This window comes from Mus caroli, unplaced genomic scaffold (assembly GCF_978045245.1).
Source record: "Mus caroli unplaced genomic scaffold, Mus_caroli_1 scaffold_3, whole genome shotgun sequence".
In the NCBI taxonomy this organism is placed as follows: Eukaryota; Metazoa; Chordata; class Mammalia; order Rodentia; family Muridae; genus Mus; species Mus caroli.
The window spans coordinates 37,117,740-37,233,048 of NW_028227258.1; the positions used below are offsets into that span (position 1 = coordinate 37,117,740).

The following is a 115,309-nucleotide window of genomic DNA, read 5'->3' on the forward strand; positions in this document are numbered from 1 at the left end:
TAAATAAGTATTTTTTCAAAGCTTTCATTATTTTTGTTTTGCTCAATTATACTGATAAAATGAGTAAAATTTGTGTCCAACGATGTATTTAGAAGAAGCTGAACATTCAGACTATGTTGAAAATTGAACAATTAAAACAAGCAGCATGCGTAGCATTTATAAGAAACACAAAGTTTACCACATGAAACCTGCTCATCTCTGACCAGGGCACTCTGCTCCCTCTGGATCTGCATGATCTCTCTTTCCACTCAATGATAAAGGAGAGTAAATGGGGGGGGGGGAACCATGAAAAGATTCTGTCTATGCACCAGAACTATTCTTTCTAAAGACAATGTTTAGATGAAACTCTTTATAACGTCCATTATACTGTTCAATTGAATTCGGTGTTATTAAATTTTACCTCCTATGTTATTTAAGCCAATTTCCTTTTCTTGGTAGAACTGATCAGCTGGCTACCTATTCTTAGACAATAACTAGAACTGATTTAAAAACTCTCTGGTCAATCAAGAGACAATCCTTAGCTTTTAATTCCAAACTTTAGCTAACTCTTTCTCTAAGTTAGAATCTTCTTATTTCAACATTTTTCTTAATTCTTTGATAATTTCATACAGTGTACTTTGCTTATATATTCATCTTTGCATATCTTCCCCCACCTTCCTATCCATTCAAGTTCTCTCTCTCTCTCTCTCTCTCTTTCTGTGTGTGTCTGTCTTGTTTCTGTCTCTCTGTCCCCATCTCCCTCTCTGTCTCTGTTTCTCTGTGTCTCTCTTTTTCTCTGTGTGTGCCTATCTCTCTTTCTGTCTTTCTGTCTCTCTCCCCATCTCCCTCTGCATCTGTGTCTCTGTCTCTCTCTGTATCTGTCTCTCTCTCTCTCTCTCTCTCTCTCTCTCTCTCTCTCTCTCACACACACACACACACACACACACACACACACACACACACACACATCCCAGTTTGTGTTGGCCAACTACTCCTGGGTGTGGGACCTGCCCTGGAGTTTGGTCAACCAGATGTCACACCATTAAAAAGATAATAGCAACTGACCTTTCCTCTCTCAATAGCAATCAAATGCCAAGAGCTCCTTAGCTAGGAGTGCAACCTCACACTCCCCTCCCCTCTCCCATGCTGGGCTTCTGTCTAGCAAAAGCTTGCTCTGGTCTTGTCAAAGCTGTCACAGTTGCTGAGTTCATAAATCCATCTCCCTTGCTATGCCTGGCAAACATTGTTTCCTTGAATCCATCCACTATCTTTGGCTGTTAACAATCCTTTCACCACCTCATCGATAATGATTTCTGAGCCTTGAGAGAAGGGATGTCTCATGTAGGGCTGAGCACTTTGAAGTCATTTACTCTCTGCTCATTGATCAAGTGCAGCCTCTCTGTTAATTGCTGTCTACTACAAGAAGATGCTTCTCTGACAAGGTTTGATGAGAGCACTGGTCTATGGCTATAGCAATAAGTCATTAGGGGTCATTTTAATGCTATGTCTTCTAGAAGAATAATAGTAGTAGGGTTTTTTTCCCCTATGCCCTAAATAGCCACAGGGTCTTGGTTCCATTGGCAGTGTCAGATTCAATCTCTTTGAATGAGCCTCAAATCCAGTAGAAAAGTGGCTGGTTACACTCATAACATCTGTGCCTACATTGCAGCAGTGGGTACATCTTGCCAGGCAGGTTAGTTTTGTAGCTTGCAAGCTTGACAGGTGGGTGAGATCGCTGATTTCCTTTCCCTAGCAATGTGCATAGGAACTCTCGGCCTTGAGAAAGCTAGCCAGTACAATCGAAGCTTCCGGTTGAGTGCCAGCTAGATTTCCCCATGTTCTATGACTACGTATGTGGTATCTTCAGCCATAGGGTCTTACCACCAAGTTCTGGAGGGTAACTAAGAGCATTGGCAATAGCCTGTAATGTTGGGGGGACTTAGGGGAGTCCATTGGTCAAAAATTCAGGAAGAGGCAACCCACTTTGGAATAGGACATTTCATTTGGAAGTGTATGGTGTCTAGCTGGGGTATTGTCTCCCCCACCCCCATTATAAGGTAACTTCATTTAAACCCCGCATATATACAGTAGATTTCCATATGGCTTTTTCAAAGTATCTCTAGTATTAGTTATCCCTTCCCAAACTTCCTCTTCTGGCCTGCCCTCCATCACCTATCCTCCCCCTCCCCCTTATTTTAATGTATTCTATGTCCCCTTCCTTGGAATACTTCCTCTTCCCCTATGGCCCCTTACTAGTTTCCTAAACTCTGTAGGTATTAGAAATGAAAAGTACTTGTTTAAAGTTTAAAAGCTATCATCCATGTATGAGAGAAAACATTTGATATTTGTCTTTCCAAGCTACCATACTGGGGGGTGACTATTTCCAGTTATATCCATTTGCCTAAAAATTTCATTTTTCCTAATAGCCGAATGATAATCTATTGTATGAAAATACTACATTTTCACTGGCCACTCTTCAGTTGGTGGACATCTAAGCTGTTTCCATGTCCTGGCTATTGTGAATAGATTAGCTCAGATCAGGAATGAGCAGGTACCTCTGTAGCAAGGTCTTTGGGGTATCTACCCAAGAGTGGTATAGCTGGCATTTGCAGATCTATTTCCAGCTTTTTTGAGAAACCTGCACACTGATTTCCATAGTGGCTGCTGCCATTTGCACCCCCTCCAGCACTTACAGAGTTAATAATTTCCATCTCTGAAATCAACATGTGCAAGGACTTGGCGATTAATATGTTAATCAAAATGACCACATACTGCATCCAGTTAAGAGTTTACATTTTCTATGTAGATCCATTGATAAATATTTTAGTAGCCCAGAAACAGAGGCAACCGATTCAAAGTCTAATGAAGAGCACAATGTCCAGCCTTGAGTATGCAAAGAACTTCTTGAACTTTTCAGTGCAGGGCACAGCTGGACCAGCAGACTTACTAATTCTGGAATTCCCTCGCTCTGCTGCTTATGTAAGACAAACACTACATGACATCATTGCAGCTCTTCTGCTGGAACTCCTTGCTCTTAAGCTTGGGAAAATGTGGCTTTGAATAACCCTTTTCTTATGAAAAATGCTTTTGTTGGTATTTGTCCTTCTGCAGGACAAGAAGGCAGTTTGCTTTCCTTGAGAGGTGGGATGGACGTAGGCTTCTGGCCACAGAGCCAGCAAAGGGAATCTAGTCCAAGCTAAGTGTCCAAAACACTTGGCAAGTATTCAAAACTAATTGTTTTAAAGGTCCAAAACATCATCAAAACCTAAGACACAAAATTAAAAACTAAAATTGTGTAAAGTTTTCAATGACTAAAATGAAATATTCCTGGATTTTAAAAGTATGTATTCCTATTTGGATTCTTATGTTAAGTGAAATATAAATTTATCCTGACTTCTCATTGCAATATGATTTTAAGAGGAAAATTCAGTATGTGGGGACAAAGGGTGATGAGAATACTATTGTTGAGAGTTTATGAAACCGTGCAGTGGCTCACACCTGCAATCCTAGCTGTAGAGGTGGAGGCAAGAAGATCTGAAGTTCAGGATCATCTTTGGCTACAGTGAATTTGTGGCCACCCTCAGCTACAGGAGACGCCCGACCCCCTTCAGTAAACAAACAGACAAACAAATGAGATTAAAGGCCATTGTGTAGTTTAACCTTTATGACCATTCCATTAGTGACTTAGCAAATGTTCTAGGAAACAGCATTGGAAAAGTCAGGAGATAAAAGATAAACTCAATGTCATTTTAAATTTTTAAATTTTGTGTATGGGGAGGGCAACTTTGAGGAAATCAGTTCTCTTCTTCCATCATATGAGTTCTGAGGTATAACTCGAGTCCCTGATGAGCCATCTCGATGACCCGCCTAATTTAATATTTTTAAAACTACTGATTGAAGAATTAGCATAGAAACCGCCATCTTACTAGCAAACCAAACATGAAAAAAGTAGAAGTTGGAGCCCCAATGAAGCGTGGTGAATAGAAATGTAATTTCATGAGTAGGCAGCAGTTCTTGCATTCTTAAGAGTATCCTTTATAACTGTATTCCATGTATACATTCGCTTGATGTGGACTGCTACATAATTAGACACTCCCGTTATATTCTCCTCATACTCACAAATAACCTATAAGCAGTTGTACCTAAAATTGTCACATTTGGGGTAAAAAGTTTATGTACTGATCTATCACGGATTGGTGAAACAATACACTTTACTGTGTAAATCACCATTTTCTCAAATTGTTCAAATGATACGTCCTCTTAAGACTGTTCCTGACCTTGCTTGTAGAAAGACACCCATTACCCTCTAGCTCCTCCCTCCCTGTGCTTCTGTTCTTTTTACTACACTTGACACTCTTCTAACAGAATGTGTCTGGCTAGATCCTTTAGAGGCTGATGCCAGGATGGAATCAAATGTAAAGTAGTTTTCCATAGGAAAAATGTCTAAATGACAGAAAGCGGGGGTTGAGTGAAGAAAACCCCGAAGGACCGGCATTCTGGACTGCCTGTAAGCTCAGGAAGACACAGAAAGACTGTGGAGGAGGTCCTGGCAAAGAGGTTTGTGCTGACCAGAAACCAACTGCCTTAGTCACTGCCTATGTCCTCCCTCCATAGGGATCAGTCCTCAGATTTGACACCAGTGGGTAACATAAAAAGCCAAAGATGACTATGAACTACAGTTACTTCAGTAATACAATCTTTACTCTTTGTTTTGTTTTGTTTTGTTTTGTTTTGGTTTGGTTTGGTTTGGTTTGGTTTTGGTTTTTCGAGACAGGGTTTCTCTGTATAGTTCCTGTCCTGGAACTCAACTCTGTAGACTAGGCTGCCCTTGAACTCAGAAATCCGCCTGCCTCTGTCTCCCAAGTGCTGGGATTAAAGGCATGGGCCACCACCACGCGGCTACAATCTTTACTTTTAATACATAGAAAGATTGATGCTGTCATCAGCAGATTGCAACATCTTTCCTTTCCAATTCATCAAAACACTTTAAAAAGGGCTCCTTTGCTATGAAGTTTAGTTTTCACATCCATTTAAGCAAAGAGGTTTCAATGGGGACAGGAAAAGGACGACACACATCAAGCGTTTAAATGGGTTTTCAAGACAGTTGCACTTAAAAAACATTGAGATATAAAACTTCTTGTGTTGGGATCCTTTTGCAATTGTTGCTGCTGCTTTTTTTGTTGTTGTTGCTTTTTATTTGTTTGTTGCTATAATAAAGTAACTGACATAAACAACCATAGGAGGGAGAATTTTGTCCCAGTCCCAGTTTCGAATGTGCTACTTTTTAGTCCTTGACTGTTCATTCTGGGCTCTCAGCAGAACATCCAGAACATCGTTGCTTCAGGAACGTGAAGCAGACAGTTGTCTACTCACCTTGCGTTGCAGAGGAGGCAGCGGGAAAGTTCAGTGAACAAGGTCTAACCCACAAATCAAGCCTGGAGTGTTGTACTTCCCCCAGCTAAAAGTTTCCACTACCTCCCCAAAGAACATCCGGTATCAGTTAACTTTCCTTGGAGCTGATACAAAATATCTAACAAAAGCGACTTAAGAAAGGGCTTTTGTTCACTCAGAGTTAGAGGGGGTGTCCAGCATGGCAGGCAAGGCAGGCAGCGGGAGCCTGATGAGGCAACTGGTCTCACAGCATCCCTACTCAGGAAGCAAAGGTGGATTCTGGTGCTCAGCATTCTTTTGCCTTCCCACCTCAATTAAAGTCCAGATACTCTTCTACAAACAAGTCCAGGTGTGATTTAACCTAGATAATCCCTCATAGATAGTCCTAGAGACCTGTTTCCCAGGCGATTCTAGACCCTGTCAAGTTGACAATCAGTATGAACCATCACACATCCGCCCCCAAGCTGGAGACTAAGCGTTCGACACATGAACTTACGGGGGACATTTCATTTTCAAACTGCAATACCTTGGGGTTGCACATGATAGAACACGTTAAATTTTTGGCACAAAGAAAAATGATTGTGTTTTAAAATGTATATTTAGATACCAAAGATGGTGAATAATCACAATTATCAGACTCCATTGGACTATATTATATATGCAATGTCATAGCCTGATGTGTAAGTGTTATCTTGTTAACAAAGATAAAAGATATTTTATATACAGAAATAAACAAAGACTACTCTGATGGTTGGTGTCGTCAACTTGACAAGCTCTAGAATCACCTAGGAGACAAGGCCATGGACATGTCTGATGAATTTTCTGTCCTGGGTTAATTGGGTGAGAATACTTACCCAAACGTAAGAAGCACCATTCTATGGGCTGAGGGCCTAGACTTATCTAGGGGATAAGGTGATAGCTAGCTCAGCGCCAACATTCACCTTTTTGCTTCCTGATTGTGGATACAATGTGACTATCCACCTTATGCTACCACTACCATGCCTTCCTCACTGTGATGAACCACCCTACGCATCCCCAACTGAGCAAAAATAAATGCTTCCCTTTTTCATTGCTAATTTATTATTACTATTGTTTTGTAACTTATTCTCTTTATATCCCTCTCATTGGCCCCCTCCCAGTCACTTCCTCCCACAATCCTTTCCCCTACTCCCCCTTTCTCCTCTGAGCGGGTGGGGGGCCCCATGGGTATCCCTCCGACCCTAGCACATCAAGTCTCTGTGAGGCTAGGTGCATCCTCTCCCACTGAGGCCAGACAAGGCAGCCCAGCTAGAACATATCCCATGTACAGGCAACAGCCTTTGGGACAACCCCAAAGGCTCCAGTTGTTTGAGACCCATATGAAGACCAAGCTGCACATCTGCTATATGTGTGGGGATGCCTAGGTCCAGCCCTTGTATGTTCTTTGGTTGGTGGTTCTGAGAGGCTCCACCTAGAAGTTGACTCAGATAGATGCAGATACCCAGGCCAAACAGTTGATGGAACTTGGGGACTCTTATGAAAGAACAGGAGGAAGGATTGTGGTCTTTAAAGGGGTAGGAAATTTTATAGGAAGATCAACAGAGTCAACTAAGCTTGACCCTTAGGGCTCTCAGAGACTGAATCACAAACCCTCCCTTTCCTAAATCACTTTTATGAGGTTCCAGGGGCCTGTCTGGCCTCATGTGAACTGGTCTGAAGCAGGGGAGGGATTTTTAGTAGAGGATTTATTGCTAAGGTTCTTTTTTCTCTTGCCCAGAAACCTTGCCTCTTGCTGTCCAGACAAGCAGGAGGCTTGGAGCAATTAGCTTTTAGTGAACCAGGAAAAGAAAGTCATGCTCACAGAAAGAAAACGTTTTGCACAGGTAATATGTACAGAAGCACACACATACAGATACGTTCACATTTTTCTTGGGCCCAACCGCATGTCTCATCAAATTACATACTTACATGCACACACCTATACTTACAAATACATATATAAAATCGGTGGATGGAGCAAAATCCCCCACGAGAAAGTTCCACTGAGCAAGGACCAGTGCAGAAAAACTCACTCATTCTGGATGAAAAATAAGCTCCAACATTTATAACTCAGAGAAAGAAAAAGCTTCTACCTTTCTGTTTCTGTTAGTGGAAAAACCCCTAAAGAAAAGGCTCCCAAATAAGAAGTCTCATGGTAAGAAAAAAAAAAAAGCCTGCTCTCTCTGCTTTACTCTCTTTGCTTGCTCTCCTACTGTCATCCTTCCTAATTCTTGTATTTCTCAGGATACATGATCACATGGCATTCCAAACATCTTTTATCAAAAGTTCACAAGTTTAAAACATAAATCATAAATTGAATAAGTGACAACAGAAATGCTTACATGAGTTTCCATTAAGACTAATTATCTAATTAAACACTCATTATCTATCACTAACTTCACAGGTTCATTAAAAGTTTAAAACAATAATTCTTACATCATTACATTAGCAATGTTTTCTCAAGAGGGAAATCATCTGCTCAGTGTCTCATTTGTTTTGAAATTTTGTATAGATAAATCCAGTCAATATTTTATCTTCTGTCCTTGCACCTACAATAAATTGTCCATTCCCAGTTTACGACCCCAGTTATCAGATAATGGTTTTACAGCCAGCCCAAAAGGAATGTTTTCCCTGATGGTAAATATGTTTCCAACTGGCTTTCTGTCCTTGTAGAGTTAGTCTGTGACATAGAAAGGTTAACAGAGTTCTAATTGCAGCCCTTTCTATAGGGAACTCAAAATTACTAGTATAAATTTAGGAATTAAGAAATCATCTATGTACGTTCATAGCATTACTACAAGAGAGTACATCTTCGTTGAGCTGCAGAAAATCTGCCCAATGGGGTGGGCTTATGCCCAGGGATCATTATACTCTTTAATAATAATATGAAAGACATAATACAAGAACCAATTCTGAGATGAAATCTCTGAAGACCTTGCACATCAGGGTTTGCCATTGCAGACCATGCAATATAATTGGCCATCTTCAGAAAGTCATCTGTTACTTTTTGTATCTCCTAGATGGCTTCTGACAATGACAATCAGGTATTTAGTCACAGCACTGAGAAAGGTGACTAATAAAACCAGGCTATTATTGTGCCAAGTATAACCATAATATTCAAACATTCCTTCTGTTTAATAGCTATTAGCTTAGAAAAATAGAGCCATAAAATTAGATGTTACCTTCAAATAGTGACAAGATTAGTTCAGAAACTACTAAGTAAGGACTGAAGCCTCTGGCTTCTGTAGTAATATTCTACCCACTGTCTTATTCTCTTTCCTGTCTCCTCAGTGGACACAATTATCACGTTTACAAGCCATGTCTTCTGTCGACATCCATCAAATGGCTCTGTATGAGTACTGAAACATGTATCAGCTTATCCAATTTGTACATCAAATTTATGAGGCATAGAAAAATAAAACTGAAAGTTTAATATTAGTAAAATATGGAGCCAGAGGGTTAAGTCTGTTTTTGTAATACAAAGAAGTTTCAGTTTTCTCAGTAAAATCAGTAACATGATGACATCAAACGTTGTGGTTTGCATATGTTTTGGTATGTCCCACATAGGCTCCAGTGCTAGGATCTTGGTCCCCACTTTGTCAGTGTTAAGGTAGCAGAATAAAGAGATGGGGTTAAGCAGCAGGATGATTAGGACTCTAAGAGTTCCACCCTGAGATGCTGTGGTGGTTTGAATATGCTTGGTCCAGGGAGTAGCACTATTGGGAGGTATGGCCTTGTTGGAGTGGGTGTGGCCTTATTGGAGGAAGTGTGTCACTATGGGGATGGGCAATGAGACCCTTCTCCTAACCACATGGGAACCAGACTTCTCCTAGCAGCCTTCAGATAAAGATGTGGAACTCTTAGCTCCTCCTGGCCTGCCTGGACACTGCCATGCTCCCACCTTGATGATAATGGACTGAAACTCTGAACCGGTAAGCCAGACCCAATTAAATGCTGTCCTTATAAGAGTTGCCTTGGTCATGGTATCTCTTCACAGCAAGGTAAACCCTAAGACAAACAAGATTAATGTAGTTTTCATAAGATATCAGTTACTTCCAGAGAAATCAGACTATACGAAAGGAGCAGGCCTGGGGCCTGAGTCTCTATTGCTTCTGGCCACATGATCTCCTCTAGGCTGTTACCGTAGTTATTATTCCATCAACCCAAGACATGAATAGACAAGGCTGCCTGACTTACTCTTGGGTTCCAAGACTGTAAGAGAAACAAACATTTCCCCTATAAAATGCCTAACCTCAAATACTCTGTTATATAAATAGAAAATGGGTTAATACATGAACCACAGTGAGTATTTTCCTAACTGGACAGGAATAAATTTCTATTCTGTATTATAAAAAAGAGGAACCTTGCTTTACTTAATAAAAATCTGTTGATCCATGTCTATTATGTTTTGCAAAGGAGTCTAGTTCTCAATTTGGTTGGTTATGATCACAGATTTATCTTATAATAGAGTATCAAAATAAATATCTAATAGTCAAAATAATAGTCCATGAAATTCTGGGTTCACTTTTAAGCATATTTGTGTGTAATGAGTGACAAAGTAGTCTATTCTAGGCTGTAGTGTAAAATGTCTGAAATCTGCTAGTAGTTCTTCAAATTTTAGATGCCAACTTTGTTTTTAGCAACTTAAATCGTGTCTATTTCATTAAAATTATTCTAGTTTGATAGTAACATAAAAGAATTTGACCCAGAACTGCTAAAAAAAAAAAAAAAAAAAGTAATTTAAAACATGAGCAGAACACAAACCTATAAAATGCTATTTAATCAGAAAACTTTCATTTTGAAGTGTACAAAATATGTGGGAATATTAGTTGTGAGCAGCTGGCTAGTGCTTCTCCTCAGGTTTAAAATATTCAGGTTTAGGGTTTGTTTCACAGGAAGATGAGCATTTCAATGACACAAGCAGTTAAGAATTACGGATAGCTAAGTACGGTGGTGCACCCCTTTAATCCCAGCACTAGGAAGCAGCAGATCTGTGTGATTGAGGCTATCCTAGCCTACATAGTGAGTTCCAGAAGAGAGACCCTAGCTCAAAAAACAAAATAAAAAACAAACTAGACACAATAAATAATTCATGATGAATTCAGCCCTCTTGTAAATTTCTGCCATTAGAAATAAATTCTCTGAAATATTACTGATTATTTTCCAATGATTTTATTACTTTACTAAAATTTAAGATTTCTCCTCTTTTCTTTTTCCTGTGAAGTAAATTTCAACAAGGAAGTTCAACTTGGAAACAGTTGTGCCCTGCATACTTTTGTCATCCTTACAAAGAACTACACTCTTCAGGGCAACTTCCTTTGTAGTTGGTATTCCAGCCAATGTGCTCTGAGCAAGAGACACTGTGTTCCTTTCCTATTGTTTTTCTTAAGAAACTGCTTTACCTCCAGCAAAGTGGCTGAATACAAAATCAGGTCAAAGAAATCAGTAGCCCTCCTTTATACAAACTATAAACGGACTGAGAAAAGAAGTTAGCGAGACAATTCCCATTACAATAGCCTCAAAGAATATAAAATATCTTGGTGTAACTCTAACGAAGCAAGTGAAAGACCTGTATGACAAGAACTTCAAATCTCTGAAGAAAGAAACTGAGGAAGCTATCAGAAGATGGAAAGATTTCCCATGCTAGTGGATTGGTAGGATTAATATAGTGAAAATGTCTATCTTATCAAAAACAATCTACAGATTCAGTGCAATTTCCATCAAAATTCCAACACAATTCTTTACAGATATTGAGAGAATAATTCTCAACTTCATATGGAAAAAAAAATCCAGGATAGCTAAAATGATCCTGAACAATAAAAAGAATTTCTAGGGCAATAACCATCCCTGACCTCAAGCTATACTACAGAGCAATAGTAATAAAAACTGCGTGGTACTGGTACAGAGACAGGCAGGTAGATCAATGGAATAGAACTGAAGACCCAGAAATGAACCCACACACCTACAGATACTTGGTTCTTGACAAAGAACCCAAAACCATACAGTGAGAAAGGGAAGAACATCTTCAAAAAATGGTGCTGGTCTAACTGGATGTCTGCATGTAGAAGAATGCAAATAGATCCATATTTATCACCCTGTACAAAACACAAATTTATTTTAGAAATTAAAAAAAATGTAACTAAAACGTAGTTACATCAGTTCCCCTTTCCCTTACTATTCTCCAACCCTTCCCATATCCCCTTCACTCGGCCTCAGATTGATGGCCTCCTTCCTTTATTATTGTTGTGCACGTACCCGCACCCGCACCCGAACACAGGCATGCACAGTCTGCCAAATCTGTTTGGTATTGCTTGTGTGTATATGATTTCAGTTCTGACCACTTTGTAAAGGATAACCAAGTACAGAGTTCATCCTTGGGGAAAAGATTCTCCATCTCTCCTCTCAGCAGCCATTAGTAGCCTGTAGCTGTTAGTCTAGCAGTAAGGTCCTGTGAGAGTTCCCCACCCGTGTTAGCATGTCTAGGTGGTATCCTTGTTTAGACCTTGTTTACACAGCCATACTGTTGAGGTGTTGTGAATGTAGCTTCCCTGTCATTTCTAGAAGATAGACTCTCAGCAAGACTTCCTGCTCCTCTGGCTCTTATTATCTTTCAGCCCCCTCTCTCTTGATGTTCCCTGACCCGTGGTGACAGAGTAGTGACGTAGATGTATCATGAACTGATGATCAGTTGATGTCTATGTTTTGACCAATTGTGACTCTTCTGAAATGGTCTCTATTTGCTATAAAGGGACGCTTCTTTGATGAGGGGTGAGAGCTACACTTATCTATGGGTATAAGGACAAGTACTTACAATGCAGTCGGGAACTATGCTAACTTAGTAAACTGGCTCTCCTCTACCCTTCGTGATGGACGACACTAGCTCCATGTAGCTAGGTTTCCAGTACCAGGCCTGAGTTCCCTCTTGTTTAGTGGGCCTTGAGTTCCATTAGGCCACTGTTAGTTATTGCCAAGATATGAATGTCTCCACTGCACCTGTAGGGATATCTTGCCACCAGTTTGGCAAAGTTGGGTTTCACAGGAGTCAGTTAGGTAGGACTCCTGACTGCTCCCCTCCCCTGTCAGCTCACGTAGCATCTTTGGTACTAGGAAAGCTAGACCTCAGGAAGGAGGGTTTCAGGTTGGATCCAGCTTGAATCTTCTGTGTCCTAAGTGTGTGCTGTATTCAGGAATTGAGACTTACCTTCAACCTTTGGGAAACAACCAGGAGCAACAGAAATAACCTATATTGTTTGGGAGTCCTTTGGAACTACACTGAGTAGTTTTATTTGCAAATTTTGAAAAAGTTTATTTATTTTAAGAGTGTTTTGCCTTCATGTGTGTATGTATACGATGTGCATGCCTGGGGTCCACGGAGCTGGGAAGAGCATGTCAAATCCTCTGGAACTGGAGGTATGGATGGTTGTGAAACAACATCTGGTATGGGCAAATCAAATCCAGGTCCTCTGCAAGAGCAACAAAGAGGGCTTTGGAGCTCTGGGAACTGGAGTTACACATGGTTGTAAATTGTCTGGGGGTCCTCTGTAAGGACAATCAGGTTCTCTTCACTGCTGAGCCACCTCTTTAGGCCCCATGGTCATTTTTATAGTCAGGATACTACTTCAGATATCATAATTCGGAAAAAGAAGATACCTGTTTCTGGAAAGTGCTTGACTTCCATCTTATGCTCTTCCCTGACTTCCCAAAGTGGCACAGAAGTACCAAGTATGTTTGTCATCCACACTTGGACACAGAAGGGACTCTGCTTCACTTTAAGGAACAAGAGACCCAGCTCTTTGGAGACTTGAGAATGTTTCAGGGAAAGAGTATCATGGCAGGCAAGCTGCAAGTGTTTAGTCCTAGTGGTGCATGAGAGGAGCCTGGGGAATTTTATTCCCTGAGTCTAATCTTCCTTATCTGAACAGTGAGGGATTTTAACAGACTAACATGAGTTCTTCTCATTTCCACCCCAGATAGCCTCAGCCCTTGCTTCTGGGTCTGTTAGTACAGTACAGTGTCTTCTCTCACCTCTATCTACTCTGTTTCCATAGCTATAAACAGAACCACACTTAACTGACACTTTCTTTTATTTGTTTAAATTTATTCAACTTATATTTATTAGGTGGTTCTATCCTGAATATTACATACACATACTACTTAAATATATTAATATTTAGGGTCATTCAATAAGTTTAATAATCTGCATAAAGCACTCCATTTTTTTTTTTTTTCAAAACCACACAAAGTCCCACAAACCACTGGTAATCTACTAATTTTATAAAGAGCATCCCAAAGTAAGGGTTAGTAGTAGACTGCTACACACAGATGAGGGAAACTGAGCCTTAGAGAAATTCATAAAGGTCAAAATCAGACAGATAAATGGTAATGGTCAGGATTTAAAATCAAGTCTATCTGTGAATAAGGCTGGGTTTTCTAACTTGTTTCAAAACTGCCCTTGGGAGTTAATGCAGACAACTCACGGAGTGGAACGCCAGGAATCCAGCCTCTGCCTTTTCCTCCCGGACACTGCTGAAGATAAAGACGGTATCTAGGCAATAAACATTTAGGAAGAAGCCGGCCATGGGATGAGGTGGCGGCTGTGGGAGTCTAAGTCCATCAGCAGCTATAGAGCTTGTAGGACAGTAAGCTACACAAAATAGTCTCAAAACAAACAGCAAACATCCTATAGACCAGTGAATCCTTTTTGTCAGTTATGGAATACCTAGTGGGTTGAAAACCTAATAGGATCTTGCATGCAAGGCTACATAAACATTCATGCTCTATGAAGAGCCTAAGGGTTCATAGGTTCTTAGTTTCATATAAATCCATTAAAAATCAAGTCAAGAGCCGGGCATGGTGGCGTACGCCTTTAATCCCAGCACTCGGGAGGCAGAGGCAGGCTGATTTCTGAGTTCGACGCCAGCCTGGTCTACAAAGTGAGTTCCAGGACAGCCAGGGCTATACCGAGAAACCCTGTCTCGAAAAAAAACCAAAAAAAAAAAAAAAAATCAAGTCAAATTAATTATTCTAAATACAAACTGACACTGGCTGGCGAAGCGTTAGGTACAAGCCATTCTAAAACAGCCCTCGCTGAGCTGCTCTGATTAAGAACCAGTGGTGGGAAACAACAGAAGAAATACTTCTCTAAACTGCAATCAGACTCACTGCAAAAGTGTAGTTTTAGTTTTGGGTGGCACATTTTTTTTTCCAGAGGCTGACAATATGAGTACATTATGAACCAGCCACACGGGGCACACTGTGTTTACCAGGGACATGCTCATAAGGCGACCATCAGGAAATCTAGGTAAACAGAGTAAATGATGCCCAAGGCTCTTCAGAGGAAGACCCACTTGGGAGTGGCACATTTGAGACAAAGACAGAAAAATGTTTCCTATTACTGATCACTTAAATGTCTAACTCATTTTTGGTTTTCCAAGTTCAAGGGACCCAGGTAGTGCATACTTCTGTGTTATTGTTTGTTCTTATACTTAACATGCTATCCTTATAGGGTCTTTCTAGCCTTTGCTTATCTCTGACCACTATTCTTTATGCCACACTAGAATTCACTTGAAGTATTTTGTAGAATTTGGTACTCACTAGGCCTTCAAAAATTGAGAAGAGATTATTTTTAGCTTAAGAACACAAATGGTATTTTCAACATGAAGTAGTGCCTTAAGAGAAATTGAAGATAAACTGCCATTGCTGTAAAGGACAAAAATAAGAACACTAAGTGCACATTCCTGGGAGGTGGCTTTCAGCTCACTGTGATAGGATCTCAACAGCTAGAAAGTCATAAAAAGGAAAGAATGGGTTCCTTCCCCTCCGTTAGGAAGGAACAGATCCCTACACAAATGAGAGTCTGGACCTGGGGCATTCTGCCAAGAAACAGCACATAGCCTCATGTAGCATCACACTATCAGGTGACACAGTATTGGTAATCAAACCAGCAGCACAATGGCCATAATATTACAACGTAGTTGCTTTTATCTGATGCATTATCAAGTGGCATGTATTATTAGTCACCCTAGTTTTTACAAATAAGAAAATTAGAATGTGTCAGAGTAAAATAACTCGAGTATGAAATTGGTTAAGCTATCAGCAAAACTTAAGGAGGCCACAGTTTAAGTCACTTAGTATCTTACCAGCAAATGTTCTTGGAATAGCAGAATCTTAGGAGGAATGGGATGGAGAGCCAATAAGTTTTAAGCCAAAGAAGGCTGTGTAAGATGCCAGGGATATTGAACTTGACCTTCTTGTGTTTAACAAAACGTCTCAGAGGCTGGGGCATACAGTAAATATTCAACCCTTAACTTCTTTGAAAAGGGAAAGATAACCCTTAGGGACTCTTTCTCACCATATTCTTTTGGACTGGTGACACCAAATACCAAAGGACATTGCTGCAGTAGCTTCCAGCACACTCCTATTCTGCTTTGCAATCAGAGAAAAAGGCCTTTTTCTGTAAACTCTGAAAACTGCTGAAAAGGGGTCAGAATCACCCCACACTAACTGCCTAACAGAAAGGTAAAAAAATCCCATCTGGGATTATACACATGCTGTGATGAGTGGGAAGGGTCTGTTACTAAGGGCAGGGGGATTTTATTTGGGGTTGAATGATTCTTTGTTGTGTGGGAGGCTATCTTGTCCTATGTAGTTTAGTAGCGTCCTCACCTCCAAATGTCACAACCAAAATTTCCAATTAACCACTGCCACGTGTCCCACAGGAGAGAAATATACAGAAAATAAAGTCAAATGTCCTAGTTGAGATGTACACAGGAATAAAGAATGTAAAATCCAGGCTGGTAGGAGATACCAAGATATTGTTAGACAAGTAAAGAAATCATTCTTTACTTGTAGATCATTCTTTGTTTGTAGGCATTGGCAAGAATTTTGGATTTTATTTCATATAAGTGATAAACCAAAGAACAATTTCAAGTTGGGAACCAACATGAATATACTCTGAAGGATTTAATATCCTGAGAATAAATGAGACCTTATAATTTACAGTAAGGCATATTATTGTTTAAACTCAGTTGAGGAAGGGCAGCAGGAGAGTTCAGTAGGTAAAGGCACTTGCTGCCAAGCCCGACGGCCCAAGTTCCATCCCTGGGACCCACATGGAAGGAGAAAACCGACTTCTACCAGTTCCCCTCTCACCTCCACGCGCGTGGTATACAGCGCGTGCGCACACTACACAGATAAACAAATGGAAGTAATCGTTTTAAATCCCTGTAAAGTGAGAGGAAACACTGATGAAATAGGAGGAACGGCATGGAAAGGATTGTGTCACAGAAACCGAGATATACATGGAGGAACTGGTTTTGACTAGATTTTTCTAAGGCTCATCCCTGAGTCATGGTCTGAAAAGTCTCTTCTTCCTTAGCTTTAGTTTCCTCTCTAACTCTTGGTCAAACTCCAAACTAATCAAGAACCCACAAGGGCCCCCATTACACCAAGCCCACGCTAGCCTTAATGTCTTCCTTCACACATCCCCAGTAGCTCTAATTTTTGCCTAGTTTTCTCAATTCTAACAAACAAAATCAACTACAACTTTTCATCCCATTCACTAAACATGTATTTGTTAAACACTGGTGCCAGATACTTAATGGCTGGGAGCCTTTTGCTGCTTCTCTGAAGCAGAGAAAAAAAAAAAATCTGCCTTTTAGGCAGGGTCAAGGCAGGTCAGGTCTGTTGGCAGATTTCCTGGCCTGTGAGGCATGGAAAGATAAGAGGAGATATACTTGAAGTTCAAGGCGAGGGGCTGAAGATTCTATTGACCTAGGTGGGAGGAATAGGGAGGGTTTTGGATGGGAACAGCAAATTGTTTGTTAGCTTGTGGCTTTGCTTCCCAAGGTACTGGTATATAAAGGCTATGAGACATACACTCCCTGCTGGTGTGATAATAACCAGCAGCCCTCCCATATCTGTCTCTTGCATCTTTTCCCTATCTTTCCTATAAACCGCCTCACTCCCCAGAGGGCTATTTTGATTTCATAGCGGCCAGACTCAACTATGCTCTAGAACTTCAGTGAAAAAAAGGATAGTTCCTGCTCTCTAGGGCTTAGTTAATATGCAATTACTTGTCAGACCTCCTCATGAATGTTTTTATAGGTAAAAGACTTCGCCTAGAATCTAATTTTGCCTCAGTCTCTTAGCTGCCTTTTCTCCCTGTTGCATTTCACAGTACCCCACCCCAGTCAGCCATGACTTACCACACCTAGCTATAATGACTTCCAGGAACTACTGGATCCCAGTTCCTCTGGACAGAATGTTGCTACTCCTACCAGTCCGCAGAGGCAGGAATTTAGCCACAGGGTAGTACATTCCTCAGTCTGAGTTATCGTCAGAAAGAGGTATGCTGGTACTAGGAAGTGCACCTGGGCTTCACCTAGATGATCTAGTGTATTCTCTGACACACCAGAGCTACTACTCCCTCGTAGGAACCCTTAACCAATGAGGTGAAGATGGTTCCTTCATAATTTAGGTCTGCTCACCCAGGGACTGTTTCAATCTAACCCCCAACATACACCTCACAGCGAGGAACAGTAATTCTGAGTTAATACAACCACACTGTGACCTTCCTACCTACCATTTTTTTCTGGGGGAACAAGGCGTTCAGATCTTGTTACGTCAAGAGTAGGACATTAACATAACTAGACCTGGACTGCTTGTTCCTAGGTCTATTTTAAGACCTATTTAAGGCACTCACGTAAAATACATCCGAGAATACACAATATAGCTGAAGGGCTACGTCCATGGTGGGAAAGAGGTGACAGAAGATATATTAAACAACACCTCAAAACAGAGTGCATCCGAGAGGAAATAGTATGGAGTCAATTCTTTACATTCCTAAGAGCTGGTTTCTCCGGCTCCTTCCCCTCGAGGTTTTAATGTTAATGTTGAGGACAGCGTCTAAGGCTTCATGTTACTTCTTTTATGTGGTACATAATATTCTCGCTGATCCCGTCTCAAGCACAATAACCTCACTGCATGCCACCCATCAACTTGCAGGGTCTCCCTCATGCGATTTCTTCAGGTAAACTGGAGTCCCCTTTGAGTTCATCTAAGTCAACTTTTATGTTCGACTCACGCCAGCTTTGGAAATGTCTTCCAAACCTACATCTACCTTTTTGAGTCATCTTAATCGTCAGCCAGGGTTTTTTTTTTTCCCCTTTGTTTTGTTTTTCCTTTTAACTATCATCTCAAATAAAAGTTTCCCAGACAAAGGCTAGTCTGGTTCGCGCAGCAGCTTGCAACTCAAAACCTGCTCCAGATCGCGGAGAGGATGCTGCCAAAATTTCTGACAAATACTAACTGGGTCAGCACGGTTATGAAGACGTTCGTTTTATTAGTAGTCACGAAAGCCCCACTTAGGGAAAATACATTCGCGCCAAAGGACACCTTTCAACTGCAAACAGACCGTACGGAGTCCCCATGGGGACCGCCGGGGTGCCGACCCAGCAATGGCTGAAACCCACAGAACCCCGGCTTAGATCCCCGCGCATCCGCACTCAGGCTGCAAAGCCTCCAACCAAGGCGGACGACGGCGGGACGCCCGCGTCTGCCGTGGAAATCCGCCGCAGTCCCCAGCCCACCACGCAGCCGCTCGCCGATCCGCCACGTCCCGCCTCACAGCCCGCCCCGCGCGCCACCCCCGCGTCCGGGGATGAGGGGGGAAAAGCCGGAGCCCTGCTCTCGCGGGATCTCGCGCCTCGCACAAGCCCTCGGAAAGGGAGCATCACCCGCGGGAAAGCCGGGAACTCACGTGCGGGGGCGGGGCGGGGCGGGGCGAGACGAGGAGGCGGGCCCGGCGCAAGGGGGCGGGGCGTCCTGACGCGGGGGAGGGCGGGGTCCAGAGACCTGTTGATCGCAGGTGTCACTGCCCAGACCGGCCCCTGGGTCTTGGGCGTGCGCGCATGCTCTGCGCGGGTCTGGCGGCTGAAAGCGGCGGTGTGGCCGTCTGTCCCTGTGCGTGTCGCTTCGGCTGTCACGACGTTGTGGGTGTCGGCGCGAGGCGGAGCCGGGCCAGTGGGACTGGAAGGGCTACGGCGCCGGGAGGTAGAGCTTGGGGTGAGTCGCGGGAGCCCCCGCTGGGCAGAGGGCTGAGGACTCTCGGTCCCCACGGCCTGGCCCCGCTCGGGCGCGCTAACCCGGGTGGCCGCAGGCTGAGGGCGGGATCGGGCCGGGTCGGGATGCGCTGGCCAGGCTCCTGCGGTTCCCGGTGCAGCCCCACAGCTGCCCGAGCACTGAGCCTTCACCAGGGCTCCAGCGTGATTGGCGTCCTTCCTTGGCGGAGCACACTGGATTGGATGTGATAGAATCTTGGCTTGGTTGGTTTCTCAGAAGCTGGACTGACGGACGGAGTTAATGTTTAGCTTCTAAACGGCGGTTTACGGTACAATTACCAAACTACTCGCCGGCGGCGCGGGGGAACAGGAAGTGCCTGCGCAGGTGTAACCGGGAGGATCTGAAGCCCTGCAATCTGAGCCTGTTTTGAGGTTTTGTTATTCTGCTGGGGTTTGTTTTCTCCGTGCAGATCCCGATAAATGCTTGCAAAAATGTACTGCACGTCCTCATCTGCTTGCGGTCTTCCATAGCTGGAAACATATTCTTTCCTCCAAATATATTTTCAAGGCTACTTTTGAGGTACATGGGCTGTAAACTTAAGTTCTTTGTGATGAGCCCTGGAGCGTTTAAGACCAGGCACGCTGATTTTCACCTTTAAAAGGTGGAGCCAGTGCTGACACGAAGTGATGATGGATTGGTGACATTGATAACTTGTCAGTTTTATTTTCTGTTGTTTTCAATTCTGTGTCGATGATGGTCGAGGCAGAGATCCCTCATCCTATTCTGTTAAAGAAAAAAGGAAAAAATAGTGAAGAAAGGGTCTTCAAAAGTAATGTGTGATTTATCTGCTATTGTCAGAAGAATTCCTAATAGATTTTCTGCGGGCGAGAGTTGTATGGAAAATAAGGTTTTTGACTTATATTTTAGTTAAAATGAGCTCCTTTGGACAACTTGCTATAAACTTACACAAGTGATTTGTTTAGTTTGTAAATCGAATCAATGTATTAAGTATTTTTCCCAAAGGATAAAAAACAAGAGACCCCCCCCAAACAAGCCTTTTCCTTAGGATTTTTTTTTAATTCATAAAGTTGTCTATCGAACTCATGATACTTGGCACTAACAGTTCATTACTTTAAAGGCGTCACTTTTTTTTTTTTAAATAAAAGTTTGCCATTTTAGTGGTAGGACACATTTTCTACTTATTCTTGCCCTTTAGTAAGAAAGCACCCCCCCACACACACACACAATGCCCTTACAGTTTCACTATGTACTCTGATTCAAAATATTTCTTATATTGTTTGCTTTCAGAAGTTTATTTTCACTATGTAGTGTCGAGAAATGCAGTTTTAGTGTGCAGTGGCTTGGAAGTTTGTTTTAACAGAATAAAGTTTAAAAATGACAAGAAATTTGATCTATTTTAAGGGGTGATGTGCACTTTTAGACGATAACTTCATTAGACACAGCTCCATTATGTTGGAAGTCTGTAGTTGTAGAAGGAATGAATCAAGGACTTTGCTTGACTCTACAACTTTCTGATACGACCATACAGTGGTCGTTGAAGTTAGCTGGCAAAGGTGAGTTACTGAGATACTAAGCAGTCTTGTTATTTCACAGCTTTAACTATAAGGAGTGACCTAATTACAGACCCTAACGACAATCTACAGAAAGCTTGGTAGCTTATATATTGCACATGCCAACATTTTGAACATAGTGCGCTATGGTATGAGGCTCTTCCTGAGATTTTGTGCTAAGGATGGACATGTGCTGATTTGGGTCGTCCTGGAAAGCAGGGTAGACATTAGTGACGATACACATGTAGTATTGGTATGGTAGAATATTAACTTTGTGTTGCAATGATTATTCAAATGCTCCTTTACCATGTATGTGTATAATAGAAACAAGAAATAGGTGTAACTACTCAACCATACATAAATCTTTACGAGTTCTTGGATTTTTTTTTTCTTTTTTCTTTTTTTTGGTTTTTCAAGACAGGGTTTCTCTGTATAGCCCTGGCTGTCCTGGAACTCACTTTGTAGACCAGGCTGGCCTCGAACTCAGAAATCCACCTGCCTCTTCCTCCCGAGTGCTGGGATCAAAGGCGTGCGCCACCACGCCCGGCTCAGTTCTTGGAACTTTAAATAACTTTATATACCACTCTAATCTTGGCAAGTAATTGAGTTCTTTCTCTTTTTTTAATAAGAATCACACACACACACACAAACACGTATTTGTATACCAATTTCTTAGTGGTCCATGATCAGAAATGTAGTGTTTGTCTATAATTTTGTTATTTATGTACTTGGTTGTCTTCCTGTGTAGCCTAGGTTAACCTCCAGTTTGTAATCCTCCTCCTTTAGTCTCCCAAGCCCTGAGGTTATAGGTGTACTATATAAGGCTTAGAATTACATCTTAATATAATTGCTTTTCTGTGTGGCTGATTTTTTTGTAACATTTTTCTTTTTAAAAAATGCTATCAGAGGAGCCTGTATTAGGCCACAGGAAGAGTCCACGGGGCTCAAATTTCCTCATGTATTCATATTTGTATCCTGGAAAGTAAAATTTTATGTAAACCTTCACTGTCCTACCTTTCAAAGCTTTGCGGGTGCCAGTGTGTGTGTGTGTGTGTGTGTGTGTGTGTGTGTGTGTGTGTGTGTTTTGATGCTGGTCATTGAACTTGGTCATGGGCCTTGCCCATAGTAGGCCAGTGCTGTGACCACAGAGCTATGAGAACCTCAGCCCTATCTTTAATTACACTAGTAAATAAATATCTGAGATAGCATGACATCTTTGTGATAGTATGAAGTTTATCATATTGAACAGTAAAAAAATTAAAGGTGGGGAAAGTTTTAAGGAACATTATTGGATTTTTGTTGTTTTTTTCTTGTTGGATGGGTATTTTGCCTATATGTCTGTACCATCTGTATGCCTGCTACCCATAGAGGCCAGAGGCAGATCACCTGAGACTGGAGTTACAGACTATTCTGCTCTGCCCTGCGGGTGCTAGGAATCAAATGTGGATCCTCTGGGAAAGTAACAACCGTTCTTAACTCTTCAGCCATCTCTAGTCCCAAGAATACTGTTTCTAACTTAGCATTTGAGTTCTTCTGGGTTAGCAGGTTTTTCTTAGTAAACCTTTTCTAACATATTCTGTGTACTAGATACTAGAGATTCAAATATTAGTAAGGTGTTACATAATCATGTCAGAAAATTTTCTTTTTTGGGGGGGGTCACGTTTTGAGACAAAATTTTTGTATAATTCAGTATGCTCTGGAATTCGCTGTGTAGCCTAAGCTGGCTTCAAACCCAATGCTTTAGCCTCCTTAGTTTAGGATATTTTAGTGCTGAGTTAGTAGGAATGAGCAGCCACTTCCAGCTGTGAATTCTTCCTCCTCTAAGCTTCACTTCTGGCTATTCTGAACCATGACCAGCACCCCTACATTGAGTTTGCAAAGGTGAAAGGGTGGTGGACTGTTTCCTTCTCTTACTCTCTCCCTTCTGTAAGATTCTGCTTCTCCCTTTCTCCTATCAATCTCCATCCACACCACACTGATGGAGTCGCTTCCGACTTGACAGAGGATGGTGGCTTTCTTCATCCTGAGCTACATCCGGAGAGCTGCACTGTGTTGCTATAGACCACAGACAGTATAACTACGGGAATATGAAGATAGGTAAGCCATCACCTTAAGATTAAGATGACGACTGAGCAGACAGGAGATGCTAAGGCAAACTGGGAGCATTTCAGGGACTAAAGACATGAGCAATAGCAAGATGCCCCTTCTGTGACTTTCTCTGGCTAGTCCCAGGCTAGCTGTGAGTTCAACTGGACATGTTTGTAGACGACAACATCATATTTCAATGTCAAAAGGATGAACTCTTATAGGTAGTCTTTGTTAGGAACACTTGTTATTTAGAATTTCACCTTTCCCTCTCAGATTCATCCAGTAAATATAGAAGATGCTTGGGACTTGCTTTACATTTGCAGAGAATCGAGAGGAGGAGATCGTAAACAAGAGATCCAATAGGTCAATTACATAGTGGTTTAGAAGGTAAAAAGTGCCAGGGGGAGTTGGGAAGGTAAGGTGGAGGTCATATGGCTTGCAACTTTAATTTTAGGCTACATTTAGAAGGTGAGGCTTTGGAGAGAACAGAAGGTAAAGACAGGAGGATGGGGGAAACACTAGGATTCCAGGCACAGGGGTACCACTGCTAAGGCTCTCAAGAGTAGGAATTTGCTTGATACATGTTTGAGAATGATAAGGAGTCAGTATGCTGGAATGGGACAAGGCAAAGATCAGGTGGCTAGAGGTGAGGTTAGAGGGTAGGTATAGTTAGAGGGTTGCTGTAGTGTGAATGTTTGTGAACCCTTAAAATGCCTAAGTTGATACATAAACCCCAGTGCAGTAGTGTTAACAGGTGAGGTTTGGGGGAGGCCATTAGGTTGTGACAGCAAAACCTTCATGAATGAAAAGGCTAGAGTAATCTTGCTCATCTCTCTCCCACGTGTGGATACCAGAAGGCACCATCTTTGAAGAAGGTAAGCTCTTGCCAGCCATATAAAATCTAAAAAACTTGATAAGTTAGATTTCATCAAAACTTAATTCTTCAAAATTAAAGAATTCTTAAAGGTCAATAAGGCATACAGTAAGATTGTGACCAGAAGATTGAACATAATTTCTTTTTCTTTTTTTCTTTTTTTTAAGGATTTATTTTATGTGAGTACACCAGAAGAGGGCATCTGATCCTATTACAGATGGCTGTGAGCCATCATGTGGTTGCTGGGAATTGAACTCAGGACCTCTGGAAGAATAGTCAGTGCTCTTAACCACTGAGCCATCTGTCCAGCCCCTTGAATGTAATTTCTTTCCCGAGAGGCATGAAGGCACCTAAGCATGTGAAAAGCTGCTGAGCATCACTTGTTCTAGAAATGTGTGTTTCAGCCACATACCAACACTATAGACCACAGCATCTCTAAATATAAGAGATTGAGGCAACAATTGTTGGTGAAGACCTGGTGCAGCTGAAGCTATAGCTCCCAGATGCAAGGGTTTGAAAGCGTATGGTGTGTCTGGTGGTTTGTTTGTTTCTTTGTTTCTTTGTTAATGAAGTGAAACATAAGCAATCATACGTCCCAGTAATCCCACTCAATATATTCCCAAGAGAAATGGGGGGGGGGACCCAGACTACAGAAAGAGTTGTACTCAACTGCTCACGCTTATTTACAGTAAATATAAGTTGGAAACACTACAGAAATATAAATTTGGGTGTGTTACTTCACAACAACACAACTTGCTGAGTTGTGCAGTAAGTTGATGAAACTTAAAAGCATTCTTCCAAGAGAAATAAACATTATATGATTTCATTTGTGTGAAATTCTAGAAAATTGAAATTCTGGGAACAAAAGCAGAAATATGTTTGTTTTAGTTGGGTATCATAGTTCTCTGTTATAGTATAACAAGTTACCACAAGTTTAGCAACTTAAAATCATTTCTGTTAATTGTTTTATAGTTTCATAATTTTAGTGACCCAATCCAGATGGGCTCAACAAGGTCTCTGTCGCTGGTTTCCCAAGGCTAAGGTCAGAGTATCACATGGTGGGTAGGTTTCTGGCTGGCAGAGTCCTCAGCGAAGAATCTGCTAACAGGCAAATTCTTTTCCTTGTAGGACTAAAATTTCAATTCTCTGGTCCTAAAAGCTCCCCACACTCCTCATGTGGACTCCATCCTTGTTACCCTGCAGGGGTGAAATCTGTCCACCTTCTCCCTATGAGCTGAAGAAAAGCTTTCGTTGCCTTTAAAGACTCTGTCATTAGATTACACACACCCCCACCCCCCAATCTATCACCATCTGTGTCAGAAAACATAGATGCCATCAGTGGATTGTATCTTGCCTATCTTCAGGTTTTGGACAGTAGGGTATAAAGTATGTGAGTATGTGTACGTGTAGGCGTGCATTTTATTCTACTTCTTTCCATACTGAAAAGAAAAGGTTATGGCTATAAAGAGGCTTGAGAGAGCTTTTGGGAGATTGGAGACAGTTGGCTGTGGTAGTAATTACATGTCAAACTCATTCAGCTATACATTAGAGGAATGAATTTTGTTAAATAACCATGACTCTGAAAAGCAGGCTAGTTTTTAAATCCTCGATATAAAAATACAGATAGTGAAAATGAATTGATACTAGTATCTCCCAAACTGTTTAATTTTTTTCTTACTAAGTATTGACTGACCACAATATAAGCAGAAGAGAAAAATAGAGTAAGAAATCTATAGTAGTGTGTGATAACATTAAGATCAGTATGAGGTGAGAAGAGTGAATGGCCAGCCCAGCCTAGGTCTTTGAGGTTTGCATTCCCTGTAGTTTGCCTTGGTTTTTTGCTGCTCAGCAGTTGGACCTGGAGACAGAAGAGCAGGACAGTGTGAGCACCTTCATCCTTGATTTTATATCTGACGGGTTCCTCTATTCTTCCCCTCATCAGTGAGACATCTCCCCTTACCTAGGACCGTTGGGTTTCTCACACATTCCTGGACCAGCCTTGTGATCTACTGCTCTCATGCACCAAGCTCACTTACCTAACACCAGCATTAGTCTATCACTGAACATGCATCTGTTATAAAGAGTCACTTACCTCAAGCCGCAGCACAGTCTGCTGTGAACTTTGCTAGTCTAATGGGTATATGCTATTAGGTTTTAGCTGTGTATTCCAAGGCTGAAGTGTTGCTAACCATTTAGTCTTCTCCGTCTGTTGATTTGCGGTCTTAGCATGTTTTCTGCTTGTGTAACTGGTCTTGGTTTTAGCCTGCAGTAGTTCTCTGTGTACCAGTCATTCCCTGTTGGTTTTAGTTCTTGCAACCTTGTCTCATTTCTATTTGAAGAGAATTGTTTTCTTAATTTTTGAGTCCTTTGAATTGTTGTGATTTGTATTCAGTCTTGTTTTCTGTTGCATCCAGACCTTTGCATTTTAGCAGCTTTTTTGAAGCTTGATGTGTATTGCTTTGTCACTGAGTTCTATATATTAACCTCACTTTTGTTTTTTAATTTGAAGTTTTGGTTTGTTGTTTACTTGTAATTCCTACAGCAGTTTGATACTGAATTTAGAGAGATCCCCGTTACTCCTGCACGATCCTAACAGCACTGCATTACATTTCTTTAGGTTAAGTTTCCTTGCTTATCCTTTTGCATTGTGAACACGTGTACATAGATAACTTTATAAGTTATATAAATGTGACTAGTACAATTCACAGTTAAATTTTTTGGCACAGGTTTTTCCCTCGTCGGCAGGTTGGTTGAGCAGCCTTGTTTCAAATACAAAGGAAATTGCTTGGATGTTCGTATAAAACATACATGTTCCCACAGTTCATTGCTTTACAGCAAATGGGATCATTGTTACATAAAAACACTGTTGCTTTTTTTTTTTTTTTTCCCTCCTTTAATTTAATTCCAAGGTGTCTCTGGAGAGTGACTGTAAACAAGCCCTGTGCTGACAGGGCTTTAGGCAATTTGGGTCATGGGTTCTTGTGCATTTTTCATGATGTTTTTATTCTGGCATACAACCTAGTGCCTAAGCATCTAGGACCTGGGTGTGATTAAATGTCCTTTCTCTTGGAAGTTACGTGTAGTGATACCCTTGTGGTCATTGCTCAAATTGTGTTAGTTTGAGATAGCAGTTCTCTCCTAGAGCTCTTAACAAGAGAAACAAGTCAGGTTTGAGTGTGTTTAGCCAGGGAGACAAAGGAGGCATCTTACCACAGCTTGTGGACTAATAGAAGCAGTTTATCATTTTCAGACTCAGAGAATGGGCTGGGCCAGCAGGAGGGAGAGGTACCCTTCATGAGTGAGGAACAAGAAGGGGAGGACTGGTATATTCAAACCTTGAGTGGAGTCCAGGATGCTATCTAGTGGTGTGTCCAACAGAGTTCCTCCAGGGATTTGGGAGCAGCCTGCCACAAGTTCCATAGAGTCACATAGCTGAGAAGTGGGTGTGTGCTACTTAGCTGCTCTGTCCTTTCAGACTGTGAGGCTTGAGCAAGTCAAATACATTAGATCTACCCTCACCATAAGAAAGTGGTCAGCAGGAGGCAGTGTATAGGACAGTTAAGGACTTGTATTTACTATAATGATAAGGTGGGAGAAGGTTAGAGATCTGGAGCTGTGGAGTGTAAACAAGCCACACCTCTCGTAATGAAAGAGCCTCAGCAAATACCTTGTTAGGCTAGTGTGTCTCTGCTGATGGTGAATGCTTTGTTTCCTTCATGATTGACTGCTGGAACCCAATACACATGGACAATGTAATGCTTTTATTCTGCAGTGTTCAGCTCTCAGTGTTGGGTTTGAAGGGGGTGTGTTAGTGTGTGTGTGTGTGTGTATTTTTAACCTATCAACAATAAAAGAAAGTAGCACTTCTCTTTTAGTCTACCAACAATACTATTTAATTTTTTGTAACGTTGGTAGCTCTATACTACTGCATCATTTTGCCTCTGAATTGAAGAGATTGAAAGTGTTCTTTAATATTTCAGAGTAGGTCTCAGGACTCATGTGTAGTCTTGTTGCAGTGAAAAAATACAAAGCAAAGTAAGCACAGTTAAGATGAGATTTCAGGGCCTCCTGCCAGTGAGCTTTTATGCAGGACTCTCCTTCCGCCAGTAGAGTCTTAACGGTGGTGTGAAAATGTTGTCTGCCAGGAAGCACACTGAAGACTGTCGTACATTTTTTGTTGGAGGATGGTTACATAGTCATTCTCTACAGAGAATGCACCAAAGTTCTAGCCTTCCAGAAGGCAATAAACATATAAGTCACATTGTCTGTAGCTTAGTGCATTCCCGCTCCAGTAAGCAAGAGGAAGAAGTCTCCGAGCTCTGGAAGGCCAGCCTTCCAGACAGACCAGAGAAAGCCAGACTACTGCCATCGTAGGTTTTCCTTTTGAAGTGTAAGCCATGTATGGTCTAATTCCCTATTTAAAGCACATGCCAGTAGTTCTTAGTTACTCGCACACGTGTGCATCCATCACTGTGATTTTGGAGTATTTTATCACCAAGGCAAAAGAGAACAACCTTGTACCCCTTAGCTGCCACCCCTTTCCAAACCCCACCCCCATCCCAGACCTTTCTTCTCCAGTCCTGAGCAACCCCTGTGGTGCTGTGTGAACAGGATCACGATATGCAGCCTTCCCTGTAGCATGTGACCAGTAGTTCATTTCTTCTTGTGGTGGTTGATGTTCCATTGTGTGGCCACACACATTTTGTTTCTCCATCTATCCGTCAGTCGGTGGAATTTGGATTATTTCCACTTCTTGGCTGTTATGAACAGTGTTACTTCTTTTCCACATCGCCTCCCCGGTGCTTTCTAAAGCATCTGTATAGACTCCCACTGACGGAAGCTCCACTTCCGTTCTTTTGACACACTTGCTTATAAAGGTTTAGAAGCTGCAGTCTGTGTTATTGGTCTGAGGCTTACCATACTTGGATATGAAGATGATGTTGCCTTCATTTGGGGCATTTTGTAGTTTATTTCCCTGTGGCCTGTGATAATTTGATATTGGGAAATAATGGTTCTTTGAAGATTGGGTAACGTTGGACTTTCCATCCAGCTCTGGTGCCACTGTCAGTGGGAGAATGCTTATCTCTTTTCTGTTTTCCCCTCGCCTACCGAGTCGTCTTCTTGTTTCTACTTTTGCTTGAATTACTTTTAGGGCTGTATTTTCCTGTGTAGTCGTGTGGACTTTGAGAATTTTTTTTAAACCATGTTTTCGCTGCTTCCATATGGTCTTTTCTCCAATATCAGTTTGATCGGTTTTCTATCTCTCTTTTCTTTAATCAGCCCTGTGAAGGTTTGTCTAACATGATAGCCTTTGCAGTAATTTAGTTTCATTCATCCTTTCACCTGACAGTTTCTGTTCTACTCCCTTTGTCGCCGTGTTATATTCATGTTATATTTGGACTTTACATCATCCATTTGGCTTGTTTCACCTCTCAAGTTGAGCTCTGAAGTTCTACCTCGTTCTAGAGGTATTTACTTTTTCTTTCTAGGAATCATTGATAGAATTTGAGTGTATTCAGACCTCTTTTAAGTAGTATTTATGGATGTGTGTGTGTGTGTTTGTATTGCTTTTTTAGTGCTTTGTTCAAAATCTTAAGAATATTTTTAGTAGTACGATGAAAGTTTTGTACAGTACCCTCCCCCCTCAATTCTTTCTAGATCAATGCCTTCCCTATCCATCTAACGCTGTGTTGCTTTAAACCCATGAAGACAGATTTGTGTAACCCAGATATTCTTGGGTGTGTGGCCTTCCTTTGGAGTGTGCTCTACTCCCCAGAGGCTACATTCTTAGAAGACACTCACTCTCCTAGAAGCCATCAGTTGTCTCAGCTAGGGCTCCTCAGCTAGGGCTGGGACTTCCTGCCCAGCTCTAATCTCTATTTCAGATTTGGTGTGGCTTGAGCTTGCAGAGGTCTTGTGTGGGCTGTCTCAAGTACTGTGAGTTCATATGTATAGTATCTTCCCTGCAATGTCCAGACACGTTGTCTCCTTTAGGTCATAGACTGCCTCTGGTTCTTACACCTTTTTTTTTTTTTTAACCTCTTCTACATTGATCCCTAAGCCTCTGGAAGATGGGGTACAGTATATCTGTTCCATTTAGGGCTGAGCATTTGGTCTCTGATTTTCTGTACCGTGGCCAGTTGTGGGCCTCTGTGTTAATCCTATCTACTGTAAATTGAAGCTGATAGATAGGTCTTGAGAGATGAATCAATCTATGGTTATAACCTCAATTTACTGCTCACAAATATTTTTTTCTTTCTTTTTTTTGTTTTCGTTTTACACATTATTGTCAACTACGTAGTACTATGTTATTTGGCTTCCCTCTACTCTTTCATTTACTATGTTATAAAGAGTTCAATTCATTACCTCTTTTTGGTTCTTTGTTATTTATCTTGTTTGCTTACTTATTTATTTATTTATAGCAAGTGAGCATGATATTGATTGCTTATATGTGAACATCTCAGCACACATGTGGCCGACAGACGACAACTAGCACAGGAATTGTCTTTATTCCAAGGATCAGCCTTGGACTGTCAGGCTTGTTGGCAAGCACCTTTAACCAGTGAGCCACTCAGTGGCCTGCATTCTCTCTGTGTTCACATTTTCTAAGACTCCAGTTATATTTACCAGAGGAGTCATAAGCTAGTCCCAATTGTGGGAAAGTGAAGCAAGATGACAGCTCTAATATGTGTATAAGCTGATTTCAGAGACTAGAGAGGAGGTGGGGGGCTTCAGTGATGAAGTCTGAGAATTTATTCTTGTAAGGAACTTTTTTAAAAAATAATTCTTCCTATCAATGATTTTACTTATCTTTATTTTATGTACACGGGTGTTTGCTGCATGTGTTAGGTTGTCACACTCCTGGAACTGTAGTTAAAGACAGCCATGAACTGCCATGTGGGTGCTAGGAATTGAGCCCTGGTCCTCTGGCAGAGAGCGCACTGCTGAACCATTTCTCCCTTAAAAGTAAAAATGGTTACAGGGACAGTAATGTAAAGTAATCTAAGTAATGGAGGCGAGGACAGGGACAGAGGTCACGCCTGTTCTCACTTCCACTTCCCAGTCTGTAGACAGACTAGCTGGCTTGTGAGCTCCTGGGAATTCCCTGTCTCTGCTTCTCAGCTCTCTGTAGAAATGTTAGGATTAAACACTTGAGCTCTATATGTTCAACTTTTATGAGGGTTTTGGAGAGGGTTTTAGGTCCTCACACTCTTAGCTCCGCCTCCTTTTTCTCTGCCCAGACATAGGCCTATTGCTGCCCTAATGTGATTGGACAGGGAAAATCCTGCAAAACAGGTATGGGCTTTTGAAACCTCAAAGCCCCATCACCTGTGATACATCTCTTTCAACAAGTCCACATCTCCTTCGTCCCAAACAGTTGTACCAACCGGTGACCAAGTATTCAAACATGCGAGTCTATGGGAACCATTCTCTTTCAGTCACCACATAAAGAGTTCCCTTAATGTTATACAAACATGGATGAATTTATTATAAACTTAGTGTATATGATGTGTTTCAGGATTATTTTTATCTCTTTAAGAGAAGGTTGCAAATTATAGAGTTAAATAGAAGAAACAGCTAACATACTTTATAATTTTAAAAATATTTTACTTCATTAAGCAGGTCAGTTACAGTTACCTCATGTATGAGGTGAGCAGTCCTTGACTCTGGGATGGGAAGAATTTATCTGAGACCAGGCAGCTGATAAGCTGGCCCGGAAACAAGGTCTGTTGCCTGATTCTTTAGACTGATGGCTTTCTTCTTTCTTCTTTAGTGCTTTGTTTCAGGTGGCTATTTGATCAGTGGTGGTAGGCTGACCTAATGTCTCATCTTTTATGTTCTGTGAAGATAGAATGCAGTGACTTTCACCTAAGTGTACCAAGGCATTTGTTGAGACCCTATGCGCTCTCTTGCCTGGCATCCCTTCGCACGTGCTTTCTTCCTTCCTGGGCTTCTTTGTGTTCCTCCATCACACCAGATATGGTCCGGGTTTAGTATCTGAAGTTGCTGTCCACACTAATTGGGATTCTTCCCCTCAGGTTGCTTTACCCCTTTCAAATCTTGATGTGGATATAAGCTTTTTAGTGAATCCTTCTCCGCTGTCTTGCTATCCGGCTTCCTTCCCCTTCCCTGGTTGATCCGTAACAGGTAACTCTTCTAGTTATTTATGATGTTGTAAAGTCTGAGCACTGTCTGACCACTCCTCATTGTGTGTTCAGTGTGTGGTATTTGTAAGTGTTTGCTAAATGAAAGAGTGCAAGAAGGAAATTTAGTTGATAATGTTGATAGTGAGTGAGTCCTTGCTTTTAATTCAGCAGTTGAACATTTAAAGTCCATTGAAACAGGAGCACACATTTACAAAAGGAGTGGAATACCTCACTAGGGATTTTTATTTAGTCTAGTTCCTTTAGGAACTAGTTCAATTTATATAAAATCTGTCTTGAAAAAAGACAGTCTGTTTATAGACCATAAATTTATTTAATATAACAGAATACCGTAACCTCAGATTTAATGTATTTTTTTCAGAAAATATTTTTCTTATATCTTTCTCTGAACATTGCAGTGTTGGCATAGGTAGTGATTAATATCCTAACAACTTAAAAAAATCTAAATGTTTTTATTTTCATATTTCAGAATGCTGTTCTAATCCTTCTGATGATGAATTGTGATTTATTCAATGACTGTGTGAAATAAGTGAAAAACTCTTGATCAGCTTTTACTTAATTTTTTTCCTTTCTTTTTTTTTGTAGATTTTCTTTGAGGTCATGCTGATGAAATATGGAGTCCTCTTTGCTAACTTCACCGGAATCAGAGAAAAGCTGCTTCACTAAAGAAACAAAGGAAACAAGTGGCCAGAGGAACCCTGCAGATGCCAGCTCTGTACCTTGAATCTTCTCTGTTTTCAGCCCAACAGGACTAATGACTCACATGTTAACGACAGTGGTCTATTCATCATAGATTTTTAGCAGTTAAAGTTATTTTTATCAGTGTGTCCAACTTACAGATTTTAAGAATTATTAAACCTGGAAGGCCTTATTTAAAATCGGTTGCTTCTTAGCTCTCAACAATTGAACATTTACTTGCTTTTACATATGAAAGTCCTCAGAACTGTAGCCCATCAGGAACAAGATGGACTTGGAAGCATACAGCTTTATTGTGGACTGCAGTGGAATTAAGTGGCCAGCTCGACATCACCCATTTTCTTTTCCAGAATACCACATAAGCTAAGCATATTACTTAACTTTAATGCAAAAGAAGTGGCTTGAAAATGGCCTGGGTAAAATTTTTACGGAAGCCTAGCGGCAATCTTGGCAAAGCTTATCAAGCTGGAAGTCTGCTGTCCCTAGCCCCCACTGTGGGCTTGTTAAATGAGCCAGGGCAGAACAGCTGCTTTCTTAACAGTGCTGTACAGGTGAGACCATCAATTCCTCATTTCAGCTCTTAATGTGCTTTTAAGGGACTCTTATGTAATGATCCTTTTAACACTTCGTTGACTGGAACGACTTCTCTGTGTGTGTAGTGTCGGTGGTATGTACCTCTTTCTGTATGCATGCGCATATAGGTTTCTGTGTGTGTGATACATGAAGTCAGGAGTCAGTGCCAGGTCGTTCCTCCCCCTCTTTCCACCTCGTCTTTTGAGGCATGGTCTCTCACTGAGCATGTAGCTCATCCATTCAGCTCAGCTCAGTGGGTTGCACTCCTCCTTCTCCACCACTGGGGTTACACACGTTACCATTGCTCGTTCCTACATGGCCCAGGGATCTGAACTCGCCCTCAGGCACGCACGCCAGTACTTTACCACCAAGCCTCTGCCCAGTCTTCCTGTACCTTCACGTCGATTTAATGGGGCAGAAGATACTCTGTTGAATGTTTTCATTTTTGTAATAATTAAAAATGATATTTTCCCATAGAATGACACACTGCTATGGTATAAAGAACATTTTTATTCAAAATGCTTTAAAAATTAAAAATATTTATAAAGTAAACATTTTTTGTTTTAATTAGCTAACACTCTTCTGCATGGTTTTTAAAAAATAAGTCGGGTGTAAATCCCAGTGGATGGGATAAAAACAAATGAGCTAGGTTGAAATAATGCAAATTTAGGGGGGGGCCACCATCTCAGAGGTAAAGGGGAGGGGAGATGGGGGGAAAGAACTCTGAGAGGGGGGAACCAGGAAGGGGGCAACATTTGGGGTGTAAATAAAATAATTGATAAAGAATGCAGATTCATTTTCTTTCACTTCACAGTGACCCTTAAACTGCCATTTAAATTATAATTTGAGTACCACTGTTTTAGGTTAACTGAAGATTATTTTGTCAGTTTCACACCGTTTTGAAATTTATTTCAATAAATATGTATGTAAACATCTTTTTCTGTTTTTAATAATCTTCTGTAAAATACACTTTGCTCTTTTAGCAGTTTCATGTGTTTTCTTCTGAACACTAATGTTAGATAGAGCTGTATCATTGGTTTAATGACTCTACACATCTGTGACATGCCACATGCCCCAGCATCTGAATGCTTGCTCTCAGTTGTTCTCCACCTGGGACAGATCTCCTCCTGAAAGGTCTTTAGCTCCCCCAGGAAAGGGAGCATCAGGAAACACTGACAAGTGTTCCACCTAGCTCAGAGAGTCTGCTGGTATTAAGAGAAAAGAGTCCTGAGAGAATGGCAGTGGATAGCAGGGAATCCAAGCACCAGATAGTTGAAGTGAAATGCTTTGATTGGATCCAACTGTCAGTTTAGGTCTTTTCCTGTTTTCTACTTTTACATTTTCCCTTTCCTTTAGTTCTCACAATGTGTGTGGAGCGGGGGAGGGGGAAGGGTTGGGGAGACTTATAACATCAAATTGTAAGTATGGAAATGTTCACAGTCAAGAAAGTAGAAATATTCTCTTGGTAATGTATTTTTAGATGGACATTCCAGTTTTAAATGGATATGCCATAAAGACTATTTTTCTATATAACATTTATTTATGGTACTTCCTGCAACGTTAAATAGAACCACCTTCAATGTAACATATTTTCTTCTGTTTGAAGGACCTTTACTAACTTTTTTATTGTGCTGGCCTATTAGTAATATATTATTCTAGCTTTTGTATGTTTGAAAAAAATCCATTTCACTCCTATGTTTGAAAAACCTAAAAAGAGGTGTGTATGCCTTTAATCTCAGTTCTTGGGAGGTTGAGGCAGGAGGATCAGGACTTCAACAGCCTTAGGTGCATCACAAATGTGGAGATGGGACCTCCCAGGCCTCCTGATGGTCTTCCTCTGTACTCTCATTGTTTCTAATGAAAACGTGCGTGGTCTTCGCTTTTCTGTTTGCCACACGTCCTTTCCTTTGGCCACTCTTAAGGTTTTTTCTTAGTGTTGTTCATGGTTGAGTTTGTTGAGTCTTTTGAAGCTGTCAGTTTGACGTTTTCCTGTCTGTCCCTCCTTTGGAGAACTCCAGTTACATCCATGGTTGTTCCAAGTGGCGTGTGGTCTTCACTTTCTTCCTTAGTCTTTTTTTCTGTGTCATTCTCTGGATTCTGTTTCTGTGTCTTAGAGTTAGTTCTTTACCTTTTCAATGTCTAATCTGCTATTTGTGATATTATATTTTTCATTCTGGGTGTAGAAGTACGCGCCTTTAATCCCAGTACTTGGGAGGCAGAGGCAGGCAGATCCCAGACTTCAAGGCCAGCCTGTTCTACGCACTGAGTTTCAGGAACGTCAGGGCAACAACAAAAATAAATTTTTTTTTTATCTTAGACAGTCTGATTTTTATTAGTAAATATTTGCTATGTGTCTTTATGTGTTCAATCGTAACCTTTAGTCTATGAATTGTTTTCCTGTGCTTATCTACTCATTTTACCCTTTATACAGAATTGTAGTGTGCCTTTTTTTTTCTCCCCTGCCACCCCTACTCCCTCCCCTTCTTCTTCTTCTTTTTTTTTTTTTTCTTTTTGCTTTAATGGTCACTAATTTTTCCTGGCTGTCAGAAGTTTTACCTTGTGAGGTTATAGATATTTTCAGGATTCCTAAAGATAATCTTAAACTTTATTCTGGACCAAGATTAATTTAGTTGGAAACAGTCTGGTTATTTTGATGTGCTGGTTTCTTGGGCAGGGATAGTTTTATTTACTCTTAAGGCTAGTTTTTTTCAGACACTTCTTTTCTACCGCCAGTGCTCTTGTGAACCTAGGTTTTCCACCTTGACTTTTGAGAACAGGTCTCCTCCTGGTCCTCCAGGAGCTCCGAGCATGAGCTCTTCAAGTTCATTTGAGTGTTTCATTCCCGGACACACGCTGCTCACTGGCATACTTGGAGGGAGCCTGTGGGAGCCCTGGTGAGGACTCTGCAGTGCTCTGCCCTGCCTGCTACAGCAGCCTCCAGTGTGCAGATGTTGCTACAGGCTAATTTGAAAAGCCAGTTCTCATTGGGGAAAAGTACTATTCAAATAGACTTCCTGTCAGAAAACCTCTTGTTAATAATCAGTTTCATGATTATTTTTAAAGATTGCTCAGAAATAAATTGAGGAATCCATTTTGTAAGGTCAGACCAATTTCAAATGCAGCTATGTGAAGGTATGAATCCAGTGAAAGGCAGTGAATGAATTTATACACTGTTTCTCTTATTTCTTATTATTTCAGCATATTTTTATAGTGTTTTAAAGTGAGGAATAGGATCAAAGTTTATATTCCTTTGGGAAACTTATATGATTATATGCACTGATTTTGGAGGTACTTAAGCTCTATGTAGAAATGCTAAAAACCTGCATAATATCTTTTAGGATTTATATTAAATAACTACATGTAAGAAATTTAAAAGGAGTATTGCTGAAAACTAATTAGTCCAGCAATTAGCTGAGACTTATTTTGTAACAGGTTATAGAATATAATTTTATGAAATAGCATAAGGGTGGATTATAATTAGCATAATTTTGTGATAAGGATTTGTTTGATGGTTTTATGCTACTGTATTGAATAATGTACATAAAAAAGATTATTTTGACATTTTCATATATGTATACAATGTATTCTTATTACCCATCCCCCACTACCTCCCTCCAGTTTCTCTGGGACTCCCCCAGCTTATCTCCATTCCTGTTTCATGGCTTAGTGGTGGTGGTGGTCATGGTAGTCCAAATAGTATGGACATATGCACATGGACCCCATGCCACAAAGAGGCCACACACACCCCAAAAGTGACTCAGCAGCTGTTAGTCATCAGTAGCTCCTTGGCTGGGGTTAGGGCTTCTATAGTCCCTTTCCTATTCATGCTAGAATTTTTACTGACTTAATCTTGTACAGGTTCTTTGCAGATAACAATAGAGACTGTGAGATAACATTTGCATAAACCATGTTAAATCCAACATGAGTCTGCATTTCAGAGTTCTCTTATTCATCAGCTTAGTACTGGCTGTTGTTTACACCTGGTACATATGTCAGATAGTCTCTGCATTAACTGCTACCCACAACAAAAAGAAACTTCTCCACAATCCAAAGGTATAAACTTAGATATTAGCTTGACAACATAACTGTTTAATATGCTCTACCCCTCGATCCTAATACATTCTATGTCATGGCCTTTTGACAAGTTTACAAACCCAGGCATGAAATGGAGCAGACCTTGTACCCAATCAGAAAGCAGTTGGTTACTCCCATAGCTGTCATGCCACGGCTGCATGAGTACAGTAAATGTGTCAGGCAGGTCAGTAATTCTCAGGGTCCAGTAAGCCCGCTGTGGATGCGTGTCTTCTCTCCACCATTGGCTTGCATAGCACCTTGGAAAGCCTCTAGCCCGTCCACGGAGAGCACTTCTGTTTAAAAAATAAATCCTAAAATTGAAAGACAGTACTGACTTTATGAACAGATTCTTGAGGGTTTATTTACTGAATAACAAATTTCCAGGTGCCAAGAAAGTATTATGTTCGCCATGTTCGGTGCTGGTAAATTTTTTGAGTTAGAAGCAAAGTTCTATTTAATAGCTAACATTTTCTGTGTAGTTACTATATATTAGGTCCTTGTCTGATTATTATACATACCATTTCGTTTAATCTTTACCACTCCTGGCCATAGATGCTATAGTAAGCATTTGGCTGTCAGTTCCAGAACTGCTCAACAGAAGAGCTGGAACTGGAACCCAAGCCATCTGCCTTCAGAGCTGTGTTGTTAGACATTTTGCTGTCATTGATCTTCATCATCTTTGTTGAGTCCTTTAAAAAGGATTTCAATCTTGTATGATATGCTGAGATAATATATAAGAAGTTAGTATTACCAAGTACTTTACAAAACACTCATTTTGTTTTTATTATTTTTAGTTGAGAGAATTTAGATGTTTTAAGTGGGTTCTTCCAAGTTACATTTTTTTCAAGAAATTACTAAGAAGATACAGAGAATCTTGATAAACTTGCTTGTATATCAGCTATATGTCAAGCCCTGCAGTATGTGCTGTGCATTTTGTATATTAATCTTCCCCCAAATTGAGGCATGTAATAATATTATTCCATTGTGTAGAATGTCGGTTTTATAAAATAGGTTTTAGGTACTGGACTGATTTTTTTTTTTTCAACTTTTAAACTTTTTTATAGTTTGACTTTTTCTCTTAGTAGCAAATGTCTAAGGAGTAATTGCTGTGAATATATTCAGGTCATTGCTTGGCTATCACCACGCTGTGACTCCTATCACCACAGGAGTCTTTCATTTAGTGTGTGTGATCACACACATACTGGTCAGACATTCTTCTTGGTAAGACACACTGACAACTCTTTAGTACATCCTAGCTTTAAAGTCTAATTATATTTCCTTCCTAGGTTTCTGGTGTTTCCAGGTATTATAATCTCCTCCTCTTTCATGTCTCTGCCAAATTCTCCATGTAGTATATCCTATATTTCTTGTCTGTGTGCAGATACTTAACTGAAAGATTTTGAGGTTTTTTTGTTTTTTTTTGTTTTTTGTGCTCTACTCCCATCACGACTTTTCATGTGAATGAATAGGAATTTCCTCTGTGTAGTGTTGTGCTTCCCGTTTCTAGTGATTATGCGAGCCCGGTTATGTACAGGAGATTAAAGAAGTTACTTACTATTTTACTGCTTTTAAAATGTCCAAATATGCTTTTTTTTTTTCCATAGAGCAATCTCAATTCTGTCTTTCATTCAAATTTGCTTTAGGTTTTATGGCAATTAGATATATTCCGAAGAAGCTTGAGAGTTCTGACTGGACACATATGCCAGGGAGATGCCTGTATATTTTGTGCATTGAAGGTAACTATTTAGCAATTACTATCGATTCTCCAAAATTTTAATTTTGATGGTGGTTTAATTTGGTTGTGATTGAAGTTCATTGTCAAATAACATAGTTTTGAAGATGAATGCTTAAAACATGGCAAGTATCTCCCACTTTTATGCTAGACAGTTAAAATTTAATTTTTTAAGTAATATGAAATTGTTGAGAAATTCTTCATTGTTTTGTAGTTATTATTTATTTTAGTGACTGTTCTTAGCTACTACTGAGTTCTAGGTCCTGCTCTCATTATTGGGTTAATGCCGTGAGCATAATTTGTAACGATCTCTGTTCTTCCTACCATTGGGATGTGGAAGCAGGTAAATTTCAAGTTCAGGGCTGTCTTGACCTACATAGTGAGATCCTGTTAACATAAACAAGAACAGCAACAAAGCCCCGTTCTCATGGAGCTTATATCCTTTTGTAGCATAGGAGACAATGTGCAAGCTGCATGTAGCATATGTTAGGTGGTAAAAATGATATGAATGGCCAAGGAGGAAATATTAGCCAGGGAAACCCAGGAAGTATTAAGGGGTGAGAAAAACCCTCACCAAATGGTTGGCAATTGACTCAAGACCTAGAAAAGATGGTCGAGTTTCAGTAAAGGGCAAGAGCCTCAACATGTTGTTCAGTGAATACCAAAAAAGTCTGGGCACCAGAAACATTGTGAGCAAGAAAGTGGTGAGAGCTAAGCCTCAGAGGAAAGGGGAGTTTGGATGGCTTCAAAGTAGGTCTGTCACAGAGGAGTGACAGTGTTTGTTGTATGAACATATGGACTTAAACTTGGATTCTGTAACCCCAGCTCTGGGAGTTAGAGGTGGGAAGGGTGCCTTTGGCTGTAGGGTGTTTGCCTCAGTCATTCTCCATGCTGTGTTTTGAGTGGGACTCTAGCTGAACGTGGGGCTCAGTGAGGAGGAGTCAGGCCAGCCAGCTTGCTGCAGAGACTCCCTGTCGCTGCCTTCTGATGGTGGGGTTGCAGTCAGGCTCTCTATGCCCACCTGGCTTTTCCATCGTTTCTGGGGGTTCAGACTCCAGTCTTCAAGCCAGTGCTTTGCCTTCTAAGCCATCTCCCCAGTTCTGGAATAATTAACTTTATATGGCATTTCAGGACCAGACTGTTGTTTATTCATTTCTGGATATGGGTATGCTTTTTTTTAATGTTGTAGTGAAATTATTAAAGTGTCTGTAAAGTTGCTTGCTTTCGACCTACTGATATACTTTTGATTTCTAGACAATATTTGCACAATTTCAACACAGTCGAGAAAAAGCACTTCCCTCAGATAACATAAGGCATGCTCTTGCAGAAAGCTTCAAAGATGAGCAGAGATTTCAGCTTGGCCTCATGGATGATGCTGCCGAGTGCTTTGTACGTATCTCTGACAACCCTTAAACACTTAGAACAATAGTTTTAAGTCCTTGTGTGATGCAAATTTGAAAACAAATAAATGTAAAGATGAAAAATGTCAGGACTGGTCAGTGTCTATATATCTTATTCGTCCTTCAAGATTGAACTTGAATCATTCTGTGTTTTATGTTGTATATCAGATGATTTATGCCCTGATTTTTACTGTATGTTAGTTTACAAAAGTATACATATAGTTGTTTTATAATACACTTTATATAATGTATATATCGAGCCCCCAACTTTGTGTCCTATTTGGTTTTTAATCTTTCAACATCAGTCTGTGCTGTCCAAATACTTGTGGATGTGTCGTTCCACTGGAAAGTGGCTGACCTATCAGAAGCTACACTCTTGGAGGAAATCTGCCTCCTCCTTTCCCAGCAGCTGACTGTTGCCAAAAACTATGTGGCTAAGGGTGGCATTTTATGCACATCTCCCCTCTCTGTGCTGAGATTTGATCTGGCTTCAGTTTGCACAGGTTTTGAGTACAAAAATCTCTGATTTCACATGTGCAACTGCTCTGCTGTGTCCAAAGGACAATGTTTTCGTGTAATTATCCACTACTTGTCTTAACACCTTATATCAGTGATCCACGAGCCTTCAAGGTGGGTGTGTGATATATATGTATGGAGATATAACATCAAATATATATAGCATATATATTCATTAGCTTAGTTGGAATGCTCCAGGCCAGTGAGAGACAATGTCTCAAATGATGTTGCCGGTGTTTCTAAGTTTGACACTTGAAGTTGTCTTCTGGCCTCTCCATCGTATGCATCTGCATACACAAGCGCACACTTTTTAAAAAACGTTAACCTGATTTTACTTAATATAAGAATGCTGGGAATGTAAGAAATTCAGTTTCTAATACTGAATTCTGTATATAATTAGTATTTAAGGCTTTAAAGTTCTTTCCTTGATTTTTTTGTTTTTTTTAAAAAGCTAGCATTGCAAAAGGTGAATACTTGAACATTTGCAGTGATTAAAGAGGAAAATTGAAAAGCTAGCAGTTAATGGCATTCCTGCATTTACACTTTGGAAAATGTTCAGTTAAAGGTAATTATATCTTAAGGTGTTCTCTGCAAAATCAGGAACTTACTTCACTTGTGTTTTTTAAAATTTTTTAATTAGGAAAATATATTGGCGAGAATTCATTTTCACCTGGTGCCAAACAGAGACGCAGACATGTGCACCTCTAAATCTTGCGTGACTCATCAGAAGTTTGCCATGACTCTGTATGAGCAGGTGAGGTGCCTTAGTTATCTGTGTAGACACTGGACTGCGGTCTCAGGAGTGATAGACTCAGCATGTGTTCTTCCCTGCAGTGTGTGTGCCGGAGCTGTGGAGCTTCCTCAGACCCTCTGCCCTTTACCGAACTCGTGAGGTACATTTCTACAACAGCCCTGTGGTAAGCCTCTCAAAGAATAGTTAGCAAAGAGGCTAGGAGCACACTTACACACATTAGGCATTTATTCTGAAAAATTAGAACATGGTATAGATTTTCCTTCCTGACATTATCAAATGTGCTTTAATAAGAGAGCCCAGGAAGTAGCTTTCTCGGCTGAAGGCTTAGAATTTAGCTTAATATAGGTTACCTGAAGTGCTTGACTAAAGTTTCAGATTGCAGTTTGGAATACATATAAGTAATATAGTGTGTGTTTTGAGGAAAATAAGGCTATATATGGAATTCATTTGTTTATATAACATATATATAACCTGACAAATTTTACATAGTATTTGTAGTGAGCCTGCATCTTAAGTGGAGCCCATCACATAAACTTAGGTTTAGAATTTACCATTCATAGCATAATATTAGCTCTCAAATTTCAGATTTTGGAGCATTTCAGACTAAGTACATTATATAATAAAATGTGCAGGATTCATATCTTTTATATTTATAGCAGACCTTTGAACTGGGAAAATGACCTTAAAACGAGGAACTCTTTGGTAGATGAACTGCACAAGATGCCTTCATCTTTACTTAGCTGCTCCCCTTGTATTGGCCTTGTCTCTACCATTGTCTCCTTTACAGTGATAAAAGCTGAGATAAAGGGAAAAGAAAGGAAAACTCGAATTTAACCTTAGGTTATTGTATTTTAGACCTCAGTAGTCAACTGTAAAAGTTTGCCTTGCTTACTGCCTGCCTGTCTGCCAGCTCCTTCCCTCTCCCTTTCAGAAACAGTTAGATAAGATGCAAACTCTAGCCTTAGACCTTATGCAGCATTTGTCATCTAAGTTCTTTCGAGTCCTTTATCAATTTAATGAGCTTAATCTACCTCATAGGTAGATGGATTAAGATCGAAACCCAAGTCTGATTACAAAATGTCTCATTACTCCGATACTGGCAGTTTTGTTATTTCAGTGTTTATCAGGCTGAGTGCGTTCTAGTGTACTTGTGCAGTGTGTTAGAGAAGTACTCTTGGTTACTGAATATTAGTGGCTGATTTCAACCACACACCTATGAAGCATATGCTAGAATTAGAGCATCTGGAATGGAAAGTAGCGATGGTGTGTGACCTGTAACAGTTTCTGTTGAAAATGCTTATATAGTTGCTTTAAGGTATCACGTGCCTTGATAAATATCAAGTGTGAGGGATAATTCCAGTAATGTCTGTCCCATCTCTAACAAAGCCATTAGTATTCACAATACAAGCATAAGGCAGAAGTCTGGTACTTAGGTAACTTTGCTGGTAGAGTCTGCCATCTCCTAACTGAAATGCTTAACTTCACCTCTGGCAACTTTAAGCCAAAGAAAGAAACGTCTACAAGTTTTGCTTGTTAGGGTAGAATTTAAATCCAAACTTCTTATTAATTAGTAGAATAAAAACGAAACATTGGAAGTCCTTCCACATAGAACCTTTACCCTCATCCAGGAAACAAAGCAAAAGTATAGCTGGACAGACAGGGGGACACTGACCTGTAGGCTTCAGTGTTTGGGGCCTGGGGGGAACTTCAATAAGTTTAGGCCATCCTGGGCTAGACAGGAGGATGATATTTCAAAGGGTAAATAAGTAAGTAATTAAGAAGGCTACTCTACTCTTGCCTTTCTGCTCCCTCTCTGTCCTCTCACCTCCCCACCCCCGCCCGGTCCTTCCCCCTCTCTCCACGTGCTCATGGCCAGCCTCTACTCCTCTACTCTCTCTCTCTCTCTCTCTCTCTCTCTCTCTCTCTCTCTACTACCCTCTTAACTCCCCTCCCCATGCCCTTAATAAACTTTATTCTATACTTTTTTTTAAAAAAAGACACTCTAATACGATTTTATATTTGTCTTAATTCTTCATATATCTTCCAAATTAGTCATTTGTCACTGTATGGTTAAGTTGAAAGTAATGCACACCTCTCAGTATATATTCATACTCAGTTTTCTCAAGTGAAATTGATACACCTGTTGTAAGTCCATAGGCGAGGCTAGATTAAGATTCCTACTTTTTTTTTTTTTTTAAAGCAATGAAGTTGAAAGAATGATGGAAAGGCATGAGCGAGTTAAACCAGAGATGTTTGCGGAACTGTTGCAAGCTGCAAACACAGCAGATGACTATCGGAAGTGTCCTGTAAGTAGAATTGGAGAGCATCAGTGTTCCTCTACGTTTATAAACGTGAAAATAGGCACCCAGAAATTATCATGTAAGCACTAATTGGACATGTATAAAATTTATCTTTATTAAATGATATTGGAGATGACTTTACATCACATAAGCTATTTATTTATCTTAGTGCTGTTATCGTGAAAACTCTTTCACCTATGCTCACATCTGTAGCCCTTGCTGCTTGGGAGATTAAGGCAAGGTATTTGAGGCCACAGATCTGTGACAAGCTTGGGCAACATAGAAGAACCACCATAAAAACCAAACAAAAACTTCTTAGCTTTGCAAAAGTGTTTTTTTTTTCTTTAAAAAGTGTTTTATATTTATGTATTTTTAAGTATAGCCCGAGTGTACATGGTGCCCACGAGGTTAGAAGAGGGCATTCAGTCCTTGGGGACTGGAGTTACAGATGATTGTAAACCACCATGTGGGTATGAAGAATCTAACCGGGGTCCTCTAAGAGCAACAAGTGCTCTTAACTGCTGAGCTAACTCTCCAGGCCACCCTACCTCCTTTTATTATGAGACAGTCTGATTCCTGGATGGCCTGGAACTCACTAAGTAGACCAGGCTGGTTCAAACTCACAGAGATCTGCCTACCTCACTTTATTAAAAAATGTAAAGTATCATGTGTTGAATGAAGTCTTTCAGAGGTCTGAAATGTGTCTCATGACTGCAGAGGAGTCATGTTGTCATTCTTTGAGTAAATGTGACAAATGATTTTTGTTGTTGTTGTTGTTGCTGCATAATACTATAAATGACTTCATGGATTTTTTTTTTTGGACAGAGTCTAATACCAAGCTGGCTCAGCCTCCCAAACACCAACTAGCTATTAACAACCTTAAGGGATTTTGGTTTTTATTTTCTGCCTTTTGTTGTTGTTTTCAGGATGAATATTTGTTTTAACACATCTAAACATACCAAATGAGTTAAAAATCAGATCTTGCTTAATCAGTAAAGACAAACAGCTGATCAGAAGTCAATTTCTAATAAACTGAAAAAAAAAAACAAATTTCAGATACACTTTGATTTTCATTGTATAATATAAGGTATATATAGTAACTAATAGTTTAAAAACTTGCCTTTTTTGTTTGTTCTTCTGTAGAGTAACTGTGGCCAAAAAATAAAAATCCGCCGTGTTTTAATGAATTGCCCAGAGATTGTTACAATTGGATTAGTGTGGGACTCCGAGCACTCAGACTTGACTGAAGATGTTGTTCGAAGTCTAGCCACGCATCTCTACCTTCCTGGGGTATCACAGTTGCTTTCAAATGTTAATATCATGATGGTCTTAGTTTTGTTCATCCGAACCTAAATCTTTTAAGGGAAATATATCCAGATGTGCTTAGATGAAGATAATTTTGCCTAAATCAGACTAAGTGGAATACCTTTTTCCATAGACTAGAAATGACTTTCAATCACAAACTAACCCATCTCTTGCCCTTTCACCCTGGAGTGATGATTGGTGATAATGATGATTACCACTTGATGGTTCTCACATAAATGTGATAAATAATAATCTAGAGAGGATTTAAGGTTTAAACTTAATCTGTGTAGTGATTTCTCTGATGTGTGTGCTTTTTAAAGTTGATTATTACTTTCTAAATTTACTTTGAGTTTGTTATTGTTATAATTACAAATAAAAAATTATACTTTAAGTGATAATTTAATGTTTCTTCAAATATGTTATCTAATCAAGAATATATAAATCATCTTACGTTTGGAATATAATTAAAGTGTCAATTGTATGTTGCTAGAGAAACTTAGTGCACTAATGCATGGTGAATTCAGTGTGTGGAACTTAGAGGTTCTGAGGACTAAAAGTTATCTGTTGACAGTTCCATATCAATGGCACCTTCGGTAATAATGCTGGCTGGATCAAGGCCAATCTGTAGGTGAAATATTTTCATATAATTTAGATGCCTGATTCATAGGTTCTCATTCTAAAGAGACAATAGTAAATATACATTAATATTTTTAAATAGCTTTTTTATAGGGTCACTGATGAAAATGCCACAGACAGCGAGCTGCACCTTGTGGGTATGATCTGTTACACCAGTCGACACTACTGTGCCTTTGCTTTTCACACCAAGAGCTCCAAGTGGGTGTTTTTTGATGATGCACACGTGAAGGAGGTAAGACTTGGACTAACTGCAGTAGTCATTGGGACTTTTCACAATGTAGAAGTACATAACAATCTATACAGTACTAGCATAATTATTAGAATAATGAATTAAAAGATAAGCTACCTATTACAATTTTTTTAATTTTAGTATATTTTAAAACTTAAGTTTTAATCTAGTCTAGTTTTAGAGTAAAGAGTTTTGGGGTAGGGACAGAATGAGGCACTGTTTTTCCAATTTTTGTGTATATGATAAGAGATTGGATATAAGTTCTTTTGCTAAATGATTTGTTTGCTTTTTGAAACAGTGTCTCACATTATAGACCATTCTAACCTAGAATTAATGTGTATCCCAAAATAGCCTTAAACTCATAGCAGTCCTCCTATCTCAGCTTCTTATGTGTTAGAATTGTAGGTGTAACACGTCATACCTGGCATTTTAAAACTTACGTGTTATTTGTGCTGCAGTGTGTGGGTGCACATACCTGTGTGTGTGGTGTGTGTGTGTGTGTGTGTGTGTGTTTGTGTGTGTGCCCTGCAGGGGAGGTCAGGTGAGTTTACATGAACTGATGCTGTCTTCCTACCATGAAGGTTCCCTGATGAAAACTGGGTTGTCCTTGTCACAGGTACTTTACCCACCAGTCCATCGCTGACTTGGTGCTTGCCTTTGAAACAGCTCTGGCTGAATTCTACAATTCTCCCTTAGTTAGTACACGACCAACGATAGGAGTTTTTAAAAAAGTTGTAAAAGAAATTTAGACCTGACAAAGTTCATTAGCTTTGAAAATTCTGTTAGTAAACTGATTTTAAAATTAGAAATTCTGAGGTTACAAGCGCGTGGTGGGGAATTTGTCAACACTGATTATTTTCATAGACCTGTCTTAGATAGCATTCACTGAACATTTTTTAGTCCATAAAAAAATAAACACTGATAAATTGGGATCATCAAAATTTAATAAAACTTTTGCTCTGTAATAAAACATTTAGGAGAATAAAATGATAAACTGGAGGCTAGAAGAAAATATTTGTTTGACATATGTAATATAGTCTGTATCCAAAATGTATTTTTTATGGTTTGACTTGTTTTTAGTATAGGAGATTGAATCTTAACAAGACTTACATATCCTAGGCAAGTGGTCTGCCACCATCCCTGTATTCAAAATAGTAAAATGTAATTTTACAACTCAACAATAACAAGATGGCCAATTTTTCTTTAACAAATAAGACTTTATTAAAGAAAGTATATAAATGTTCTCTGTTACATTCTTTATATTATCAGCTATTGAGAAATACAAAAACAGTTCATGGGAGGATCCCAATATTTACCTGTTATATTGACTAAACTCAGAAAGAATTACTAAGGCCATAGCATGAATTAGCAAGGATAATGAGACTGAAGAATTCATCAGTCACTTGAAGAAACAGCCTGTCAGTTTGTTTTTTGTTTGAGTGTGTGTGTGTGTGTGTGTGTGTGTGTGTGTGTGTAATCCAACACTTTTGCTCTGCTGAAAACAAGTCCACATGAGACTTTGACCTGAATGTTCATTATAGCTTTTTTCCTAATAGACAAAACTAAAAGTAAAATCAAATAATGAGTAATACGTGAATGGCAGTCAGCCGCAGCCCTACAGTGTCATATAATGCTTATTAATAAAAGGAATATGATATCAATTAATGCATTAATTCTGATGAATCTCTGGACATTACACTAGGTTGATGATGTTATATATGTGTCTATATACTATAACTCTGTTTATATGAAATTTACAAAACTAAAAACAACCATGTAGAAAGTAAATGCATGTTTTCCATGTAAGGAGGGAAGGCTTTAGAGCAATGATTACGTAATGGTGAAGACACTGACTCACTTGAGGACAGACCATTGTTTTGGATGTTAATCTACTTCAATAAAACTGATGGAAAACATTTGGTATTTGTAAAAAAAAAAAATCACTGCATTTCGATACCTAGTGCCTTGTTATAGAAAATTATGAAGATATTCCACTTGACGTTTTAGAGTTCATACTGACTAACTCTATAACACAAATTGTCAAAATTTGGATTATCATCAGGTATTAATCATTTGAAGCTTTCCTTTCAGATTGGTTCATATTTATGAGGTTGCCAAGTAAGGAGGTAACCAGAAGTCATGCAAAAGCTTGGGGTTCCAGTTACTAGAAAGCCTGGGGGGGGGTTGTTAGTGTAATTTATAAACATTAAAATGTACTGAAATAAGCACTTTGAGTTTTGAGGAAAATGCACACTTAAAATTGACTATAATCAGATACCTGTTTTTTAACGTTGCTGGGCTTAAACAAAGGAGCCTCGTATGTGTGGGCAGGTACTCTGTCACTGTGCTGTCCTTGCTGTCTGTATAGAGAACATTCCATCACCCTGTAGAGGTCAGGCATGCCTCTTGCTCTCAGTCTCCCCGCCCCATCTCAGACCCGTGACATCCTGGCGTCACTGACCTCCTCTCCATTAGCTTTGCCCTGTCTCATTTACATACAGGGTTCTTACGCAGTTACCATTCCATTCCGGCTCACTCCTTTCCCTCAGGAAAGTGTTACTAAATCCATCCGTGCTGTTCGCATCAGTCCTTCATTCTTACCATGTTTCATTTAATAGCTCTACTGCAAGTTTTCCACTAACCTGTGGTGGTTTAAATATCATTATGTGGATATTTCCCATTGCTCTTAGATAATACCCAGAGTGGAATTTTTGAGTTACATGATAAATGTATGCTAAGTTTTACCAAGAGTTGCCAATTGCTGTTTATCACAGATGTACTGGTTTTGTTCCTACTAGCAGTGTATGAAAATCCATCTTCCACACCCTACCCAGCATTCCACATAGGTAGTGTTAGTAATTCTAGCTCTTGTAATGCTGTATATATCCTTTCCATGTGCTTATTGACAGTGCACTGTGTCCTGCGTGTGTGTGTGTGTGTGTGTGTGTGTGTGTGTGTGTGTGTGTGTGTGTGTTTATGCATGCGTGCGCGCATGGTATCTATTTAAATATGACGGGGGAGAGGTCTATTCAAATGTTCTACCAATTTTTCAAATTGGAACATCTTATTAAGTTCTAGAACTTTTTTATTCTGCACACAAGTCCTTTATTATTTATATAATTTTTGTTTACGTTCAGTTGCTTCTTGAGACAGAGTCTTGTTGTGTAGCACTGACTGGCCCAAAACTTACAATGTAGATCATGCTGGCCTTAAGCTCCGAGAGAGCCCCTGTGTTGGCTTCCTGAGTGCTGGGATTAAAGGTGTGTGCCACCACACCTGGTTGGCCACTTTCAATATCTTAATAAGAGCTTCCCAAGAGCAAGTGTTATTACTTAATTCGAAGAAGTCAGATTTATCATTTGTTTACTTCTCTGAGCTTGTTTCGTGGAGATTTTCTCTGCGTTTTTTGCAAAGATGCGTTGATGATGCTTCCTTTTGGGGCCATGGGCAGGAGTTGTTTTCTCTTTGGCTGTCCAGCTTCCCAGCACCATTAGTTGAACAAATTCCTTTATATTCCTCTATCGAATTGTCTTGGACACTTTGTAAAAATCAGCCAGCCATGTATATGGAAAGCTGTTTAAAATGTAGTGATTATTCCAGGCGTGGTGGCTTAACATCTATATTTGACAAGCTGAAATAGGGAGATTCCATGAGATCAATAGGTTGATATGTGTATACAAATAAAATTAATAACTAAGTCTTAGTACAGAAAGTATCATTTTACCTGTTGATTTTTTTTTTTTTACATTTGTGTATTGTGTGTATGTGGGAAGAGGGAACACACAACTAAAGCACGTATGTGAGATCAGAGCATAGTCAGTGATGTCCGGTCTCCCTTCCACCGTGGGTCCTGGGAATCAGACTCAGGCCATCGGGTTAGCAGCAAGAGGCTTTATCCACTGAACTATCTCATCAGACCTTTCCTATCAGTTTGTTTTTATAAATGAGAATCTAAAATTTGTATTTGGCCTAGTTATTAAAATTATTCATGATAATTAGACTGCTAGCCCCTGGAAGTCTTTGAAGTACTTTGAAAGGTAAATTAATTCAGTTTCTGCCTATTAATATTACACATTTCAGGAATTGGTTTATATTTATTTATTGTGATTTTTCTTTTAAAGATGGGAACCAGATGGAAAGATGTGGTCTCCAAGTGCATCCGATGCCACTTACAGCCCCTTTTGCTGTTTTATGCAAACCCAGACGGTACAGCGGTCTCTACTGAGGACGCACTCAGGCAGGTTGTCCACTGGTCACATTACAGATCGGTTGAAGAAAACATGGGTAATTGCTTTTAAAAAGTATTTTTTGGTATTTTTCATTTATTATAATTAACTACTGAATGTAAGATGAATGTTGAGAAAATTTTAAAATTGATTTTCAGTCAAATGAAATTTAGGATAATTCTATATTTTGTTCATCTTTTCAAAGAAACCTTTCCCTGCCAGTAGCCTCAGAAGTACTATTAGGAATCCCCCAGTATGGTCAGTGTGGTGCACCCAGAACACAGAAGAGGCTATGGGGAGCTCTTTCCATCAGTGAATCTTGAGATTGTAAATGTTTAGTAACCAGAAAAGCCTGAAGCAGCGAAACAATGTGGGATGCATTACAAGGCGAATCCAGCCCTGAGTGACATCAGCCCTTAAGGATCAACTTATTTTGTCTAGGGTGTTAAAAATGTCTGAAAAATTACTTAAGTATCTTTTCTTCCAATGAGAGAGAAGTAAATGATGTGTTTTTAAACTGTCTTTTGAAGGATGTGGAAAGCCTATCATTTATAAACCAGATAATTCAAAGGAAAATGGATTTGGTGGTCAGACGAAACAGAAAGAAAATCACAAATTTCAAACTGATATTTCCTCGCTTAATCGGAGCCAAATGCAGACAAGTGGAAGGAGAGCACCAGGTACGCTTTTCTGCTCTCCGGTGGGCAGAGTGTAAACAGCTGAGCAGTCTGTCTGTCTCAGTTACTGGGCCTGCACTGCCTGGGGAGAACTGAACAGGAAGGCTAAACTGCCTCGCCTTGCCCACAAAGAGACAAGGCGAGGTAGATTTTGTCTTTCTTGTGAATGCATTTCTCAGAGTTAGGATTCTACTGACCTACTTGAGATTGTCCGTGCAGTGGAACAGGTTTTGTAAACTTTGGCCAGCCTTTAATTACTGTAGGCTTCCTATCTACTACATGAGTTGAGATACAGTGCTCACCTCAGAGACGTCAGTCAGTAAGAACACTTGGATAGAGCACCGCAGCTGCTGTCCTTTCTTTACTGTGCTTTAGGAGCTGTAGGAACTGTATTTAGAGACAGTATGGGTCTCCAGTGTCAAGAAAAACCCTGCTGAGCATTGGTTAAACATAAAAAGGAGTTCATTATGTTCTTTCTTTTTTTAAGTTACATTTGTCTGTGTGTGTGTGTGTGTGTGTGTGTGTGTGTGTGTGTGTGAAAGTGAGAGGACGACGTTGGGAGTTGTTTTTTTTCTTTCTATTAGATGAGTCCCCAGGATTGGATTCAGGTTGGCAGGCTTGCAACAAATGCCCCCTCACTGAGCCATTTCCGTGGCTTTTTTTTTTTTTTAATTAGGTACTTTCTTCATTCACATCTCCAGTGCTATCCCAAAAGTCCCCCACCCCTCCCCCAAAACTCCCCCACCCACCCACTCCCTCTTCCCGGCCCTGGCGTTCCCCTAAACTGAGGCATATAAAGTTTGCAAGACCAATGGGCCTCTCTTTCCACTGATGGCCGACTAGTCCATCTTTTGCTACATATGCAGCTAGAGACACGAGCTCAGGGGTACTGGTTAGTTCATATTATTGTTCCACCTATAGGGTTGCAGGCCCCTTTAGCTCCTTGGGTACTTTCTCTAGCTCCTCCATTGGGGGCCCTGTGATCCATCCAATAGCTGACTGTGAGCATCCACTTCTGTGTTTGCTAGGCCCCGGCATAGTCTCACAAGAGACAGCTATATCATGGCTTTTTTTTTTAAGTATAGAATTTGTTTTTTAGTTCAAAGTTTATTTTTGTTGAACAACTTGAAAAATAATGTATATCATTAAAAGAATGTTTTCTTTTATAGTTAAGTTAAGCCATGATCAAAGAGAAAAGATAAAAGACATTTCCAGAGAATGTGCTCTGAAAGCCATTGAACAGAAAAATGCACTTTCTTCTCAACGGAAAGATTTAGAAAAGGGACAGAGGAAAGATACAGGCCGACACAGGGGTAAGTTAAGTACTTAGAGCATTAACTTTAAAAGAACCGGTAAGAATCCTATTTTAAAATGGAGTTTTCTAGTATACTGTGCATATTTACATATTACATTTTAGATTTTTACGTGTTTCTAGTATGATTTCTTGAATGCCTCTATATTAAATGTAAACATGAAAATTTTTTCCCATTCTTATTTAATTGTAATTTTGAGATGTAGCTCAGTTACTATTCTGTTGCTGTGAAAAGACACCATTACCAGGCTTCTCTTGTCAGATAAAGCTCCAGAATTTGCTTGCAGCTTTAGTGAGTGAATCCATGATTATCATAGCAGGAAGCATACAGGCATGGTGCTGGAGCAGTAGATGAGAGCTGTATGTCCTGATCCATAGGCAGCAGAGGGACAGAAACTGGGCCGATTCACAGTGACACCGTCTCAGACTGTTACACTGACTGGGGACCAGAAGTTCAAACTTAGTAGCCTATGGGAGCCATTCTCACAGAAACAAACACAAGATACTAGAGTTTATGTTTTCATGTTTTTATTTCTATTTATGTTACTTAACAATGCAGCTCCCTCATACAGTACAATAACCTAAGAAGGAAGGCCATGGGGAATAACTCATTGGTAGAACACCTGCCCACAGCATGGTCAAGGCTTTTGATTTTATGGTGTTTTCATGGCTATAACAACTTTGCCGCTGTGTTTGAAATGCTGAGTTCAGAGGTTTGCTACAGTGATGTCCTGTCACGTACACCGTTGCATATATTGTGGTGTGTAGGTGTGACATGACATTCCTAAGATGGACACTGCTTCAGGGTGGATTTGTATCTGGTTTGAACAGATGCCCTCTGCTGACCTTCTGGAAGACTGACAGTACCTTCCAACCCAAGTTGACAGTGTGCCTCATTCTTGAACTTAGTTTGAAAATCTTTACCAACATGGGAAATATATTTATGATTTTTGTTAATTATAAGTGAGCCAAACGCTTAATTCTTTTACAAAAGAAATCCCTTTTATGATCTTCTTTATAGGTCTTTTTAAAGCCCAGTTAATTTTATATCTCTTATTTGTAAGTAAACAATAAAGCATTGTTTTTGTATAGTTGGTTGGGTTTTTGATACAAGATCTTACTACATAGCCCAGGCTGGCTTCAAACTCATGATCTTCTTGCTTCGTGGTTTTAGCGTCCCAAGTGCTGCTGTGACAGAAATGCACTACCACACCTAACTTCAGATAATGCACTTTTTAATCCTAAATCAGTTTGTGGTGTATTTTAATTTTTATTATTTTCATGTGTGTCTTATGTACTGTTACTATTTTTTAAGATTTGGTTGATGAAGACTTGGCATCTTTCAAGTCTGGATCCCCTCCTGCCTCGGATGGCTTTAGACAACAAGGGAATCCCCATCTCTACCACAGCCAAGGCAAAGGACCTTGTAAACATGACCGAGCTACCCATGAGAGCTACACCTCTGGAAAAGTGATAGGTTCAAGCAAATCCCAGAATCTTCTTGTTCCTGGAGAGAAAACAGCGGGCAAAGCTAAGAGTGACAGTGGCACTGGCTATGAAACAGACAGCAGCCAAGATTCAAGGGACAAAGGAGGCAGCTGCAGTAGTAAGACTAAAAGCCGCCACCGTGGCTGGAAACCCATGAGAGAAACCCTAAACGTCGATAGTGTTTTTAGTGAGAGTGAGAAGAGGCAGCACAGTCCGAGGCAGAAGTCGGATATAGGTAGCAGGCCTAGGTGTAGCAAGGATCAGAGTTTTAATAACTGGCCAAAGGCAAACCCAAAGCAAAAAGGCTTAATGACCATATATGAAGATGAAATGAAGCAAGAGGCAGGAAGCAGAAGTTCCCTTGAAACTAATGGAAAAGGAGCAGAGAAAAATCTAAGTGCTGCTGAGAGCAGAGGTCCTGGTACCAGCTGGCAGATGCAAAGGACAGAGTCTGGGTATGAGAGCAGCGATCATGTCAGCAACGGATCTGCCAGCTTGGACTCTCCTGGTGTGGAGGGAAGTGGGGCAGTTGTGGATGTCGGTGGTGGGAAAGCCTTCAGGTAATACACAATCAACAGTTTCTCCCTCGTTATTCATATCTGTGTGTATGTGTGTGGGGGGTGTCTACCATGTTTGTGGTGGTGCCTGTGGAGGCCCGAAGAAGTCAGTGGGTCCCTTGGAGCTGGAGTTACAGACCGGTAACTGTGGATGCTGGGAAGAGCAAGAAGTGTGCTTTTAACTGCTGTGCCATCTCTCCAGACCCTTTTTCTTTTTCAAAATATGTTTTTCTGCTTTGAAGCTGTTATGTAAAAACTGGACTGAACTTGGCAAATGAGACTTCTGCTTTCTTAAACACCATTTGTTGGCTCACGCTAGGTGAGCAGTCGGCCTCCTCGCCGCGTCCTCCGTGCTCACCACCCATTCTCCCTAGTTATTTGAAGTAATTACAGGTGTGGGTACAATGAATTGTTAGGGAGACATCATGAAATTAGAGTGAAGAGAAAGACCTGGTATATTACAGCTCACTTAAGATTTCATATTTTCAATTTACATAGTTATTTCCTAACTCTGAAATAATGACTGTCCGGTTTTATGAAAATTGAAAAACACTAAAGTACAGACATTATTTTCATTATTATCAATTTGATTTTTTTTTTTTTTTGGTTTTTCGAGACAGGGTTTCTCTGTGTAGCCCTGGCTGTCCTGGAACTCACTCTGTAGACCAGGCTGGCCTCAAACTCAGAAATCCACCTGCCTCTGCCTCACGAGTGCTGGGATTAAAGGCGTGCGCCACCACGCCCGGCCGATCAATTTGATTTTTAAAGATAAATTTGTTTTTTGTGTATGAGTGTTTGGCTTGTATCTCTGGCACCACATCTGTGCCTGGTGCCTACTGGGGCCAGAAGGGTATTGATGCTCGTGAGTGACAGACAGTTGTGAGCTGCCATGCGCTTGCTGGGAATTGAACTCTCAGGTCCTGCAGAAGAGCAGCCAGTGCTCTTCCCTGCTGAGCCCCCTCTCCAGTCCTCAGCTGCTCATTGTTTGCAACAGGCTTTAAAGTGCTGATCGAAATTGGTATCTTAGTTTTAAGCTGATTGTTAAATTCTTCCATTTATACATATATAGTATATATAAGTTATCATCTCTGACATTTATATCTCAAAACTGGAGTTGTTTCTGTTATTACAAATCAGTTCCATGGAAGGAAATATAAAAAAAATTTAACCAAATAAGTGTTTGGTCAGGTGATTAATTCTGAATACATATTTTTATTAGTGATGTTAGCAACAGTGTGTTTGGATTTCTCTGTCAACTCTCAAACATCTTGATCTCAGTGGTGTGGCTGATTGCTTAACTTTTACTACTTTTTTCTGGCTTTAATTTTCAGAAGCATACATAATTTTACTTAGAATTTGACAATGTTGATTCACTTTTAAAAATCAGACTTATAAGATCAGCTGCTTATGCTCTATTAAGATAATCGATTCCATCAAGAATTAAAGGGACCTTCTTCCTAGTGTTATAAATTTCTTGATACTTTTTGAAATATAGTAGCACACATTATAAAAAGAACAGGACTCTGTAAAGACATAAACTTGCATTTTAGTTATTGGGCAAATTAATTTGACTTACAAAGCAGTTTCCGGTCATAAGAAGAGTGTAACAACATTCACGTGTTATAAGCTAGAAATTAAGTAAGTATATATTAAGGCACGTCACTAATTGTAGCACTTTGGAGGCAAAGGATTGCGGATTGTAGGTCACCTTGAACTATATAAAAAAGCAAAACAACAGAACGTGTATGCAAAGCCCTTGCAGCAGCATGTAAGAACATTTTTAACAAGTGTATTTCCTTCTTAGAATAAACTAACAAAATCCACAATACCTGATATGCTTGGTGTGTGTTTTATTTTTCAGTGAACATATTAAGATGAACAGCCAAAATATGGACAGTATGGAGTATATATCTCATCAGAGCAAAGACCACCCAGAAGGTAGAATTTGCACTTAAATATGCTTTGATGGTTGCCGCAAAGAGTGAATTACAGTAATTTATTGTTTGCTGTTATGATAGACCTTCTCTCTTGGTCAGTGTTTCTGTTGTTTATTTGGCTTACACTTCTGTATCACTGTTCATCATCAAAAGACATCAGAACTGGCAGGAACCTGGAGGCCTGAGCTGATGCAGAGGTCAAGGAGGGGTGCTGCTTGCCCCATCCCTGTGGCTGCTCAGACAGCTTTATTACAGATCCCAGGGCCACCAGCCCAGGAATGGCACCGCCTGCAATGTGCTGGGCCCTCCCCCATCAATCACTAATTAAGAAAATGCTGTATAGCCCTGCCTACAACCTGATTTTATGGAGGCCTCCTCTTAATTGAGGCTTCCTCTTCTCAATGACTTTAGCTTATGGCAAGTTGACATAAGACTAACCAGAACACCTTAGAAAATCCTATATGGCCAAAATAATTATTGGGACTTGAGTCAGGTGATTTGTGCCTGAAATCCCAGCACTGAGGAATTTAAGTAAGACACAAGGATTGTATGTCAATGGGCATCCAATAGAGTAAGACAAAACAGATGGAGAAATGCAAATAACATTTTAAATAACTTTGTAATACCAAATGCATTTTCTTTTGGTATGCATGTGTCGTAATAACAGGATAAAGAAATCAAACTTTTACTATGTCTTTTACTACTGTCTAGTCATGTGTGCTTTTCACATTTGCTTCACAATAGTGATTTTAGTTCATCACTCTGAGGAGCTGAATAGCCCTTTAAAACACACTCTAAAATTGACTTGGTGTGTATGTATGTGCACGCAGAGAGTTCATAATGGCAGCAGCTGTATCATATTCAAAGGATGTCTAAAGGTATATAGTTAGGTAGTTTGAGACATTTCTGATTTTTTACTATCAGTACTTAGAGCTATAAACTTTAGGACTATCATGTGTCCCATGGGTGTTAGTATATTGTGTCTTCATTGTTCATTCAATTCTAGGAATTTTTCAGTTTCCTTCTTGATTTCTTTAATGTTCCATTCATTCAATATTGTGCTGTTTATTTTACATGAATTTGTGTATTTTCTATAATTTCTCTTGCTATCAATATGTAGTCTTACTACCTTGTGATCGCAGATAAAATATAAAAGAGATTGCTTTACTTTCTCTGTATTTGTTAAGGCTTGCTTTGTGTCCTAGTTTGTAATTCCATTTTGGAGAAAGTATCATGGATGTCTAAGAAGAATTTGTGTTCTGTAGAATTTTGGTGGGATATTCTGAAGTGTCTCTGTTCCATTTGATATGTGGTGTGGCTTTATTATCTGATGACTGTAATGGTGAAAGTCTGAGATAGTGAAGTCACCAACTATTGCTGCAGTATGATAAATTTGTGTTTTTATTAAAGAAGCATATGTTTAATGAAATTTGGTGAGCCTGTATTTGGTGCATATATTTAGAATTGTAATATCCTAGTTGGGTTGTTTCTTTACAGATTTTGAACTGTCTTTCTATCTTCTGACTAGATTTAACTCTGAAGTCTTTTTTTGTAGGTATTTGAATAGGTATTTGCTTTTTCTCAGTCCTATTTGTTTCTAAAAACTCCCACCTTTCACCTTAAGACAATGTCTATCTTTGATGGCAAAATATGTTTCTTAGAAGCAGCAAAAGGAAGGATTCTGTTCTCTAATCCTATCCGCTAGATTCTCTCTTTACCTAGGACATAAAAGTGTATGTTGATTCTTTTCTTTCTGTTGATTTTGTAGGGTTTTTTGTTTGTTGGGTTAGTTGCTTGGTTTTTTTGTTTTGGTTTGGTTTTGGTTTTGGTTTTGGTTTTGGTCCTCTTGTATAACTATTGTCTTTCTTGACTATGTTTCTTTCTTTAAGATTTTAATCTTTGCTTTCTGTCTGAAAAATCCCTCACAGTAGCCTCTGTTAGACTAGTTATTTGGTCATAAGTTCCTTTAGCTTGCCTTTGTAATGCTAAATTTTCCTTTCTCCTTCATTTAGGATAGATAGTTTTGCTGGGTATATTAAGCTGGATTGGCAGTTGTGGTATTTAAGAATTTGAGTTGCATATTTTTCCAAGTCCTCAAGCTTTTAAGATTTCCTCTGAGAAGTTAGCAATTATTTTGATGGGCTTGCCTTAGTATGTCACTTGGTCCTTTTTGCGTACAGCTTTAATGTGCTTACTTTGTTTTGTATATTTAGTGTTTTAACTCTGTGACATGGCTGTTTCTTTTCTATTCCAACTTGGTCCTTATTGCTTGCAGCTTTTAATGTTGTTTCTTTGTTCTATAAATTTAGTGTTTTAACTCTGTGGCGTGGGTGTTTCTTTTATTATGCTGTCTGTATGATGTTTTTGTATCTGGATAGGCATTTCTCTTCCAAGATTTGGGAAATGATCTTCTGTGATTTTTACTGAAAACATTTCCTATTCTTCTCCTTCCATGCCCATAATCATTAATTTTGCCTTTCATAGTGTCCTAAAGATTTTCCTTAAGTATAGATCTGCGTGATCCTATTCCTCTCCTTTGCCTTCAACTCCTGAAGTTCTGTCCCCCATGTGATCCTTCTATTGGCAGGACTTTTCACTGAACTTTGACTTGACCTATTGTATTTTTCATTTCTATCATTTCAGTTTGTTTTTTCTTCAGTATTTCTATTTCCTTATTGACTTCTATTTTCATAATCTAAACTGACTTCCTTCTTTTATCCAGTTTGTGTTCTTGAATATATGCATGTTCTCTTGGCTTGTTATGAACGTATTTTGAATTGTGTGTCAGGAATTTTATCTAGATCATGGGAACTATACTGTGGGAGTTGTGACAGTTTGCATAAGATATGGAGGACATGAGCACCAGGAAACAGAGTGGCCTGCCACAGTTACTATTACTCTATAAATAAGGAAGAGCTGTAGGAGAATGCATGCTGGATTTTCTGCTGATCCCCTGACCTGGTAGGATGACCTAGGGTGGAGACTGAAGTCTCTGCACTCCCTAACCTCAGATGGCAAACCATAACTGAGGCCAGAGTATAGATAGGCTCCCGACTTTAAATTGTGAACCAAAAGTGAGACCAAAGTGCCAGAGCATTCCCTTATCCCAAATGGAAAACCCAAGCCGGCTCCTTTCCATAAGGGAAGTCCATGCTTGAGACTTTTAAAGGAGTGAGAAAAGGAAACATCATCAGCCAGGATATACAGGTTCTAGGATACAGTATTAGTTAGGTTTAGTGTTGCTGTGATATACCTGATAAGGCAACTTGAGTTACCTGGGCTTATAGTTTGAGAGTATTAAATACCTGTTACATTGTGGCCATTGTGCACCTTGAGGATGGAGAGAGGATATACCATGAAACAGCAAAATCCTTTATTATTCTCACCATATAAGTGGTTGCTGATGAATCAGGACACCAGACAAGGATTCCAGAAGCTTGTTTCTTCTGACAGCCCTCGACTAGGGGCTGAAGCAGGGTTTATACACATAAAACCCACCAGCATCCGGGCCAAGTTACAGTTGAAATTTTCACCAGTCAGAACTTCGGGAATAGGGACTTTCCCAAGTGTTCCATCATTGTCAAGTGACTGAATATAAGTGGTTGTGCCCAACCAATCAAATCTATTGGTTCTTTCTGTTGTTAGGAATAGGCATTATGTTTTGGGGAACCATTGTTGCTTAGAAGAGGGAGTTGGTCAGCTTAGGTAAAATGGAGTCTGAAGTAAAATGTCAGTACTTAGTTACATTCCTTTGCTTATTCCCAACAAGCTCCGCGTGACCAGAATAGCATGAGCATGAGAACTTGAGGGAGCTGAGTCACACTGCATCTGCAGTTAGGAAGCAGGGAAAGATGGATGCTCATACTGAGACCAGGGCTGCAGTCCGTGGACTGGTGCTGCCACATTTACCATGTGTCTTCCCACCTCAGCTCAGCAATCTTCATGTTCATGTCTAGAGATGAATTTCCTAAGTGACTCTTAACAGTATTAACTTACAAGTACTTACAAGTGGTAATATCTTCAAGATTTCAGTGTCTTGTCACAGTCTGTACCTTATTCATACATGTGTGCTGCGGGTCAGCACAGGGTATCTTCCTAGGTACCAGTGTCTCACAGAAGCAGGGTAGTTATAGGCATGAAAAGACCATACAACACAGGATCATCTCTGGGCTCTTCAAACATGACACTAGAAGTGACACTTGGACTTGTACTCAGACCCACCGTCCATGGCAATACTTCAAGCGGTCCTAGTTTTAAGGATGGCAACATGAGTTTTCTAAGTGCTGGAACTGAACTAAGTATGTGTAATAACTGCAGTGATACCAGGGACAGAGGGAGAGTTTCACGGATGCCTGTGTAATAGCTACAATGATACCATAGGTGATAAGAAAGATTAACAAGTGGTCATTAGAAAAGCTTTAGTTTGGAAATTATGCAGTGATATGGCATTATTACAGGGGATACGCTAAATATATATAGTAGCTTGTAAGCCAAACAAACATGAGCGCTTGTGGTGGGAGAAGAGGGGAGGGGCTGTGCTGTTGAAATAAAGGAAACTGTTCTGAAGTTTTAGAACTCAAAGAAAGGGGGTGTAAATTTTCACAGTGAGCAGCCACAAACCAACTATAAAACATTTTAGTCCTTGTTTGTGTTTGTAGAGAGTATTTTTCAGGTTACAAGCCTTGAAAATGATTATTTGCTAATTTATTTTGTTTTCATCAAATGTATGCTATCAGGAGGAAACACTTTATATTAAGGAAATAACTTTCCTTTCCCATATCAAAATGCCTGGCTGGTTTTAAACATCTGATAAAAGTCTAAGTAAGCAAGTATTACAGGAAGCAGTAAAAGGCGGCCAGAAATCACAGCGGGCCAGGGAAACGAACAATCCCTGCAAGTTCAGAAAATGCCCCTTGCTTCCTGGTGGCCACAGAACACAGGCCATAGAGAGTGTGATGATGAAAACTTCATTGTTTTGCAGTGAGTTTACACATTTAATATGTGTGAGAGTGTGTTGTTGCACTACATAGTCACTTTTATTTCAGTAAAGAACTCTTTAAAAAGCTCAACATTGTAATTATTTTTATGCCATTAAGTACTTTTACACTATACAATTGTCACCACCATCCATCTCCCAAATGACCTTATCAAGACCCCAACTCTACCCCCCCCCCACCCCCCCACCCCCACCCCAAGAAACTGGCAGCCATCATTCTGGTTTGGTTGGTTTGTTTTTTCATCAGTTTGGCTGTTCTTGGTGCCTTGTTTAGGTAGGCTTGTGTTTATCCTTTCATAATGACCACAAGGGTTAACCATGTTGTAACACATATAAATATGTCTGTCATCTTTTCTTTTATTTTTGAGATAATAATATAATTACATCAATTTCTGTTTCCCTTCCCTCCCTCCAGGCCCTCACATGTATCCTTCCTTGCTCTCTTTCAAATTCATGGACACTTTTTTTTTCATTAATTGTTGTTATAAAAATATATGTGTGTACATATGTGTGTTTTGTATATGTACATACATATATATTCTTAAATAAATATGATTTGTTGAGTCTAGATTGTTATTGTACATTTTCAGATATTAACATTTAATATTGGATAACCAGCTGGTGTGTTCCTCTCTGGGCAAGACTATTTCTCCTGCTCTCAATATTCCATAGTTGCCTGCGACTCTGTGTAGGGCTGAGTACTCCCAAACCTTCCCCTATCCATGATAGCATTCTATTGTTGTTTTGTAAGGACTTCATTTTCTTATAGCTAATCCATTCCTCTCTTGGTGGGCATTTGAGTTGTTGCTACACTTTAGCTATTGTGAACACTGTTACTGTGAGCATTGGTTTGCAAGTGTATGTTCATGTCTTCCTCATCAGTGTTTTAGTTCGTATCCAAAGGACAATTGCCAACCCCTCCTGTGACAGCTCACTTCTCTTCTCTTCTCTTCTCTTCTCTTCTCTTCTCTTCTCTTCTCTTCTCTTCTCTTCTCTTCTCTTCTCTTCTCTTCTCCTCTCCTCTCCTCTCCTCTCCTCTTCTCTTTCTCCCTCCCTCCCTCCCTCCCCCCTCTCTTTCTTTCTTTCTTTCTTTTTTTCTTCGTTTTCTTTTTTTTAATTTATTTCTGTGGATGCCATTTGTGTTTCTGTGAATGTCTGCCACATGTGTGGGTGCCCACCAAGACCAGTAGAGGCCTTAACTGTGTATTCCTGGAGCTATTATGCAGCCTTACCTCCATATGATAAGTTCTGCAAATGCAGGGGTATTCTTGAAGTTGCCATAGTGGTATTTGAAATTTTTAGCTTCAGTTTAAAAATAAATTCCTTGTGGGATTTTAAATTCTTTCGAATACAATAAAAGAAATACATTAAAAGCATGTTGTCAAAAATAATCATACACAAAGAATATATTTGATATATGCAAAGCTGGAATGCTATAGATGTGGCAGTCATGAGATGATTGCAAGAAGAAATAATAGAACATAAATCATGGTGCAGCTTTGCTTTCTTTGGTAGAGAGGTAGAAGGTGAATTTTGAGCACTGAGAAAATTATTTGGTCATAAACTAAGGCAGTACCAGTGTCCAGAAAGATGACTTAAGTGGGTAGGCATACATAATAGAGAAAAGGAAGGAAGCCATGTTTGGGCACAAGTACATGCACCACTACCAAAGTGGGAAAATAAAGGATGAGTGGAAGAAGGGATAACATGTTAATTTTTAATTCTTTGAGCTCATCACCTTGATAAATGGGCTTTATTTTTCAGTGAAGAACAAAGTTTAGAAATAAGAAGCAATTTGTGTTTTGTAGCCATCACGTATAGGATTGACTACCTTATGTTTGAACAGAATATCCAGTAAAATTGTAAGTGGCAAAACAAGAATAGACGGAAGCAAAGAAGCTGAGTGAGAGTACGAGTGGGAGTCACAGGCAGGGCAGGAGCGACTGCTGGAGGTCTGCAGTCTTGGCACCTGAGAAGGCAGAGGAGAAAGTAGCAGAGGAACTAGAGAGCTGGGGAGCTTCAAGGAAGGCCACAGACAAAACAGAACCTAAAAGTACCAGCTTGGGTCTGCAACAAGTCACCAGTTAGTGATAAGCAAGTGTTGGCAACAGAGGTACTGTGAAGGTAGCAGTGAGTTATTTAGAAATAAACAACCACTATGTATATAACTTATTTTCAAATGTCTAAAGGAGGGGGATTTAACGTTTGATTATTTAGGGGATGTTTGGGTAATCTTTGTATCACTTTTAGTTTTTAAAAATTTTTTCTGAACTTTTTGAAATATAATTTGTACATTTTTTAAAACTAAACTTGTACTATTGGAATTGATTTATAACAAAAATATCTGTTTTTTTCTTTAAAATGTAATCCCAGTGAAAAAGGAAGTTACTGATTCCATTTTACTTTATAACATCACAAAATTTAGGTATTATATAGCACAGATTACTGTATACTAAGTTCCTTTTAGTATGTGGGAGAAAAATATTTTTAGACATAATGTTTTATAGTATTTCTGAAATAACTTAATATTGTTTTATTTGTAAATTAAGTCAGTGGTTAGATTCCTGTTCTTGAATGTTTAGCATTTGTAGTTATAAGTTGAAATAAGTCTGTAAGTTGAAAACTATAATAATTACCATTATATATTTAAATCTCACTACAATAATGAGTGAAAATTGCACAGTCTAGGCTGACTTAAGTTGTATTTCTCTGTGAGCCTGTTCTGAAAATGAACCATGTTTTCAGGTAAGGCATATATTTCAACTTCTTGATTTTGTGTTGCGGAATTTTTACAAAATCAAAATTAACCTTAGTTAATTTGTTTGCCTTAATATTGTTGTTTCTACTATGCCAAGTGTTAAAATCGGACTATCAGATTTACAAAGAACATGGAGCCAGAATTCCCTGCAAGACATGTGGATATCTATGTCAGCAGCAGAGAAAAATAACACATCTATTTTTAAGTTAGTTGGAATTCTGAAGTCAGACCAGTGGGTTGAATGCCAACCACGGTGATATTAAATTCTCAAACATATTTATAAACCCTCTGCTGCCTCCTGCTGCTTAGTGTGTGAATAGTTAGTGCAAGGAGAGAATTGAGGCTTTAAAGTAATTAATTTTTGTCTTGAAAAATGTTTATTATGTTTACAAACTATATTTGTATTTATTGGGTACGAAGTGAAATGAATTTTTATTCAATATGAAAGTATTAAATCATGCTAATCTATAGCTTTAAGTCATTTCTAAAATGTAACTTTCTGATCATATTGATTTTTTTTTTCTTTAGAGTAACAGTTTTCTTAATCAATTGTAGTTTCCAGTTGAATTTTGAAAGATCGGGATTGTTTGTTTTTAATATACCAAAATGATCTATTTAGGGATAAAAAAGGCACCTAAGTTAAAGTAACTCGGTTTATAACCGTCATTTTTTCTGTTTTCATTTGTTTTCTTTGTAGGCTTCAATTCATAGATCTGATGTTCAGATAAATTTAGAACCAGGGGAATAAAGGGAAACAGATAAAATGGCTGATGAGAAAGTCAGCTAAAGTACAAGAGGAAACAAAAATTTTGAATTGTACAGTGTATTGGTAACTCTTAAGTATTTGGGTATTTTTCCTTGGCATTAACTTGTTAACGAATATTGTTATGTGGTATGTACTGGTGGGCTATGTTTAGGCTGCAGGGGCAGGAAGGTCATGAATTCTAGGCCTGCCTGAACTGCACCTAAATAAAGTAGGTAGACAGACAGACAGACAGACAGACAGACAAATCAATCATGTCATCTGCTGTTTAAACTAATGGCTTTGTTTCATCTGCATGACAGGTGATTAGGGCTTGAATGTTAATAGTACGTGCAGATGCAAGCTGAGAGATGCCTTTCAGCTAACCTTGGATAAGCTAGCGTTGGTTACCTTTCCTAACTTCCCACAACTGCTTCCTCAAGTTTGAAAGGGAAATTGATTTTGCAGAATACTTAAGGCTGACATTTTAAAAAACGAACACTGTTGGTAGTTAACTGGAGTTGGCAGTCAACATTTCAAAGGAATTGTGGGAAATGTATTTTGGGACATCTTTATACCCTTAGAAAAGGATTGATCTGCAACAGGATTTTGTTTCTGAGGATTATATCAGCATGTCCTATGCTGGTGGTAGAGAAAAATTATTTTTAAATATTTATTCACTTAGAGAAAAATCTAATGCATGGTGACATAAACAAAACTTCTTTGGGGCAGAACTCCAAACTCTAGAAAGAATAGTAAAGGCAAAGCTAGGTAATGGGATGAGGGATGTTCGATTTTAAACATTGCTTCCAGAACAAGTAGTGAAAGGAGTGAGGGGTTGAAATGCCTGGCTGCATCTTAGTGGTTTGTGTTCGGACTGTCATGTTAATGGTCTTTTCATACATAAAGAAAATCTTGCTTGCCACAGATAGCAGTTGGAAAATGTCAGAATTTGTTTGTTCTAAAGCTAACCAGCACTTCTTTGACCCTACACATATATGTGATAGTTTCTCCAAATATAATTGCAATATAAAATATGATGTAGGCATAAATTTTTTGCAACCTATTTTTATTAAGGGTCCAACCTCTCCTCTAGCCCACCGCCCAGCCGAGGTAGTGGAAGAGAAAAGATAATAGGATGTGGGGGAAGTGGATAGTTCTTTAGGGCGTGAGCTCCATCTTCTTTGGCAGCTGCTACCTTGTATACGGTACAATATTCGCTTCTAGATACTAAATATTTTTTTTAAAGGAAAATGTGATTTGGGATTTTAAATTCACAATGTTACTTAGGAATAACAAGTTGAATTGTAAAGTTATTTTTCATAAGCCTTTAACATTCAAAAAACCTTGTATCTATCATTGTTAGAATTGAGGGTAAATTAAGTCCCACAGGACACAGTATGAGTCATGGTAAAGGTGAGCATGACTTGGGCATGGTCGGTGGTAGAGCACTTACATAACTATTGCGTAGAAGGCCTTCATTCTGTCCCCAGCACTGGAGAGGAGAAGCACAGGCCTGACTTACACAGATCTGTCTTTGCATCTGCTACCTAAGTAATCGGGAAGGCGTGTAGTGCCGCAGACCCTGAGTCCCTTGTCTGCGTAGAGTGGGTCTCTGGTTGCAGATGGACAAGGAGTCAGCGAATGAATGACAGACAGACACAACACAGGAGATTGTGTAGAATCTGAATATAATTTGTCAAGTCGAGCATCGAACTTTTTATATAGAAGAATAACAAGACACCAGGCGAGATACATCCTCTGAGTTACAGTGACACAAAACATAAAGAATGTATACATCAAAAGAAGGCGGGGGCCAGGCCGCTGCCACTAAGAAGGGAGCCAGGTGTAAAGCTAGTCTATTGTTAAGCCCACCACCAGGGGTTCTTAGTAAATGCCTGATTATGCTGTTTCTTTGGGCCTAGTGAAGAAACCTGTCTCAGGGGGATTCCCTAACTCTTTCATGGTGAACCCATCTATTCGCAAGGCCATTGTGAATTCCCTTGTCTGGGTAAGACTGGCTATTGTCCCAAGTAAACTCTCTGCTGACCAGCCTTGAGCTATTCCAGCTCCATTCTTTGTAATGCCTAATTAGTTTCACCCTCTTTACTAGAAGAAATTTGAATGTTACTGAATAGATAACCTTCTCACTGAATTCCAAGTTTGTCAGCTTCAAGGATTTTCTAGGATGTTGGAACACTGGCGAAGGCTTAGCTATATGTCAGAATTCAATCTTTAAAGGCATTTATAATAAAATAATACTAAAAGAGAGCACGTGGATCCATACACCAGACTAACAGGGGGATAGGGTATTAGTATACAGGTTATGAGAACGCCAAGGTTCCAGGAGGTTGAGTTTCCATGAAACTCTTTGCCTCTCGGCCTGCTAAGCAGGCTTCACTGGAGTGTGCATAGCAGTGTAGCCTTGCCAAGTCTGTTTCCACACAAAGATAATAATTTCTTAATAAGATTGGTGCACATGCCTTGATAAATAGAAGCTGTCTTCTGTGCTGCTATACCATCCCATTATTTAACTCAATTGATGTCATTAAACATTCCTGTGAGGTAGGTAAAATGGATTCTTGTCTCATAGGGGAGGCAGGTGTAAATGGTTAAAGTTACCACGTCTTCAGGTGCAGGATTTTCCCATTGTAACATTTCCTCAGTAATGCTCATGCAGTAGGGAGGTACACATGACCCAGAACAGCAGACCTGTTCTGGCATTGATGACCCTCAGAACAAGTAACAAGTGGAATAGAGTGTATAAGATCATTTAACAATTTTTGCTTTCCTTCTCTGTTTTCCCCAGGCTTTAGAAAAGAACTCCAGGACTTGGAAGCAGATGATAAAATTCATGAGCTCCACCCAGAATCACATGTGCAAATAAAAAGCCATTTGATAAAAAGGTAATCATAGATATTTAGAAATAGGAAATTTTCAGTTCCTAAGTTCATACACTGGGAGCTCTTGCAGAAGAAGTGAATGTGTATTTGCAATCTGAAAGTGAAAGAACCTAGTGGGGAAACCCCACCCAACTCCCGATTCAGCGTGCACCCAAGAATCACGAATAGAACACAACACCTTGATGTAACAACACGAGGTATTTTAATGGCGGAGCTCCGGGTCGAAACGTATCTCACACAGGAGACAGTGGATTCGACCACGAGGCTTGGAAGCTAGGGGTTTTTATAGAAAAGGAGTGGGGCTGGGGGAGGAATTGGCGCGGTTTCACATGATTGGTCCATTTAAACATCAGCAGCCTGAGGTCAGAGGGGTGGGAGATAGGGAGGCGATGGGCCTGCCCGGCCATGTCCTGGTCTGTTCTGCTATGTTCTCAGCCCCAGGTTTCAAAGCTCACAAACAACTCTTTGGGCTATTTGACATACATTACATGAATCACAGGTCTCAAGTTTTATTTCCTTTCATTAGCATTGCAATGCTGATTTTATTGGGATTATTTCATAGCATGTAGACCTATTTGGTACACTAGTTGATTACTTTATTATACTCTCATACGCAGCTGGCATACAGAAGCGCTGATATCTTTTCCTTATACTTACCTACAGATGCCTAATGCCTGTTCCACCTTAACTACCCAGTTGTCTACCCTGGAACACTCAATTTTCAGTTTGAGGTGTAAACAAAACCAGCATAACTTCAATTTTTCTTCTTCATGGTCTCGGATTCTTACTGTTCTCCAATTTCCCTGAGTCTAGAACTTAAAGGAACTTTTTAAAGCACTTCCTTTTTTGGCTGGCAGAGTTGACATCGTCAGTCACTATGGACTAGGTGACCACAAGCACGGGATAGGGCACAAGAGCAACCCGTGTAATAGCCTATAGGTGCGTGGGCAGGACTCAGACAGCCTAACGGGAGTGCTACTCAGAGGTCTGTACAGCTGAAAACTGAACTAATGATTGCACAGGTTTTCACTGAGTGGTTTGCACTGCAGTTGACATTGGGTAACTAAAACCCTTACTGTGGAGGGCTGAGTATAAAAACAATCTGCAGTTTTGATGGTGATGTGAGAAGCTGTGGAGCTGGGATTCCATCATAGTTGTGTCTGCTGAGCCATGCCACGCTGCTGTTTCAGTTCCAAATAACTCAGGAAAAATCTTTTTACTAAAGAGAAAAGTAATTTAATTATTCCTCTTACTACCTCAAGTCAGTCTTGATTAAGATTAGGACACTGTCTCATGTTATATATTAGAATTTAAGTATCTCTACTGCCTATAAACATTGTAATCTTGGTAGGAAATGTTTTAAGCCATTGAATTATTTGCTTGTAACACTTCCCTTAAATTGTATATTTTATCATAAATAAATGTAATTTCAGTGTTTTAAATTTCTCATTATTAGGAATGTGATTTGGGGACTGGATATATAGTGGCATGGTAGAGCGCATGATTAGCATGCACAGGCCCTGGGTTCACCTCTTGCTGCCAATGCTATCCATCCTACAGTGAAGATACTGATTCTTAAAGTGATGGATGTTTCTGGCAGGCATGTATGTACTATCCTGGCATATAGATTCAGGGTCAGAGAGAATTGAAAATGTTAACAGCTACAAAGTAGTCTCCATTTCTACTGCTATGCTGTAAAAATATAAACCATAAGTCGGGAAATTAAAATGACAAGACAAATACTTAGTTTTCCTCTGTGATTATTTGGCTTTTATTTTTATTTTTAAATTCCAGGTCACAGATTGGTGAAACCAATGACAAGTTGTTTCCTTCAGCCAGCCCACAAATACTTGCAAGAGAGCATGTTTACCAGACAAATGAACACAAAGTAGAAAGACCAGAGAGGCGCGATACAGAAAACTCTGAGGGGACAGGCTTGCCATTTCACAGTGACGAGAGTTCTGTGGCTGGGAAGAGAGTCAACAGTAACGAAACAGTCTCGCCACCTTCACTGCCTTCATCTGTGAGAACTACTGGGCTAAAGCCCGAAACTGGACCCCTCATGTTTTGGTCACAGCAAAACATCACAGAACAGGGTTATTCTGACAACTCCCTGTCCAGAGAACTTACACTTCTGTCTGCCTGCAATGCTGATAGTTGTCAGATGCCAAAACTCCACTGCCACCGCTCACCACCCCCTTTGCCACCAAAGAAATACTCTACAACCAGTGCACCAAGGTTAGAGAGAGCTGGACTTAACCCTGATGGCAGGGTTACCGAGGCATTTAACACTAATTCCTCCAGTCTTCCAAAACACAGCTCGAGTCCAGCCTCAGGAGCAAATTTAGAAGGGAGTGCATGCATGACCCAGGAAAGAGATAAAGAAACTATTGAAGGGAAGCAACGTGCTGCCAACAGCTGCCCGTACAGTCGTTCAACTAACGATTTTCAGCCAGATCAAGACTCTACTTCTATGTGTCCAAATGAAACAGTTTCATTAACTACCTATTTCTCAGTTGATAGCTGCATGACTGACACCTACAGATTGAAATACCATCAAAGACCTAAGCTCTATTTTCCAGAGAGCAGTGGCCATCGGAGTAATAATCCACTATCTCAAACTGAGCAAGTAGAGGGATCCATTACATAATGGTCATCTTTCGTCAGCTGTCCTTCTGAACAAAGACCTTTATCCATGTAAGATAAATGAACCAGCCGTTAAAATTACCAACTGATAAAATCTAACTGTATAAAATAAAAATCAGGATAACATGTTTTATGATAAACTTACTAAATATTTTAGAAATTTCCTTTGTGTGATCTTGGCGTGCCTTGAAAAATAAGGATGTATATAATTACTTTGTTATATAACAGTTAAGTAAGCACCGTGTCTCCTACTATTTGGTTAGTAAATGTGTAACTATTATACTTCCAGTATTCATATGTAGGCTGGTGTATTTTACTAATTAAGAAATACAAAGTGTCTGGGAAAGCAATATTTGCTTTTGCAGAGCACTTTCTAGTGGGTAACCAAAGATGGCTATACCCACATGCTTTTGACTTCTGTGATAGTCTAATACATGTGATCCTTCAAGTGTCTTAAAAATGCCCATGGATTTACGTGATCATCTGGAAAGCATTTGCCTTAATGATGAACAATTTTTAATAATCTCAAAGTCATATAAAATTTACTTTATTCCTAGAACTTTTCAGAATATCTATTTATCTTTATAACTTGTATCTAAAAATATTTCAGTCATGTAAGTTAAAAATAAAAATTTGGTAGTATATTATTTATTAAATTATTTTCTAGTTTTATATGAAATGTGAAAGGTCTTCCCTTTGGTTTAATTTACTTTAGGCTGCTAATAACCAATGTTACAAGTTAACATTGGGCCTCTTATTGGGATGGTCACTGCTGCTTTGATCACTTAAAGATTGCTAGATTGTCAGAGCTTTTACTATTGAGGCTTCCAGGTTAAATTTCTGCCTTTATATAAAGGTTTACTCCTAATGAAATGTCCTTTTATTTATTTTTTTCACTTAAACAGTGATTTTATATCCACAACCATCATGGAGTAGAGTTTATTTACTTAATATTTTTCATTATTTTGAAAGTAAGCTGAATTGCCTTATTAGTTTTGATTTTATTTTGTAACAGGCTGAAAACCTAACTAGTTTTAGAATAGTTTCAAAATGACTACTCCGGAGAATTGAGAACTACAAAATTAGTTGTCTTTATTCTCTCTCTAAATGGAGAAGACGCACAATCATTACTTTACAACTTGTAACTTGACGAGGCCCACAAATTGGTAAAACCGAAACCCAACATTTAAGAAAAAGTACTTTTAGCTAAACTGAACATTGCTTATTAAAAGTGTTGCCAATTCTTAGCCAAACCCTGTTTTTGTTCTTTTCCAGCATAATTGATGATCATTACTTTCTATTCTCTTAAGGAACACTTGAATATAAAATTAAAATTCATCCTTAAAGATTATTTTTAACAGCTTTTAGTACGGAGAGTTTGTAAATAGTGTAAACTTTGTAAATTGTATTGCGTTATCAGTGTTGATAATTCTTGCTTTTATAACATTGTAAAATACTAGCAAAGATCTTGTTATTTTTAATAGTTTTTAAAAGATTTTTAAGTTTTAAAAAAAACTCCTATTTGGTCTATATTCCCTGTTGGGAATGTATCGTTTGAAACACTAACTGATTTCTGTATTTTACAGCAGTTTCATAGATGTACCTTTTCAACTCAGTGGAGTTTGCAAAGAGAAATGTCATTTCTCCTTTTAATTGATGCACTTCTCAGTTAAAACCCTCTGCGTTATGTAAGACTGACTGAAATGGAAACTGATCATTTGTTGATTCAGCACAGAATAGATTCAGTATGTATTGGCTAATTAATTATATGTATTTCTTTTCTGGTGCCTATTTTTAACCAATGTTTCTGTGTTAAAAGCTTGTAACTTCTTAAATAATGTAATCATGTTTCAAATAGTTATCTTCAGAATATTATATTTTCATGTGAAATCAATTTCTTTTGGCTCAAAACAATGAGAGAAACTCAATTTTAAGCAGTATAGCTTGTCTTTTCTTTGCATTTATGAACTGTGGTCCCCCTTTCCACATTACTCAATTTATGGGAAACATTTAAAAAAAAATTAAAGCTCACAAATATTAGCCTAGGATGTTCCTAAGATTTACATCCCAAAGTCAGAACCACAGCTACCGGCAGCTATTCTATAGAGGGCAAGACGTCAATGGTTTGACTGTGGACAGTCGATCTCTGGAACAGTGTTATGGGTTGAAAACAGCCATAAGCAAGTTGTACTGGGTGTTAGGGCTCTTTTTCTTTTTCTTTCTTTTTTCTTAATAAACATCAATACTATTTATTATGGGGTAGGATGTGACTGATGATCAAAAAAGTTCTTTTTTTTTTTTTTAAAGTATGTTCCAGCTTAATCCAGATGAAGCTGAACTTTTGTTAAAGCTGTATTTAAAACCTTGACTTTTCTTGTTTTTACAGAATGCTTCTAAATTACAGTTTGTCATAAAAGGCATTATAGCCCAGCTTCCCTCTGGAAGCCCTGACTTTGCTTTAGTCAAGTCTCCAGGGCTTGGGCTAAACCCAGGTCTCAGGTATTGTGTAGGGGAAATCCCTCATTCAAAAGCACAGGGGAGAATTTTATCTAGTAAAGCTAGAGGAAGAGATCATTATCTTATCATCAAACTGTGTGGTTTTCTGAGACTAAGAGATCCCTCCCCTGCTGTCTTCCTTTTATTCTGTCCCAGAGTTCTATGCAAAAAGACACTTGTTTCCAGGTTGCATCTGGGCTGCTCCTGAAGCAGGATTGGAGCTGTAGATGTAGGACCCTTCTGGATGGTTTCAACTTGTGAGGTTTCACATGGAGCCAAAACCTGAGGTTTATTGGGCTTGCTTTTTTCTTCAGGCTGTATATAGTGACTCTTTTTATTTGTTTGTTTTGTTTATTTTTTGAGACCACGATGTCCTGGAACTCTCTATGTATGGTAAATCTTCCGTCCTTTCTTTTTTAACTCTGCACAAATTAAATGCCATCGTCAAGTCCTCCTGAGTGTGGAATAATACTGCAGGAAACATGTTATTGGGTGGGTGGGTAGGGAAGAGTGGGTTAGAAAAGCTTTTGTTTTGTAGCAGAGTCTGCCACAGCTAGTCCATCACATCAGTTTTACTTACAACATAAAATCAACAAAAACATCCAGACTGACAATCCAGTGCCACAAGCAAATAGCAAGCACTGAAGAGCAGAACTGTATCTTCAAGAGGTGAAGAAGCCCAAAGCATCATGAATCGAGCTGTACACTTTTAGCACAACACCCAGGTGACTTGCATTTTTACCACAGTGTTACTGATTTCTTTTGCTTCAAGAGAGACCTACAGACAACAGTACTTCCCAGCAATCCCTCCCTTTAGGAAAACCACTGACTCTTTCTATGCTTTGTTGAAGACAAATTCCAGATGAAAATACCCTTGTAACATTCCACAGGTCTCATATATTGTATGAAGTTATGCATATAAGGGCATCACTATAATTTCTGGCTTTGTTATTCTTCTCTACCTGAATCCATACCTTTGCCAAAGAGCTTAGCCTACTAGAGGTCATGTTTTCACAGCTGCAGACCAGTTCCTAATTGCACTGGAAATTACAGGCCCTCATGGGGTGAACAGACCCATCGCCTCTGGGCCTCACCTTTAAGAACTGGTTGTTCAATGCTTCATCATTCTGCTTCTGAATCCTACCTGTTAGTCAGTCGCCACTTCCCATGCTTCCTCTCCAACACTACCTGGGGTTGCCACCCCACAGGGTGTGAGGGTGGGGGATCAGAGAGTCAGGAAAACCCTCCAGGCCCTAGAGAAGGAAAGTAGGGCACAGGGCTTTTACAGCTTCCCTTGCTTTTCAGCAACCGCGCGTTTCCTTCCTTTTGCGGAGCTGAGAACATATACGACACCATGTGACACCTGGCAGACGATTTCTGCAAAGCTTCATGTCTGGAGAAGGGAAGGTTGACTCACGCTTGCTTTCACTGAATGTGTGAAACCTTTCGAGGAAATTTGGAGGCAGAAAAGCCAAAGGATTTTGATGATGTTCTTCATTGCTATTAAATCAGTATTTTTTTTTAATTAGGTATTTTCTTCATTTACATTTCCATGCTATCCTAAAAGTCTCCCATACCCTACTCCCCCAAACCCCCCCCTCCCACTTCTTGGCCCTGGCGTTCCCCTGTATTGAGGCATATAGTTTGCAAGACCTACGGGCCTCTCTTTCCAATGATGGCCGATTAGGCCATCTTCTGATACTTATGCAGCTAGAATCACGAGCTTGGGTACTGGTTAGTTCATATTGTTGTTTCACCTATAGGGTTGCAGACCCCTTTAGCTCCTTGGGTACTTTCTCTAGCTCCTCCATTGGGGGCCCTGTGATCCATCCAATAGCTGACTGTGAGCATCCACTTCTGTGTTTGCTAGGCCCAGGCATTGTCTCACAAGAGACAGCTATATCTGGGTCCTTTCAGCAAAATCTTGCTAGTGTATGCAATGGTGTCAGTATTTGGAGGCTGATTATGGGATGGATCCCTGGGTATGGCAGTCTCTAGATGGTCCATCCTTTCGTCTCAGCTCGAAACTTTCTCTCTCTAATTCCTTCCATGGGTGTTTTGTTCCCAATTCTAAGAAGGGGCAAAGTGTCCATATTTTGGTCTTCATTCTTCTTGAGTTTCATGTGTTTTGCAGATTGTATCTTGTATATTGGGTATTCTAAGTTTCTGGGCTAATATCCACTTATCAGTGGGTACATATTGTGTGAGTTCCTTTGTGATTGGGTTACCTCACTCAGGATGATGCCCTCCAGGTCCATCCATTTGCCTAGGAATTTCATAAATTCATTCTTTTAAATAGCTGAGTAGTACTCCATTGTGTAAATGTACCACATTTTTTGTATCCATTCCTCTGTTGAGGGGCATCTGGGTTCTTTCCAGCTTGGAACGTCTTCTGGATATATGCCCAGGAGAGGTATTGCGGGATCCTCTGATAGTACTATGTCCAATTTTCTGAGGAACCACCAGACTGATTTCCAGAGTGGTTGTACCAGCTTGCAATCCCACCAACAATGGAGGAGTGTTCCTCTTTCTCCACATCCTCGCCAGTATCTGCTGTCACCTGAGTTTTAGATCTTAGCCATTCTGACTGGTGTGAGGTGGAATCTCAGGGTTGTTTTGATTTGCATTTCCCTGATGATTAAGGATATTGAACATTTTTTCAGGTGCTTCTCGGCCCTTCGGTATTCCTCAGGTGAGAATTCTTTGTTTAGCTCTGAGCCCCATTTTTTAATGGGGTTATTTGATTTTCTGGGGTCCAGCTTCTTAAGCTCTTTGTATATATTGGATATTAGTCCCCTATCTGATTTAGGATAGGTAAAGATCCTTTCCCAATCTGTTGGTGGCCTTTTTGTCTTATTGACCGTGTCTTTTGCCTTGCAGAAGCTTTGCAATTTTATGAGGTCCCATTTGTCTATTCTCGATCTTACAGCACAAGCCATTGCTGTTCTATTCAGGAATTTTTCCCCTGTGCGCATATCTTCGAGGCTTTCCCCCACTTTCTCCTCTATAGGTTTCAGTGTCTCTGGTTTTATGTGGAGTTCCTTGATTCACTTAGATTTGCTCTTAGTACAAGGAGATATGAATGGATCAATTCGCATTCTTCTACATGATAACTGCCAATTGTGCCAGCACCATTTGTTGAAAATGCTGTCTTTTTTTCCACTGGATGGTTTTAGCTCCCTTGTCAAGGGCTGTTTCTCAATAAAAGTTTACCAACATCAAATCTAGATTAGATGTGCTTTTCATGTAATATGAAATTATTGTTTTCTAAGCACTTCAAATTATTAACTAAAAGAAAACCAGCTGGGCGCCTTTAATCCCAGCAGAGGCAGGTGGATCTTTCTGAGTTCAAGGCCAGCTTGGTCTGCAAAGCTGTGTACAGGGCCACACAGTAAGACCCTGTCTCAGGAAACAAAATCAAATGAAAAAGCAAAAGCAAAATCCATTCTTGACTATGAAGCCTTATATCTTATAGGTATCTGGCCCATGCCCAGCCTCGATATTATCCCTGACTTCCAAACATAGCTTGTTCAGTGCCCAGTACTTGGAGCTCTTTACTTTCATCCAGTAACTCAAGGTTAATGCCTCCCTAACAAGTTCTTCCAAGACCTAAGCCAATTCAGACACAACCATCAGCAGCTTCTTCATGTTTAGAAACCAACTGTGAATTTACTAAGGAACTGACCAGCCTACTTTTTGCTGTCTTTGATGAGAACAGATTTGCAGCTTGCCTTGAAAAACCCATTTATGTATTTCTAGTAACTTCTAAAGTGTGAGCATCGTAGTTTATTTTAAAAAAAAAATTCTCAGTTATCTATAGGAGTTGGAGCCTGCATGCTGTTCCTTTGTGGCAATTACAGCTATGTATTAACTGGACTTGAGTTCTTTGGAAAGAGCACTATTATAAAGAAATTGTCTTACACGAGCCTCAGAAATCTCATCTATCTATCTATTTATCTATCTATCTATCCATCTATCTATCTATCTCTGTTTGTCTATCCGTCTACTGTAGGCTTGAAGCCTAGGGAAGTTTGAGTTCTAGTCCAAACCTCAGGGACTGGCCAGTCTGAGAACTCAGATCTGCAAGTATTGATGTCCACGCAGAGCCCATTCCTGGAAATAGCTGAAAGGCTGGCAATCTGGGCAACGGGGAAAGTAATGAAAAGGGCTGGAGTAGAGTTTATTAAATACAGCTGTACAGCTTCAGTGGGCTTGAGAGGAATGAGAAACACTTTCAAGGGAGCTATTCTAAGGGGAGGGGTACACTACAGAGTCATTAAGGCAGTGGGTCATTGTCCCAGCTGGGGCCCATTTTGGTTAACTCAAAGGTCAGAACAGCCCTGCTTGGAGGCAGAGCTGTGCTCTGAGCCCGCTTGTCCTGCAGAGCCTACTCTGATGTTGTGTTCTGAGGCCAGACTCCTTCAGCACAGCCTTCCCTCGTCTCAGGATGGTATCCACACAAATAGATGTTCCAGGAGAGAGATCTGCCTTCTCTTTTCATCCATGTTCTAAAAGGGGTGGGGTGACTGGTCTCACATCAGGGAGGCTTCCTTTACTGTTTTCCCAGCATATTAGCTTCTATTCCTGAAACACAGACAGACCCAGGAATAATGTTTTGCCATCTGTCATGGATCCCTTAGCCCAAAGTGGCCCAAAAATTCACCATCATACTAAGGTTTCCATCCTAGAAATGTCCAGAGTTAGCTGACAGCTGTGGTGGGCTGGCTTGGGGCTCAAGAGAATAAAGTACTTGTGTGACCTAATGGCAAGCTATTAACCTCCCCACTCTACCACCAGAGAATCTGACACAGTGAAACTAAATTCAGTGATTAAACGTTTATTAGAGAAAATTAGTAAGCAGGTCCCAGAGTGTGGTAAACTCAGAGTCACCCCAGCCCTGTGTGCTAATACACATACTTCAGTTAACACCTTGCACAAAAATTACCCAAGCAAATGCAACAGTATCTTAAGACAACTGTAAACAGTTTACCAAATAGTGTGAATTATAAGGGAGAAGAACACCCCCTCTGAGTATTTTAGGCAGTTCTCATATACCGAAGAGCACTAAAACCAACAGTAAAGAACTTCTAATCACCCAGGTCTTAAGGTGAAAAGGAACAGCTTCCAAAATGTTTCCAGTAGCTGCTTTGGGACTGTGGCCTTTCTGAGTAAGTGCTACCTATTCAACTCTAGATGTCTATTTTATAATAGCATAGTTTTAAAACAATAGTTGAGAAAGTAAGCTTCACGAAGATAACTTTTTTTTTTTTTCTGATGCTCACTGCTGTGTCCAAACTGATGTCTGGGTAATAGTGAGGAACCCAATATCTATTGGGTGAGTAAATAACCACATACATTTATTTCCCTTAAGTACTTAAGTTACAGACATTATTAAAAATATATATTATATATCATTTAGCTACAATCATTGCTTCAACCATTAAAAACAGGTTTTAAACATATGATGCTACTTGAGTGAGGCCAAGGGCTGAAGGGAAGGTCAGACAGAGGTGCCGAAGTCAGCTGCTGGAAGTCCTCTTCATTCAAGAGTCTATAGTCGTTTTCAAGATTCACTCCAGAAGCCCCATTCTTGACTCAGCAAACCGGTCTGTAAAAACCAAATACTTGTTTCCTTCATCTGCTTATTTTGACGTTTAGTGGGAAGCTGACAGAGATACTGCTAGCCTATCCCTGCATAATCTACACTATTGATAAGGAAAACTAAAGGCCTACATTATTAAGTCATGAATTTTCTACCCAGAGGTGAAAATGAGATCATTAAAAATAACTAATAAATCACTGTTCTTGAAATGTCTATACCAAAATGTCTTAACGAGTTTTTATCAAAAAACTGTTTATCTTTTCACCCCCCATTCTCTGCCTTCTAATTTGCCACAAAACCGAAAAAATGAGAGCCAAAGAAACCCAAGATACTCCATTCTTTGACAGAGGTAGGACTGGGGACACTCTGGAAGATAATACGCGTTTATCTGCGTAAGTTATGGACAAGTTGAGTTTGCAAGGCTTGCTTTGGCCTAAGCATTTTAAGCAGGCGCACAACACTCAAATCACTTTAGATATAATCACATTTAACCTGTCATGCTCTATTTTTTTTATTACTTACGACATTTATTTACTTTTATTTTTATTAGTTTTTAGTAATTATTTTTATTATTTACGATAGATCTAATTATGGGCATAGGTTTCTAAAACTTAACAGTTCCTTTGTGGTGATGAAACAACAGACAAATATGGGAAGCCAAGTTTTCTCCACACTCCTCTTGCCACTGGGGTGTCAAGGAAATCCATTTTCGCTCTTCCAACTCCGCCATCTCTAGCTGCCGTCCCTCCCTCTCTCCCCGATAAGACTGAAGCAGCCGCCAGCTTCCTAAGCTCTTCAACTCTGCAACTCACGATACTCACCAGGGCAAGAGGTACACGAAGACGAACAAGGCCAGGTCGAAAAGGATGAAGAGCCAGAGATCCAGCCAGTAGGAGTGTTTCGGAAGCCCGTTCATCCCGGACTGAGGTGCCTCATCTTGGTTCCTCCTTCCAGCTTCGAACGAGCCCCTCCGTTCCCGGACACCGTCGGTACCAGACGCCGCTTGGCTCACCTCCATCTCCGCGTCGCTTCACTTCCGCGCACCTGAGACCAAACCTGAAGATAGCTTCGCGCCCAGTCCAGCAACCAATTCCGGGTGGCCCTGCCAACCGATTAGTCGCCCCGCCCCGCCGCCGCGCCCCGCCCCCGCGTCCCCGCCTTCCGGACTGCGCGCAGGCGTCCTCCCTTTCTAGGAATTCGCCTTCTTCGGCATTCCCGGGAACGCGCAGACTCCGCTGGGCCCGCTGTTCTTGGCGCAGGCGCTCTGTTCCACCACCCTCCCTCGCCCCCAGAACTCGGCGAAGGCGTCTGCCCGCCTCCCCGACTGCACGCATGCGCCCTGTGCCCCGCCCCATTGCTTCCTGGTGGGATGTCCCCTTGCGATGTTCAGCGGTGGCTTCTAAGGTGCAGGTGCGCTATCTCACGTAGCTCACACGCTGCTTTGCAGAGTGCATTACTGGTTCTCCCGGTTCCTGGGACGAAAACTGTCTCAACTCCTTTTCTCTGAGATGACGCCAGAACTTCAGGAACCGCCTCAAAGGGTTCCAGCCTTGCCCACCCACAAAAGTAGTCTTTTTATAAACATGAGCGTATGGGAGGATGTTTTTCCTTCTTCCTTCCTTCCTTCCTTCCTTCCTTCCTTCCTTCCTTCCTTCCTTCCTTTCTTTCTTCCTTAAAAAAACTAGATCGTGAGATTCTCTGATATTAACTTTGAAGACGGCAACATTGTGTGGCGATGTAAAAAGATTGGCAGACCCCGTAGAATCATCTCTCCAATACACGTAAACCTTTTGGTTTCTTACATGTTTGGGAAACTTGCCTGGTAGGTGGCCTTATCTACTCTCTCTTAAGGACATTCTGAAACTATTACCAGGGTGTGAGGGCTGAAAACCCATTGTCCTTACTTCAGGCCAGGTTGTTTTTTTTTTTTTTTTTTTTTTTTTTTTTGGTGGGGGGGGGGGGGTCGTTTCTGATGGTAGGGCATTTTCTGACTAGCTGCCTGAAGCCTAGAATTTTAGGCCTAATCCCCTGAACTGCCAATTTGAAGTCTGTCATGGAATTAGCCTGTCTCATCAACGTCACAATTACAGTCACGAATTTTCAGAAGGCTTGAAAGGAAATAAAACTTGAGACCTGTGATTCATGTAATGTATGTCAAATAGCCCAAAGAGTTGTTTGTGAGCTTTGAAACCTGGGGCTGAGAACATAGCAGAACAGACCAGGACATGCCCGGGCAGGCCCATCGCCTCCCTATCTCCCACCCCTCTGACCTCAGGCTGCTGATGTTTAAATGGACCAATCATGTGAAACCGCGCCAATTCCTCCCCCAGCCCCACTCCTTTTCTATAAAAACCCCTAGCTTCCAAGCCTCGTGGTCGAATCCACTGTCTCCTGTGTGAGATACGTTTCGACCCGGAGCTCTGCCATTAAAATACCTCGTGTTGTTACATCAAGGTGTTGTGTTCTATTCGTGATTCTTGGGTGCACGCTGAATCGGGAGTTGGGTGGGGGGTTCCCCACTAGGTTCTTTCAGGCTCAGATAAGGTGAAGCGTGGAATTAACATAGGAATTTCATGGGAGTATTTTAATAAGCCACTCAACTCTATGTCAGAATGTCCTGTAACCATTAGATAAAAGCCTGTTGGAGTCTACTAACTTAGCAGCCCACTAACTTATACCAACCATATAGCCCTGATAGCATCTTGGGCTTATAGAAAAGCTTTCTCCTTTCCTAAATCAGCCTCTCTAATGGACCCACCAATGTATTTTGGGCTTGCCATGTTTTATTACTTTCTTGGTTCTGTGAAGCGATTTTTAAAACTTCATGAATGCCGGGCATGGTGGCGCACGCCTTTAATCCCAGCACTCGGGAGGCAGAGGCAGGAGGATTTCTGAGTTCGAGGCCAGCCTGGTCTACAAAGTGAGTTCCAGGACAGCCAGGGCTACACAGAGAAACCCTGTCTCAAAAAAACAAAAACAAATAAAAACTTCATGAAACTGTTTCCATGTGGGAATATGAAATTGGGTAACCTATGTCTGTGTCCCCATGGCCATTCAGGGTGGCTCCTGAATAAACTGTTTCTTTCTTTTAAGATGAGAGCTGTAGTTTTTGCATGGACAATACGAAAGTTGGTTATGGATTTAGAAAATTAGGGAAAAATAACAAATTCTCTAAGGTTACTAAAATAACCAAAAAGTGAACTTTAATTTCAATATCTTAATGCTGTTGTTGTGTCAGCTAGCTAACTGGGCTTCAGTTCACTATTAGGTCATACAGACAACGATAGCGTGCAGCTGTAAAGAAGCACCCTGTATCCTTTGCCTTGTAGGTTGCAAGAATGAGAGCCATTTCCTGGGGATTAATCAGATTGTGTGTTAAGGATCAAAGCTCTCCACACAAACCACTCAGACTCCAGTCTCAGTTAAGCAAGAATAGTTTATTGAACACACACCCCCAAGACTGATTGATCAGGGTTGAAGCCTCCACTCGGGAGCTAAGACTGGACCTTACAAGGGCCAGCTTATAATGGAAAGAGAAAAAGAGAAACAGTAAACACATACACAGCATGGCAGGGAGGTCGGCTCTGACTCAGGCTACTTTGGCTGTCTAGACAGAACAGTTCTAACCAACCTTTGTTCTGGTTGGTCCTAAGCTTTGTTCTCATTGGACCTTATGATTGTAGAATTTCTTAAGATTAAAAAAAAAAATCTTAAGAAAATACAGAACGTTGCATGGTATGTGGGCAGCATGACCCTGCTCTGAGCTATGCTATTTTTCTGCATCAATAACTGGCATGCATGGAACAAAAAGGCTAGGGCTATGCTGGGGGAGCAGGCTTCAGCAGTGTGCTGTAGCAGATTTCTCTCCCTTTGTGGGTTAGAAGTTCCCTGCATCGAATGAACATTGAGTGTTTACAGTACTTAAGAAAAATAAATGGAACTCTTGATTCTTTCAGAGGTAGATCATAGGTCCACTGGCAAGGTAAGACCACTTTCTAATTATTGAAATAGGACTGAGAAAACTTGAATTTATTAAAATGGAAGTAGCCTGACATCAGGGGAAAAAAAAACTCTGAAATGTTTCCAAGTATCCCTGGTACTGAGTTGTGCTTCCTGCCTGTGGAGGTGTTGGTTTCCTTGATCTATGCAGGGAGGATAGGGCACGCCTGGGCGCTAAGTGATTGGTACCCGTGTGGAAGCATTGTTTCTGTGGGATAGTAATTATTGCAGATAGACAGGGGCGTTTATGTTGAATTCAGTTGACGGATCCTTCATTTCAGACTTAACTGGGCTGGTTCTTGGCTACTCCTCATAATAGAAATGAATGTAGAGTGTGTTGCTAAAGGAATGCTGTGCCACTTGGTTAAAAGCCAAGAAGACGAGGAATGGCTTAGATGGTAAAGACATTTGCTGCCAAGTTTGAGGGCCTGCATTCAACCCCCATGACTCCCAAGGTGGAAGGAGAGAACTGATTCCCACATGTCCTCCCTTGCATGAGCATGCATGGGCATGTGTGCATGCCTGCATGTGTGTGTACACATACAATAATAATTAATAACTCAAGAATAGTACTGTTCTGAAATCAAGGTATATTGTCCTGTATGGCTTTTGCATTTCCCCAGCCCCCTCAGACCTTAGGACCTCTACATTTCTGTGTGTTGGATTGTTTCAGTGCTGCTAGAGTCTAACCCAGCTGCCTTCCTAAGGTCGCTAGTGAATCACCTCTCACCTGTTTCTTCTTTTCCTCCTATTCACTGTTCCAGTTCCTGTTTGGTTGCTGGGAGGAGTCACTCTGATCACAGCAGCTCTTACAAATGAAAGCATTTTAACTGGGATCTTGCTTACAGCTTCAGGGGCTTACAGTTCCTTATCATTGTGGTGGGGAGTGAGGTGGCATACATAGGGGGAGCAATAGCTGAGAGCTGCATCTTGATAGCAGGGGTGTGGGGGTAGGGAGAGAGGGGGAGAGAGAGACAGAGAGAGATAGACACCATGCAAATGCTATTGCCATCAGGGAAACAAACCCCCTGAGAGTAGAAGAAAACTCAGCTGCACCAGGACTTAGCCCAACTGGTAAGATTCTAGAGTCTGACACCAGGCAATATATGGTTTATTTTATACACATTTAAGTACAGTACAATTTTGTAAAAAAGTTTTCTGGTAACAATTATCCAAATACCATGTGCACAAGAAAGCTTAAGGCGTGACTGCATGGAAACTCTTTTTGCAAAGTACTTGTGACTTCTACCAAGAAGATGGGTCCTCTAGTTTAAGGGCCTGGGATCTGGTATGGTCCTTGACTGGACTGAGTAGCATAGAGGTCAGCAGGCTCTATGTGACACTTCCCTGAAGGGTGGGTTTTATTGACTGAGAAACAAGGCTAAAGGCCTAGGGAAGGAGAGGTTAGGATACACATTCTGGGGGACTTTGGCGAGGCCTGGCCCTGTAGACAGCAGAGGTCACCAGGTCATTAACTACATCCACTCCCAGCCTTTTGGGTGGAAAACAGGTCTACATTTCCTCCATCAAGGAGACAACCCTGTGGGATTAACATTTCTGGCATCTCCACTTCTTATTTGTAAAACCTCAAAGTCCATCCCCAGCGACACACTTCCTGCAACAAGGCCATCCCCTTCCCAAGTAGTACCATTTCCTAGTCACAAGGTCTTCACATATATTAACTTGTGGAGGCCGTGCATATTCAAACCACCACAGTGTCTCTCCCAACAGTAATCCCATTGATTGGTACAACTATTTCTCCGTATTTTGGCACTTCTTTTTATTATTTTATCATCCTTGTTATCTCACAGATTGGGAATAGTGTTCTTAGTGTGAGAGTAAGCAGCATAATTGTCCTACGTCAATTCTAGCTTCTCTGTTATGTCCTGACTGTGAACAGCACCCACCCTGTATCCAGTAATTAATCTCCACCGTCCTCACGCGGCTTGCTGCCTTCGCTTTACTCTGCTGTTTTTTCACCAGGCTCTCTTCAGGTTAGTGCGTCCCATCCCTTCACACTGCTGTGATTCTCACTGTTTGTCTAAATCCTCCCCACGGGACCCGGGTAAGGCCTCATAGTTTCCCTTGCTGCAGTCCCAAGGGTCTAACTATTTCATCTGTATGTACGGAATTTGTCATGCTTCTCCTTGGGAAGAAGGTATTGAAAGGACGTGCTCGCATGCATGTTTTTCTTTCCTTTAGCTCTTATCATCTCTCTCTACATTCTATCTATAACAACCATGTTTGACAGTATATTGGTTTGATCATTTTTTTCCTCAGATTTCTCTGTGTCTAAGTCAACCTGAAAATTTTTTAACATTTTTGTCTAGCATATTGGCTTGATTTGTGCCAGTTTATTTTTTCTTTGTTTGTTTATTGTTCATTCTGGGTTTTTTGTTTTGGTTTTGTTTTTGGTTTTTGGTTTTGTTTTGAATTGTTTTTTGAGACAGGGTTTCTCTGTGTAGCCCTGGCTGTGCTAGAACTCACTCTGTAGACCAGGCTGGCCTTGAACTCAGAAATCTGCATACCTGTGTCTCAGTATTAAAGTGCTGGGATTAAAGGCATGTGCCACTACTGCCCAGCTCATTCTGTTTTTTTCAGATAGAGTCTTGCTATGTCGTTAGGCTGGCCTAGAATTCCCTGTCCTGTTTAGGCAATAACACAGGTTCAGACTCACATGACTATGCGTGTTAACTCTCTGACCCAATAATGGAGAATCGTCCACTGAGCTTCCTGAAGGACTGAGTGAACCCTACCCAACACACAGAAAAAGCAGCCACCTACAACAGTCAAAAAAAGAGCCACGTCTTTCTGAGGAAACTTCCTTCCCTTTTGTAAAGAGCCTTGAGACTGGGAGGCAGGAGATGGTGTCTAAGATACACAGTCCCTTTAGTCTACTCCAATCTTCTGGAGTGGATTTAAAACAAAAAACAAGAAAACATTTTCATCACTACCACTACTGCTACTCTGTCTTTGCAAAAGAATATTAATTTGTTTGTGGCTTGTTTGTTTGTTTATCTAGTGTTGCTGGGGTACATGCCATACCGCATGGATGGAGCTAAAAGACAACTTTGAGAAGTCGATTCTTTCCTTCCACCTTTAGGAGGAGGCTAGAGATTGAACTTAGGTTGCCGTGTTTGCAAGGCAAACACTTTTCCTGGCTAAACTGTTTGTCCATCCCTATTCCACGTCTTCCCCAATTCCATATTCACAGCCACAGAACCTGTATCTCATGTCATAGAAGACACACAAGACCTCATCTAGTAACATTTCTGCCTTAACCTTCCTGGCAAAGGGGATACACCCTTGCCTGGCTTGTAGCTGTTTCATGTCCGCTGTCATTCCTGTAGACTGTAGGCTGCCCTTTAGCAGGGAGTTGGCAGTTGACCTTCTTGGAGCCTTCTACAGTTCCTCAGACAACACCTTGAAAATGGAAGGCATTTAATATTTATTCAATTTTATTTTGTTATAGCCTGTTAGGCCTAAAGCAATCCTAGCCAAACATACGTTTTACAGATCTTTCTTAAACATTATAGTGTAATAAATAATACCCCAGGATCTGATGCAACTGATCTGTCAGTCTTGGTGGGGATACTATAGAGGTTTACCTAAGCACTAGTAATTAATTAATTCGGTCCTCCCTTTTGGATAATTCTGAGACTCAAACCTAGCATTCAGATTGCTCGGCAAGTTTTCCACTGATTGATATCTTTAACCCTTAACTATTTCCCTCCTTTAACTGTAATAAGTACTTTCTGACTACAGACAGTATTGTCAAGCACTGTCTAGAGAGCCATAATAAGCAGAGGCAGTAGTCACCCCGATAAGTAGGAGTGCTGGCTGAGCACATCAGAAACATCAGGGGAAGGCTGGAGAGATGGCTCAGCGGTTAAGAGCACTGACTGCTCTTCCAGAGGTCCAGAGTTCAAATCCCAGCATCCACATGGTGGCTCACAACCATCTGTAATGAGATCTGATGCCCTCTTCTTGTGTGCCTGGAGACAGCTACAGTGTACTTACATATAATAAATAAATCTTTAAAAAAATATATCAGTGGAGTTTTTAAACTCTGTCACAGAACTCTGATATTCTTCATAATGGCTTGTGTATTTGGACTCCTGGGCAGAAATGAGCAAAAATATGTAATTTCTTCCCCCTTTCTCCTTCCACATATACACCATATAGACTCCTACCACAAGAACACAGTTTTGCCCATATTTAGAGTTCCACACTTGATTATATATCAAAATAAAGAAGGTGCCTCAGTAAATTTAAAGTTTAGAAACAGCTACAATTGGGCAAAGCTAAACTGATAGTGATAAGAAAGATGTTGAAATTCACAACCTGCTTTAGCTGCTAATCAGCTAAAGTGTCAATGGATTGTTGATGAAGGATATTAGAGAAGCAGTCACTATGAACAGAGACTAGAAGATTATTCGGTACATGTCCCATTTTTATCTCATGAGGTTGCACAGTAGTTATGTAAAACTATAAAACATTGGCATGACTTAGAGTAAGAAAATGAATGCCAAGGTGATAATTGTGTATGTAAACTGTTAACTAGAACTGCACTTCTCATACGTGCTCAATAAACTTACAGAAGTTATGTCTAGAAAATGTTATCACTAATGACTTGATTCTCTGAACTTATCCATATTCTTAGGGAAAAGTCAATGACTAGAAGTTGGGTGCTTTTGGTTTGTTTTTGTTGTTGGGTTGGGTTTTTTTGGTTTTTTGTTTTGTTTTAGTTAGAAAATAAGCCAAAGTTATCTAACACCAAATTAGTTCAGTATTTCTCATATCAGATATGGAGAGGTAACAAATCTCAGAGGGTTTGAATGATTTTTAACCACTTTTCAGGTCAAACTGTGTGAGGGTGGAAGACATGGCTGGACCGAAGCCAGCATCAAGCCTCGCCTGGGAAAGCGGGCTTCTTAGTGTTTATCTTAAACCACGCCCTGCCTCCAGCAGGGAGGGGAGAGGAAGCGGGTGTGTGTGAACCAATGCTACAGAGAAGGGGCCAACAGAGACATGGGTAAGTTACATAGGGACACATGTTTCTCAAGTCTAACTAACACTCTGTTCTATAACATTGGCATGATTTATGCTATTCCTTATGATTAACTAGGGGTGATTACAAATCTGTCTCCACACCTGGCTTTATGCAATTCTGGGAAATGAAGCCAACACCTCCTAAATGTTAGGCAGAGTTCCTAGCAAGTGTGACGCCACTCTAGCCTTCCCTACTAAACGCTTAAGGAAAGATACATGCCAGGCTTTTCCAAGCTCTTCTTTAAAAAAATAGAAGTGAGGGAACACTTCTTGTCTCATTCTGTCAGACAAATTAACAAAGCTAGATAATATCACAAGGAAAGCACAGGTGCTTGGACCGCCATGTTTAATTTAATAGCAGCTTTGTTCACAACAATACAGTGTCCACCAATAGATGATCAAACTGTGTAACAATATCAATATACAGTGAAAACCAGCCTGGAAGGATATTCTGTTGCAATACAGCGTGGATGAACACTAATGATACTATGCCAAGTAATATAAGCCAGTATCAAGAGAAATACTGTATAATCTCATTTATATAAAGTATCTAAATGAGTCACTTTACAAACAGGAAAGATAATCATGGGGCAAGCTTGAAAGGGGAATCTTGTGTGTAGAATCACAGTTGTGCAAGATGAAAGTGTACTGGAGATACTCACAGTGTGAGTGTATTAGCTACTACTAAAGTGTACTTTTGGAAACAGTATAAACATATGTATTGTGTGCTTCTACCACACTGAAATAAACATTATTCAATCTTAGGAATTATCTGTTATTATTGGTGTGTGTGTGTGTGTGTGTGTGTGTGTGTGTGTATACATGCAGACACACTATATGCTCACATATCAAGGTGCATGTGTAGAGATAAGAGGACTTTTAGGAAGTGGTTCTCTTCTCTCCGTGAGTTCCAGAGATTGAATTTGGGGTGTGAGATTGCAAAGCCATGAATATCCTTCCCTGTTCTTTTAGGCAGTCTTGAGAGCTTTATTTACTGGGACTCTCAGGAGCCCACTCACTCTGGTATGGATGGCCTAGTGGGATTCCTTAAGAGCTCAGAAGGCGAAGGTGGAGGGTGATAAGAGAGAGTGGGAAAGCTTGGGAGGCATGGGCACTTGGGAGGTGGGTGACCACAAACACTTCTAGCCCCGCACTCCAACTTAGAGCAATAGCTGTGGTTATCAACATGGAAGCAAGAGACTGACTGAGGACCCATGGCAGGACCTCAGGCCATCTACCTGGCTTACGATCCGACTGAAGCAGCTCACGTGCTGCTTCCAAGAACATCTGTGGCTGTTTTGAGAAATACCTCTCATTTACTGCCTGAAAGAGCTACTGGGCCAGAAGAGTTGAACTGTTGAACTGTTGGGTCAGATTAAGATTGAGCTAATCAACCTTGACACAGTACACAGAGTGAAGTTGAAAATGGGAGTTTCATGTGAGAGAAACAAAGTTGTTTTTATTAAAAATGAGTTACAAACCAAGTGTGGTTGCTCGTGCCTGTAAGCCCAACAACTCAGGTCTAAAGCAGGAGGGTTGCTGTGGGTTTCGGGCAAAGCTGGTTAGTGGATTCTAGGCCAGTGGAAGTTACAAAGTGAGATCTTGTCCTTTTTGTCTGTTTATTTACTGGATATTTTATATATTTACATTTCAAATGTTATCCCCTCTCCAGGTCTCCCTTCAGGAAACCCTCTATCCCATTCTCCCTCCCCCCTGCCTCTATGAGGGTGCTCCCCCACCCATCTACTCACTCTCACCTTCCCACTATGGCATTCCCCTACCCTGGGGCATCGAACCCCTACAGGACCAAGGGCTGCTCCTCCCTCTGATGTCCACCAAGGCCATCCTCTGCCACATACGCGGCCAGAGCCATGGCTCCCTCCATGTGTACTCTTTGGTTGGTGGTCTAGCTCTGGGGGTTCTGGCTGGTTGACACTGTTGCTCCCCCTAGGGGGCTGCAAACCCCCTCAGCTCCTTCAGTCCCTTCTCCAACTCCTCCATCGGGACCCTGCGCTCAGTCCAATGTTTGGCTGCAAGCATTGGCCTCTGTTTTTGTCAGGCTCTTAAAGAGCCTATGAGGTGACAGCCATATCAGGCTCTTGTCAGCAAGCACTTCCCAGCATCCAGCATCTGCCCAGGTTTGACAACTGTGTATGGGATGGATCCCCAGGTGGGGCAGTCTCTGGGTGGCCTTTCCTACAGTCTCTGCTCTACACTTTGTCTCCATATTTCCTCCTATGAGTATTTTGTTCCCCCTTCTAAGAAGCACTGAAGCAACCACAATTTTGTCTTCCTTCTTCTTGAGCTTCACATGGGCTGTGAATTGTATCGTGGGTATTCCAAGCTTTTGAGCTAATATCTACTTACCAGTGAGTGTGTTTAATGTGTGTTCTTTTGTGACTGGGTCACCTCACTAAGGATGATATTTTCAAGTTCCACCCATTTGCCTGTGAATTTCATGAAGTCATTGTTTTTAATAGCTGAGTAGAATTCCATTGTGTAAATGTTCCACATTTTCTGTATCCATTCCTCGGTTGAGGGGCATCTGGATTGTTTCCAGCTTTTGGCTGTTATAAATATGGCTGCTGTGAACATAGTGGAGCATGCATCCTTACTACATGTTGGAACATCTTCTGGATATATGGCCAGGAGTGGTTTGGCTGGGTCCTCAGGTAGTACTATGTCAAGTTTTCTGAGGAACCGCGAGACTGCTTTCCAGAGTGGTTGTACCAGCTTACATTCCCACCAGCAGTGGAGGAGTGTTCCTCTTTCTCCACATCCTCGCCAACATCTGCTGTCACCAGAGTTTTTGATCTTAGCCAATCTGACTGGTGTGATGTGGAATCTCAGGGTTGTTTTGATTTGCATTTCCCTGATGACTTAGGATGTTGAACATTTCTTTAGGTGCTTCTCATCCATTGAATTTCCTCAGTTGAGAATTCTCTGTTTAGCTCTGTTCCCCATTTTTTAATAGAATTAGTTGTATCTCTGGAGTCTCACTTCTTGAGTTCTTTGTATATATTGGATATTAGCCCTCTATCAGATATAGGATTGGTAAATATTTCCCAGTCTGTTGGTTGCTGTTTTGTCATATTGACAGTGTCCTTTGCCTTACAGAAGCTTTGCAATTTTATGAGGCCCCATTTATCTATTTTTGATCTTAGAGCATAAGCCATTGGTGTTCTGTACAGGAAAATTTCCCCTGTGGCCATTGCTCAAGGCTCTTCCCACTTTCTTTTCTATTAGTTTCAGTGTATCTGGTTTTATGTGGGGGTCCTTGATCCACTTGGACTTGAGCTTTGTATAGGGAGATAAGAATGGATCAATTTGTATTCTTCTACATGTTGACATCCAGTTGAACCAGCACCATTTGTTGAAAATGCTGTCTTTTTTCTACTGGATGGTTTTAGCTTCTTTGTCAAAGATCGAGTGACCATAGGTGTATGGTTCACTTCTGGGTCTTTAATTCTATTCCATTGATCTACCTGCTTATCGTGGTACCAATACCATGCAGGGTTTTTTTTTTTGTTGTTGTTGTTGTTGTTTGTTTTGGTTTTTTTTTTTTTTTTTTAATCACCATTGCTCTGTAGTACAGCTTGAGGTCAGGGATGGTGATTCCCCAAGAAGTTCTTTTATTGTTGAGAATAGTTTTCGCTATCCTGGGTTTTTTGTTATTCCAAATGAATTTGAGAATTGTTCTTTGAGTTGGAATTTTGATGGGGATTGCATTGAATCTGTAGATTGCTTTCAGCAAGATGGCCATATTAATCCTGCCAATCCATGAACATGGGAGATCTTTCCATCTTCTGAGGTCTTCGATTTCTTTCTTCAGAGACTTGAAGTTCTTGTTACACAGATCTTTCACTTGTTTGGTTAGAGTCACAACAAGATATTTCCTATTGTTTGTGACTATTGTGAAGGGTGTTGCTTCCCTAATTTCTTTCTCAGCCCATTTATCCTTTGAGTATAGGATTTGTTTGAGTTAATTTTATATCCAGCCACTTTGCTGAAGTTGTTTATCAGGTTTAGGAGTTCTCTGGTGGAATTTTTGGGGTCACTTAAGTATACTATGATATCATCTGCAAGTAGTGCTATTTTGACTTCCTGCTTTCCAATTTGTATCCCTTTGACCTTTTGTTGTCTAATTGCTCTAGCAAGAACTTCAAGTACTATATTGAATAGGTAGGGAGGGAGTGGCAACCTTGTCTAGTCCCTGATTTTAGTGGGATTGCTTCAAGTTTCTCTCCATTTAGCTTGATGTTGGCTACTGGTTTGCTGTATATTGCTTTTACTATGTTTAGGTATGGGCCTTGAATTCCTGATCTTTCCAAAAGTTTTAATATAAAGGGGTGTTGAATTTTGTCAAAAGCTTTCTTTGCATCTAATGAGATGATCATGTAGTTTTTTCTTTGAGTTTGTTTATATAGTGGATTATGTTAATGGATATCTGTATATTAAACCATCCCTGCATCCCTGGGATGAAGCATACTTGATCATGGTGAATGCTCATTTTGATGTGTTCTTGGATTTGGTTTGCGAGAATTCTATTGAGTATTTTTGCATCAATGTTCATTATGGAAATTGGTCTGAAGTTCTCTTTCTTTGTAGGGTCTTTGTGTGGTTTATATCTAAGTGTAATTGTGGCTTCAAAAAATGAATTGGTTAGTGTTCCTTCTGTTTCTATTTTGTGGAATAGTTTGAAGACTATTGGTATTAGGTCTTCTTTGAAAGTCTGATAGAATTCTCCACTAAATCCATCTGGTCATAGGCTTTTTTTTTTTTTTTTTTTTTTTTTGGTTGGTAGGCTTTTAATAACTGCTTCTGTTTCTTTAGGGATTATGGGACTGTTTAATGGGACTGGTCCTGATCTAACTTTCATATTTGGTATCTGTCTAGAAAATTTTCTGTTTCTTTAGGGATTATGGGACTGTTTAATGGGACTGGTCCTGATCTAACTTTCATATTTGGTATCTGTCTAGAAAATTGTCCATTCAATCCAGATTTTCCAGTATAGGCTGTTGTAGTAGGATCTGAAGATTTTTAAAATTTCTTCAGCTTCTATTGTTATATCTGTCTTTTCATTTCTGATTTGGTCAATTTGGATACTGTCTCTGTGCCCTCTGGTTATTCTGGCTAAGGGTTTATCCATTTGTTGATTTTCTCAAAGTACCAGCTCCTGGTTTTGTTGATTTTTATTTATTTTATTTTTTTGTATATTTCTTTTTGTTTCTACTTGGTTGATTTCAGCCTGGAGTTTGATTATTTCCTGCACTCTACTCCTCTTGGGTGTATTTGCTTCTTTTTGTTCTAGAGCTTTCAGGTGTGCTGTTAAGCTGCTAGTGTATGCTCTCTCCAATTTCTTTTTGGAGGCACTCAGAGCTATAAGTTTTTCTCTTAGCACTGCCTTCATTGTGTCCCATATGTTTGGGTATGTTGTGCCTTCATTTTCATTAAATTCTAAAATGTGTTTAATTTCTTTCTTTATTTCTTCCTTGACCAAGTTATCATTGAGTAGAGCGTTGTTCAGTTTCCATGTGTATGTGGGCTTCCTGTTGTTGCTTTGTGTTGTTGCTGAAGACTAGCGTTAGTGATCTGATAGGATGCGTGGGATTATTTTAGTTTTCTTATATCTGTTGAGGCCTGTATTGTGACCAATTATATGGTTTATTTTGGAGAAGGTACCATGATGTGCTGAAAAGAAGGTATATTCTGTTGCTTTAAGATGTAATGTTCTCTAGCTATCTGTTAAATCCATTTGGTGCATCACTTCTGTTAGTTTCATAGTGTCTCTGCTTAGTTTCTGTTTCCAGGATCTGTCCATTGACGAGAGAGGGATGTTGACATCTCCCACTATTATTGTGTGAGATATAATGTGTGCTTTGAGCTTTAATAAAGTTTCTTTTATGAATGTGGGTGCCCTTGCATTTGGAGCATAGATGTTCAGAATTGGGAGTTCTTCTTGGTACATTTTTTCTTTGATGAATATGAAGTGTCTTTCTTATCTTTTTTGATAACTTTTGGTTGAAAGTCAATTTTATTCAATATTAGAATGACTATTCCAGATTGTTTCTTGGGACCATTTGCTTGGATTTTTTTTTTCTAGCCCTTTACTCTGAGGTAATGTTTGTCTTTGACACTGAATTGTGTTTCCTGTATGCAGCAAAATGTTGGGTCCTGTTTATATATCCAGTCTGTTAGTCTGTGTCTTTTTTATTGGGGAATTGAGTCTATTGATGGTAAGAGATATTAGGGAATAGTGATTGTTGCTTCCTGTTATCTTTGCTGTTAGAGGTTGAATTATGTTTGTGTGGCTATCTTCTTTTGGGTTTTTTGAAAGAAGATTGCTTTTTTGCTTTCTCTAGGGTATAGTTTCCCTCCTTCTGCTGGAGTTTTCCATCTATTATTCTTTGTAGGGCTGGATTTGTGGAAAGATACTGTGTAAATTTGGTTTTGTCGTGGAATATCTTGGTTTATCCATCTATGCTAATTGAGAGTTTTACTGGGTATAATAGCTTGGGCTGACATTTGTGTTCTCTTGGGGTCTGTATGATCTTCCCAGGATCTTCTAGATTTCATAGTCTCTGGTGAGAAGTCTGGTGTAATTCTAATAGGCCTGACTTTATATGTTACTTTGACTTTTTTCCCTTACCGCTTTTAACATTCTTTCTTTGTTTTTGTCTATTTGGTGTTTTGATTATTATGTGACAGGAGCAATTTCTTTTCTGGTCAAATCTATTTGGAGTTATGTAGGCTTCTTGTATGTTTATGGGCATCTCTTTCTTTAGGTTAGGGAAGTTTTCTTTTATAATTTTGTTGAAGCTATTTACTGGCCGTTTAAGTTGGGAATCTTTGCTCTCTTCTATACCTATTATCCTTAGGTTTGGTCTTTTCACTGTGTCCTGGATTTCCTGGATGTTTTGGGTTAGGAGATTTTTGCATTTTGCATTTTCTTTGACTGTTGTGTCAGTGTTTTCCATGGTATCTTCCGCACCTGAGATTCTCTCTTCTATCTCTTGTATTCTGTAGGTGATGCTTGCATCTATGACTCCTGATCTCTTTGCTAGGCTTTCTATCTCCAGGGTAATCCCTTTGTGATTTCTTTATTGTTTCTATTTCCATTTTTAGATCCTGGATACTTTTGTTCAACTCCTTCACCTGTTTGATTGGATCTTCATGTAATTCTTTAAGGGATTTTTTGTATTTCCTCTTTAAGGGCTTCTACCTGTTTACCTGTGTTCTCCTGTATTTCTTTGAGGGAGTTATATATGTCCTTCTTAAAGTCCTCTATCATCATCATCATGAGATGTGATTTTAAATCAGAATCTTGCTTTTCTGGTGTGTTGGGAGTATCCATGGCTCACTGTAGTGGGAGAACTGGGTTCTAATGATGCCAAGTACCATCATCAGGTTTCTCTTGCTTATGTTTTTGCCCTTGCCTTTCGTCCTCTGGTTATCTCTGGTGTTAGCTGGTCTTGCAGTCTCTGACTGTGGCTTGTTCCTTCTGCAAGCCTGTGTGTCAGCACTCCTGGGAGACCAGTTCTCTCTGGGAGGAATTTGAGTATGGAGAGCTGTGGCACAGGGTCAGCTCTAAGATGCAGATGGAAACTGTCTCTGGCCGTTCCTTGGTTCCTGTGTCCTGATGGCTCTGGGTGGGTCCATCTTGGGCCAGGAATTTGAGCAGACCTGTGCTCACAGGTGTGTCAGCAGTCCTGGGAGACCAGCTCTCCCCCAGCAGTATTTGGGTATTGTACTGGCTAGTTTTGTGTCAACTTGACACAGGCTGGAGTTATCACAGAGAAAGGAGCTTCAGTAGGGGAAATGCCTCCATGAGATCCAACTGTAAGGCATTTTCTTAATTAGTGAATAAGGGGGGAGGTCCCCTTGTGGGTGGTGCCATCTCTGGGCTGGTAGTCTTGGTTCTATAAGAAAGCAGGCTGAGCAAGCCAGGGGAAGCAAGCCAGTAAAGAAGCATCCCTCCATGGCCTCTACATCAGCTCCTGCTTCCTGATCTGCTTGAGCTCCAGTCCTGACTTCCTTGGTGATGAACAGCAGTATGGAAGTGTGAGCCGAATAAACCCTTTCCTCCTCCCCAACTTGCTTCTTGGTCATGATGTTTGTGCAGGAATAGAAACCCTAAGACAGGTATGGAGAGCTGTGACACATAGTCAGCTCCGGGTGCCTCTGGAAACCAGAAGGATCCTCCAACCCTGTGATGTTTTTAATTTTTTCTTCCTCTTGTAATCCTGCTTTTGATGAGATCTTGTCTTAACTGCCTTTAACAATCTACAAACTTAGAGGATTATTAGAATTTGAAAGATAAACAACAAACACACTTCTGTCTTCTGCCCAGTTTTGATGGATGGACAGAGAGGATAGTGTGCTTACTTAAGTTGGAGCACAGCATCTCTGTTTTCAAGGTTGGAAAGATGTTTCTTGGTCTTTAAAAAAAAGAGAGAGAATGAACTTAAAATGGACTCTAAATGAATGTATAGACATGGGCGTAGATTTCTGATTTAACAATGAGAAGAGCTATAAAACGGCTTCATAATTTCCATGGAACCTAGGTAGTTGTCCTAATAATTTTCTTTTCATAGAGTGACTCTTACTTGGGTCCTCTGTTGGGAGCCATTTTGCTTGCTTCTGTGAAAGTCTGCCTTTTAGGCAGGGTCAAGGCAGGTCAGGTCTGTTGGCAGATTTCCTGGCCTGCTGAGGCATGGAATGATAAGAGGAGATACACTTAAGGCTCAGGTACTGTGGTGTATAAAAAGACTAGGCAAAATAAACTTGAGGCTGCTTCAGTATTTACTGTCAGTCTCCCCCCCCCCCCCCCATCTATCCCTTGTCTCTTCTTTCTGCCTTTCCTATCTTTAGCCCTTATTCCCCTCTCAGGTCCTGGTAGACTTGTGCCGGCAGACTCCAGCACAGTCCTCTCTAGAAGACTGAGTCCTACTTAGGTTTCTATTGCTGTGATAAAGGCCATGACCAAAAGCATGGACAGGGAAGAATTTATTTGGCTTACGATTCCTGAGTCACACAGTCCATTGAGGGAAAGCAAGACAGGAAGCTAGAGACAGGAGCTGAAGGAGAAGCTGCTTAGTGGCTTGCTCCTCTTGGCTTGTTCAGACTGCTTTGTTGGTATCATCAGGACCACATGCCCAGGGGTGGCGCTACAGTAAGCTGATCCCCGCACCCCAACATACATCAGTCATCATTCAAGAAAATGCTTGCTTCCATTGACATGCACAGGGCTTATTCGTAATGTCATAATCATGACAAGCTCATATGTACAGCCGCCTAGTTGTATTCTGTTCCCTTGTATTCAGTCATTGGCCTCTGGTTCTCATAGTTTCCCACACTCTCTTCGGCAATGATCCGTGCACCTTGGGAAGAGAGGGTAGAGGTAGAGCATAGACAATTCATTTGGTGCTGAGCATCCAGCAGGCCCTTGTTCTCTGCACCTTGGCCAGCTTGCTCATTGCTATTACTGCATACCTATCACATGGGGGTTGAAAGATGCATTACTCTGTGTCTCCTTGCCATGTGGGCGGTAGAGCTGTTTGGTTTTGAGACAAGGTTGGAGAAGTGCAATGGCAGAGAGCAGGTGACATTGGAACAATAAAAGTAAGGGAATGAGCTATTCTCAGTCTGTTCTGTATGACATCGGTTAGAGGGTTATGGCGTAAGAGCTCAGGGTTTGGAGTCATGGGCTCATGGCAATTTTGGAATTATGCTTGAGTTATGCTGGGTGAGGTTCTAGGCTCTATAAAATATGAATAGCTCAATTAGTACAGAGGAAGAGTTGTAAGAAGCAAACAAGGCTCTTATTTCAATTCATTTCTTTTTTTTTTTTTAAGTATTTTATCTTTTGTCATGGGTCAGAACAAACCCCAGCATGGCAAAGAAGGTGGACACCAAGCCCCATCTCTACCTGAGAAGCTGCTGGCACCTGATAGGTCCTAGAAGAGGGTAAATTTTTTTTTTTTTAAGAACATTACCACTGGTAGGTAAACTGTACACTAGTGGAAAGCCACACACCCAAGACATCAATAGCACAAATTGGATTCTGTGTTTTCTTTCTTGTTTTTGTTTTATTTTTTCTAGACGGCTTTGTTCTGTATAGCGCTTGCCATTCTGGAACTTCCTTTGTAGACCAGGCTGGCCTTGAACTCAGAGAGTGAGCTGTCTGCCTCTGCCTCTTGAGTACTGGGATTAAAGGTGTGTGCTACCAATGTCTGACTTACTTTTGTTTTTAAAAGGATACAGAGTTGGATAGCTGTGGAAGAGGGGTTGGGTTTGGGAGAAGATGGGTAGGGGGTTGAATATGGCCAAAAGTAATTGTACAAAATTTTCAAAGAACTAATAAAGGAAAAAGAGATTTTCAGGCCATAGTTGGGAAAAAAAATAAACAAAACCCAAAGAAGTAAAAAAAATTCCAGGCACAATAGGACTGATGCATGTATGGATTTACATATTATGGCAGCACACACAAGACTTCCATAAGTCGAGTGTTCCCAGCACTGAAAGGAGGACTGGCCGTGGGGTCCCACCCACGAGTGGGAGGGAAATATATATTCACCCTCAAAAGGAAAATCGGTTTTCTCTAATGGAGTGTTACTGGTTACATTAGTCACATGCCAAGGCAGGCTTCATGCCTAGGAGTAGTTGGCCAACATAAAACAAACTTCGTGTGTGTGTGGTGTGTCTGTGTGTGTATATGTGTGTGGTGTGTCTGTGTGTGTGTGTGTCTGTATGTGAGGTACGTGGTGTGTGGTGGGGGGTATGTGTGTATGTTTACTTTTTGTTTTGTTTCACATTTAAAAAGCATTTTTACTGATCTTTGGCTTGTTCTGATTTTTGGTTTTGTGGTTTTAGGGGAATAGAATGGTTTAGCAGGTTTTGTTTTTTTTTCTTTCTTGTTTGAAAGAAAAAGTTAGGTAGATAGGTGAAGAGGATCTGGGAAGAGTTGAGAGAGGACAAAAACATGATCAGACTATGTTGTATGAAAAACATAACTGGAAAAAAAAAGAGGTGAAAAGCTCTGTTCTGGAGCACATGAGGACACACACTTACCGGGTCGGAGTGTGAGATGGACTGTGCTCACTCATTCTTCCTGCTCAGAGAATTGGTTAAAGAGATGTGTCACATTTATTTCCTTCGACATCTTTTTTTTAAAAAATACTATTGTTACATTATCTAGAAGTGAAGCCGACGGGTGACATCAATCATGTGCTCCTTTATCTGCATGATGGTTGCTCTAAGGTCAGGAAGAGGGCTGTTCTTTAACTCTCAAGGACTTGGAAAGTGGTGTGTGTGTGTGTGTGTGTGTGTGTAGTCTGTGTGTAGGTGTCTGTATGTGTGTATGTGGGTGTGAGTGGGTGTGTATCTGTGTGGGGTGTGTGTGTGTCTGTGGGGTGTGTGTGTGTGTGTGTAAATTGTTTGGACACAAAACTTGAGGACGTGGCCTTGAAACTGGGCTGACACTTGGGGAGAACTCGGGCCTTTCCGTTCCGATTTCTACTAATCATCCACCTTCCCACAGTCCTAACTACTGATTACCAGATTAAAATTTCAGTTCTGTCTTTAATTCTTAGTAATCTGGATTATAGACTGGGGGTGGGAGGGGCTTCTATAACCGTGCATGCTAATGGACTCCTCAGTGGGGACAGGTGAACTGAGACACCCTCTGCAACAGTTCCTTATCATCACTGCTGACTGCTCCACGCCTCCTGATCTTTCTCGTTCACTCTTCCATCCCATTCAATTCTCCAATAAACTCAATTGCACCAGTATTCTGAATGTTGGCCTCTGGGCTCAAGCAAAGCAGAGGTACACAACCCTGTGTGTTAGCAAACGCGGTGTCACTACCCACTTTCAAAAGATGGCAATGTTTCTTCAGGTGATCTGATTCAGAACTGAGATAACCCTACATAAAGTGTTAATGCTGTTTCTGTTTAGTAAATGAAAACAGTTTTAGGGAATTGCTCCTGCAGTAAGAAAAATGAGCCTTCGTATTAGTTTTGCTCATACAGAACCTGGAGCCACATAAACATTCAATACCATTTTAAACTTTAGGACATGGTATAGCTAGCTATCTTTGCAGCAGCCACTGAGACACAAATGGAAAGCGACCATGTCCTTGTCCAGTAGAGGGCACTCCTGTATTGTAACCAAAGCAAGTCTCAACAGAAGGTAAAGCCCCATCTCCTGAGGGAAGCATCTGTCCTGCCTCCCACTCCTCACAAAGCTCCTCTAGCTTCCGCTCTGTATCAGGCAAGTACCTTATCTACACATTTGGGTTTGAAGTGCCTATGAATGCCTTGCTGGTGTTGTCTAGTTATTCTTTTGAAAATACTTTTTTTTATACTTATGAACAGTCCGCTCTTAGGGATGGGACTGGTGAAGTTTGCAGGGCCTGTATAAATATACAGGGAGCTGACAACATCGCTCAGTGGGTAGATGCGTGCTGAACAAACATGTGGTCCTGAGTTATGATCCCTAACATCTACATAAAACCTGGACATGGTGGTGCACCTCTGGAACCCCAATACTGAGAAGGCAGTAGATATAGGAGCAGGGGTCCCCATAGTTTTCCCGCCTGCCAATCACTGATTGGTGAGCTCCAGGTTCAGCTGGAGAACCTGTCCCCTCAAATACGGTGAAGATTAGAAAAGATACCCAATATCAACTTGGGTCCTCCATATATACCCAGGCACACATGTGTACAAGGACTCCCACATTCCATCATAAACATGTACACGTACTCACAAAGACACACACACACACAAACACAATCAAAGGAAGGAAGACAAAATACAATGACTCTGTGTAATTTGAGAATCTTTAAAAAAGTAACAGCAAGGCATTTAAACAAACATAGGGTCTTTTTGAGCCAAAGCATGATGTTAGTCCAGGAAACCAGCCATATTTAACAAGATACGTGATATTTCCCCCTCCCACTCCATGTTCTCTATCATCCCAGCAATCTCTTCCCCCATGGCATATTCCCAAATGGCTGCTGAAGAAAGGGAGACTTACTGTTACTCAGACACCATATTATATGTACGATATTGCATAAAATGTATATTATATTACGAAAGGAGCTTAGAAATCCAGTCTAATTACTCAATTTAAAGATGCCTGAACTACATTCCAGAGAGATGAAGTGAAGTTCACACTAGTTATGCTTAAGCCTGGACCAGATCGAAGAGGTCTCATCTGCCAGGGTGAGGCTCACTCACACAGGCCCATGGAAAAGGGATGCAAGGTTGGTTCAATATGCGAAAATTCATTAACATAATCTACTATATAAACAAACTCAAAGGAAAAAAATCACTTGATCATCTCCTTAGATGCAGAGAAAGCATTTGTGTTTAAGTTTTTGCCTCTCTTACTCTTCTCTCTCGCCCTCCTTCTCTCTCTCTCCCTCCCCCCTCTCTCCACGTGGCCAGGGCCGGCCTCTCTCCCTCTTTCTACCTTCTTTCTTTCTCTCTGCCTTTGTACAATAAAGCTCTAAAACTATTTAAAAAAAAAAAGAAAAGGAAAGAAAAAAGAAAAGAAAAGAAAAAGCATTTGACAAAAATACAATACCCCTTCATGTTAAAAGTATGGAGAGATCAGGAATTCCAGACCCATACCTAAACATAATAAAAGCAATTTACTGAAAACCAACAAACAGCCAATATCAAATTAAATGGAAACATACTTGAAGCAATCCCACTGAAATCAGGGACAAGACAAGCATGCCCACTCTCCCGATATCTATTCAGTATAGTATTCGAATTGTTAGCTAGAACCATAAGACAACAAAAAGAGATCAAGGGGATACAAATTGGCAAAGAAGAAATAAAGGTATCACTATTTGCAGATGATACAATAGTATATAAAAGTGACCCCAAAAATTCTACCAGAGAACTTCTCCAACTGATAAACAACTTCAGCAAAGTGGCCAGATATAAAATTAACTCAAACAAATCAGTGGCCTTTCTCAACTCAGAGGATAAACAGGCTGAGTAAGTAATTAGGGAAACAACTCCCTTCATAATAGCCACAAAGAGTATAAAATACCCTGGGGTAACTCTAACCAAACACGTGAAAGATCTGAATGACAATAACTTCAAGTCTCTCAAGAAAGAAATCGAAGATCTCAGAAAATGGAGAGATCTCCGATGCTCATGGATTGACAGAATTAACATAGTAAAAATGGCCATCCTACCAAAGGCAATCTATACATTCAATGCAATCCCCATTAAAATCCCAACTCAATTCTTCAAAGACATGGAAAGAACAATTCTCAAATTCATCTGGAAAGGAAAAAAAACAAACAAACAGAGTAGCGAAAACAATTCTTAACAATAACAGAATGGCTGGGGGAACACCATCCCTGACCTCAAGCTTTACTACAGAGCAATAGTGATAAAACTGCATGGTATTGGTACAGAGACAGATACAGTGATCAATGAAGTAGAATTGAAGACCTAGAAATTAAACCAGACACTTACAGACTCTTGATCTTTGACAAAGAAGCCAAACATACAATGGAAAAAAAAAGAAAAGAAAAGAAAAAGAAAGCATCTTCAATAAATGGTGCTGGACTAGCTGCCTGTATATAGAGAAATGAAAGTAGACCCATACTTGTCACTTTGCACAAAGCTCAAATCCAAGTGGACCAAGGACCTCAACATAAAACCAGATACACTGAATCTAATAGAAGAGAAAGTGGAAAAGAGCCTTGAACTCATTGGCACAGGGGGAAATTTCCTAAACAGAACTTCAATGGCTCATGCTCTAAGATCCAGAATTGATAAATGGGACCTCATGAAACTGGAAAGCTTTTGTAAGGCAAAGGACATAGTCAATAAGACAAATCAATAACCTATAGATTGGGGGAAAAAAACGCAACTAACCCCACATCCAATAGAATGTTAATATCCAAAATATATAAAGAACTCAAGAAGCTAACCACCCCCAAACAAACAAACAAACAAACAAACAATCCAATCAAAGAATGGGGTATAGAACTACACCAAGAATTCACAACAGAGGAATCTCAAATGGCTGAGAAGCACCTAAAGAAATGTTCAAAGTCCTTAGTGATCAGAAAAAATGCAAATCAAAACAACCCTGAGATTCCACCCTACACCAATCAGAATGGCTAAAATCAAAACCTCAGGGGACAACTCATGTTGGTGAGGATATGAAGAAAGAGGAACACTCCTCCATTGCTGGTGGGATGGCAAACTGGTACAACCACTCTGGAAATCAATGTTGAGGCTTCTCAGAAAATTGGAACTGTATCTACCTGAAGACCCAGCTATACCACTCTTGGGAGTATACCCAAAAGATGCCCCACCATGACACAGGGGCACATGTTCCACTATGTTCATAGCAGCCTTATTCATGATAGCCAGCTTATTGTGAAGCTGGAAACAACCCAGATGTCCCACGACAGAAGAATTGACACAGAAAATGTGGTTCATTTATACAATGGTGCTATTCAACTATTAAGAATAAGGACATCCTGAGTTTTGCAGGCAAATGGGTGGAACTAGAAAATACCATTCTGAGTGAGGTAACTCAGACCCAAAAGGACATGCATGGTATGTGCTCACTAATATGTGGATATTAGCCAAAAAGAAAAACAAAAAGTACAGAATACCCAAGATACAGTCCACAGAACTCAAAAATGTCAACAAGCTGAAGGGCCCAAGTGAGGACGTTTAGTCCTACTTGGGAGGAAGAAGAAAGCAACCACAAAGAGAAGGGAGAGAGGGACCTGGGATGGAAAGGGGACAGAGGAGGAGATGCCAGATAGGTGGGGATGGGGGGAACAAGATCTGGTATTGGGTTGGGGAAAAGGACTGAAGCCCTGAGGACCAGCAGAAAGAATGGAAATAGGCAACCTTGGGAGGTAGGAGGTTGGAGGGACCCTCCAGAATGTTCCAGAGACCTGGGAGGTGAGAGACTCTCAGGACTCAAAGGGTGGGATCCTAGATGAAATCCCCTACAGTGGGGAAAGCGAACTTGTAAAGTCCACCTCCAGCAGAAAAGTGAAGGATGAGGTTGCTATCCCACAGTCAAAACTCTGACCCATAATTGTTCCTGTCTGAAAGAAGTGCAGGGATGGAAATGGAGAGGAGCCTGAGGAAAAGAAGGTCCAGTGACAGGCTCAAAGTAGGATCCAGATCAAGGGGAGGCCCCAAGCCCTGACACTATTACTGAGGCTATGAAGTACTCACAAAAAGGGACCTATCATGACTGTTCTCCGAAAGACCCAACAAGCAGCTGAAAGAGTCAAATGCAGATATTTGCACCCAAACAATAGACAGAAGCTGCTGACCCCTATGGTTGAATTAGGGAAAGAAGCAGAGGAGAAGGGCAACCCTCTAGGAGGACCAGCAGTCTCAATTAACCTAGACCCCCAGATCTCTCACATACTGGATCACCAAACAGACAGCATACACTAGCTGATATGAGGCCTCCAACACATATACAGTAGAGGACAGCCAGGTCTGGACTCAGTCAGAGAAGATATACCTAACCCTCAAGAGACTGGAGGTCCCAGGGAGTTTAGAGGTCTGGCGGGGTGGGGTGGGTGCGAGGGACAATCCTCGTGGAGACAGGGGTTGGGAAAGAAGGGGATGTGGAACAGTTGGAGGGTGGACCAAGAGGAGAATAAAATCTGGAGTGTATAAATAAATAAATAAATAAATAGGAAAAAAGTTTTTCAATCTACTCAAAGGAAAGGTTTCAATCTACATTTTGGTTCATTTTCTCTACAAGGATACACTGTTCTATAATATAAATTGAGGGCCATCTATATACAAGAAACCACTCAAGATGTTTTTTTTTAATTTTTAATATTTTTTATTACATATTTTCCTCAATTACATTTCCAATGCTATCCCAAAAGTCCCCCATAGCGCTCCCCACTTCCCTACCCACCCATTCCCATTCTTTTGGCCCTGGCATTCCCCTATATTGGGGCATATAAAGTTTGCAAGTCCAATGGGCCTCTCTTTCCAGTGATGGCCGACTAGGCCATCTTTCAATACATATGCAGCTAGAGACAAGAGCTCCGGGGTACAGGTTAGTTCATCATGTTGTTCCAACTATAGGGTTGCAGATCCCTTTAGCTCCTTGGGTACTTTCTCTAGCTTCTCCATTGGGAGCCCTGTGATACATCCAATAGCTGACTATGAGCGTCCACTCCTGTGTTTGCTAGGCCCCGGCATCGTCTCACAAGAGACAGCTATATTTGGGTCCTTTCAGCAAAATCTTGCTAGGGTATGCAATGGTGTCAGCATTTAGAAGCTGATTATGGGATGGATCCTTGGATACGGCAGTCTCTAGATGGTCCATCCTTTCATCACAGCTCCAAACTTTGTCTCTGTAACTCCTTCCATGGGTGTTTTGTTCCCAATTCTAAGAAGGGGCACAGTGTTCACACTTTGGTCTTCATTCTTCTTGAGTTTCATGCTTTTAGCAAATTGTATCTTATATCTTGGGTATCCTAAGTTTTGGCCTAATATCCACTTATCAGTGAATACATATTGTGTGAGTTCCTTTGTGATTGTGTTACCTCACTCAAGATGATGCCCTCCAGGTCCATCCATTTGGCTAGGAATTTCATAAATTCATTCTTTTTAATAGCTGAGTAGAACTCCATTGTGTAAATGTACCATAATTTCTGTATCCATTCCTCTGTTGAGGGACATCTGGGTTCTTTCCAGCTTCTGGCTATTATAAATAGGGCTGCTATGAACATAGTGGAGCATGTATCCTTTTTACCGGTTGGGACATCTTCTGGATATACCTCTGGGTATATCCAGGATATACCTGGGACATACCTCTGCCCAGGAGAGGTATTGCTGGATCCTCCGGTAGTACTATGTCCAATTTTCTGAGGAACCGCCAGACTGATTTCCAGAGTGGTTGTACAAGCTTGCAATCCCACCAACAATGGAGGAGTGTTCCTCTTTCTCCACATCCTCGCCAGCATCTGCTGTCACCTGAATTTTTGATCTTAGCCATTCTGACTGGTGTGAGGTGGAATCTCAGGGTTGTTTTGATTTGCATTTCCCTGATGATTAAGGATGTTGAACATTTTTTCAGGTGCTTCTCTGCCATTCGGTATTCCTCAGGTGAGAATTCTTTGTTCAGTTCTGAGCCCCATTTTTTAATGGGGTTATTTGACTTTCTGGAGTCCACCTTCTTGAGTTCTTTATATATATTGGATATTAGTCCCTTATCTGATTTAGGATAGGTAAAGATCCTTTCCCAATCTGTTGGTGGTTTTTTTTGTCTTATTGATGGTGTCTTTTGCCTTGCAGAAGCTTTGCAGTTTCATGAGGTCCCACTTGTCAATTCTCGATCTTACAGCACAAGCCATTGCTGTTCTATTCAAGAATTTTTCCCCTGTGCCCATATCTTCAAGGCTTTTCCCCACTTTCTCTTCTATAAGTTTCAGTGCCTCTGGTTTTATGTGAAGTTCCTTGATCCACTTAGACTTGACCTTAGTACAAGGAGATAGGAATGGATCGATTCGCATTCTTCTACATGTTAACAACCAGTTGTGCCAGCACCATTTGTTGAAAATGCTGTCTTTCTTCCACTGGATGTTTTTAGCTCCCTTGTCGAAGATCAAGTGATCGTAGGTGTGTGGGTTCATTTCTGGGTCTTCAATTCTATTCCATTGGTCTATTTGTCTGTCACTATACCAGTACCATGCAGTTTTTATCACAATTGCTCTGTAGTAGAGCTTTAGGTCCGGCATGGTGAATCCACCAGAGGTTCTTTTATCCTTGAGAAGAGTTTTTGCTATCCTAGGTTTTTTGTTATTCCAGATGAATTTGCAGATTGCACTTTCTAATTCGTTGAAGAATTGAGTTGGAATTTTGATGGGGATTGCATTGAATCTGTAGATTGCTTTTGGCAAGATAGCCATTTTTACAATGTTGATCCTGCCAATCCATGAGCATGGGAGATCTTTCCATCTTCTGAGATCTTCTATAATTTCTTTCTTCAGAGACGTGAAGTTTTTATTATACAGATCTTTCACTTCCTTAGTTAGAGTCACGCCAAGATATTTTATATTATTTGTGACTATTGAGAAGGGTGTTGTTTCCCTAATTTCTTTCTCAGCCTGTTTATTCTTTGTGTAGAGAAAGGCCATTGATTTGTTTGAGTTAATTTTATAGTCAGCTACTTCACTGAAGCTGTTTATCAGGTTTACGAGTTCTCTGGTGGAATTTTTAGGGTCACTTATATATACTACCATATCATCTGCAAAAAGTGATATTTTGACTTCATCTTTTCCAATTTGTATCCCTTTGATCTCCTTTTGTTGTCGAGTTGCTCTGGCTAGGACTTCAAGTACAATGTTGAATAGGTATGGAGAAAGTGGACAGCCTTGTCTAGTCCCTGATTTCAGAGGGATTGCTTCAAGCTTCTCACCATTTACTTTGATGTTGGCTACTGGTTTGCTGTAGATTGCTTTTATCATGTTTAGGTATGGGCCTTGAATTCCTGATCTTTCCAAGACTTTTATCATGAATGGGTGTTGGATCTTGTCAAATGCTTTTTCCACATCTAACGAGATGACCATGTGGTTTTTGTCTTTGAGTTTGTTTATATACTGGATTACGTTGATGGATTTCCGTATATTGAACCATCCCTGCATCCCTGGGATGAAACCTACTTGGTCAGGATGGATGATTGTTTTGATGTGTTCTTGGATTCGGTGAGCAAGAACTTTATTGAGGATTTTTGCATCAATATTCATAAGGGATATTGGTCTGAAGTTTTCTATCTTTGTTGGGTCTTTTTGTGGTTTAGGTATCAGAGTAATTGTGGCTTCATTGAATGAATTGGGTAGAGTACCTTCTGTTTCTATTTTGTGGAATAGTTTGTGAAGAACTGGGATTAGATCTTCTTTGAAGGTCTGATAGAACTCTGCACTAAACCCATCTGGTCCTGGGCTTTTTTTTGGTTGGGAGACTATTAATGACTGCTTCTATTTCTTTGGGGGATATAGGGCTGTTTAGATCATTAACCTGATCTTGATTCAACTTTGGTACCTGGTATCTGTCTAGGAACTTCTCCATTTCATCCAGGTTCTCCAGTTTTTTTGAGTATAGCCTTTGGTAGAAGGATCTGATGGTGTTTTGGATGTCTTCAGGATCTGTTGTTATGTCTCCTTTTTCATTTCTGATTTTGTTAATTAGGATGCTTTCCCTGTGCCCTCTAGTGAGTCTGGCTAAGGGTTTATCTATCTTGTTGATTTTCTCAAAGAACCAGCTCCTTGATTGGTTGATTCTTTGAATAGTTCTTCTTGTTTCCACTTGGTTGATTTCGCCCCTGAGTTTGATTATTTCCTGCCGTCTACTCCTCTTGGGTGAATTTGCTTCCTTTTGTTCTAGTGGTTTTAGGTGTGTTGTCAAGCTGCTAATGTGTGCTCTCTCTAGTTTCTTTTTGGAGGCACTCAGAGCTATGAGTTTTCCTCTTAGAAATGCTTTAATTGCGTCCCATAAGTTTGGGTATGTTGTGGCTTCATTTTCATTGAACTCTAAAAAGTCCTTAATTTCTTTCTTTATTCCTTCCTTGACCAAGGTATCATTGAGAAGAGTGTTGTTCAGTTTCCATGTGAATGTTGGCTTTCTATTATTTATTTTGTTATTAAAGATCAGCCTTAGTCCATGGTGATCTGATAGGATGCATGGGACAATTTCAATATTTTTGTATCTGTTGAGGCCTGTTTTGTGACCAATTATGTGGTCAATTTTGGAGAAGGTACCATGAGGTGCTGAGAAGAAGGTATATCCTTTTGTTTTAGGATAGAATGTTCTGTAGATATCTGCCAGATCCATTTGATTCATAACTTCTGTTAGTTTCACTGTGTCCCTGTTTAGTTTCTGTTTCCATGATCTGTCCATTGGTGAAAGTGGTGTGTTGAAGTCTCCCACTATTATTGTATGAGGTGCAATGTGTGCTTTGAGATTTACTAAAGTTTCTTTAATGAATGTGGCTGCCTTTGTATTTGGAGCATAGATAATCAGGATTGATAGTTCCTCTTGGAGAATTTTACCTTTGATGAGTATGAAGTGCCCCTCCCTGTCTTTTTTGATGACTTTGGGTTGGAATTCAATCTTATCAGATATTAGAATGGCTACTCCAGCTTGTTTCTTCATGCCATTTGCTTGGAAAATTGTTTTCCAGCCTTTCATTCTGAGGTAGTGTCTATCTTTTTCTCTGAGATGAGTTTCCTGTAAGCAGCAAAATGTTGGGTCTTGTTTGTGTAGCCAGTTTGTTAGTCTATGTCTTTTTATCGGGGAGTTGAGTCGATTGATATTAAGAGATATTAAGGAAAAGTAATTGTTGCTTCCTGTTATTTTTGTTGTTAAAGTTGGCATTCTGTTCTTGTGGCTGTCTTCTTTTAGGTTTGTTGAGGGATTACCTTCTTGTTGTTTCTAGGGCGTGGTTCCTGTCCTTGTATTGGTTTTTTCCTGTTATTATCCTTTGAAGGGCTGGATTCGTGGAGAGATAATGTGTGAATTTGGTTTTGTCGTGGAATACTTTGGTTTCTCCATCTATGTTAATTGAGAGTTTGGCTGGGTATAGTAGCCTGGGCTAGAATTTGTGTTCTTTTAGTGTCTGTATAACATCCGTCCAGGATCTTCTGGCTTTCATAGTCTCTGGTGAAAAATCTGGTGTAATTCTGATAGGCTTGCCTTTATATGTTACTTGGCCTTTTTATCTTACTACTTTTAGTATTCTATCTTTATTTAGTGCATTTGTTGTTCTGATTATTATGTGTTGGGAGGTATTTCTTTTCTGGTCCAGTCTATTTGGAGTTCTGTAGGCTTCTTGTATGTTCATGGGCATCTCTTTCTTTAGATTTGGGAAGTTTTCTTCTATAATTTTGTTGAAGATGTTTGCTGGTCCTTTGAGTTGAAAATCTTCATTCTCATCCACTCCTATTATATGTAGGTTTGGTTTTCTCATTGTGTCCTGGATTTCTTGGATGTTTTGAGTTAGGATCTTTTTGCATTTTACATTTTCCTTGATTGTTGTGCCGATGTTCTCTATGGAATCTTCTGCACCTGAGATTCTCTCTTCCATCTCTTGTATTCTGTTGCTGATGCTCGTATCTATGGTTCCAGATTTCTTTCCTAGGGTTTCTATCTCCAGTGTTGCCTCCTTTTGGGTTTTCTTTATTGTGTCTACTTCCCTTTTTAGGTCTAGTATGGTTTTGTTCATTTCCATCATCTGTTTGAATGTGTTTTCCTGTTTTTCTTTAAGGACTTCTACCTGTTTGATTGTGTTATCCTGTTTTTCTTTAAGGACTTCTACCTGTTTGATTGTGTTATCCTGTTTTTCTTTAAGGACTTGTAACTCTTTAGCCATGTTCTCCTGTAATTCTTTAAGTGAGTTATTAAAGTCCTTCTTGATGTCCTCTACCATCATCATGAGATATGCTTTTAGATCCGTGTCTAGCTTTTCCGGTGTGTTGGGGTGCCCTGGACTGGGCAAAGTGGGAGTGCTGGGTTCTGATGATGGTGAGTGGTCTTGGTTTCTGTTAGTAAGATTATTACGTTTACCTTTCGCCATCTGGTAATCTCTGGGGTTAGTTGTTATTGTTGTCACTGTTTAAAGATTGGAGCAGACTCTGTGTTTCACTCACCCGAAGTCTCAAAATCCTGTGGCGGGTGTCGTGGGTAGCTGGCGGGTGTCAGCCGACCCTGCGCTCTAGCTACCCCGGTGCTGGTCAGGCCGGAAGAGTCAAGATTATTTTTGTGAGGTGTATCAATTAAAAATGTTCAGTAGGGGCTGGTGAGATGGCTCAGTGGGTAAGAGCACCCGACTGCTCTTCCAAAGGTCCAGAGTTCAAATCCCAGCAACCACATGGTGGCTAACAACCATCTGTAACAAGATCTGGCGCCCTCTTCTGGAGTGTCTGAAGACAGCTACAGTGTACTTACACATAATAAATAAATAAATCTTTAAAAAATAAAAAAATAAAATAAAATAAAAATGTTCAGTAAAGTCACAACTCAGTACACACACACATGATATTTAAGAAACAGTCGTCAATGCATATGGCACAAACATTTTTTTTAAAGGAAACACTACATACAAAGCAATGTGAGAACACGATTTATTTTCTTTTAAAAGACTAGTTCATGTATATCTTAAGGATCATAAAGCAAATGAAGTTCTAATTAGCTTTTACTTCATTAGCTTTGACAAGGCTGGAGACCAGTGCTGATAAGATGACGAATGAGCCTGGCATTAGCATGATGGAGAAAGAAATCTGACATCAGCTTAGCTCTTCAGCGTTGCTCCAGACTCTGAGAAGTTGACTTATTCCTTCTTAAAGAATCGCTTGGCCTCGACTCCTTCATATGTGTAGGTCTGAAAGATGTTAACAGACATAAAAAAGAATGTGCCATTAAGGTAAAATCTCAAAGAAACAAAGGTAGTAAGATTAGAATCCATCCTAGCATTTTTTTTTTACCTGATAGCATTTTATGAAGATACAGGATAGAACCATTAAAATTACATTTGTGTTTGTAGGCATTTATGTTTTTTGTTAAAATAGGAATTACTGTATGTATATAAGTAAGCACTTCAATAAATAATGCCATGTATATGTCTTGTAATATATACATATGCATACACATATATACATATATGTACATATATACACATATACATACATGCACATAAACACATACACAAACATATATACATATGTATATATATATGAAAAGATCAAAATTATTACTCCACATCACTTTCGTCTTTGGAATGTATTTACTAATGTTTCTTACAACTCACCTGGATTAGTTCATTACCAGAAACCTCTCGGACGGCAATCAGCTCCTTTCCATTGTCTACACGTGTGAATTTTCCAATAAGTTTATTTCCCTCAATGGTCCAGGTCCCCTGTGTCACAGTAATAAAGCAGCATTTATTATAGTCTTGGATATATTTAATATAACAGACGCACATCTACTCACAGTGACCCTCTGGGTGATATGAAGTCATATTTACATCTATGGAGACTGAGAAATGACAGAGTCAGAAAGAGCACTGTACATGAGCTATGGGACTCAAGGCTGTGTTGGCAACTGTTGAGCACCGCACCCAGGAGAGTTGCTACATGCTGGTGAGTAATGGCTCTCATTAGTGGTAAGTTAGGTGTTCAGCAGTTACACAGTCAGGGCAGGGTGGAGAGGTTGCTTGGCTGGTAAGAGAACTTGCTTCACAAGCACGAGGACCTGAACTCAAATCCAGGATCCACCATCAAAGAGTGTGATCGCATGTGCCTGACACCAGTGCTGCAGAGGACAGAGATAGGATCACTGGGCCTCCATGGCCACCAGCCTACCTCAGGGTTCAGTGAGATACCCTGTCTCAAGGGAATAAGATGTGGAGCAGGGCACTTGATGTCCCCCTCTGGCTTCTCCCTGTGTACCTATCGCACGCATGTGCGTGCGCGTGCCACTGCAAATATATTTGACTAGAAAAACTCCAAGACGACTAAAAAAGGTTTTGAGAAATTATCTGGAAAGCTGATTACCTAATTTTTTTTATCTTCTACATTGAAAGGGACATTCTTAATGACCTATGATGCACTAGACTCTCAATTTGGTTACTTGTTCATTCATTAATTGTTTAATTATTGTTTTTGTTTTTTTTTTTTCAGATAAGATCTCATGTAGCCCAAGCTGGCTCAAACTTAGGCTGTATCTGAAGATAAGCTTGGCTTTATGAACCCCAGTTCCCAAGTCCTGGGACCACAGGCCTTGTGACCATGGCCAGTTTTTATATAGTGCTGGAAGCACAACCCAGGGGTTTGTGCTTGGGGCGGTCTCCTGATTCAGCTACATTCCCTACCGTTATTGTTCAAGTACATTTATAAAGCAGTTATTAAGTTTGAATATCACGAACACTGCAGGCTTGCGGGCCACCTTCATGTAGAGTTGAAAACATAAAACTTTCCTTTTCCTTGAGCCTATCCCTGCACTCAGTCAATCTAAGAGCATTAGTCTAGGTCTTATTATTCAATATCGCTTTTTCACAGATGTGTATCATAATGAAATATTATATTTAAACATTTTGCCAATGTGCGAAATATAAGAGATAAATGAACTTCACTGGTCTCTTCAGTAAATGAAAAAGGTTTGCATTAGCTGCCTCATTCAATGGGATAAACCACTTTGTATTGGTTGAAAAAAAGTCAAGAGTGCACTGCTTATAAAAAAATGTCCGAAAGAGTCAGATGCAGTTATTTGCACCCAACCAATGGGCAGAAGCAGCTGACCCCTGTTGTTGAATTAGGGAAGCCTGAAAGAAGCTGAGAAGGGTGATCCTGTAGGAGGACCAGCAGTCTCAATTAACCTGGACCCCTGAAATCTTTCAAACACTGGACCACCAGACAGCAAACACCAGCTAATAGGAGGCCCCCAACACGCATACAGTAGAGGACTTCAGGGTCTGTGTTCATTCAGAGATGATGCACCTAACCCTCAAGAGACTGGAGGCCCCAGGGCTTTTAGAAGTCTGGTAGGGTGGGAGATGAGGGGGCATCCACATGGAGACAGGGTGGGGTGGGGAGGAGGTGTGGGATGTGGAACAGAGGGTGGGTGGGGAAGGGCAGGGAATGGAATATGGAATGTAAACAATGAATTACAAATAAAATTGAATTTTAAAAGAATGTCTTACAGTGAGCTCCGTTCCATCTGCTAGACTGTAGGGAAAGTTTACACCGAGCTCAAACACAACATCAATGCTTCGGAAGTTGCTTGATTCTTTGACTGTGAATTTATTTCCCTCCTGTGTGATTGTCAGTTTCAGATTGTCATGAGCTCCAAGCTTCCTCTTCATCACATTAATGCCTGCAACGGAGAGAGGTTGGAAGGGGCATGAAATCAGAGTGTCACCGAAAGGGTTTCTCTTTCCAAGTTCTGTTTTGCCTTACTCATCTTTATTTTGTGGGTATGGAAAGAGCAAATCGTGTAGTGTATGCTCAACACCACCAAAAATGCTTCCAGAGTAAAAAGGGGAAGCTCTGGCAGACCCAGAGAAGGTTCAAGCTGCTTTTCCAAAGTAAGAAAATGTAAACGAAGCTACAAAGTGTAGCACCTTAGCCCTGGATAACAAAAACAAGATCAACAAACCTTTTGCTTCAATGATCAGCCAAATTTCAGCAATGTCAAATGAAGAATTACAAGGTATATTCATATATTAAAGAAACACAACCTCAGGTCTGGGTATTTATTAATTTCCAACACTAAAATTGCATTTATTTGTTTTGTTGTTGTTGTTTGAAACTGGCTCTTGATATGTAACCCAGGCAGGCCCCAAACTTGCTGCATAGCACAGGCTAGCCTATAATCTTTTCACTCTCAAGACTGTTAAGATCTCCAGTGGACACCACCATGGTTTGCTTGCCTTGTAATTGTATTGACTCTTTGTGACATTTCTCACTGGCCTAAGCCAGAAAAATTATTAGGAAATTTTATGATTAATTCATTATAATATGAAATTTTATAAACTTCAATTCAGGAACCCTAAAGTAAAAGATAATTTATTCAGGCTTTATTTTGAGCAATGAAACATTTTTGCCTAGTTTGTAGTGTAAGCTACTATAATATTAGTAGGCATTTATAGTATTTAAATTACACCTCTGTGAAGAATATACAGCATTTTATGGTTATTCCTAAAGTTAGATAAGTTAGAGGAAAGAATTACATATAATTTATTTAAGCTGAGTTTTGATAAAATTCTTTTCTTACTTTATTAAAAGATCCTTGCTTTTTTAATCCCCTATAATCCCGTGGGTTTTTTTTTTTTAAGCTCTGGAAATTATAACTCACTATAATATTCTTTTTTAAATGAATGCAAACATGTCAGTTTTTAATTGCACATGTGCAATTACCAGGCAAGGGAAGAAACCACAGGTGTCTCTTTCTTTGGTGTGTTTCAGAGAGCAGGGCTTGCCCGAGGGAGACAAGATATTCTTCCTAAAGCAGGAGGTGCAAATATGGATTTCCTGGCTCTGAAAAATCAGTCAGCTAGAGCCTTACCACATCATAGGTCATTCAGTAACTACACAGACAGGAGAAAACAAACAGACAGGAAGCCAGTGCTTACCCATTTTCTCCATGAACTTTTCATAGTTCTCGTTCCGGTCTACTTTCCACGTGCCGTCGAATGCCATGATCTCAGCTGTGTGTGTCTCTAGGAAAGCAGAGGTCCAGTCCTGTCCACTAGAGAGAATTTATTCTATTTCTTATCTTCGAACCAATTCATACTGTGATGTGGAAGTTCGAAGTTCAGGAGATAACCTAACCGCCTCACATGCCAGGCTCCTTTGGTTTCTCTTCCCATGCTTTCTTTGAATCTACTGCTGGGATTCAACTGAATTAAAATCTGATGATCATTCCTCCTCTGTCTTCAACTACAGCATGTAGGCATTTTTATTTCAAGAGTTAGGTCCAGGTAATGATGGCTGACACTTTTAATCCCTGCTCTCCGGAGGCAGAGGCAGCCA

The 115,309-nt window shown here is 40.3% G+C and overlaps 3 protein-coding genes and 1 long non-coding RNA gene across 7 annotated transcripts; 2 read left to right on the plus strand and 2 right to left on the minus strand.

Moving 5' to 3' along the window:
- Positions 1-19,247: 19,247 nt before the first annotated feature.
- Positions 19,248-72,900, plus strand: Usp53 (ubiquitin specific peptidase 53). 3 transcript variants are annotated; one of them, XM_029475182.2, is made up of 16 exons: positions 19,248-19,452; positions 32,733-33,394; positions 39,134-39,226; positions 40,477-40,611; positions 41,779-41,892; positions 41,973-42,055; positions 44,093-44,198; positions 45,336-45,503; positions 46,216-46,365; positions 50,484-50,646; positions 51,119-51,268; positions 52,435-52,578; positions 53,893-54,625; positions 56,484-56,560; positions 67,865-67,961; positions 69,753-72,900. In XM_029475182.2, the coding sequence occupies exons 2-16, from the start codon at positions 33,251-33,253 to the stop codon at positions 70,606-70,608; spliced, it is 3,213 nt and encodes a 1,070-aa protein (XP_029331042.1). In that variant the 5' UTR covers positions 19,248-19,452; positions 32,733-33,250; the 3' UTR covers positions 70,609-72,900. The 3 variants fall into 3 exon arrangements, with proteins under 3 accessions (XP_029331042.1, XP_021014639.1, XP_029331044.1); XM_021158980.3 differs by having other exon boundaries at positions 45,336-45,482; XM_029475184.2 differs by having other exon boundaries at positions 40,550-40,611.
- Positions 72,901-79,519: 6,619 nt separating this feature from the next.
- Arln (allregulin) lies at positions 79,520-79,834 on the minus strand. The gene has a single exon (XM_021158909.3). It carries the CDS (start codon positions 79,718-79,720, stop codon positions 79,520-79,522), a length of 201 nt encoding a protein of 66 aa, XP_021014568.2. The 5' UTR covers positions 79,721-79,834.
- A 7,731-nt stretch (positions 79,835-87,565) lies between these two features.
- Positions 87,566-113,288, plus strand: LOC147005455 (uncharacterized). 2 transcript variants are annotated; one of them, XR_015046600.1, is made up of 3 exons: positions 87,566-87,736; positions 111,755-111,919; positions 112,460-113,288. It is a non-coding gene; the product is annotated as an uncharacterized LOC147005455 (long non-coding RNA). The 2 variants fall into 2 exon arrangements; XR_015046599.1 differs by having other exon boundaries at positions 111,773-111,919.
- Fabp2 (fatty acid binding protein 2) lies at positions 110,892-115,081 on the minus strand. The gene is made up of 4 exons (XM_021158811.2): positions 114,910-115,081; positions 113,479-113,651; positions 111,589-111,696; positions 110,892-111,162 (listed from the first exon to the last, which is right to left on the minus strand). Exons 1-4 carry the CDS (start codon positions 114,974-114,976, stop codon positions 111,112-111,114), a joined length of 399 nt encoding a protein of 132 aa, XP_021014470.1. The 5' UTR covers positions 114,977-115,081; the 3' UTR covers positions 110,892-111,111.
- Between the last annotated feature and the right edge of the window lie 228 nt (positions 115,082-115,309).

What these genes read in the sequence shown, in the direction of transcription:
- Usp53 (XM_029475182.2), top strand. Translation starts at nt 33,251, where the DNA reads ATGGCCTGGGTAAAATTTTTACGGAAGCCTAGCGGCAATCTTGGCAAA. An exon ending in AAGTGGAAGGAGAGCACCAG is followed by an intron (nt 51,269 to 52,434) that starts GTACGCTTTTCT and finishes TTTCTTTTATAG; the next exon opens with TTAAGTTAAGCCATGATCAA. An exon ending in GGTGGTGGGAAAGCCTTCAG is followed by an intron (nt 54,626 to 56,483) that starts GTAATACACAAT and finishes TTTATTTTTCAG; the next exon opens with TGAACATATTAAGATGAACA.
- Arln (XM_021158909.3), bottom strand. Translation starts at nt 79,720, where the DNA reads ATGGAGGTGAGCCAAGCGGCGTCTGGTACCGACGGTGTCCGGGAACGG.
- Fabp2 (XM_021158811.2), bottom strand. Translation starts at nt 114,976, where the DNA reads ATGGCATTCGACGGCACGTGGAAAGTAGACCGGAACGAGAACTATGAA. An exon ending in AAAGTTCATGGAGAAAATGG is followed by an intron (nt 113,652 to 114,909) that starts GTAAGCACTGGC and finishes TCTCCGTTGCAG; the next exon opens with GCATTAATGTGATGAAGAGG. An exon ending in CAGATGGAACGGAGCTCACT is followed by an intron (nt 111,697 to 113,478) that starts GTAAGACATTCT and finishes ACTGTGACACAG; the next exon opens with GGGACCTGGACCATTGAGGG.